This window comes from Cryptomeria japonica, chromosome 10 (genome assembly GCF_030272615.1).
Source record: "Cryptomeria japonica chromosome 10, Sugi_1.0, whole genome shotgun sequence".
Taxonomy (NCBI): Eukaryota; Viridiplantae; Streptophyta; class Pinopsida; order Cupressales; family Cupressaceae; genus Cryptomeria; species Cryptomeria japonica.
In genome coordinates, this window is record NC_081414.1 from 543,583,781 (window position 1) to 543,727,959 (window position 144,179).

Here is a 144,179-nt window from a genome sequence, read left to right on the forward strand (position 1 = left end):
TCAAATTAATTAATTCCCCCCATCAATTCATTTCTTCTAAATCCCCTAATTAATTAAAACAAATCAAATCATGAGTTGTTGATCCTTTTCCTAATAGTTGATCAAAGGCATTTTGTCTGCGTTCATAGATCAGTTCTAACTCTTGTAGTCTAGATACTCTTTGTTCTTCATCTGGGATGAGACCTTTTAGTGATACACGTAGAGAAGGTATCTCTACTTCAATTGGCAATATGGCTTTTGATCCATATACAAGAGAGAAAGGTGTGCGGATACTGGTGCAGTAGGCCCATAGAGTAGGGTTTAGTTGGATATGCCAATCTTTCCCAGCATCATTCACTATCTTTTTAAGAATTTTCAGGATAGTTTTGTTAGATGCTTCTACCTGCCCATTTTCCTGTGGATAATATGGTGTGGAGAATCTGTGCTAGATTTTGAACTTCTCACATAGCTCTTGCACATCTTGATTCTTGAATGGTCGCCCATTATCAGTGATAATGGTCATTGGTATTCCATAGTGACAAATGATATAGTTCAAGATAAATGCAGCAATTTGTTTTCCTATGATATTGATGAGAGGTACTGCTTCAATCCATTTTGTGAAATATTCAGTAGCTACTAGGATGAATTTGTGTCCATTAAATGAGGAAGGATTTATCTTTCCTACTAGATCAAGTCCCCATTGACAAAAAGGCCAAGATGTTGCTAAAGCATGTAGTTCTTGTGCTGGTGCATGGATCAAGTTCCCATGGATCTGACATTGTTAGCATGTTCTTGCTATCTTAAAAGAATCTCGTTCCATAGTCGGCCAATAGTAGCCCAAGCGTATGAGTTTTTTCGAAAGGGTAAGACCACTTGAATGAGTGCCACAAATGCCATTATGGACTTCATGTAAGGCCTTCTCAGATTCTTCTTGTTCAAGACATCATAAGAGAGTACCTTCTAGACCTCGTTTATACAGGGTATCCATGACGAGAGTAAAATGTGAGGATTGGCGAATAAAGTTTCTCTTTTGGTTCTTGGATAGGTCTGGAGGTAGGATGTTATCTTTCAGGTATGTGTAAGTTTGGCCATAGTGGGAGGAATTGTGTCCAATAAGTAGATAGATGGTTTGGGAATCGGGACAATTATAGGCGGGATGAAACAACTCTTCAACCAGGAATTCATAACGCTCTTGATTTTCCTGTGTCTACAATAGAGAAGCAAGTGTAGCCATGGCGTCTGCTACTTTGTTGTCATTTCTTCGAATCTGTTCAAACGATATTTCTACAAAGTACTTCTTGATATCATCCACCATCTTTTTGTAAGGCATGAGTTTGTCATCTTTTGTTTGATAGTCATCATTGATTTGATTAATGACAAGCTGAGAGTCTCCAAAGACTTGAAGTTGTGCAATATTCCATTCTACAACCATTTTGATGAATAGAATGCCTGCTTCTGATTTATGTTGTGTTCTTTTATTGATGCTTTCTCTTGATCCATGTTGTGTTCCATTATCGATGTTTGCTCTTGATCCATGATGTGTTCCATTATTGATGCTTGCTCTTGGACTGATATTCAGGTGATGTAGTGTAAGATATGGATCGAACCCTGGAATGTCTATATATGAACAGGTAAAGTTGATTTGCCATCTTTTGAATGGTTTCAAGTATTTATGCCTTTCTAGTTCTGATAGAGAGATTGTTGGATGTAGATCAGTTGTGCCAATGATATTTGCCTCTGTCGGTTCTATTAGGATAGATGACTTCTCTTGATAACATTCTAGTAAGGTGTCAAATCTCCCATCTTTCGGTGCCTCAAGGAGGTTTTCACTGTTAGATACGTCCTTTATTTTTACTTTTTCTTGGTCTAATGTTTCCTATAAATGGTTTTCAGCATTAAACTTGATATTGTTTTCTTGATTTTCATTTTTGCGACTAGGAGATTTAACACCCACTTGACTCAAAGATACGTTAGAGGAATCCCTGGTGAAAGTTGTTGCAGGTTTGATTTCATTAAGATATAAGGATATGGCATGGTCATTAGGTAGGGTATCAATAGCAGTATGTCCTTCATTTTCCCAGTCCATAGGTTCAGGATAGCTTAAGGATAAAGGATCTTCAGGTCGAATAGTTTCAAAGATATTAGGGGTCATGATAGAGATGGCAGAACTTTTAGTAGGTATTTCGATATCTAGAATGGTACTCTCATCAGAATGACCTCATATAAGAAAATCTTGATCGTCCTTGGTTAAGTCCATGTCAGTCGCATGTGATTCTGATTCAAGTGGGCTAGTTCCTAACGTTTGTTCTACATACGTGTGAACTACATCGACTACTATATCTGCTCCTTCATCCCTTTCAATTTGAAGTTGCTCTTGTTTGTTTTTCCATGATAGCAAATATTCTTTGTTTCCTTGATCTTTTAGCTGCATTTGTTTTTCCATGTTTGACAAAATTGATTCAAATGATTGTTCCTTAGACTGTGTGCTTGAAGGTGATGCCTCTTTGTTATGTAGAACAATGACCTCATGAGTTGATTTCTGATTATTACAACAATGCATTGGATTTGATTATGCTGATATTGTGATTTCCTGTCCATTGTATAGAAATTTTATGCACTGATGATCTATTGATAGAATAGCCTATATGTCCTGAATCCATGGTCTCCCCAAGAGTATATTGTATGGTAGGTCCACGTCTAGAACTTGGCATGCTGTATCTTTTTGCAAGGGTCCCACTATGATGGGTAATATCACCATTCCTTTAGATGAATTCTCTTCTTCATTATGTGCTTTGATTTTGATCTTTTTATCGGGATCAATTGCATCTTCTGAATATCCTAGAGCACAGACAAGATTCATAGAGCAAATGTTCAAGCTAGCTCCCCCATCTATTAAGACACGTTTAACAAGCATTATATGAATGAGGACTTCAATTTTCAAGAGAGTGCTATGGGGATTTTGCAAGGAATCAATGCTTGGATATGAAGGAGATGAGCTTTGAATAGGATCCTCTGAAATAGGCTTGATGGCAATCATGGATATCCCTTGGGGAACTTCAGCTTTGGATGTATTGTTTGGCAAGGATGCTATGGAAGGTTCTTGCAAGCTTTCAGGAGGTGTAGGAATAGATGCCTTTGGAGCATCAATTTTCTTATGGATGAATGGATCATTGTTAGATATAGATGCACGATTTTGATTTTCTTTAGCCAAATCCTTTAGGGATCTCTTTAAGAGGTGCATAAAAGAGCCACTTTTCTTCTGAGATGTGTTTAAATCCTTGTGATGTTTTAACATAGTTTGATTTTGATTTTGAACTTGTTTGATTTCTCTGATATGTTGGTTTGTTATGTCTTCTTCTTGTGTTTTGCTTTGGTATGTCATGTTGATATGATTTTCAGCTATTGCAAATGTTTCAATGATCTTATGTCTCTGTGCTCTAATCAAAATGGTCATTGTGTTTGATATTGTGCTAAGATTTGATTATTTAAAGGTTGTTTTGGTAAGTGATCAATAGTCAATTTCAAGGCCATAGAGTGATATGACACTAAAAGAGGATTCAAGTGTTTAAAGGTTTGCAAGTTTTTCGATCTTCGGTTTAAGAGTGCAATGGTGATGATTGATAAGAACCAAGTCCAGTAGGAACGATCTATCCTACAATGTGGGACAAGATTATCTTGACCAAACATTTCAGTTTTGTGATAAAGGATGATTGATCCTAATGAGAAACTATGTTTGAGAGATCAGTTTATCAAAGAGGGTGATAATGCACTTTGAGATATTTTAGATTTTGAACTATATTTAGATTTTGAACGTATAGACAAATTTGAAATTTCTAATTTGCAGTTTTTTCAAAAAAAACACAGAACCAGAGACTCATATGACACAAATTTGCAATTAGCACGACAGAGGATTAAACTTCGCACAGAGAGCAAAACAGACTCGTACGAGACAAAATCAGCCTAGTACGAGTAAACAATTTTCAAAGCAGAAACTCGTACGAAAAGGATTTAGCTATCGTATCACAGTGAAAATAAACTCTTACGACAGAGGATCAGCATAGTACGAGACAAGAATTTTCAGTTTAAAATCTCATACGAGTCAGGATTATACCTAGTACGAGTCAGGATGAGGTATCATACGAGACTAAAAGGAAGTTCATACGAGCCAGAAAGGCAACTCGTACGATAGTCTAATTCTGATCCGGCGAAGATGAAGTTTGAGGAAGCTTGGGAGGCTGAAAATGATGATTTCGACCCCACGGTGGGCGCCAAAATGTCATGCTCTGTGAAGTGTACCTATACCTATACCTGCAACCACAAAATGCACTCAATAATTTATTACAAGCATGGTTAGTAGATTAAATCAAAGACATGTAAAACCATAGCTAATCGATTTATTGCCTCCTAGTAAATGCGAGTGTGGATTTTGCTCTCAGATCTTAGTATGCAAATTCCAGTGACTTGACTACACTTAGATGGAGGATTTGAATGATTAAGATGCATGATCTAGCATGATAGCATGATTAAGCTATATGAATTCATGATTATCCTAGCATGATTAAGCTAAGAGTTAAGCTGAAATGAGCATGATAACATTGCTAAGAAATGATAAACTAGAAGCTAGATGCCTATAGTAACAATGCTTAAGCTATGAATGAGATGGGGATCATCAAAATGATATGAATTTGGGACCCTTTGAGCTCCAAACTGAGGTCTATTTATAGGATTTCCCAAGGCTAGGGGTGAGTTGGCATGAATCAACGGTTGAGATTGATCTGAAGATATCAATGGTTAAATTGGAGGAAGTTGGCAAAGGGGGTTGGATTAAAGGGAACACTTAGTGACAAGTGTCACAAAGGTTCTAGAAGATGTTGGATGAAAGGGGACATGGGGGTAGGTAGAATGGTTAGGTTTAGGAATGGTTAGGTTTAGGAGTGGTAGAAGTTAGGAGAATTTGAATTTAGAAATTCAAATATTAGGAAAAGGCTAATTAATTTCAACAACTCATGATTTGATTTGTTTTAATTAATTAGGGGATTTAGAAGAAATGAATTTATGGGGGGAATTAATTAATTTTAATTAATTAATTAAAGGGGTGAAATGAACCTATTTAATAAATCCTTAGATTTATTAATAAGTAGATGAAAAGGGAAATTTAATCAAATTGCTTAGTGAATTCAATTAAATTGGGAAGGAGAGATTAATTAAATAATTGCTTATTTAATTAATTATCTTCAGACCATTTTTAGGTGTATACACATCCCACAACATGAACTCGCTCGGAGAAATTCTATTTAAACAAGCCTCTCTCTCTTATTTGGGCATCTGATCTTTATGCATCGAACTTATGTCAGTTTGTATTCTTCACCATCTTGGCATTTCATTTTCTTTAGCTTCCTTTGCATTAATCATCTTGAATCTCCAAAAAACCATAGCTTCTTGTGTGTGCTTCTGAGAGCAATATTATCTACATAAGATCTTGGTTTAAGGAGTGCAATGGAGTAGATTATGTAACATGCATGTGTGTTCTTAGTTTAGATTTTAAGTTGCATGTGTGTTTTTGACAGGAAAAACTTCATTGTTGGATTTTGGAAGATTGAATCTTATGTTCAAATCCATTTCCTCCATCTACAGAGATAAAAAGAGTTAAATTGACCCTTGTCTTGGTGAGCCACACCAAGTTGTTGGGTTGGTAGATTGCATTATCCCTAAGAAGGATCTAAAAAATATTAATTCAAATGGGGATATTAATAAGGGTTCTAATAATTCAAATAATGCTCAAGGTGTTGTGTTCTCTATTTTTGAGTTGTCTTAAGGCACTTTTGATCCTCCTAAAGTTACCTTGATTCATCTACCTATTGTAGGTTTTATGAAACTCTTCAAAATAGGCTAAATACTAAACATGAGGATTTTGTTCAGAAGGATAAAACTCAAAATATCCCTTAGAAGGTCAAGGTGCCTAAAATCTCCATGGTTTCTTCATCAATGGATCATGAGGAACCTCCTTTCATTATGGTAAAATCTATAAATAGGAGAAAACCCACTTCTCCCACTACTAGCCAGGGGGTGATAACTAGGAATCATTAGAAGATAGATTTTTTATCCTCCTCAAGTTACCTTGATTCGTGTACCTGTTGTAGGTTTTTATGCAACTCTTATGAATAGGATAAATACTCAGCACAATAATTTTGTTTAGAAGGACACCACTTAGAATATACCTCGGAAGGTCAAGGCACCTAAAACATCCATGGTTTCTCCTCAATGGATCTTGAGGAACTTCCATTCATTATGGTGAAACCTATATATAGGATAAAACCCACTACTCATACTACTAGCTAGGGGGTGATAAATAGGAATCATCAAAATAAAATAAAAATTACCCTCCTCAGGGTACCTTGATTTCTTTTCCTATTGTATCTTTTCATGTAACTCTTTAGAATAGGTTAAATAATCAACACGAGGATTTTATTTAGAAGGATATAGCTCAAAATATCCCTCACAAGGTCAACATTCCTAAAAGCTCCATGGTTTCTTCTTCGATGGATCCTGAGGAACCTCCTTTCGTTATGGTAAAATCTAAAAATATAAGAAAACCCACTTCTTGTACTACTATCTAAGGGGTGATAACTAGGAATCGTCAAAAGATAGATTGTGGCTCAAAAACTAAGGGAAAAGGAATATCTTCTTCCCAAAAAATTAGGGAAAAATAAAGTAAGTAGGAGATTGTTGAAGGAACTTAGAAGACATTATTTTAGATGTACATGAAAATTATTTCTCAAAAATAATTAAGATTTTGTCATGAAATATTTTAGTGTTAAACAAATCTCATAAACATTATATTTTATCAAATCTAATTTAAGATATCATAAACCTAATATTTTACTTATTCAAGAGACCAATATTCAAAGTGAAAAGTTGTAAAAGATAAAGAATTTTATGTTTAAGGACTATGGTCTTCATAGTTGTAATATTGATGGGGCCTTTGGTGGTATTGTTTCTCTTTGGAATATGAGGATTGTTAAGAGAAGGGCTTTTTTTGAGGGATCTAATCATATTGCTACTAGCTTAACCCATTTAAGAGATGTTATATCTTGGATAGTCTCTAACATTTATTCTCATAATAACAAGGCTGAAAGAAAGAGACTTGGGAATGATTTGAGTAATTTAAAACTTGTTTTTAGAATAACAAATGGTTGGTCATGGGGATTTTAACACTCCATTGAAAGATGAGGAGAAGTAGAGAGGTTCCCAAATCCTTAAAAATAGTAGATTTGATTTCATGAAGTTTATTAATAATCATGCTTCGATGGACTTGAATTTCCAAGGTGCTTCTTTTACTTGGTCAAACAAGTGTTTGGGGGATGCTCTGATTTAGGTTAAGCTTTATCATGCCATTTTATCTTTGTAGTGGCTTCTATCTTATTCTTTCTCTCTCTCGGCTCTTACTAGATTAGGGGGTCTAATAATTTTGTCATTGTCCTCTTGATGAATTTGTTGAGGAAAAAAAAGAAGTTTCCTTTTAGGTTTGAAAAAATGTAGGTCAAATATCTTGATCTCAAAAAAAAAAGGCAAGAAATGGTGGAATATTAAGGTTGATGGGTTTGCAATGTTTAAGGTGGCTAAAAAAAATTATTTTGTTAAATCCAATATTCAAAGGTGGAATAAGTTATCTTTTGGTCAGACATTCCAAGAAAAGGCTTCTATTAAGGAAACATTAGATGGGGTCTAGAGGATGATTCAAATTAATGGATCTAATTCCCTCATATTTGAGAAAGAGATCTCTCTTTTATCTCATCTTCATGGTATTATATCTAAAGAAGAGGATTTTTGGAAACAAAGATCAAGGGCTTTATGGTTTCAAAGGGATGATAGGAACATATATTTTTTCCATCTTTCTACCTTGAAACATCGTGCTACCAACCACATCAAATCTATTTTGCATGATGGTGCTCATTTGCGGAGGGAGGAAGAGATTATGTTGGTTGCATCAAATGTTTTCTCCAACCTTCTTGTTGTTGATCATGACCTAGATCCTAATTGCCAACAACTTTTTCTTAGTCATTCTTAATCTTATTTCAAAGGAGATGAGTAGGAATAATGCTTGTATTCCTATAGATGAAGAAGACAAAAGAGCTATTTAAGGTAGCAAATCTCCTGGACCAGATGGTTTTTTTCTTTCAAACCTTTTGAGATATTGTGTCTAGGGATGTTTTTGATGCTATAAAAGAGTTTTTTAGTAGTAGAAATCTGCTTAAAGAGCTTAATGCCGCTTTTATTATTCTTATACCTAAGAAGGTTAGAGCTAATAATTTTGGATATTTTCATTTTATTAGTCTTTGTAACTCAATTTACAAAATTTTATCTAAGGTTTTGGCTTCTACATTGCAAGTTGTTCTTCATAAGATCATCTTCGTTCAATAGAATGGTTTTGTTCTTGGGAAATAAATCCTTGATTCAATTACTATTCATGGAAACATCTATTCTCTTTTTTTTTAATAAGAAAGCTAGTTTTCTGCTCAAGTTAGATCATAAAGGCTTATGATAGGGTTGATTGGCATTTCCTGATTAGAGTTTTAAAATCTTTTGGTTTTGTTAGCAATTTGTTACAGATTATTTGGCAGTTGATTTCTTCCCCAAAATTCTTTGTGATTGTTAATGGTTCCCTAGTTTTTTCCTCAATTTGAGAGGAAGAAGACAAGGATATTGTATTTATTTTTACACCCCATTGTGATATTACCTATTTACTGTTACTTTGTTTAGTTAAAATTCTTTAATGCATGATTATATTTTGAATATATTTATCTTGATTGGAAAATCTAATGAATGAATGTGCAATCATTATGATACTTTAAAGATGAAAATCTATGATGCATATGTATGTATTGATAACTACTAACTATTGTTGTAATATGCTAAGTTGGATGTAGGAAATGTTCAAGCCTTCGGGAGGAAGGAAGAGTATCACTCAGGAGAAGAACTTGGTTTAGTGATCTTTAATATGTTCCTAATTGAGCTATAACACACTTACATCCTAGTTGGTCAAGTTGAGTCAAGTTAGTAGGGAAATGGTAAGTAATCTTCTATTGGAGTTGGTGAAGTTTTGTAATGTTTTGGTTGATTTGGGATATGTTATTGAATCTTTATGATAGGTTAAATCTTCATGTGCTCATATCTATATATTAATCGATGAATATATATGTGTTTAATGTATATATACGGATCGATGAATGTATAAATAAAAGTATGTATGTGTATTAAAATATAACACATATATATAATGTTTAAATTATTTAATGTTTAATTTAAATACAATATTTATATTACAAATAAATCCATAAATATTAATATATATACATATATATAATAATATATTAATATATATATATATATATATACGAATCGAATTTAGTGAATGGCATGATAAATGTTGTATAATTCCACATGGGCAGTTAGTAGGGTTGACCACCACTAAGGGTGGTGTACCCCCTTCTCCTAAGGGACTGGGGGGAAGTTAACGTTTTAAACCGGCCCTGCCTATTTAATAGCACTCGAGGTCAAAGCATTTGACCCACTAAACAAGCATAGCAAGTGGTAATCATATTAAACTCTATCATTTGATAAGAGTTAGAAACCTATTTGCTTAGGTAAGAAGTAAATTATGGAAAATAATATTTTGACTTAGTAAAATTAGGAGTGATTCATTAGCAGAATAAAATAGGACTTTATATGTGTCAGTTTTATAGTTATTTTGGAAGCCACATATTCTTGTGATTAGGCTTAGTCAATATTATAAAATAAGTGGTGGCATTAGAAGGGAGAAAGGTGGTGGATATGCGAGCATAATTGTAGCATTAAGTCTCTCAAATTGTTGTATAAAGAGAGTAGCTTCTCTACCTTGAGGGCACTGACACATTCATGCATCATTTTCTCATTATTTTCTCATTCTCAATTTTTCATATTCGCAAGAGAGAGATTGTTCAAGTCTTTAGAAAGGAAGTAGATTAGATTGTTTTGTTGAGAGTTTGTGAAAGTTAAGGTTGAGGATAAGTTGATTGTAAGACAGTGAAGCAAGTGTAGATTAAGCTTAGGAAGCAGTATCTTTGCTAGAGCTATAATAAGAATGATGATTCTATCTATTATTTTTATACTGAAATCATATTTGAATGCAAGTGCTTGAAGAAATATTTTATAATGTTTTGTTGATTGGTACTTTGGTTTTCTTGTTTGAATGAGCATGCATGATTTTTGGTAGAGTCTTGTACTATGAAGCTCTTTTGTTTTGGGAAAACATATAGTAGTCCATGACATAAATTGTCTAATTATGTTATAGAAATAGGCGTGGGTATGGTTAACTTGGTTGTTCCTGGGATTGGGATAATTTATGGATGGGAGTAATCTATTTAGTCATTATGTTATCACCTTAAAGGGAATGAATTATGTTATAATTGGAAAGAGTATGAATGGTCAATATAGAAAATTGAGATAAGAAGTGGGTGAACATACGACTATCACTCAAAGTACTGGGTGAAGAATTCTTTGGCCAAAGTAGTGTAGGTTTCCACTATCTACACTAGCAGTTCACTATGATCTAGGTTTACATACTAGGTTGGGAATGTCATACATGTAGACTGTTGTAGACAATATATGATAGCTCTAGTTATATAGGACACAACACTATTCTCATAAGGATATTATTATTATGAGTTCACCAAACCAATCTCTTCATCGAAGGGTTGGGTCTCTTTCGGTAGGAAGAGACACGAGGGACTATTAAGTCTTGGTTGGGTGGAAAAGTGCTTGAGTGATGCTCTTCCTCATGCAATTGGTCGTGAAAAATTTGAGGATGTATACGAACAAGGACATTTGGACCATTCCTATTTCTTATGTAAGATCATGGAAGCTATGAAGTATCTTTATGATGGAAATCTGAAAATGGAATTATAAATATGATTATGAATATGAAATTGTAAACACATTATGATGCAATGGAAAAGTTTAAAATGAGATTTATTTCAAACATGTATCTTGTTTATGAAATAGAAAAGAAAATTTTTATTACCTAAATTTTGTTATTATAAACTTTTCTCATGTGGGTTAAAACTTAGTAAATTGAATGGGTAGAACCATTAGGCTTGTTACATTTCTCCTTTCCTCTTTGTTATTAAGGTTGAAGCTTTAGGTAGATTCATTTAGAAGGAAATTAATGAAGGTTATCTTAAGGGGTTGTCCCCTTCTTCTAGTGGATAGGTGTTCTCTCATCATAAATTTGTAGATGAAATTGTTATTTTAGGGGAAGCTTTTATGTGGTAAGCTAGGCAATTAAAATCTATCACACTGAATTGTGAGGTTGCCTCTAGTCAAAAAATTAGTCTTCCTAAAAGAACCATACTCTTCATGAATACTACCAAACCAAGAAAAAGGAAAAAATGATAGAATTCTTGAGTATTCGATGGGTGAAGTTCCTTCCATGTATCTTGGATTGCCTTTATGTTCTATTGATATATCAGACTCTTTTTGGTTGAGGATTCTAGATAGATTCCAATCTAATATTACCGGTTGGAAAGGTACTTAGCTTAGTCAAGTTGGCAAGATCCAGTTGATTAAAGCCACTCTTCATAATTTAACTATCTATGATATGAGCCTCTTCAATATTCCCCAAAAAATTGGATAAAATTGATCTCATTCAACATAATTTCTTGTGGATTGGGATGAAAGAAAGAAAAAGATTACACCTAGTGGCTTGGAAACAAGTTTGTAGACCTAAGAATCTTGGAGGCCTTGGGATTAGAAGAATCGAGGAATTTAATTATACTCTCCTTTCTAAATAGTCGTAGAGACTTCTTTTTGATAACAATGGATGGACGAGGATTTTTACCATCAAATATCTTAGAGGTTTTTATAGTTTTAGAGATCTTCTTGCTACTCAACATGGTATTCATCTTGGTTTAGACCTCTAGAACTATATGATAAAGTCTAGATTTATTATTTCCAAAGGGCTTAGATAGTCTTTGGGGAATGGTCAACATATTATTTTCTAAGATGACTGGTGGATAGGTAACTACCCTCTTAAAATTGTGCCTTGGTCGCCCCCTTCAAATAAATTTGTACTAGACCATTTGGTTATTTTATTATTGATTATTTCACTAATAGAAATTGAAAAGATATTTTGACTGTCTACCCTACTCTTGATAATCTTCAAAATCTATTATCTTCAATGCATGTCCCTTCATAATTCATGTTGGATCATTTGGTTTTAAATTTCTCCTCCAATGACAAGTCCATCACAAATTATTCTCTTTCCAGAAGTTAGATTCGAACCCCTTTTTTGGCTTCTCTTTGGATTTCTAAGTTGGTTCCTTAAATAAAGAAAAAATTTGATAGTTGGTTCAAAATAAAGTGCTTACTACTGATAATTTGTGCCAAGGGGATTTTTTTGCCTTATAGATGTTGTCTTTGTGAGATGGACTCATAGATATCTTTGCATCTCCTTATTGGTTTTAGCTTTGTTAAAGATATTTGGGTTCGTGTTCTTTCTCTTTGGAAGCTTAGTCAAGTCTTTCATTACTCATTTTATAATGTTTAGACCCAATGAACTGCTCCCTCAAGAAATCCTTCTCTCTTGTTTCTTTGGTCTTGGATCATTCCCCACATAGCTTGGGGAGTTTGGAAAGAGGGGAATAATAGGATTTTTAGGGGGTCCTTTTTGTTTTCTCAAAGACTTTCCATTAAAAATTGTGACTCTATAAAAGAGAATTTCTTAGCTAGGAAATCTAATGCTAATTTGCATGGCCCAAAAGTCTCTACTTTTTATTATGATTTGTAGGTTGTTAATAGATGGAATCTTTCATTTTGACATATCCAACCTAATTTAATAAGTTAATAATGGTAAGGAGTTAGGGAGTGTTGAGAGATAATTGTAGAGATTTATAATTGCAATTGAGGTTCGAATACTAACTCCAAATCAGGGATTTATATCCACACTAAGCAACCCTTCATGGATTAGAAGCTACATTTAATTATCAACCCAGGGACGTGAACTTGAAATGAGACAACATTGTATATGCAATATGGAAGCCTTCTAAGCTATCGTATCATTTTTGTATAGCAAATAAACTCATAATAATAAAGTGAATTGAAAACGTGACAATGTTAGAAATAAAACTATCTACACAACAGTGGTTGTAAGAAGACTGGTTATTTGCAACAATAGTGGTTGTAGGGTGATTGTTTTAAAACTATTGAAGTCAAATATGCTAAAAAAAAAAATATCTTAAATGATTGATAACTAACAATAAATCATAATGAATAAAAACGTAAACCACTACAAATATAAACTATGATGAAATCACAGTTCATCAAGTGGCCCTTGCTTGAGTTGCTTCAATCTTTCATTAGCATTCCATCTTCAATAGACAAGCTTCAAATCTCAAATAATATTCTTATTGCAAATTAAATATTACATGGACATGTATCAGACTTGCTAATTGAACATAGACACCACTAACAAGACTCAACACTAGCTGGATATTCTCTAAACACTCTCAACTCTACTTACTCACAACTCAACAAGATCTCAGATTTATGATTGAGGCTTGAGAGTTGGAGTAATTACAAACTCAACAACTTATTACAAATATCATTTCTCCTATGATAGTAAGGAGGTGACTTATTCTATTCATGACTAATAATAAAGACTAAAATAACAAGAGTTGAGAGAGTTCTAATCCTCTTCAAACTCTACAACTATAAATTATAGTCATGGCTGAATATGTGTACAAAACATGTTATAATTACTTATGAATCACCAAATATTATTTCCACAAGCTTCTCCAATTTTCCTTTACTTCAATAACTCCAAATACACGAACTCGTGAAGAGGTAGAAGAGTCCAAGTTGAATTAGAACTCAATCCTTAACTATTGCCTAGAAATATGCTAGTTTGTCTCAGTCAACTTCTGGTGAATACTACTCATATCCTATTGCAAATCAGATCAAATGGTTTTTAGGGTTTTTAGATCTTTCTTTAATATTTCCGTATCATTTTGAAAATATTAATTTTGTTAAGAAACGAGTGAGATATTCCCAATTTACTGAAACTGGTCTTTTGACTTTTTTTGCACTTTCGGTCAACTGCTACATCTGCCAATTGCCAACTTGATCCTCCTTTATTCTATCTGTATGAACAAATAAAACCACTCACAAAAAACATGTTATTCATTCCAAAGTACTTTCCATTCAACAATAACCATTTATTATAATATTTTATCATTATTTAGCATCAACTAGATAGACACACATATGCATATCAAACACCATTAATCCTAGTTACTGCTTCAAAAAACCAAGGTAATGTTTGGAAATGACTTGGAAGGAAATCATAAAACATGAGGTAAAGTATCATAAAACATGAAATAATATGGTTAATTTATAGGCTCATCATTCCCCCCAACTAAAATCTTGCTTGTCCTCAAGCAAGGGTAAGACATTGGTTATGCAAGAAAACTCTTTGACTATAATATCCTTTGTTGTTTTCAAGATTGTCATTTCCTTTTCTTCTCTTTATATTTGTTGCTACAAAGGTCTGAACATATTCTTTCCACACTTTTATGGTTATGATCATACCTTGATCCTGTTCCATCATCTCTTTTGATGTGTATGTCAATTTGTAGAAACTTTCACTACATCCATTACTATGCTTCATTCCCACCATTGTCTTCTTGTCAACTTCCTTCCTCTCTATATCATGCTTTCTTCTCCTTTTGATCTCTTCAAAGGATAGACATTTTTTATTATTCTTTTCCATTTTTTATTGCTGCACTTAAACATTTTCGTATTCATCTTCAACATTGTTGTCTTCATGTCTCATAAATAATATCTTTGTCAAAACTATCATATGCATTTTGAACAATAGGCTATCCTCTAAATTTATGATAATCCATTAAAGGTTTCTTTTTTACTAACATGAAAACTCCATAAGAGCATCATAAGACTTCCTTCCAACACAATGAGTCATTATCATAATAGTTTAAACCACTTCCCAATGACATTACCACTTTAGTATTGAGAAAACCATACAACATTTCACACAAACCTACCATTCACTTTATCATTCTCTTGTTCTAATATAGCTGCCCCTAAATGCTTTTATCTTTTTCACTTTGTAAAAATAATAGTAAAGGGAAAATGAATACAACAACATATCAAATGAAGAAAACATTGTCATGAATCTAGAAAGTAAGTATGAATATACAAAAGTATGGAAAGATCATCTTTCTATGGTGTAGGACAACAATACAAGGTATGGATGTTTCCCCCCAACAGAAAGTTCATTTGTCCTCAAATGATAATGAATGGATGAGGGTGGCAAAATAAATCAGCTATGAAGCATGTAACTAGAAAAATGACAATTTGACAAACACATTATAATGCATAGATAGTCAATTAACTAAAAATGATAAATATTACAATAAATAGAAATCATCAATGTAAGTACCTTTAGTGAATTGAAAACCTGCAAATATGGTGAAGAGATGGAAGTACAGGTCCCAAAATAGTTGAAGACATGAGTCCCTTTAAGAATGTTGCATATTTGACATCAATAGTTTTTGTAGGTTTCTTGGAAATTTGTGCAAGTTGACTATTTAGTCACTCTGTAGTTGTTGCAAATTACTTAAAAATATTCCAAATTTCTTGAGTAGTTATTGCACCTCCATCTAATGACTTCAATACAACTTAATATGTTTTCCATTTATCAGCAAATAGAACATGAGTAGATCAACTGGACTACACCATTTGGATAGACATTTTTCATTCCATGAAGACCCAACTACCTAATGGAAACTTTTTGACAACATATGCAGAAAATCTCTTTCAAATTGAAGACATGACTAACTCACAACCTTGAAAAATAAGTGACCTTGAAATTTGACCAACAAACCAGTTGTAAACACCTCTGAAAGAGTCATTTAAATAAGAAGAATTTGGGGGAACAACTCCACTAGACAACACCTAACTAACTAAGCATGAACAATTGAAGAAAAAGACATTTAAAACATTGTGCAAGAGTGCTTATTGAATGAAAAACCTATCCTAACCTACACTAACCAGCAAATAAGACTCAATTAAATAAAACCATTCATTGGTTCTGTGAAATATCTACCCTTTCTCAGCAACTTACAATGCTTCACATGCTTATGTGCAACCAACAAGAGTTGCAATGTCAATAGAAACATAACAAATAGTTGTAATGAATTTTGAAAGACATTAAGAAACTCACTTACAACTTCATTATGATAATATATACTATTGTTTTGAAGTGGATAAGAGAGTTGAAACCATTCTTCTTCAGTTGTAACTAAAAATTTAATTTCATCTTCAACTGCAACTTCATGCTTGGATGCAATAAGTTGTGATTCTTTGTTTGCCTCCTTCTTAGATAGATTTCTAATGGGACATCCTTGTGAAAGCACAAATTTAGAACCCTCCTTGGTGCTTTTGTGTTGATGGGTTGCCTCTTTTCCTCTTCTTGATTTGCAAACATCAATTTGTGTGATTGATTTGATAACAATATAGAAATTTCTGCACTTTGCTCTTGTTGCTCATGATTTTTCTCTATAAAAGATACTAATTCAATTTCAATTGAGGTTGGAATACTAATTCAAAACTTAGGGATTTATATCCAAACTAAGCAACCCTTCATGGATTAGAAGCTACATTTAATTATCAACCCAGGGACGTGATCTTGAAATGAGACATCATTGTATATGCACTATGGAAGCCTTCTAATCTATTGTATCAGTTGTGTATAGAAAATAAAATCAGAATAATAAATTTAATTGAAAACATGACAATGCTAGAAATAAAACTAACTATACAACAGTGGTTGTAGGAAGACTAGTTATTTGTAACAGTAGTGGTTGCAGACTGACTGTTTTAAAACTAGTGAAATCAAATATGTTGAAACAAAAAATATCTTAAATGACTGATAACTAATAGTAAATCATAATGAATAAAAATGTAAACTACTGCAAATCTAAACTATGATGAAATCATAGTTCTTCAAGTAGCCCTTGCTTGAGTTGCTTCAATCTGTCATTAGCATTCCATCTTCAATAGACAAGCTTCAATGCTCAAATAATCTTCTTATTGCAAAACAAATATTACATGTAAATGTATCATACTTGCTAATTGAACATAGAAAACACTAACAAGACTCAACACTAACTGGATATTCTCTGAACAGTCTCAACTCTACTTACTCACAACTCAACAAGATCTCATATTTATGCTTGAGGCTTGAGAGTTGGAGTAATTACAAACTCAACAACTTATTACAAATTTCATTTCTCCCATGACATAAAGGAGATGCCTTGTTCTATTCATGATTGATAATAAAGACTAAACTAACAAGAGTTGAGAGAGTTCTAATCCTCTTCAAACTTTACAACTATAAATTACAGTCATGGTTGAACATGTGTACAAAACATGTTATAATTACTTTTGAATCACCAAATTTTGTTTCCATAATATTTTCCAATGTTCCTTGACTTCAATAATTCCAAATACACGAACTCATGAAGAGGTAGATGATTCCAAGTTGAATTAGAACTCAATCCTTAACTACTGCCTAGAAATCTGCTAGTTTATCTCAGTCAACTTCTAGTTAATACTGCTCATTAACTATTGTGAATCAGCTCAAAAGGTTTAAAGGGTTTTTAGATATCCTTTTAATCTTTCCAGATAATTTTGAAAATATGAATTTTGTTAATAAATAAGTGAGATATGCATGTTTTACTAAAATTGGTCTTTTGACTTTTTTTTGCACTTTCAGTCAACTGCTACATCTACCAATTGCCAACTTGCTCCTCCTTTCTTCTAGCTGTATGAACAAATCAAACCACTCACAAACAACATGTTAATCATTCCAAAGTACTTTACATTCAACAATAACCATTTATTATAATATTTTATCATTATTTAGCATCTACTAGCTAGACACACGTGTATATAAAACACCATTAATCCTAGTTAATGCTTCATAAAACCAAGGTAATGTTTGGAAATGACTTGGAAGGAAATTATAAACATGAGGTAAAGTATCATAAAACATGAAATGATATGGTCAATTTATAGGTTCATCAATTATAATGGTAGGTTTGTTATAGTGGTAGCACCCTCTTTGGGTATCCAAACAAACCACTTTGTTGAAGTAAATGTGACCTACAATGGATTGAAACTGGTCTAGTCTCATGGTTTTAAGAAGGTGTGGATTGAGAGCAACTCTGAATATCATTAATTATGTTGAAAGCATTATAAGGGATTCTATTTCTATTCTTAAGTCCTTTAAGGAGTGCCATATCTCCCATATTTATAGGGTAAGGGATTAGAGTTGTACTAAAGTAGAATAGGCACCTTATTGCATTTGAGAGACAACCTTACAGGAATTGAAAGAGGTTTCTCAAATTATGATGAAGAGAAATTGGCCATCATGTTTGACCAAATTTAAGGAGTACCTTGTTGGAGGTAATTTTGTGGTTAAAATTGATTATATTATTTGATATACTTTTTTAGCCAAAAAGATTTCAATGGGAGGCAACAAAAACTAGTTAGTAAACTCCAAAATTAAAATTTTGACATTGAATATGTGGAAGGAAAAAAACATTGTGGCTGATGCTTTATATAAAATGCTAAATTTATGTTCTATAATGGAGATTACAATATATTGGAAGGTCCAAATTATATCTGCATATACTAAAAATTCTTTTCCCACTAACATTTTTTAGAGACAATTACAAAATGATTAGTATGTGGTAGTGAATGAGTTGATTCTTTACAAGGATATAATCTTTTTAATGCTTGAATCTAAGGTAAAAGAGAACAATATATTTTAAGACTTATAGCCAAATATAAGAGAGGTTTACTTGGAAAGGGTTTAAGGATGACGCTCTTAAGCATATTAGAGAACGTGAAGTATGTCAACAAAAATAATGAGAACAATTTTTTGGTTGTTCTATTCCATCCCCTGTCCATTCCAAATTAAAAATAAAAATGAATATCAATGGAATTCATTATTAGATTGCCAAAAGTGCAAGGTAAATATTGTATATATGTTTTTGTTGATAAACTAATAAAATGTGTACAATTATTTGTCATTCCTTATATTATTAGAGCTTCTTGGATTGATGAATTCTTTTAAAGAGAAGTTTTTAGATTGCATGGCTTGGCTTGCCAAGACATTGTGAGTAATAGAGACATTAGGTTCCTAGATTTATTCTATTTATCAAAGACTGAGCTCGCTCCTAGCACAAGTTATCACCCATAAACTTACATGGGAAAATTAATATTGTCAATGAGTGGTTGGCAGGATACTTGAGAAATTATATTTCAAAATAACAAAAGGATAGATTGGACGGATTCATTTGGGAGAGTATTGTTACAATACCACTTATTGCATGTCTATAAAAATGTCACCTTTTATGACATTGTATGGTTATGAAGCCCCAAGATTCATTTATCATGTGTTTTGGTAAAATAGTGTACTATGGGTCAAAGAATTACTTTAATAGAGTCCAGATGTCCTAAAATCAAAGAAAAACTCCAACATGCTCAAAATTAGTGGAAGTTGTATGATAATCAACACAAACTTGAGTGCTTGTTTGAGGTGATGACATAGTTTGGTTGTAGCCCTATAGAAAATCCTCTCTCAAAAGAATGGAGTTGGGAAGCTTAAGCCACACTTGTATGGTACATTTAGGGTCAAAAGGAGAGTTGGAGAAGTGACTTATGAGTTGGAGTTGGTAGAGAGTAGCAAAGTGCACAATGTGTTTCATCTTTCATGCCTTAAGAAGATATTTGGTCATATGTTGTTATTTTGATTGAGGTACCTCCCCTAGATGAAGAACATCATCTATTCAATTTTTTTGAGTGGAAGTAGATATAGCACAAGCACAAACATTTTAATTCTTGAAGCAATAATTAATTTAAGAGAGCACAAATCAAGGAATAGGAGCATCAAGGAATACTTGGTTAAATGGAAGAATTTTCTAGTTGAAAATGCTTCTTGGGAAGGAGAGTAGAATTTGGAGCATCCTTAGTTTTAATTTCTCAAGACAAGAGATTTTAGGGAGGGAGAACTATAATGTCCCCTTCTCAAGTGTAAGCTGCTAGTGACCCTCAACCTATGTTTTTTTCCATGGGCTATTAGGTGTCAAGGTAAAGTAATCAAATTAATTTGTCAAAAAGGGTGTCTCTGATTAATATTTTAATTGGTAGATTACATTTTATTATTCAAAAAGGTGTTTTAAGTGTGTAGATAAAGTGTTGCTAGGCTTAAGGTGTTGGAAAGTGGTCATAAGGACACTTCATATTATTTTAAGGAAAAAATACTTTAAAAAAAAAGAGACAATAAAAAGAATAAAAACATAATGAAAAAATAAAATAATATTTTAAAAAAATAACAAAAGACAAAAAATATATTTTTTCTAAAATAACTCAAAAAAAGTTATAAGAGGAGATTGAATCTTGAGAAGAAGGGTTACTGCTTATTCATTTTATTTGCTTTGGTTAAAAGAATGTGAGTTCTCTGTGAATCCTATTTTAGGGATGAAAATTCTCCTAGCTAGTTGAATGATCATCCAAAAATCACCATTGTGTCAAATGTTAAGTTTTTTTTTTTTAATTCATTACTAATAATGAAGATTTTTTAATGTGTTTTTAGAGATTTTCATATGCAAGATTTATTGGTGTTTTCTATCCTAATTCTAGCTTGTATTTGAGTGATTTTTCGGAGCTTTGTGAGGGTCATACTTCCTTAATTCATGTTATAGTGTTTGTTGCAACAATAGTTATAGTCCATTTAAAGAGATTTTTCTCTACATATTGGGTTGTACACTAATATTGTTGTTACCTTGTAGTTAAATGGTGGTTATACAATAGTTTGAGATATTAAGTATGGTGTATTGAAGAATTTTTTCAGACCCAAACAATTTCACATGACAATTTTGAGTAATGTTTAGTGACTTTGTGATGCAGAGCCCTACCCAAACATCTAAGGATAATCCCAAACAAGGTTAGACTTCTAACCCCTCAAATAATCACAAGGGTCCTGCAAGGAAGGACTCCACACCTTGGGTGAAACTACTCACAAATTCACTAGGCTTGGGCCTACTTAAGATGAGTAAATGCCTCAATATCTACCATACACCATCCCATGACATCCTGCTCCTAAGGGATTTGGAATTGGTTCATTTATGGCCATTAGAGACTAGTCCAAGCATTGGTTATGGGTTTAGACTCCAATTCCTTATACCTCCTTTAGAAACCTACCCTTTAGGCTAATAGCCCTATTAGGCGATAAAATTGATCTTAACTCCAAAATTTTCCACACCCTCATACAAAAAAATTACCATTTGAGATACCCTTTTGTGAGTTACACTTATCCCCAAAATTTTTTTCTCAGATATGCACTTTCAAGGTGTGAACCCTTTAGAGGCCAAGAGACCTAATTAGGGCAATTAGGCCTATTTTACAAAGAAACTACCAGTTATTGAATCCAATCAGAAAAATAAAATTCATGAGAATGTGGGGGGTGGTGAGTAACCTCTAATTATAGGGTTGCATGCCTGGAATCCACCGCTATAATTTTTTGTGATGACTGTCCTAAATTTGCCTAAGGTAGTCACATAGAGATGCCTACCTAGTTTTGCTTCTTTCTCCTCACAACCAAGTCTTCCCTACAAAAAAACCATGAAAAACTGAATTTAAATTGACCAATCTTTCACTCCAAAGGAATTAACTTCTAGAGGAAGGAGATGCAAGATATGGCCATTTTCAAGTAAAACCCTAGCCAAACCCTTACTTTTCGGGTTACAATCAGAAAAATGGAGGGTTCTCACTACACAAAAACAATCAAAACCTCAGAACAACACCAAATAAAATATAATTAACTCCTCCATCTACTCCATGAATTATTTGACTCAATTCAATCCGTACCAGTACGTACAATCACTACAAACTCATAATTTATATGAAAACTCAGTTTTGTTTGTGTCTTATTGCTTCAAACTTCCATTCACACCATCAATAATCTTGGGAATAATCTCCACAAGGTTTATACAACTCTCTAAAAATTTCCAACTGAATTTGGATGAGGTTGGAGTCGTTGAAAGGCTTCCCCCAATCGCATTTTGAAAAGTTGCACTTTCAAAAGTTGCAATTTTGCACAAAATGTTGTCAAACTTTCTAAGGTGGGGATCCACACAGTTGGATCAACCAAACACCCCTAAAACATGTCAAAAACCTATCAAACACAAAACTAAACCTTCTACTACCCCTTATTGACCACATTGTCCCAATTGGCTTATCAAATTTCCTAATTGGTGACATGGGTTCACATGGTGGGGTTTATTGAATATATGAAACAAACTTGCATAAACACAAGACACACCAAGAAAACTATTAGTTTCCTAATATTCATCCTTAGAGCCATGATTTGTTTGTTGATGAGGTGCACCTGCACCATACTCCCTGGAAGAAGAGATCTCCAGCCCACTTGAGATCACAGTTTGTAAGTTTGCACCATGGTTGGAAATTTGTTTATCTGTCATCCAAACTGCCTCAGAGTCTAGTTTGTCCTTCCAAGCCACCAAGTACTCAATGTACTCCTTGTTACTTGTCTTCTTTGTGACTCTAGTGTCTAACACTTTTCTCAACTTAGGTGATTCATGCCTTGGAATGTCATTGTCTGCTGCAACTTGCATTGGTTCCTCCACTTCATTGTCACTACCTTTGAAAAGTGTAAGATCACACACATTAAAAATGGGTGATAATCCAAGATCAGGAGGAAGTTGGATTTCATAGGCATTTTGTCCATATTTCTTCAAAATATAACATGGTCCAATCTTCTGCTGCATGAGCTTGGTGTGCTTACCCTTTAGGAGTCTCTCCTTCTTCAAATGTACCCATACCAAGTCCCCAACACTAAACTGCACATCCCTATTTTTCTTGTTAGCATAGGCCTTGTACTTCACTGCAGATTGTTGGAGATGAGACTTCACTTGGTCATGTACATCCTTGATGGCTGATGCAAAAGCTTCACCATCTGCACTAATGGGATCTTCTTTGGGCAAATCCCTTAACTCCAATACACCCCTTGGGTGATTCCATACACAATTTGGAAAGGAGACTTCCCAGTGCTTCTATTTATGGTGTCATTGTATGAGAACTCTACTTGTGATAGTATATTGTCCCACTTTTCTCCATGTTGCCTTGTCAAGCATCTTAATAGGTTTCCCAAGGACCTATTGACAACTTCAGTTTGTCCATCTATTTGAGGATGGTAGGCTGATGAGAAAGCTAGGTTAGTTCCCAACTTCTTCCAAAGGGTCCTCCAAAAGTGACCTATATGATGTTTAGAGGCAATCCATGTATTCAGACTATTTCTTTGAAGAATAGGTCTGCAACATGCGAGGCATCACAAGAAGTCTTACATGGCAAGAAATAAGTCATTTTAATAAACCTGTCCACCACTACAAAGACACTATAAAATCCCCTCCTTGTCCTAGGTAGGCCCAACACAAAATCCATACTTATGCTCTCCCATGGTCTAGAAGGAATGGGCAAGGGCTGATACAAATCTGCATTAGTGGACTTCCCCTTAGCTTTCTGACATATTACACATGTTTCCACAAACTTCCTTACATCTGTTTGCAACTTAGGCCAATAATAGTGTCTCTTCACAAGGTCTAGGATCTTGTCAAGGCCAAAATGACCTGCCATAGCTCCACAATGCTTCTCCCTAATGATATTTAACCTCATGGAACACTTAGGAATACACAATTGTCCTCCTTTGAATAAAAATCCCTTGTATCAAAAATTCAGAAAACTCAATATGATACCTCTCACCAAAAGTTTTGCATACCTTGTATATCTCTTTGAAGTCTTCATCAGCATCATACATACTCTTCAAGGAATCAATACCAACACTCTCCATATTAATTTGTTTGATAGTTAAGACCCTCCTACTCAAAACATCTGCAACTTTGTTCTTGACCCCCTTCTCATGTTTGAGGGTGAAGGTGAAGGCTTGTAGGGTCTCTACCCACTTCATGTGTCGGTGGTTTAGCTTCTCTTGGCTATTTATGAAACTGAGTTCTTGATTATCAATAAAACTATGAACTCTTTAGGCAATAAATAGTGCCTCCACTTCTTCAAAGATTGAACCAAAGCATACATCTCCAAGTCATAAGATGAGTATCTCTTCTTGGAATCATTTAGCTTTTCACTGAAAAAAGCAATAGGTCTTCCTTCCTGATTGAGCACTACCCCAATAGCCATGTGGCTTGCATCACACTCCACCTGAAATATTTTGTTGAATTCTGGTAGGGCAAGGACTGGTTGTTTTGCAACCTTCTTCTTCAATGTTTCAAATGAATCATCTGCCTCTTTGGTCCAACTGAACCTGCACTTTTGTCCTCCCTTTATGGTGTCAAGCATGGGTGCACAAACATGACTAAATCCTCTTATGAACTTCCTATAAAAATTTACTAAACCATGGATGCTCTAGACATCATTCATAGTCTTAGGTGTTGGCCAAGATAGTATAGCACTTACATTCTCTTGGTCCATTTTCAACTCACCTTGTGAGATTACAAAACCCAAATAGATGATCTCCTCCTGCATGAACAAACACTTATCCAAATTGATCATTAGTTGCTCTTCATGTAACCTCTTGAGAACCATATCTATATGTTTGAGGTGCTCCTCCCTTGTGTGTCTGAAGATCAAGATATCATCTAGGTATACTATGACAAACTTGCCTATAAATTCCACCAAGACCTCATTCATCAACCTCATAAAGGTACTAGGGGCATTGGCCAACCCAAATGGCATGACTTTCCACTCATATAACCCCTCATTGGTTTTAAAATTCATTTTCCATTCATCCCCTGGCCTTATTCTAATCTGATGGTATCCTCTTTTTAGATCCATTTTGGTGAAATACTTAGCACTCCCCAAGCAATCAAGCAAATCCTCTATCATAGGGATTGGGAACCTATACCTTATAGTTATCTTGTTGATGGCCCTTGAGTATGTGCAAAGCCTCCAAGTGCCTTCTTTCTTGGGTGCAAGGACAACAGGTACTGCACATGGGCTTAAGCTCTTGCCAATTAGGCCTGATTCAAGCAACTCTTCAATCTGCCTTGCCATTTTTGCATTCTGATCTAGAGTGAGTTTGTATGCTGCTTTGTTTGGGAGAGTAGATCTAGGGATCAAATCTATGCAATGATTGATGTCTCTCACTGGTGGCAGGGATCTTGGCATTCCATCTGAGATTATGCCTTTGTACTTATCAAGCAACTGTCTGACTATAGGGTCCATGTGCTTATGTCCTCCTTCTTTCTCTTCTGCAAACTGCTCTTTCCTTGTCACCTTGGGACTAGGCATGAGGGCATAGCAAACTGCACCTTTCTCTGCAATCTCCTTCATGAGTTGTTTTCCTTCTACCATCAACACTTTGGAATTTTTCCCTTTTGATTCCATCTCTTCCTCTATTAGAGGTAAGAGTTCTATCACCTTACCATCCTTGGTGATTGAATAGGTGTTTCTCACCCCATCATGATGAGCTTTCAAGTCATACTACCATGGTCTCCCAAATAAGAGACGACATGCATTCATCTTGACTATATCAAATAGCAATATATCCTTGTATTATCCAATCTAAAACTCCACCCAAGACTGCTCTTCTACCACGACTTGTTGACCTTGGGTGAGCCATGATACCTTGTAGGAGTAAGGATGTGGCAGCCTTCTAAGTTTAATTTTTTCTACCATTTCAAGTGATACAAAATTTTCAGTGGATCTGGAGTCTGTCAAGACCTTGTATACCTTTCCTCCTACCTTGCAAGTGATTTTGAAAAGAGATTTACTTTGTTTAGGCTCCTTATCAAGTACCTTCATGGTGGTTACTTCTCTCCTCATCATCAGAGCCTCTCCTCTTTCAAGATAGCCATAGCTATTAGGAGCATTAACACTTTGATAGGTGTTTGCACTTGCCACACTTTGACAATCAGATTCCTGCACCAAATTGCTTCTCCTTTCTCCCATGGATCTAGAAGCCTTCTCCGGACACCTATTGGCCATGTTCCCTTCTTGGTTTCAGTTATAGAATCTAGGAGGTCCTCTGCCTTGGGATCTTCCTCTAGAGGGTGGTCTTCTACCCCTAAAGTTCCCTCTTGGATTGTAGCCCCCTCCTTGGTTGTAACTGCTCTCTCCTCTGTTGCCTTCTTGGCTAGAGTCACCTTGGTATCCAAAACCATTTCCCCTACCTCTGAAAGGGCCTCTTCCCCCTCTTTGTTGTCTCCCTTTACCTCTGCCATTTTGTTCCTGCCTTCTCTTCAACTTCTCCTCCACCTTGAGTGCCAATTGAAAGCACTTTTGGACTGTCTCTGGGGTGTGGAGATTCAAATATTATTGGATTGTAAATCTCAACCCTTTGAGATATCTTTCCACCTTCTCATCTCCACTCTCTTTCACCTTGGTCCTCACACACAACTTCATGAACTCCTCTATATAGGAACTCACGTCCATCTACTTCTGCTTCAAGTTTTGTCTTCTTCTATGCAATTGGAAATTGTAGTCCATTGGGACATAGGCTTCCTTCACCAAAGCCATCATCTTCTTCCATGTAGCCACTTTTCTCTTTCCCTCTTTCACCCTCTCATCTTGGATGAAAGTCCACCAAGTCAGTGTAGCCCCTTTCATTTTGAATTGGGACATCTTCACTCTCTGGTGATCTGGTATGTCTTCAATTTCAAAAAAGTTGTCCAAGGAGTCTATCCACTCCATCATTGTATCAAGCTCCATATTTCCTGCAAACACTGGCAGATCCATCTTCACATCCATTGTTCTTCTTTCCATAGACTTGAGGACACTCATCAGGGGCCTCTGGTCTGCAGGAACCTCCAATTCTTCCTGCCTAGGGATCTCCTCTTCATCCCCTTCTTCAACATCTCTAGAGTCTCTCTCTCCCGTCTCCACTCTATCCTTCAATCGATCCATCTCATTTCTCAAGGCATGATTCTCAGCCTTGACTGCTCTTCTCTCTGCCATCTGCTTCTTCATCAGGACATTCAACTCAACATTGGTCATCCTTGATGGGACATCTTGGGATCCCTCTTCTTCTAACATCTTGTCTTCTCCCTTTATCCAAAAGGACACTCCTACGCTCTGATACCACTTGATGCAGAGCCCTACCCACACATCTAAGGATAAGCCCAAACAAGGTTAGACTTCTGACCCCTCAAATGATCACAAGGGTCCTGCAAGGAAAGACTCCACACCTTGGGTGAAACTACTCACAAATTCACTAGGCTTGGGCCTACTCAAGATGAGTAAATGCCTCAATACCTACCATACACCATCCCACTACCCTCTAGGCTAGTAGCCCTATTAGGCGATAAAATTGATCTTAACTCCAAAATTTTCCACACCCTCATACAAAAAAATTACCATTTGAGATACCCTTTTGGGAGTTATACTTTTCCCAAAAATGGTTTTCTCAGATTTGCACTTTCAAGGTCTAAACCCTTTAGAGGCCAAGAGACCTAATTAGGGCAATTAGGCCCATTTTACAAAGAAACTACCAGTTCTTGAATCCAATAAGAAAAATAAACTTCATGAGAATGTGGGGGATGGTGAGTAACCTCTAATTACAGGGTTGCATGCCTAGAATCCACCGCTATAATTTTTTGTGATGACTGTCCTAAATTTGCCTAAGGTAGTCACATAGAGATGCCTACCTAGTTTTGCTTCTTTCTCCTCACAACCAAGTCTTCCCTGAAAAAAACCATGAAAACCTAAATTTAAATTGACCAATATTTCACTCCACCAAAGGAATTAACTTCTAGAGGAAGGAGATGCAAGATATGGCCATTTTCAAGTAAAACCCTAGCCAAACCCTTACTTTCCGGGTTATAGTCAGAAAAATGGAGGGTTCTCACTACACAGAAACAATAAAAACCTAATACCACCACCAAATAAAATATAATTCAATCCTCCATCTAATCCATGAATTATGTGACTCAATTCAATCCACACTAGTACGTACAATCATTGCAAACTCATAATTTCTGGGAAAACTTAGTTTTGTTTGTGTCTTATTGCTTCAAACTTCCATTCACACCATCAGCAACCTTGGGAATCATGTCCAAAAGGTTTATACAAATCTCCAATGGTTTCCAACCGAATTTGGAGGAGGTTGGAGCCATTGAAAGGCTTCCCCCAGCCACATTTTGAAAAGTTGCACTTTTGCACTCAAAAGTTGCAATTTTGCACAAAATATTGTCAAACTTTCTAAGGTGGGTATCCACACACTTGGATCAACCAAACACCCCTAAAATTTTTCAAAAACCTATCAAACACAAAACTAAACCTTCTACTACCCCTTATTGACCACATTGTCCAAATTGGCCTATCAAATTGCCTAATTGGTGACATGGGTTCACATGGTGGGGTTTATTGAATATATGAAACAAACTTGCATAAACACAAGACACACTAAAAACCTATTAGGGTCCTAATCTTCATCCTCAGAGCCATGATTTTCTTATTGATGAGGTGCACCTGCACCACTTTGGAGGTCTACAATCAACATTCTACACCATCCTTCAACCCTCTTTGATAGTGCAATTCATTTTATTGAGTTCACATGAATGATATAGCACCAACCTGTGATTTTATGGACCACCTTATGTATATGCAATCATGTGTCTATTATTTTGAATAATATTATTAGTGTGTGCAACTAGCTTCTCTTATCAATATCATTTTTAGTTGTACTTAGTGCATTCCATGCTCATATTATTGTAACTTTGGATGACAATACCACCATAGAGTTATTCATTTCATGTTCAAGATATTATAAAATCAAATGTATAATGTTGATCAATGCATTTATCATTGAAGGCCTTGGCCAAATCATTGTTAGACCCCTCTACATTTCAAGCCCATTTTGGCTTTAATTGAGTCAACACATAGTCAACCATGTTGGCTTGATTAGATTTTGTTATAATTTGCTAGTCTCTATGCATGCATATCTATCAAAGAGGTATTGACTTGGGTTGGCTTTGTTTCCTACATGCTCAAGTCATCTTGCCGTCTTTACATTTCATCGCCGCATTCATCTATATAGAATGTGTATTGTCTAAATCATTACATGTTGTTACCTTGCCCACACTAGGAACTTGGTGATCAAAAAGCACATGAACTTGTATTTGTGTTTTCTATATTGAAAAATGTTAGAGTTATCATGTTGTGGCTAATAATTATTTATTTAATTATTAGTCTATTATACTCTATGCTTAAGCTAAACTTAGGCATTTAATAATATTGTAGGTATTTAATAATTATTCTAATTATTAAATACACATTATCCTAATTATGAAATACACATTATCCCTTTAGGGTTTCTTTAGGGTTGCACAACTTTAGGGTTGCTAATCTCCTTTTATAAGGATTGTATTGTACTTTTTAAAAACTAATTCCCTCTCTGAATGATAATCTTTTTCTTCATAACCATTATTATTTTGTTGCCTCCATTCTTCTCTTGTGATAGGTATTTTGCTTGCAGGTGTTCTTGGGATCTCTGAAGTTGTATTTTCTCAACTTCTTCAAAAAATAAAATAAAAGCTGGTGTGGGGTTACTACAAAATGCTCCACTAGCTTAAGATTTTTTTGCCACTTGCTAATCATCTAGAGTTTGTGAATTCTCACCAATTAATTTTAATTTTTTATATTTATTTACTCTGTTAAATTGGTAATGTACAATAATAAAATTCTTGAAACCGCAAACTTACATAAATTTTGAAGCTTAAATTGTACCACAAATTCATAAGAACACATGCTTTAAAATATTCCTAAAAAATCTCAACAATACCAGTTGATTTTTTTTTAAACCCCACCCTAAATAATCTTATCAACAAAAACTATCTTCAATCCAAAAAAAACCATACTTAACAAGAGCTATGATATAGCTGGAGTCCATGCCTATTTGCTAAAACTGATGGATTATTATTTTTTATGAAAATAATAAAAGGATTGCTTGTTGTTTAGATTTCATAAGGAGGTTAGTGATTGATGTAATGTGGTTTTTGGCTTGTCTAATACCTCAAGCCAATTGTGTTTTTGTTTGCCACCATTTTTGTTTTGGTGTTGAAACAAACATACAAATATTTAAACAGTGAAAGTGAAAGAAGACAATTGATGGAGTAATTTGACATTAGCCTAAAACTAGAAATTGCACCTTGGTGTGCAATAGTTAAGTCGAAGAGGTGTGGAAGGTCAATTAGGGAATTTTTGGGTCTATTAATTGCATACTCTTGTGTATTAAATGAGGTCAATTGATAGGCCATTTAGCAAGTGATGTTGTTTGTGCAACAAAGGTCTTAATGAATATATAGAAATAGAGTGATATATATATATATATATATATATATATATATATATATATATATATATATAGAGAGAGAGAGAGAGAGAGAGAGAGAGAGAGAGAGAGAGAGATTTGGAACAAGGAGTATGGAGATATAGTGATAAAGAGAAAATGAGATATAGATGTAGAGGCCTAAGAATAGTGAGAGGGACATAGAGGGAGAGACAAAAATGAATAGAGGGATACATGTCTAGAGATAGAGGGAGTAGGAGGAAGATAGAGTGAGACAAAAAGGGAGACAAATAGATATAGAGAGGTAGGAAGATAGATAGGGATATATAAAGAAGAAGAGATAGCAAGATATAGAGGGAGAGGGGACAAAGAGGGAGAGATATAAATGAATAGAGGGACACATCTGTAGAGATAGAAGGAGTAGGAGGAAGATAGAGTGAGACAAAAAGGGAGACAAACAGATATAGAGAGGTGGGAAGATAGAGAGGGAGATATAAAGAAGAAGAGATAACAAGATGTAGAGGAAGAGGGAGAAGAAAAGATAGATCTACATAGTGATAGTGAGTGATAACGACCCATTGCCAATACACACATGTTATGTTTGTGATAGGGAGAGAGGGGGAGAGGAAGATTAAATTGGAAGAGATAAATGTATAGGAAATGGTATATAATATAATATAATATAATATAATATAATATAATATAATATAATTTATAATATTAAAATATTGCATATAACAGTAAGTATAAATTAAATTATATATTTTAAAAATGAAATGAATATAATTGAATAATAATTTTATATAAAAATTAAACATATAACATTTAACTATATAATATTATTATATCAAGATTTTTTTTTTTAAATGGAGCATGTTTATATCAGATTAATTTATTTTATAATATTATATTAGTTAATAAAATTATATTTCTTAATCTAAATTAAAATATTGAAAAGTATAAGAATATAAAATATTGATATTACAAACAATAATAACATTAATTGAAAAATAAATTCAATATTAACAAATAAATTTTTAATTATAAAATTGAACATAAATATAGTTAAATTCTTAAATAAATTAAATTTGAAAAATTAAAACTATAATTCAAATAAAAAGATTAAAAATAAAATAAAATAAACAATATTAAAATTGATACAATTTACATTTTAACTTTTACATTAAAAATTACAAGTAAAATCATAATAAAAAAGCTACAAATACAAAAAGAAACATATTAATTTGATTTAAAAATAACAATTTTACTACACAAAGGGTTTATTTGCATTAGGGTTTCGGAAAAAACTGGAGGAGAAAATATTGATTCGTTTTAATTTACCATAATAAGTATAGCCTCTAATGTTATTGCACGATGTACCAAAATACATAAGACATTTGAAAATCATATAATTTTTTTTCCTACTCATATTTGATTGGCATATGTTTTAATTTGAAAAAAATAAAAAACCCCAGGAAAAAATATAACAACCAATAAAAAAAAAAAAATTAAAAAAAATGATATTAATAAATTGATTATGGTGAACTATAAAGTAAACTATAGAATAATGTTTTACACAGTTTTCAAAGCAAAATTATTTGAAAAAAGTGGGGAGAGGAAACATTAGTCTCTGCCTATAGATAGGCGAGACTAATAATAATTTAACATTAAAGAATAAGTTAATGATATAAAATTTGAAAATATAAGTTATTGTTATATTATTATATAATATAAATATATAATAATAATAATTTGGTATAAATTGAATGTTGTGATCAATGGCAGAGAGGAGGAAGGAGCAAGGGTTTCATAGGCCCTAGGATCATCGATGGATTGGTTGAGGGCAAAGTTTGTGGCCTTTTAACAGGAGATATGGAGGTTGTATTCAAAATCGGGCATGGTGACCACCTAAACAAGCATGGAAGGCTCCGACAAACTCCTTCAACAATACTTTTAATCATGGATCTGATAAATCTTCTCAGCAAGAAGTGGCTACAAGGAACAAATGGGGTTTCACAAAATTGAGAATGAATGGGCCTTTTGACTTTCGAAAAATAGAGAAGAAATTCTGGAGGCTGAAACCTCAAGGTGATGTATAGCAACATGAGAAGGTATGTCCTAATTTTGAACATTCTACATTTGTATCTTTAACAATTGACTTGGACAAGCCTATAATGAAGCAATAAGAAACTTAAAAGAAAAAGCTTTCTTTATGAATTGGAGCGGTCCTTGGCCGAATTTTAGAAGGGCCAGGAACTGGTGTATTGATCATTGGGGTGAAGCAATCACTTTGAAAACTTTAGCTAATGGCTTTTATCTAGCTATTTGCTCGAGATCTAAAGATAAGGAATGGATTCTCAATAGTGGCCCTTTTTCTATATTAAGGATTGGAATCCAAAATTCAACCTAAAGAAGAAATCATAATAGAGGTACCAATATGGATACGACTATACAATTTACCCCATGAATATTGGAATGTCGAAACCCTAAACTTGATTGGAAATAAGTTAGGAACCTTTGTTAAGGCGGATGAGGCCATTGCAAACAAAGACTATAGCATGTATGCATGTATCTGCATTCTTCAGTAAGCAGAACACCCTCTTCCAAAAACGATGGAATTAAGAACAAGGGAGGGTGTTTGGAAACATTCGATTGAAGTTAAGGAGTTGATATTAATGTGTGGCTTGTAAAGGGTTTGCACATCCTGCAGATGAATGTTTAAGACTGGATAAAGGAAAGGGCCTTGATCAAGATGCTCTAACAAAATATTTACCTACAAAGGAAAGTTCATTCCTAGATGAAGACCATGATCTTTTGGAGGTGATGTTGATTAAGCGGGAACAACCCTTTGGGGAAGCTTGGAGTCTAAGACAGTATGGCTGAAACTTTGATTTCTAGAATGAAGGAATGGTGGGGGAAAATGACAAGAATGTTGAAAGGGACCCCGAGGATGTATTAGGTACTCATGAGGAATTTTTTCATCCAAGTATTGACTCCCAGGAAAGGGAGTTTAGCTAGATAGGAAGAAGGTGTGGATTCTGGGTCTCTTGAGAAAAGGAGTGATCAGTATGATGCAATCCCGGAAGATGGAATACAAATATTACAGGAAAATGACTACATTAATCACCCAAAGATAATAATTATGGAGTCAAAGAAGAAATATGTTGAAGGTTTTCCCAAGTCCTAGTTCCTAGAAGATGGAGAAAACTCGTTAAGTACGATGTCAAATCATTGCAAAGTCAAGGATTCCTATATGAACTCTTTGAGGGGGGAGAAACCAGGTGAGGAGATAGAGGATTGTCAGATGTCTCCAGAAAGGCCACCTCCTGACTAGGTCCAATTTGTGGAGGAAAGATTGGAGGATATGGAACCCATCTTCAAAGATATTCAAATTTCTCCAATTAGAAACTTGGAGAGCTCCTTAGAGTAAGCTAAAGAGGAGGGGAATTATTTCGAAGATCTGGAGTTAGAATCCCCCTCAGATGATGAAACTGAAGATGGGGATGATTTGGGTCTGAATGCGGTTATGGGTATTATGGAAAAGAGATCTTTAGAACAAGCACTAGCAACAAAGGTGAAGGTGAAAGTAGGTGAAAAGAAGAAGCGGGGATGTAAATCGACAAAAGTAAATTTGAAAATGGCAAGTAGTATAGCTGGCCAAAAAATTAAGATCCAAAAAAGGCTATGCCTTTTCTCGGGACCAATGAAGGCCCTATCGTGGAATGTCAGGGGCTGCAATGCCCCTGGAAAAATTTGTTTGATCAAAAGATGCCTTGATCAAACGAGACAGGAGGTAGTGTTTTTACAGGAATTGAAATTAAGTGGGACAGATGTAGATGTGTTTTATAGGCGCTTTAGTGGATGGAAGTGTTAGTTAGTGGAATCTATTGGTGCCTCTGGAGGACTAGGTATTTGGTGGAAAGAAGCTATCATGGATACTCAAGTCATCAGAGCATATAATTCTTGCCAGTGGGTTGAGGTTTGGTCGAAACAACTCCAATCCAAATTTTATATGATTAATTTTTATGGACCAAATAACACTATTGAATTAAGAGGTGTTTGGGAAGCTTTATTAGAGGTTTTGTTGAGCAACTTTGAAAATTGTTTCTTTTGGGGGGTGATTTTAATGCCATCTTATGACCCTCTGATAAGAGTGGTGGGATTGGATGGAAGAATAAAAAACAAAGGGACTTCTGCGATTTTGTTTCTAATAATGTGATTTTTAAAGTACCTTTTAAAAGTGGTGAGTTCACATGGATGAATAGGCGCAGTGGCTTTTTAAATATTGCAGAAAAATTAGACAGATTTCTATTAAGGGGTAGTTGGGCGGTCTCAATGGATCTTTTAGGCTGAAATCCTTCCTATTTCTGACTCTGACCACTATCCAATTAGTGTGAGGATCCACGAGGATGCGATACCTGATTGTTGCCCATTTAAATTTGAAAAAATATGGTTTAGGGAGGAAGGCTTCCTGGAGTTAGTGGTTGAGTGGTGGTCTAAGGTGCTCCAACGGTTTGGAAATAAGGCTTTTATCTTCTTCAAGAAACTAAAATACATCAAGGAGCAGTTGACACAATGGAACGTGGAGGTTTTTAAGAATATTTTCTCTAAAAAGCTCATAATAGAGTAGGACTTAGGAGACTTACATCAGAAAGTCATTGTAGGAGGTACGAGAGAGGAGGACTTCTAGAAAGAGAAGGAACTTAATAAGATTTATGCAGAGGTTTTAGCAAGAGAGGAAGTTTTTTGGAGACAAAAGTCTAGAGGAACATGGCTAAAGGAAGGGGATCGTAACACAATTTAGTTAAGGCCAGGAGAGCATGTAATAAGATTTTTTCAATCCAAAATGCCAATGGTTTAGTTCTTACGGAGAAGGATGAAATCTGTAATGAGGCAGTTTGATTCTTCTATGAAGCCTTTAGGAAGAGACATATGGATAATCCCTAGATAGATGAGATCCTGAATGTTATCCTCAATTGTGTGTCGAAAGCTCAAAACGCTTTGTTAACAAAAAGTGTTTCTTTGGAGGAAGTCAAAACAACTCTTTTAAGTTTGGGTGGAGACAAAGCACCAGGACCCGACGACTTTCTGGCACTTTTTTCCAACGAATGTGGGGAGTTTTGGCAAATGATCTTCTGGAGGTTGTGGACGAATCTAGCTTGGGAGGTTTTGTTTTGAAAGATTTTAATAACACGTTTATTGCTCTTATTCCTAAAAAAGAGGAAGTATAATCCTTTGGTGATTTTAGGCCCATCTCTCTTTGTATCACAATCTACAAAGTTATCTCGAAGGTGATGGCTAATAGATTGAAGGTTGTCCTTGATTCGGTTATCTCTCCAGAACAGAGTGGTTTTTCTCTGAATCGTTCAATCTATGAGGGTGTAATTGTTGTGCATGAGGCAATTCACTCTATACGGACTGTCCGAACTGAGATAATGTTGGTCAAACTGGATATCAGGAAGGCTTATGATGAAGTGGATAGAGAATTTCCTCTACAAGTTCTTAGGAAATTTGGTTTTTGTGCTGCATGGGTGAATTGGGTTGAAAGATGTATAAAAACACCCCATTTCTCGGTATTAGTGAATGGTATCCCACAAGGATTTTTTGACTCTAAGAAAGGGTTGAGGCAGGGAGACCCTATTTCACCATTTTTATTTATTATTATGGTTGATCTCCAAAAGAAGGAGAGATGGGATTTGGAAGCATGTGAAAGTGGTGGAAGGAATTGATAATATTTCCCATCTTCAATTTGCTGATGACGCTCTATTGTTGGGTGAAGTGACTTTTAGGGAAGCTAGGGTTATGAAGGAGGTTTTGGACAGGTATAGCAGAGTGTCTGGGAAATGCATAAATTGGAGAAAATCTGAAGTTTTTTTCTTCAACACTCGTCAAAATCAAAGAGATATCTTCTCTATTCTAGGTATGAAACTGGGTTCCCTTACTAGGAAATATTTGGGTATCCCACTCTTTGGTGGAGCAAGTAAATCAACTGTGTGGAAGGATTTAGTGGAGTGCTATCTGAAAAGAATGGATGGTTGGGAAAGTAGATGGTTAACATCGACCGGTAGAATCTTGATGTTAAAATCGGTAATCTTAGCAATTCCTATTTTTTCTATGATGTGCTTAAATATTCCCAAGAAAGTAGTGAAGGTAATTGGTCAGAAGATGAGGATTTTTTTTTGGAATGGTGCTAGTGATCAGGATAAGATTCCTCTACTCTCGTGGTAGAAGATTTGTATGGCAAAGAATAAAGGAGGTGCAGGTCTTAGAGACTAGAATGTTATGAATGAGACATTAGGTGCAAAATTAGTGTGGAACATCTATGCTCAACCTTCTTAGCTATAGGTTAGGATTTTAAAAGCCAAATATCTGGACTCTATGGATGATTGCAAGATTTTACCATTCACAACCCCCCTTTAGGATTAGCTATATGGAACTTTATTATTTCTTGTCGAAAGGTTATATAGTTGAGCATATTTCTTGGCAGGTAGGCAATGGTCTAAAAGCGAAATTCTGGGACGATTCATGGAATGGTCTCCTGGTTCTGAAAGAAAATTGTGAACTACATGATTTAAGACAGTGGTTCCTTTAGCAATGGGGAGAAAAAGTTAGTGATTATTTGGTTTTCTAGGAGGATGCATTTGAAGGTGATTGGGTTTGGAAACCTCTTCAGGATACTGAAATCTTAGATCGGTAGAAAGAACTAATGCAAGAGATTTTTAGTTCTAGAAAGATTCAAAGGGTGAACAGGGAGGATAAAGTAGTGTGGTGTGGGGCAGTTGCAATAAGTACTTGGTTAAATTGGGGTATCAAATTTTGGAGGCAAGTGAAGGGGGTGAGGATTGGCCGGTAGGTTTGTGCTGGGGAAAGAATGTCTACCTAAAGCAAGAACCTTTGCATGGCTGGTGATCAGAGGTCATATTCTAACAGGGGAGAGAAGAAAGAGTCCAGGTTTTTGCGGACCAACCAAGTGTGTCATGTGTGACGAGGCAGAGGAAACGACTAATTATTTACTTTTACATTGTAGGATCGCATCCTCATGTTGGGAAATGTTGTTAAAATATTTGGGATGGTAGAGTCCAACGCCATAAACTTTAAAGAAAGTTTTTGAAAGTTGGTCGATGGATTGGACAAAATCGACCTTTTCATGCATTTGGCAGGTTTGCCCCTCTATAATTATATGAAAAATTTGAAAAGAAAGGAACATACGTATTTTTTTAGACAAGATGGAATCATTAGAAAGATTGAAGTGGAGAATTAATCATACCATAGAGGAGGTTGTGGGGGCGACAACCTCTCAGTTTTTTAATCCAGGGGTTCCCTTTTTTTTGGAAGATAGACGTATTTAGGCCATTTGGCTTGATATTCGTCTTAGGCTTGTTAAGGGGCCTGGCTAGGTTAGGCTCGATATTCATCTTAGGCCCATTAAGGGGCCTGGCTAGGTTAACTCTGGCTTGAAAGATCAAAGTATTGAGGTGTGGGAGAGACCTTCAGAAGGATGGTGGAAAATTAATTTCGATAGAGCTTCTAAAGGGAACCCTGGACCATCAGGTGCTAGTTTTGTTACTTGTGATTGGAAAGGGGATGTTGTGGCTTTTAGAGTGAAGAAACTAGAAGTTGGAACAAACAATGTTGCAGAAGCATCAACAACATCAATGACTGTTAGATGGGTAAGAAGTTGGGAGCTAAGAAACTACACTTGGAAGGTGATTCCTTCATTATTATTCAGGCAATAATGAAGGGGACTATTGATGCATGGTATTTACAAAATTAAATTACTAATATAGTGGAAGATTTAGCACAGTTTGAAGATTTTTGAATCAGTCATGTTAGGAGATCTAGGAACATGGAGGCAGACTCCCTATCAAAATGGGCTTTATCCTTTGATGAGATTGGTGAACTAAGGATGTAGGATTTTAGACAACTCTCCTTAGATGAAATTTAAGAATAAATTAGATGCTAAATGAAGTTTTTTGAGTTGTTCATTGCTAGAACATATTAAATGCAGCGTCCGATGATGTGAAGTTAGGTGGCGAGATACAGAGAGCCTGCAATGTTATTAATGACCGTTTATGCAGTGGATGAATGCCTTATTTAATACTTGTCCTCCCTTCCTAAGACCTCATTAGGTGGTTTTGTGTGAATTAAAATCCAAGTTTGTGTGGTAGCCTTGAAGCTCTGTGTTGGTGAAGCTTCAAATTGAGGTGCAGGGTGGTGACACTATGGCTACAGTGAATTAATGGAGGCCAATTTTACCCTGAGGACAAGCAAACAATTGTGTCCATTCGATAGGGAGGTAACTGAAAGAAGATTGATGGGAATGTTCCTCTTCAACAATGAGCGATTGGTGAAGTGTGTGCTCCTAATTCTGGGCAAGACATTTGACTTGGTGAGGCATAGATATAAAACAAATATGGACATTTACTCTGTGATCATGGCGTGGGGGGTGGATGTGAGGGAGCCAGAAGATACAGTGAAGCAGGTTATGGAGGTGATTGTCCATAAGGATTTCTTGGAGGGTATGGATTCCTTCCTTGAATGGGTAGTTCTAGGTGAAGGCTTCGATATTCAAGAAGGCGTGGAAGGTGGAAAACAAGACCGAGATGGGAATTTAATCCCTTTCATTCAGTGGCTACAAGGATTGTGTCAATTTCATCGGAGAGCTGAAGCTGAGCATAGATGTGAGGCGTTAAAAATCTTGGTGCAGATTAAGGAATAGGAGGTGGTAATTGAATTAGCGAAGGTAGAAGCAAAAGGTGTGGGACGTAGGGTGCTACGATCGAGGAAGAGGAAGGCTGCAAAAACGTAAGTAGATGGTGATGACCCAGACACCACTCATGGAAACAAATAAATCTCCTCTATGTTACAGTCTCAGTACCTCTAGCTTTTTGTTTTTTCTTCTGCGGGGTTTATCTTTGCTTTGAAAGTTGATATTTTTTGAATAGAACAAGTCGATGGGGTAGTTTATACGGGTTAAAACGGTAAAGACACTGTGAACAATTTTTTTGTTAAAGCTCGATAATGGCGGATATGGTGTAATCATGATTAGTGGTAGTTGGGTGGTTGTTTGTTTCAATTTTTTTGGATGTTTTGGGATTTTGTAGACTTTTTTTGGAAGTTTACTTTTATCTGATATGTACTACCTTTTGAAAATGATTAAAATAACATATTATTACCAAGCAAAAAAAAAATGGTATTAAGAAAACATAATAATATATTGAAACAACTACTATTTCAGATTTGCAATAACTACTTCATATTTCAGGTATATTGAAACTCCAAATGAAGATGTTTGGCCAAAGTTGATTGAGATGAGTGATTGGCATGCCTATGTTCAATGGTTGCAACAAGATTTAAGCCTTATCTTGATTTGGAAGCAAATGGTGAAGTTTTGTTGTCAAAAATGTTGATTTATGAGCCAGCCAAGAGAATCTCAACCAAAAAAAAATGTAACTTCCTTATTTTGATAATTTTGTCAAATTTGGCCTATTTTCTCTCATTTTCTATTGCAAATATGTAAACTTTTATATTAATATAAATAAAGTTGAGGAATATATTATTATATAATATAAAATATAATAATAATAATAACAACAACTTGGTATTAAGAAAACATAATAATATAATCATATTTTAATAATAATTTGGTATCGATCACAATATAATAATAATAATAATGAAAGTGTCCTTACATAGAATCTATTTTTTTCTCAAAAGTAAGAATAAAAATTAATATAAAATAAAAATCAATATCATAATCCATAAAACATTAGAAATTCATCCCAATACTTGATTTTTTTAATGAAAAAAATAAACACCCTAAGAGAAAATATTGGTCAATCAAAAAACAAAATAAAACATATAATAAAATTTTTCATATAATTTTAAAAGCAAATTAATAAATGAGAAGAAAACATTACTCTCCACCTATAAATAAACTAACAATCATATACATATATAGATGCACCCTAACACAAACTTCTTCCATCTTAGGTAGCCTCATGCTCTTATGTCATTTGCAACTAAAAATGACATGAAACAAGCCTGAAATTGGCTCTTGAAATAAGAAGAACAAAAAGCGCCACCATGAGGAGGCTAGAACCCCAAAGAAAGTTATAATTCAAGAGATTGATTCTGATGTGGAGATTACTAATGAAGCCAACGCCCCTCGCCGTTTCGTGAGATTGGCCTCCAAACCCCTTGAGAAATCCTTAAGAGACCCCTCCTCATCCCATGAAACTGAGAATTCCATCCCCTCTAAGAATGTGGCCCTGTTTCAGTCTACCTCGACCCCCCACTTTGTTAGCTCCACCCACGCTTCTGAGAGCCCACAAAATTCCATGAGTCCGGAGGCCGACCCCAAATCCCAGACAAACTCCCCCTTCCCAACCCTCAGGTACGATAAGATGATGGTGATGGAGGAAGTGGGCAGGATAAATGAGGAAGAGGACAACAACCTGACGGAGTTGGGTAAGAAAGTGGAGGGTTTGTTTGATAATTTGTAGGAAATCACCAGCAAAATGGAGGCCATGGAAAACAAGCTAATGTTATGCATTGCTCGACGACCACTTTGTGTCTTCTGCAAGAAAGTACTAATAAAGGCAAAGGCAAGGAGGATAATGACTACAGGGCCCTCTTCAAATTCCTCACCAAGGAATGAGCTAGGGAGCTCCTCCCCAAGAGGAGCCATGGAAAAGAGAATTAGTTCGCTCCTATGTCTCGGACCTCGGGTTTTTTGTTCGGCCCTAGTAGCCTCTGGGCTTCTAGTTTTAATTTCTGTTTATGTTTGAACTTATCTACCTATAGCTTCTGGGCTTCTAGTTTTAATTTTTGTTTATGTTTGAACTTATCTACCTATTGCCCTGCGTGACAAATGCTTGAAATGTTTATTAAGACTTTTATATATATCTGGTGAACATACATAGAATGATAATTATTTTTGATAGGGTAAAATTAAGGGGGTTGCTGTCCTTGAATCAGCCCCTTGATTTGGCTGCTTTTAATATAATAACAACAACCACATATTAAGAAGCCATGCCAAATCGATGACATTAAATTTACAGATGGGAGACTAGAATTCTTCAAACTTCAAAACCCAGCTTTGATGAGCAGCTGATCCTAAACATTATGTCATTTCATCGTCACACAATCTGACCGAGATTTGGCAAGCAAACATACTTCGCTAATTTGAAAAATTAAATCTCGTTTCCATCATAAATTAGTTGCCATCTAATTTCGTCCTCTCCTTTCTTCGCAATAGAAAAGAAGAGGGACAAGTAATGCCTGAAGTTGTATTGGGTTGAAGTTTATCAATGGCTAAAACCTCGTCATCTCTGTACATTTCGACCCTGTCTGCTCTTCCCATTTCTTTCAGTCACACTCCCAATTCGCGGATAAAAATTCCATATTCTTGCTTCAAATCCTCATTCAATTGCTCCATCTCAAATTTCACAGTCTCAAAACGCAAAAAACGCTGCAGACCATGCAAGCTCAATGCATTGACGACTGACATCACCCCACTTTTTACACTCTCAGAAAACAGTGGGTATTCTACAGCTAGTTACTATACTTCATTGGGTCTCTTTTTGATTTCTGTGCCTGGTCTCTGGTCTCTCATCAAACGTTCTACAAAGTCCAAGGTACTTGCTTGTTTTTAATTATTAGTAGTTTTCTTTTTTTCCGTAAATTGCAGTCGATATTTTTATGACGAATTTGATGGGCATTATGTGGTATGCATTTTTTTTTCTGCAATGAATCATTTTATGAATTTATGATGAATACTGAGTTAGTTGAAAGTCGATTTTGATGGTTACTCTGTGGTATGCATATGTATTCTTTTCACAATGGAAATTGCCGTGAATAATCTTTGTATTGAAAATTTCAAATTTATATGTAACTCAATTTTGATGGGTATTGCGTGCTATGTAGTTTTCTCCCTTTCATTATTGAAGTTACAGTATATCATTATTAAGGAATTATGAGTTATTTAAAACTTATTTTGGTGGGTATTGTGTATCATGCATATATATGGGCAGATTGTGCAGAAGACATTTTTGATTTCTAAGGAAGATGGGAAGACACCAAATCAAATCGCTGGAGAGGTTTTGTCGTTCTTCACCAGGAATAATTTTGTTGTTTCGGACAGGGGAGAAACAATCACGTAATATTAAATCCTTCCCTGCCTCCCATACCTGTTAATGATTTTTGGTTTGATTGAATATTGTTTTTTGTAACGTCTTGTTTAGCTAGGAAAAGTGTATTCAATGAATTGTGAATATCTATAATAAGAATTAAGTACTTACAAGTAGTAATGGGCACGGAAAAAAAAATTCAGAATGGTATGTTCCAACATTCAAACACTTTGTGGTCTAATAATAAGGTGAAACAATGACATGGTATTGGCCAGGTTCACAGTCTGGCTTGGCTTACCATCCACCTTAAAATATCTGGATAGGCTCGCATTCCTGTTAAAATGACTGATAATTTGGGCCAAAACCTGGGAGAATCGGGTACATCCTAAGCAGAATAAGTGCCGATAAATCAGGCATTATAAACTGGACAAAGTGGGGGCAAATCCCGGAGAGAATAAAACCATCTTGATGGGGGTTGTTATCCAAATTCCAAATCGTATTCTAAGCCTGATACTGCACTTGCCAATGGGTGTGAATGTTTACCAATTTACCAAACCGAAAAAATTATTGAACAGCTCAAACTTCAGTCCATGAATTACTAAATAGAAAGACTCTCAAACAGCTGAATCCATGAAAATTGGTGAACTACACTATTTCTGTCAATTACTATAGCCAAAAAGCAATGATCTCTGCTGATCATTGCCCCAATGAATAGATGGATATGCCTTACTTTCGGCCAACGAAATTGTAGTTTTTCCTAATGTAGTATTTTGCTGTTCATGGAATGCTAATAGAGGTGCATTTCTTCAATCATTAGAGAGTATCTGGAGGTCATTTGAAAATTGCCTGGATCACTAGGATTAGCAGTGACTCGGGGGTTTGAGGGTGGATACAAATTTCACAAGTGCATGCTATAATGTGGGCACCCAACCAGTTCAGGGTATACGTTTAAGCGTTGCCTTTTACCAACTAAACTTGAATATTCCAAACGAAATCATTGAAAATGCCAAACCATGGAAAGACTGCTGCATTTAAGTTGTAGAATATTATGAAGAACGGGATGTGGGGGAATCTCAAATTTAGGAATCAAGGTTACGGCAGTATGCATAGTATCTGATTGGATGTGTACAAAATAATAAAATATTGAAAAATATAATTGGAAAACTGTTGCTAATCACATCCTAGAATCAAGTGTGGGTGCAACCTACGCACAGGTGTTGAAGGCATATTAAGAGGATATAGCAAACTAGAGCAGGTAACAGCTTGAATCTCAAAAGCTCTAACAATGCAATTGTAATAGCCTTAAGTTTTAAGAAAGAAAACAGAAAGATACAAATGGGTGTGTAGCAACTAGACTCGAAATAGGGGCCTTCTCAGTGCAACCATTTCTCCTAGAGATAATTCATAAGTTAACAATATCATTTCCTGAGCTCAAGGAGACGGAGATACTGTAATGTCCCTTTTCCTAAATTACTCTATTCTGCCCTATATTACAATTTTTCAGCTATCAAGAGGGTTTTAGGAAGGGAATCTCCTTACCTCCTTGGCAGGGATAACCTGCAACACAACTTAGAGGATAACCTTCTAAATAAAATATATGAATGGTTGTCATTTATAATTCAGTTATGATGATATAAATAAGGAAAAATAGAAATATTAACTATGATCTCTGAATTAGGAAAAACTATAATTCAAAGAATTACTATAATGAAACTTAAATAATTTTGCAAACAGCACTGTAATGTAGAAATCAGAAGTTCTGGGTCATAACTACAAGAATCTTAATTGCCTTGATAGGGTGCCTTAGCAACGGTTCTCCTTAATCAAGTCATTTTGTGAGGGTGCCTTAATAACGGTTCTCCCTCTATCTGAGAGGGTGCCTTACAGTGGTCCTTCCTCTATCTGAGAGGGTGCCTTAATAGCGGTTCTCCCTCTAGGGACAATGTTCAGCAGTGTCAAAGATCAAATACATAAACATTGATCAATCAAATGGGCAGGAAGTTATCAGTATTGGTCATAGATATGCAACGTATTAGCACTGTAAAACATACAGTTATTATCATGGTACTGATTACCATACATTGCATCCATAGTTTGCCATATGTATTTCACAGAATTCTTACCGATTTGAATGTCGGCTGAGTATATTTGTGGCAGGACGTAGGTTCTCCCTTCTTACTTACTTCCTTTTTCTTATCTTTCTTTCCCGTATATTGTTTTCGTCTGTGATAACACTCAATCCTTTTTGTATCTCTATCTTATTGATGGATTAATGTTAACACCAAGAACAAGGATGTTACTGCCTGTAACTTAATAACAGTTCTGTTCTGATCTGATCAATGGTGATCTCCCTAGATGCTTTTGATTCCTTTCCTTTATATCTTTCAATGTGAGGGAGAGGTCACACCTCTTCATCATGTATGCCCTTTGGCAAGAGACACACCCTTTCACCATTAGTACCCTTTGAAAGAGTTCAACTCTTCATTATTTCTGTCCTTTGAAAGGGACACAACCTTTCACAATCAGATCTGCACTTATTTAAATCAGATTTGCACTTTCATTTCCAAATTCTCCCCGCCTTCAAATGAGTTCTCATCTCCCTTTTATACCTCATATTTGGGAGAGTCACAACTTGTCATTTCATGCCTTTTGACCATTCATTAACTTAATTAAATTTTAATTAAATTATTTATATTCTTTTATATTTTCATTTTAATGTTAATTTTATTCTTTTGAATTTTAATTTTATTCTTTATATTTACCATCAACTTTTATTTCAAAGTGGGGACATTACAGATACTCAATTTTTCTTGGGACCTAAGTGTTCAAAATTGTACTGGCATTCATGGTAGTCCAATGATGATTCAACAGTTCAACACACAACCCATAAGGCATGAATGAAAATCACTCTTAGCTTTTCTAGTCTTGATGGAAGTGTTTGGTCAGCTCCTCGGACCTTTTCTTGCCCTTTCTCATGTTTGCTGACCTTTTGCCTTGCTTACATATTCCTTACGCCTTGTGAAAACCTTATTTTTGGTTTTCAAATGACAGAATCATCCGTTTCACCCTCAACTCACCCCAACAACTTATATAAGTTGCCTAGGCAATTTGCCACTGGCAAAACAAGTAATTTCATCAATCTATTTGGTGCATCAAAACTCTGAATTCTGTTCATTTTGCATCCAATTTCGGCCGTGAACTCAATCCCAATTTAGTATAGACCATACCTTTGTTAATCCTTCAATTCCATCCCCCTAATTGTGAATCTGAACCTATTTATACTACCTCAAATGGATTCACAAAGAGTTTTTTGTTGTTTTGGTTGAGTTTTTACCTTCTCTTTCACATTCATTGTAGCAGGTTTGAAAGACAATTCTGGATGTTCCTAAGCAAACATCCAAGTCATGCCTACAACTCATATGCTCTATACAGCCCCTAGGCTCTTCTATTCACTTTTTTGAAGCTTCCAAGCTCCTAGGACAATAGCTACAGTATTCCCAATCATTTCCATTTGAGTTTAGTTTTCCCATCCCCTTTGCTTCTTCCATCAAGCGGAGTACCCTAGATTGGGGAGGAGAGAGGAATGCAGAAACTGGACCACCGAGAACACACATTCCACAAATCTTTACAGCAGCATCTCGCGTTACCAATATCCTAGGTGTGAGGTTTCAATATCTGTTTACAAACTGTTAGAATAGTTTATTCTTAAAAGATTGAAGTAGAATAGCAAGTAGAATAGTTTATTTCCAAAAGATTAGGGTAGAATAGGAAGTAGAATAGTTAATCAATTCTTCATTTTGCCTGGATCTGTAACATTTCATTGTTGCTTCTCGGATTAACATTTCTTTTTTTTGATTCGTAAGAGCAAACCAGGGTTGTATGTATTATATTAATCCAAAAAATAATTGTCTTCACAGTAGTTTGATACAATTAGGGCCATCACATAGTAACAAAGACCAAGACAACCACAAAAAATTAGGGCTTTGCAGGACCATACACAAAAACAGAGACCACTACCACCCTTGACCACCACATAAGCTTCTCAGATTAGTATTTAGTTAGATAGAATCTCTTTATTTTCATTAGATTAATGTAATTTGAATTGCAAATTCTACTTTCATTTTGATAGTATTTTCTTCATCCAAGCAAATGCAAAACAAGACAAAGTTAAAAAATACACAAAACCATTTCCAAATCACGTAGAAAACTTAAAAGAGCAAAAGTTTAGCTTGTTGGTTTTTACTTTCATGAAATCAATGTAGCTCCCTTTGGTCAATTCTTTGGTTTGATAGTTAATTAGATCACTTTGTTTATTTGGAAGAAACACAAAAATATAAGTTAAGCATTCATTTCTTGCATTGAAATAATACAATCCAGCATTTAGTTTAGATCACGATCATTCATTTTGCCAGTTAAAATTCAATAAAAAACTGAAACTCAAAAGAAAACATCAACTCAATTCTTAGGTCCATGCATTTTTAGGCTTCAATGCCCAAACCTTAGAAAATAAACAAACAACAAAGTCCTTGCAAACAAGTCAAGATGACAAAAAAACACAGCAATCAAGCAAACACAATCAACACAATCAGTAAAGTCAAGAAAAATAATTGTACAAGTAAAAAACGAAAGCTCAAACTAGCATACTAAAGCGTGTCTTACCTATCTCTTCTCTCTCCCACATAATAGGCTCATGTGTCTTGGGATTAGACATGACTGGGTAGAGTCTATCTTGAATGAGTTTAGGATGACTTAAACCAAATTTTGAAGCGGTTAGCCAAGAGCAAGCACGCATCTTGGAACAAATACAAGAAAAACCAAAGTCAATGAGCCTTGGAGTTAGCTCTCTTAGAAGAATTGTTTGAAATGGAAAACTGCTGATTGAATGCTTTCCACACTAACTCTCAACAAGAGATTGATATAATCTATGTGAACACCACACACAATCATACAAGGATTAGCATCACAACACCTCTTTAGAGGTTTGCTAGAACACATCCCCATGTTGTCATCCATCACCAAATGCTCCTTCCTCATTGTAGTGTCATAAAATTGCGACCCTAGCAATTTTAACCACATTTGAGGTCCTCACCTTGGCAACATCATCTTCCTTCCTGTTGACGTGTTTTTTATGACAGCGTCTAACACAGAATAAAGTTGCCTAACGGTCACTTCACTCTCTCTTGATCAAAGTACGATTGCATGCTAAGATTGCAAGAAGTTCAAACAATCGACTCCAAGGTTCCTTTATGCTATGGACGTGACTCAGTTGGTTGATGTGATTGCTGGTAATCCAAGGGGCCTTACGTTTGCATCATTCCTTCACCTCTTTGTTGTGGCTGGAACTCCATCATCGGATATGGCAATTCTGCGATGCTGCTGCTTCGAATGGACTAAAATGAACTGAAAGTAAAAAGGGAAAGGGGTAGAAGGATCTAAATCTACTCCTAAGGGCAGTGATAACAATGAATAGTGCTCTGGTGGACAAATTTCAAATAAACCAAGCTCTGCTTCGCCAAGTTCAACTACAACTCCGCAAGAACCGGTGCAATCTTTTGAGGATATTGAAGGATTTTCAAATTGAGAAAGTGCATTTGAATACCCAAAATGGCGCAATCCAAACGACTGTCCACAACTGAACTTAGCACAAGTTCAGTGGCTCAGGCTAACTTTACACTGCAACTTACAATCAGCAAGATACAAAAAGTATGAACCATGGAAATTCATCAGACACCATTACATTCTCCATTGAAATCAAAGCACTTTACTACTTCTAATCTAAGTGAGGAAGGTGAAACCATGCAAGTTTTGAAAAAATAACTCAAGTGGACACCATCAGAGAACAATGTTTCACTATTATTTTCTCAAAAACTTATCGCAACAATTTCATACAAAGCTCCCTCTCTTGACAAATGAGGGGGTCACCCCTTTATATAGGCCTCGGGCCATGATTACATGCAAACCCTAATTAGGGTTTTCCCTAAAAGATTCTCCACACATGATGCAACAAGGTGGGAATCTCCAATTAATAACCCATCAGGCCCATATACAATTAATTCAAAAGTACCCAAAATAGCATCCACTGCACATTAAATGCACCACCTCCTTCAAATTCGCCCAACATGTGTTGAATATTCATCCATGCAAAAATCACCCCATTATGTCATAAATGCTCCATCATTTCCACATGTGGCGGCTGCATGCAAAAGGAATCTACCATAAATTCAACATGCAATGACCAGGTTGCCATTTGGTCAAATATTCCGGCAATGAATGCGCCACCATACTGCCATGCGTTCAATAGATCCTCGCCATGCAAATGGACTCTGCCGTCGTATATCCGCTACTGCACATTTGGAATTGTTGGAGAGGGAAAATTCGATTCAGGAAGAATTTTCTTGAAGTCTCCTCAACTTTCCTTGCTTGAAGAAGGTTTTTCATCAATTCTGCACATTTCCTATTTTTTAGGAAAATTTCCAAATTAGGGTTCCACGGTCCAGGAGAGAGAAAATTCTCCTACAAATCCAAATCTGTAAAAATTTTGAAATTTGGATGTGATTTGATGCCCAAGAATGGATTTTTCAAATTTTTCCTTGGGGGGAAATTTCTTGTTCAGTTCATCCCTGATTCCTTCCTTGCCTTAGAAATTTTTATGTTCAATTCATCCTTGGGTGTGATTTCTTCCTTGCTCGGAATTTTGTCCCGAAGGAAGGAATTTCCAACACTTAGCCAAATTTTCACCTTTTTCAGGAACTCTGTCATGAAGGAAGGAATTTCCAACACTTAGTCAATTTTTCACCTTTCCTGGAATTATGTCCTGAAGGAAGGAATTTCCATTACTTAGCCAAATTTTCACCTCTCCTGGAATTTCTTCTTCTTGGGTGCAATTCTTCCTGGATAAAGGAATTCATCTCTTTCTGCACTGTTCATTCTGGCACCCTCCACAAGGCCGGGGCAGAAATTCCTCCCGAGGAAGGAATTTATTGTTTTGTGAATTGTCCATGTCTCCTTTTCAACATCCCTATTTTTTAGGGATCCTCCTAAAATTTAGGAGCCAGGTTCATTGGATGAAGAATTTCACCCCGATTCCGAATCTATAAAATTTTCCACACTTGGTCAAGATTTGGTGTCTAAAAATAGCATATTCGAAAATTCGCTCGAGAGGAATTCTACGTTTTATTCTTCCTTGACTCCTTGGATTCCATGCCTTAGGCAAAATTTCAATTTTTTTAGCTTGGGTGAATTTTCACCATGCCAAGGATTCATGAATTTCCTTTCTGTGAATGGCTTCTTGGATTCAGCGCCCCAGCTCATACCTGAGTGCATTTTGGCCATGTCCATGGACTGGTGGATTTTTGCACTTGTGAATGACTTCAGGAATTCAGCATCCCAGCCTAGACCTGGGCGCATTTTGGCTCTGTCCATGGAGAGGTGGATTATTGCACTTGTGAATGACTTCATGAATTCAGCGCCCTAGCCCAGACCTGGGCGCATTTTGGCTCTGTCCATGGAGAAGTGTATTATTGCACTTGTGAATTCATTCTTGGTTTTAGCACCCCAGCCCTAACTTGGGCGCATTTTGGCTTTGTCCATGGAGAGGTGGATTATTGCACTTGTGAATGGCATCTTCAATTCAACGCCCCAGCCCAGACCTGGGCGCATTTTGGCTCTGTCCATGGAGAGGTGGATTATTGCACTTGTGAATGGCATCTTCAATTCAGTGCCCCAACCCAGTCTTGGGCGCATTTTCACCACGTTCATGGATTCATGGATTTTTCCATCATTTCAGGCTCTTCGTCAGGATATATATATGAAATATAACATTTAAGTATAAGTGGCATCTTCAATATGTCTTTTTCCTTTCTTATACTTTAAGTTATATTTCATATATATTGTCAGGATGTTTGAGAGTGGTTTCAGGTCCATAGGAATCATAATGCAAATTCTGGATTTTGGAAGATCTTCCAAATTTCCAGACTTAGTCAAATTTCAGGCCATTTTCGGATCAGGATGACATTGGTGGATTGATGTGAATTTCTGGACTTGGATGATCATGCTTGCTTTAATCTTCTGGAATAGAAGATCCAAACAGCCAAATTTTGACCACTGTCTGTGCTGAGATGCCACTTTGGGAGTTTGAAGGTGGATTTTCCAGACTTAGAACAATTTTGTGCCTTCCATTTCAGGGATGATTCTCATACTTAGCCATTTTAGACCCTTGCCTGTCTGCTTTCAACTTTCCAGATTTAGAAGTGGTTGTGCATGTTGATTCTTCGCTGTCTGCTAGCCTGATCCTGCCACAAATAGACTTTCCCGAAATAGAAACTTTCCAAAATGTCAGAGTTAGAGCCTAAAACAGGATGCAGGAATGACTTACTATAAATAGAAACTTACTAAAAATAGTAAGTTTAATTTTTGGCAAAATTAGACCAATCCGAGACTCAGTAAAATCCCTAAAAACTAGGAACTTTATAAAAATAGAAAGTTGCTCCGTTTTGGCTCAAATTTTACTAGGAGGTTCCTTGAAGGGTCCTAATTTCAGTCGTATGTTCAGTTTTTTCAAAACCCTAACAAAAACCCCTAAAATCTAGGACAGAAGGCAGAAACCTTAAAAATGGACAAAATAGGCCCTAGACTTTACCAAACTCGCTCAAACGAAAAGCAGATTAAACCCAAATGACCCTCGAACGACTGCAATGCAGAGAGACTGACGAGACTGCTGTGAAAAGACCCCAAAAACGCAAGCCAAAAGACCGGGAGGGCCTAAAAAGTAGGGGATCCCCATTTGCAATGGGACGATGTGTGAAAACGTCACAACACTTCCCAACTAAGACTTCTCTCTGCATTTTCACCTTGAACCTCTCCTTGTTTAAGCCCTGAGATGGCCTCAGGACCTTGTTTGGACCCCAAGATAGGGGAGGACAGGGGCGTGGCGCCCTTGTCCTCCCTAGGATAGGGGCGTGGCGCCCCTGTTCCCCCCTCTTAGGGTGGCCCCAAGATAGGTCCCTCTGGTCCTATCTGCATTTCGGGATTCCAAATCTCCTCGATGTCGGCCTTTGGTGAGATGAATTAATTCTCCGAGGCATGTATAGAAGGGAATTGGTCTTCTGATTTGCAAGGGGGAGAATATACACAAAATACACGATAGGCGAAGTTCAAGCATTCAAGTCTTCAAGCATCCATCAAGTCTTCTTCTTTATGTGTCTTCTTCACTCATCCATTGGAGCAACATTTACAACATTCATTTGCAAGCATATGTGTGTGTTAGGGTTTTGTCACGTTACATGCCATTTCATGCAACATTTGTGATTACATTCAAGAAGCAAAGCAACCATCATCAACAAATTGCAGATCTACAAGGTATACATTCAAGCATTTGCAATTACTTTCTTTCAAGGTTAATTGCTCGACCGAGGTTTGGCTGAGGCAAACCCCTATCCACAACCCCTCTTCCCTCCTTTTCTGTGTGTAGGTTACAGGTGCGCAACTATATGTTTAGATCTGGACTCCATTTATAGAGGCGGAGGAACCCTTTTCATTTCGCGGATTTTGTGGAGGATCGTGTGCACTTTCAACACAGTCCTGACGAATTTTCTCCAATTTGTAGGGCAGATCCGTATCAGTCTAAATATCTCAGATCCAAATTTACAACGCGATCCAAAACCGGTAGCTCCTCATTCGCTCATTTTATCTCTCTTTCCTACATAGTCAACAAGTCAACTTTCTCATTTACAAAAGAGGGTAAATCACATTTCAACCCTTGCAATCCACTTGGAATTCACATCCTTGTTTCCCTTGGATTTGGATCTAGTGGTTTCAAGCCCCTCTTTTGAATGTAAAGTTCCTCCAAGCGAAAATCATCCTAGTGACTTCCTTTCTCTCTCCTAGTGGGGGAGTCACTAGGATCTAGTTTTCCACTTTACATTTTGGTGAACTCAACGTCTTGCACATTAATTCTGAATTCTCATTATTAGATTTGATTAAGTGCAATTTGAATTTCAAAATTTCATTTCCAAGTTTGATCTATTTGCAAATTTTAGAGGTTAATTCCATCGAAACCCTAATTTTTCGTTTTGAGGAAATTAAGCTTGTGAAGTGCACAATTTTAATTGCTTGTTTCAGATCTATTTTCTATTTCAAAATTGCAATTCAAATCTGCATTTTTATTCTGAAAATTCAGTGGTTCAACAACAAAACCCTAATTTTTAAAATCCTTTTATTTTCGACCTTTGACTGCCAATTTGACCGATCTAGACATTTCCAAATCAGTTGTTTTTTTGGATTCTGCATTAAAATTATAAAATCTATAATCCCTGAAAATTTCGAAAAAAGTTGGTCAGACCGTGTGCACTTTCAGCACGGTCCCTGGCTTTTTTTCCTGAAATTTCGGGAGACTGAATTGACTGTATTTTTCTGCTTAAATCCAGAAAATTGGGATACTTTATTAATTTTAACACCTCCTAAGGTCGAACACAAATTCAAATTTCATCAAATTCAAATTTTAAATTAATTTTCATACAAAGGTCCTAATTTTAGATCTTCTTTTCAGCAAATTAAGATTTTAATTAAGAGACTTTCAATGGCAATTAATAAATTGGATTTACTTTCTCTTTCACATATGATTACATTGTTTTTCACATATATTTACTACAATCATGTGTCGGATAAGGGTTTCTTTCATTTCCCGTTGCTTCTCTTCATTCATAGCACTTGGTCATATTGTGTTGTTAGGCTTTCCAAATTATTTCCTTTTTAATTAGATCACCAAGCTTTCATGTATCATTTATGTTGCATTATGGTGATATTGTTAGCAAAATGCATTTCCTATGTTAATCACCTTAAAGATTTTGTAGATCCTAAACCTAAAGATCCTAACCCTTGTACCTCTCCTAGGGTATCTTGTGTGGATGAGATGAGACCTAATGCTTTAACCAATGCTCTCTATAAACAAGTGCAAGCATTGGAAAGTGACAAGGACTCATCCTCTTCTACACATACCCTTGAGCAAGGGGGGCAAAATCAAAACATTAACATTCTTACATCTTTAGATCCCCCTTATTCTCCTAAGACCTATCTTCAACATCAAAGTCTATGTAGGGAGGATGATGTCATGCATTTTATTCATGATCTTTCCCCTCGCATAGAAATAACTAAAAATGAGCTTCTAGATGATGAAGATGTTCATCCCCAATCCTCCACAAAGGATAAGCTTGATAAAGGAAAGGAGATTGTCATTTCACATGATACTCCATCTACAAATCCTTTTCTTCCCCCTTATACATTAGATTTCCAAAAAATTCATGATCCTATTCCTCCATCTAGTCAATTACAACATTCTTATAGTCGTGGCTTTCATATAATCACAAAACAAGATTTTAAAGGACAAGGAATTGGGAAATTTGAGCAAAGAATTCGTGTCCCTATAAACCTTCCTACACAAACTAGTACAAAAGGCCTAGGAAATAATGCTCTTCTTTCTACGGATGAACTCCTTAGGCTCCAAAATTTTGAAAATTATCTTAAAAGGCAACAAATCAAAAGAGCCCGCAAGAATGCTTCTTCTTCAAAATGTCCTTTTTGTTCATTTCATCAAACCCATGACCATAATGCTGATGATTGCCCTGATTTTCAAAAATCTATTCAAGATGGCATCGATAGTGGCAAAATTAGAATTGTGGATGATAAACCTCCTCCTTCTAATAATTCTTCTCCTTTATGTCAAGATGATATCTATCATCCTGAAAGACTAGCTGCAAGAATCTATTGGAAATTGAAATATGATAGGAACATTTCCTTTCCTCCTCAAAATAAAAACAAGAATCTTAAGCCAATGAAAGGTATTGAATATTGCATTTTTCATGATTCACATTCACATTCTCTTGGGAAATGTTATGCATTTAAGAAATTTGTTCAAAAGCAATATGATCTTGCACGAATTTCTCTTACAATAGATTTAGCTGTCTTCCTTGACATCAAAATAGTGCCTTAGCACTTCTTTTCTCTTCCTGTTGCTCCTCACCCTTATCACATAAATAGTCAACTTAGCTGGGGATTTTTTTTATCATTTGTGGTGGTGTTGTTTCAACTTTACATACTTTGGGGCAGCAACATGAAATTCATTTCTCTTCATTCTTTCTATATATTCATCTCTATCTTGGCACATTATACATTATTAGATCTCTTTTCTTGCATAAGAATCATTCTTATGTGAGCATATAATTGTTCTTGGGTTTTCCTCTTTGCTTGAGGGTAGTTTCTTTAATGAGTAGTGCACTTTTTCTCTTTCCTTCATTCTCTTGAAAACCTTACCTCTTCTATGGTCTCGATTATTCGCAAGTTGGATATGCCCCTTGGCATGGAATGATCTCTTGAGATGTATCCCTTCCTTGCAAGGATTTGTTCCACTAGGAAGGCATATCACTTGCCAATACTCACCATTAGAAGACGTGTAATGTTTCTCTTTGTCCTCCTCACTTGGGGAGCAAGGATTTTCACTCCTTTCTCTTTCTTTCTTTTTATCTCTTGTATCACTGTTTCCTTTAGGGGCTGCATTTTTCATATGTGATTATCATTTCTTACAATGGTATGTTTTTCTGATTAATCCCCCTTGGGGAATATGTGATGCTTTTTCTCTCTTCCTATTTGAAGATTACCACTTCTTGAGACATGTATTTTACATATACTAATGTCTTTCCTTCCATGCATTCATGAAAGTAATTTGTGCATTTGCTTATGTTTAATCTCTCTCTAGAAGATTGTGTAAGCTCTTCTCATTGTCCCTTAGCTTGGGGGGCAATGATCCCGCTCTCTCTCCATCTCTAAGGATCCACTCTTTCCTATGTTTTGGATGGTGTGAGTTTTATTACTTGATGTCATTCCTTGTATGGAATTCTTGTTGTTCACTCAAGGGTTCTCTCTTATACAAGAGGTGTAAGTCCTTGACTAAAATCTCTTTCACACTTGGTAATGTACATCTATAATAAATTCACCTATCCCCATTGGGATAAAAGTGAGTCATCCTTCATCCCTTTCACCTAGCAATAGGAGGAAGGATTGAATTCTTGTTCTCTTCTGCGCTTCGTTCTAGAAGATGTTATATTTGTCTAAGACAACTTCTCTTGGGGGTAGATGTCTTTTGAACAAAGATCTCTTCTCCTCCAAGGATCTCCTTTACACTTACAACAAGATATTTCTTTTCAACTATCTTATCCTTGCTTGAAGAGTATTCCCTCTCTTGCTTGGATTTATGGCATTGTTGCATAACAGATATCTTCTTTGTGATAAAGGTAGGTATCCTTTTTCTACTATTCTTAAGATATCAACATCAACCTATGTTGACATCTTAAGGGGGGGGCACCCACACTGCTCCTTTGTACCATACTTCTCTCATGCATTGTACAGTGGGACATTCTTGGAACCAGAGGGCAGCCTCGTAGAGCAAGATGTCATCACTTTTCTCTTGTACAGTGGGTCATTCTCGGAACCAGAGCACAAACTCTTAGAGCGAGATGACGCTTCTTTTTCCTTGTACAGTGGGTCATTCTTGGAACCAGAGCACAGACTCTTAGAGCGAGATATCATCACTTTTTCCTTGTACAGTGGGTCATTCTCGGAACTAGAGCACAGACTCTTAGAGCGAGATGATGCCACTTTTCTCTTATGTAGGGTGATTATTCTCGGAACCAGAGCACAAACTCTTAGAGCGAGATATCACGCCTTTCTTTACACTTGTACTATACATTCTATACAGGTTGTAGTGTACTCGGGCATAGGCTCCTATGAGGCGCTTTGAACCTCACTTGCACACACACGTGCTTGAGGTTGGGTGGAACTAACAGTGTTCCCACTCTCCTCCCTTACATGGATCACCTAGACAGACTCTGGTGGCTAAGTTTCCATGTCCTTCTCTCCATGGATCACCTAGTTTTAGAGGCGAGATGTCCATGGTTTCTCTCTTGTTCGCCTTTCTTCACATGGATCACCAAAGTGTGTATTCATGTCCTCTCTCTCCTTCCTCTCATGAACCCATAGTTTTGCTATTGATGGCTCATGGATGATGTCAGCTTTGCTCTTTTATGTGATCACTTGTGTTTGTGTGATGGCATTGGTCTTTCTGTCCTGATTAGTTGTTGAGACATCTAAGTATCGAGGTCTCTTCGGCTAGTTGGTTTGTTGTCTTGTCTTGTTTTTGTTGTGTGTCTTTTGCACTTTGTTTTTGTTTTGAGCGTCTTGTTCCTTTTTGTTTTGTGTGCTCTTGCATATGTTTGAGTGAGTTAAGATCCTAGGATTGGGGGCTTTTGTTCCTCAAGATTAGTGACGTCTTATACTCCTTGTGGTATTGCTCCGCATGTTAGGATTCCCACAGATACTGAGAGGGGGGGGGGTGAATCAGTATCTAACCGGTGAGTAGTATTTCTTAAGTTAAAACATGCAGAACATAAACTAGCAGTATACCGGTATGCAAGAATTAATGCAATAAACAGAATTAGAAACATCCACATGAAAAGAACACCATAACACAAGATGTTTAACGAGGAAACCTGGCGTGGGAAAAACCTCGGTGGGATTTGTGACCCACAATATTCAGTTACTGGCCAATAAGAGAATATTATTTACAATAGGGGCCTGCACATGCAGGAAGGCCAACTGCCTAGAGCTCACTGCTCAATGAGAAGTCACACTGACTTACAATGAGGATTATACTAATCCAAAGACTTGTATTGCTTTACAATAGCATCTCCAATGCCAGATTCAGTACTGGTTCTAACTTTGTTCTTTACATATACCCTTGACCTATAATTCGCACATTAGGTCTGTCTAATAATTTTCTTTATGCTTGCTTCCTTACTCTTCTAAATGTCTACAATGATCTCTTTTATATACAAGAGTCATTTTACAATTTGCCAAGTCGGCTTACAATAATAATCAAAATATTACATATCAAAAATCCTGTCGGCCTCTATGCCGGTATACATCTTTTCTTCTGTGCCGGTGCCGGTGTAGAGTGATCTTGTTGATGCCGGTGCATTGTCTTGCTTGTGTAATGCTTTGCCGGTATGATGTCTTGCCGGTGCCATAGGATTGCAAGGTTGCCATCAATGACAAAACCTTCAATCACACACAATGTCTCATTGGAGTGTCCATATGCCAACAATCTCCCCCTTTGGCATTGATGGCAACACTCATGAGAAATTTCAAAAAGTGTCCAAAATGTGTAGTCCAAAAAATTTACCAAAAATATGAAGGGCTCCCCTTGAGCATATGATTCCTGTCTTTGAACTTTCTCATCCTACTACTCCCCCTTTGGCATCAATGACAAAGGTTGTCAAGATGTTAGTAGAGTTTGTAGTTATACTTGTCCATATCCTCAACCTTGTAGTTGGGTAGTTATTATCTGAAAAAGATCGCCCAAAATTAAGTTTATACTATCCATAAACTTTTTGCTATCTTTTATTGCTGTTTTAGTCCTCTTCACAGTACCGGTGAGATGCTGCAATTGTTCTGCCGGTGTTTTACTTCCCTGTGCTAATGCCTTTGAGATTTCCTTCCGCAGAGATGCTAGATAGTCCAATCTTGGACTCAGTTTAGATCTCAAGTGTTTTGCCTTGTTTATTATTGTCTCTTTCTCTCTTTCCTGTTTAAGCAATTCTTCCTCAAAATTTGCTAACTTATCTTCAAAAACAGATAGTGAGTCCGGTGAGTTGACAAAATTGTCTGTAAGCTTGTTTATCTCTTCCTGTGTCTTGCTTATTTTCTTGTCAATATCTACAGTCAGGAAGTTTGTTTTGCATGTGTCTTTATACAGGTTTTTATACTCTTTTAACAAACTACACAGTTCTGGTAGAAGTGTGTCAAAGTCTCTATTACACTTCTTTATTTCTTCTTCAAAAAATTTCTGTTTCTCCTTTTCTACCATGTCCTATACAGATTCTTCTTTTATTTTCTCAATATTTCCAGAAATGTATTTACATAATGTATCCAACTGTCCTAAAGAATCTTTATTATCTATATTACAATCAGGAGCAATTATTTTCAAAATTGGTATTGAATCATCTATTGCTTTGTAAGCTTGTGAACTGTAGTCAGTTATTTTCTTAATGGATTCAAGTAATACCTCAGTCACATTTGTTGTCTTTGATGATGACCCAACAAACTGAGTACCGGTGGAAGTGACCATGCTTGTATTGACCTCTGGCAGGTCAGTTTGTGTCTGCATTTCCTTTAGCACTGGTTTTCCTGCTTCATTGCTTACCGGTGGCATTGTTTCCTTGTGAGCCTGTTTCGGAGCCTTTAGCTCTATTGGTTTCTCTGTTTGTGCCTCAGATTCCATCTTTTTCCCTGTATCCTCTGCCGGTTGCTCTGTATCTCCTGTTACCGGAGGCTCTTTAGCCATATCTGATTTTTCAGTTGTATCTTTATCAACTGCTATGTTGATCTTTTGGGTATCAACATTTACAGTGTATAGGACTTCAGGATTTGGATTGCTATCCTCTACATCCATGCTTTCAGCTGCCGGTTGGTTTTTAGGGGTTGTAATTTTTTACAGGTGGAGGTAGGTTGTCTTTAACCTTTATGCTTGGAGGTCCACCAATTTTGCCTTTCCCTTTGTCCTTATCCTTCTGATATACCTTAATAGGCTTGGGATTCCTGTATTCTTCTTGTTTTTCTTTTTCAACCAAAAATATGTCCCAACCATCTTCTGTTTCCTCTGAAACTTCTGTAACTCTTCCTGCCATTAGTGAAATATGCCGGTGTGCAGTGGAGAAAACTGTCCGGTTTGCCTGAGCTATCAGATCATCAATTTCCTTTGGGGAGTTTACCGGATATACAGCAAGTAGTTTTTCTATTTTTATTTTCTTGTCTAATTCAATTATCCCTTGCCTTCTGGCCTCAAGTCTTTTGTATAAATCATCAGGAATTTCATTTATGACTTCCATCAAAAACTTTTTGAACATGTCCATATGCAGTAGTACACTCTCCTCAACTTGCCCTTTCTCATCAGCAGATAGGGTGTCATAAATTTTCCCTATGTTTTTCAGTTTTCCTTCCTTTGTGATCTCATTTAACAAAATGTCTAGAGGTGCCAAGTCAGTTTTTGTCTTTTTCTTTTTCTTAGGAGTCAGCTTCTTTTTAGGTGTGACCTTTTTGACCGGAGATCTCACAGCTTGTTGCTTCTGCCTTGTCCTTCTAGGTGAAGGAGTGGTTGCCGGTGAGGGATCTCTTTTCCTAACAACTCTTTTAAAGGTTGCTGGCATGTCTCCTTCCGAAGAAGTACCTACCGGTGATAGATGAGCTTCAGGTTGTGGGGCTGCCAACTCATCTTCAGTTATGCCGGTTTTCTTTAATACATCTTCCTTAATGGCTTTTGCTTGTCTGGATCCTTTTCTCACAAATGCCTCTACCTTCTTCACTCTTTTCTTGGACTGTATTTGTTTTTCTATTGTTTCAGCACTACCAAATACTTCCTCCTTAGGTTCATTGGGGGCTTCCAGAAGTGCTTTGGCATAAGTTTCAACTATGTGGTCATCTGTCTCATAGCCCATTTCTGTTACCCAGATTGTCTTTGGGATGACTGCTTCCATCCATATTTCATCCTTTTTAATAACAAAGCATATATCATCTTTGTATTTATCTACAATTTTCTGAGATAACCTTGTCCTTTTCTTCATTTTTGTCTTTAGTGCTTGGAAAAAGTCATGAATGTTGTTTTCCTTGTTCTCACCCATGGTATTGAACAGTTCTGTCAGTTGCTTTCCTACCGGTATGTCATATCCTAGTTCTTTATAGCCTATACCGGGAACCTGTTTTGTTATATGAAGCATTAGACATACTAACAGATTTCCAAATCTGAAAGTTCCTTTCTTATCCTTCTTTATCTTTCCAAGGTTGTCTATCAGTTCATCCTTTAACCATTCACAGATGTCAATTTTTGCATTGTCTGTTACCATATCATAAGCACTCTTAATGCATAAACTTGAAACTGAGTTAAGTTTATTGGCATGAGTGGCTTTGTAACTTAATATCATACTTAAGAATCTCACATTTGTATCCTTTACATCGTTAACCCTTAGAGATCTTTTATCAAATGTTGCACCTGTTAGGTCTATGACTAAATCATTTGAAACTTTCTTGTTTTTGTCTGGTCTTCTACCTGTGGCCGGTAACCCTGTGACAGCCTTTACCGCTTCCTTGGTGATCTTATGAATTGCGTCTAACCAGAAAAATTCTCCATGAACTCTGCTTAACACTATCCTAATTACATCCTTAGGAAATTCAGGAATGCTAAGGATTTCTGTGAATCCTAGGGTTTCAATAACCTTGTGTTCAGTTTTAACATTGCCGGTATCATCACATATCTCGGTTTTATACATGGTTTTGATTTCTTCGTTTCCTAACTCTTCAATATTGCAGTGAATATACATTCTAGGGTCTTCAGCATATACAACACCTTTAGGGATTTGAGAAAATGCACCTAAGGTATCATCCTTCTTTGCTATTTCGGGGACCAACTGAAATACGAGCCTAGGTCTTTTAATTACTTCCACAACAGTAGGGTTCGCTATGTATTCAATTGTAGAGGTGGATGCCATGATTAAATACCTTTTTCTGTCTTTGATGGATGATTGCTTGGAGTGTGCTTGCTCTTGCTCGAAATGCCTTAGCTCGGAATCTTCGGGCTCTCTGAAAGTTTGAAATCACGGTGAAATGAAATGGAGGCAAAACCTTATTTTATAAAGTCTTTTTCGCTATCTACCACATTAATTGCATGCCGGTTAAGTATTCACTTAACATTGTTTGCCTGTAATAAGTGATTTTCAACTTCTTATCTCTAACCGAGGGAATAATAGCACATGTGTCATTAGATTGCCAAACCCTCAAGAAAATTTTCTTCAATTAGATGAAGAACTTCCTGTCGGTGGAGCACTGCTCTGTCTTGCCGGTGAAGCATCACTCTGTCTTGCCGGTGAAGCATCACTCTGTCCTGCCGGTGAAGCGTTTGTTGGTTCTACCGGTGGAGGAGTATTCCCAATATTTAGATCAGCTTTTCTAATCAATTGCTTTGAGAATTCTTGCTTAACCTCTTCAACTTTTTCTTTACCTTTCAAGCTAGCACTTTTGTTGTCTACCGGTGTACCTTTACTTCTACAAAATTTAGCAATATGCCCAATCTTGTTACATGCATAACAAGTTACATTATTTTTCTGAATAACTTTCCCATAACCTATGCCGGTTTGTGTTCTGCATTGATTAGATAGATGTCCAAATCTTCCACAAACATAACATCTCACATTCATTCTGCAGTTTTCAGAGTTATAACCAACTTTGTTGCATTTGAAACATTGATCGGTGGGTGGATTGATATTCTGATAATTCCTAGATCTACATTCATTTGCCCTATGACCATATTTATTACAGTTAAAGCATTTTCCATTGAATTTATAAGCATTAGGTGGTCGTACTGGTTTGCTGTGATCCTGAGTATTTGCAGTACTGGAGCTTTCTCCAACTTCAAAGCCAATTCCAGAAGTGTCACCTTTAGGTTTTTGATTCTTCAATAAGGTACCAAGTTCTTTTGAGCTTTTCTTGAATTTTCCTTTATGTTGATTTGCAATTTCCAATTCCCTTTCCAAGATTTTTTTTTGTCTCATTAGTTCATTTGAGTCATTCTGAGTATGCATCAGATCTATTTTCAACATGTCATTTTCATAGCTAAGTCTTGTGTTCTCATTTACTGCATCACTTAGTCTTCTGGTCAATTCTTCTTCATTCTTCTTTCTGTCCTCAATTTCTTTGCAAAATCTCATAGTCATATCTTGCATTTCATTTTTTGTTGTCATGATCTCTTGTTTCAACTTGCTTATCATATCATTAAGTGATTCCTTTTCATCATTCTCATTTTGCAATTTTTCACAAAGTTCTCCTCTTATTTCTTGTAACAGTAAGATTTTCTTGAAGTGCCTGAATGATATCCCGAGCTGCTCTTAAATCATCTTCTAATTTGATATTTTTCAACTTCTCTGCATCATAGTCAGTAAGAGCTCCTTCAAGTTGCTTCATCAGATTTTCCATCTTTACCGGTGTCAAGATCTTCCTCAAGCTGTTAGGCTTCTGAAAATAGAGGACCAGACTCTGATACCAATTGTTAGGATTCCCACAGATACTGAGAGGGGGGGGGGGGTGAATCAGTATCTAACCGGTGAGTAGTATTTCTTAAGTTAAAACATGCAGAACATAAACTAGCAGTATACCGGTATGCAAGAATTAATGCAATAAACAGAATCAGAAACATCCACATGAAAAGAACACCATAACACAAGATGTTTAACGAGGAAACCTGGTGTGGGAAAAACCTCGGTGGGATTTGTGACCCACAATATTCACTTACTGGCCAATAAGAGAATATTACTTACAATAAGGGCCTGCACATGCAGGAAGGCCAACTGCCTAGAGCTCACTGCTCAATGAGAAGTCACACTGACTTACAATGAGGATTATACTAATCCAAAGACTTGTATTGCTTTACAATAGCATCTCCAATGCCAGATTCAGTACCGGTTCTAACTCTGTTCTTTACATATACCCTTGACCTATAATTCGCACATTAGGTCTGCCTAATAATTTTCTTTATGCTCGCTTCCTTACTCTTCTAAATGTCTACAATGATCTCTTTTATATACAAGAGTCATTTTACAATTTGCCAAGTCGGCTTACAATAATAATCAAAATATTACATATCAAAAATTCTGCCGGCCTCTATGCCAGTATACATCTTTTCTTCTGTGCCGGTGCCGGTGTAGAGTGATCTTGTTGATGCCGGTGCACTGTCTTGCTTGTGTAATGCTTTGCCGGTATGATGTCTTGCCGGTGCCATAGGATTACAAGGTTGCCATCAATGACAAAACCTTTAATCACACACAATGTCTCATTGGAGTGTCCATATGCCAACACCGCATCTCTCATCTTCATCTCTATTTCTTCTACTTTACCGATAGTATTGGCGTAAGTCGTACTCCCGCTAAAGTGGGGGCTAAATGTAGTGTCATAAAATTGCGACCCTAGCAATTTTAACCACATTTGAGGTCCTCACCTTGGTGACAACATCTTCCTTCCCAACTGAGACTTCTCTCTGCATTTTCATCTCGAACCTCTCCTTGTTAAAGCCCTGAGATGGCCTCAGGACCCTGTCCGGACCCCAAGATACGCCCCTGTCCCCCCCTCTTAGGGTGGCCCCAAGATAGGTCCCTCCGGTCCTATTTGCATTTCGGGATTCCAAATCTCCTCGATGTCGGCCTTTGGTGAGATGAATTTGCTGGCATTGCACACTCCAATGAGAAATTGTAGGTGATTGAAGGTATTGTCATTGATGGCAACCTTGCAATCCTATCACACTGGCATCGACAGACTCTACACCGGCAGATAGTTTACCAGCAGCGGCAAAGATGATTACCGGCACCCCAGCCGACATGATTTTGAATATTGCATTTTGTATTTAATTGAAATATCTTTTTGTAAGCTGACAAGGCGTATTGTAATAAGACTCATATATAAGTATGAGATCTTGGAGATCATTTAGGATGCGAACATGGTTAGATTATTGCAAAAGAAATATGCGAATATTAAGGCAGATTTTGGAGTAAGGTTTATGGTTACTGTATGAGCTTAAACCGGTACTGAACCTGGCATAGCAGATGCTGAACTAAAGCAGTACATTATATTTGATTTGCATAATCCATTTTGTAAGTCAGTGAGACTTGCTTTTTGTAATTAAGCAGTGAGCTTAGGCAGTTGGCCTTCCTGCATGTGCAGGCCCCTATTGTAAGTAATATCCATTCATTGGCCAGTGAGTGAATATTGTGGGTCACAAATCCCACCGAGGTTTTTCCCACACCGGGTTTCCTCATTAAAAATCTTGTGTGATGGTGTGCTTTCTATGTTGTGCTTATTGTTCATATTTACTGCATTAATTCTTGTTTATCGGCACACTGTTCTGGAATGCAATTTATTTAATAAGGTCAGAAAATCTGTTTACCGACAAGATACTGATTCATCCCCCCTCTCAGTATCTTTGGGAATCCTAACAATTGGTATCAGAGCCTGGTCCTCTATTTTCAAAAGCCTAACAGCTTGAGGGAGATTCTGACACCGGTACAGATGGAAAACTTGAGAAAGCAATTGGAAACAACTCTTGCAGATTATGATGTAGAAAAGTTGAAGAATATCAAACTTGAAGATGATCTGAAGGCTGCACAGGAAATCATTCAAGGACTTCAAGGAAATCTCACTATTGCTAGAAACAAAAGAATAGAACTTCATGAGAAGATACAAAATGATGATGATGAAAAGGAAACTCTTAATGATCTTGTAAGCAAGATGAAGCAAGAGAATATGACCTTGAGGAATGAGATGCAAGATATGACTGAGATTTTGTAAAGACATTGAAGACAGAAAGAAGAATGAAGATGACTTGACTAGGAGAATCAATGATGTTGGAACAAAAAATCTAAGACTCAGTCATGAAAATGATATGTTGAAGACAGATCTGATTCACTTGGAATATGATAAAACTGAACTCATGAGACGGAAGGATTTCTTGGAAAATGAGTTGGCTACTGCAAATCAACACAAAGAGAAATTCAAGAAAAGTTCAGAAGAACTTGATGACATGCTGAAAAATCAGAAACCTAATGGAAACACTAATGGTCTTGGCTTTGAAGATGGTGAAAGCTCCGGTACTGCAAACAATCATGATCACAGTAAACCGGTAAGACAACCTAATGCATACAAATTTAATGGGAAATGCTTTAACTGTAACAAGTATGGTCATAGAGCAAATCAGTGTAGATTTAGAAACTATCAGAACACTAATACACCCACTGGTCAATGTTCTAAATGCAACAAAATTGGTCATAATTCAGAAAACTGTAGAATGAATGTAAGATGTTATGTTTGTGGAAGATTTGGACACTTATCTAATCAATGCAGAACACATACCGGCATAGGATATGGAAAAGCTATTCAGAAAAATAATGTGACTTGTTATGCTTGTAACAAGATTGGACATATTGCAAAATTTTGTAGAAGTAAGGCATCACCGACAAATAACAAAGGACCCAACTTGAAAGGTAAAGAGAAGCTTGAAGAGGTAAAGCAAGAATTTTCAAAACAATGGATTAGAAAGAGAGATTAGAATGTTGATGAGACTATTCCTTCACCGACAGAACAGAGTACCACTCCACCGGCAAAAGATTCTTCATCTAACTGAAAAGAAACCTTTTGGGGTATGGCATCTAATTGAAAATCATGCTAGTTTACCCTCGGTTGATGGTAAGAAGATGAAATGCTTCTTTACCGGCAGATGAGTTAAGTTTCACTTAACCGACAGGCATTTATTGTGGTAGTTGAAGGAAATGACACTATAAAGCAAGTGTTTTTCACTCTTTTTCACTCACCGAGCATTCAAATTTCCTAAGAGTGCGAAAAACCCGAGCGAAGGCATCCACAGCGAGAAGTGAAGCAAAATCTTTTTGAGCATTCAAACCTAAAGGCAGATTAAGGTATTTATCAATGGCTTCCTCTGCACCTGAATTCATTGCAAACCCTACTGTTGTTGAAGTGGTTAAACGCCCTAGGCCCGTATTTAAAATCATACCCGAAGTAGCGAAACAGGATGATACCCTAGGTGCATTCTCTAAAATCCCTAAAGGAGTTGCATATGTAGAAGACCCTAGGATATACATACATTGTCATATTGAGGAACTAGGTGCTGATGAAATTATGAACATGTATGAGTCTGTAATTTGTGATGAGAATGGTATTGTGAAACCTGAACATAAGATCATAGAAACCCTAGGTTTTGTGGAAATACTTGATATTCCGGATTTTCCTAAGGAAGTTATGAGAATTGTGCTAAGTAGAGTTCATGGGGAATTCTTTTGGCTTGACTCCATCCACAAGATCACAAAAGAAGTAGTTAGGGCAGTGACTGGCTTACCTTCCACTAGTAGCAGACCTGACAAAACTAAGAAAGTTCCAAACAACACTGTGATGACACTAACTGGTGCAACCCATGACAACAGACCTTAAGAGTCAATGATGTGAAAGATATAAATGTTAGATTCATTAGCATGATACTAGGATACAAAACTACACATGCTAACAGATTAAACTCTGTTTCTAGTTTATGTATCAAGAGTGCTTATGACATGGTGAATAGTAACACTAAGATTGACATATGTGAATGGCTAAAGGATGAATTGATTGATAATTTGAAGAAAATTAAAGGTGATAAGAAAGGTACTTTTAGATTTGGTAATCTACTTGTGTGCCTAATGCTATACATTACTAAGGAAGTTCCCGGTCTAGGCAGGAAAGAATTTGGTTTTGACATACTGGTAGGCAAACAACTTTTGGATATCTTTACCGGCATGGGAGATGACAGGGAAAACAACATAATTAAATACTTCCAAGCATTTAAGGCTAGAATGAAAACAAGGGAAAGGTTATCTCAAAGCATAGTTGACAAATATCAAAAGGAAATATGTTTTGTTGTAAAGAAAGATGAAATCTGGATGGAGGCAGTGGTTCCTAGAACTGTTTGGGTAACAGAAATGGGTTATGAGATTGATATAAACATAATTGAGACATATGCTAAAGCCCTACTTGAAGCCCTGCTACTGAATTTTCATATTTATTGCAATTTAGTGGAAAGTTCAAGTGCCAGGCAAAAAGATTACAATTACATAAAGAAAATTCCAGATCTTTCAATTGTTTTCAATTTATAATATTTCATTTTTATACAATTGGAAAGATTAAGAGAAAGTAATCTACTGAATAAATGTTTCTCTCACACAAGACTATGAGAGTGATCTTTATTTTCCTATGCAAAGGAGAAATACACAATTAAATAACACAAATGCATAGGAAAAGATGAGAAGGGAACCAACCATTGCCTGGGGTATATGGCTGACATAAGTCTGTTTCTGCTGTTGTAGGTCTGCATCCCCGGTGTCTTTCAGCCTCCAATTGTCTCCTGGTCCTAAAAAAGTGAAAAAGAAGCATGTGTTAGATCCAAGGGATCCAAGCAATGACTGATTATCTGCTAATCATACTGTTGTGACGTTTTCACACATCGCCCCATTGCAAATGGGGACCCATGTTTTTTGCTCATTTTGCTCGTTTTCGCTTTGCTTTTTAGGGTTTTGGTTTAGTTTGTCAGTTGTCTGGATTAGGGTCAAGCCTTAAGGTTTTTCATTTTTGACGTTTTTAGGCCAGAATCCAGTCAGTCTTGAGAGCTTTTTGAGCTTCCTTTTGTAGGATGCAAATTTTGAATTAAGTAAATTCGCCAGAATGGTCTATTTTCAATTGGAATTTTGAGTGCAGAGTCTAAATTTGTCTAAGTGTTGATGATGAAATAAGAATTTTGTCCAATTGAGTAATTTTGACCAAATTTTGAGTTTTTTGATTTTTGATCCTGGGCATTGGAAATGATTTGTTTTTGCCTTGTGAAGTGATTAAACTTGTGAAATCTTGATATTTTGGCCTGTATGAGCAAAATCGCTCCTGTCCCTCAGTGAAGGACCGGAGCTCGTTTTCAAAAATCTTACTGTCCCTACAGGATCAAGATGAGTTTCGAATTGGAAGTGATAAAGAAAGGCGTGATCTTTCCGTTGAATATAAATTGAAGAATTTCACGAACACGGAAATGCCTCAGGGAGCAAAATCGCTCCTGTCCATCAGTGAAGGACCGGAGCTCAGAATCAAATATTACTTTGTCCTTGCACGATTTTAACAACTTGATGATTTGAAGAGGTCCAAGGAGATGTGTTTTATCAAATGAATATAACTTGAAGTGCCGTCGTGAAGGAGAATGACCCAAAATGCAAAAATCGCTCCTGTCCCTCAGTCAGGGACCAGGGCGAAAACCATTGTAGCTCCCGTCCCTCTCCAAGGGACCAGAGCGAAGTTCTTCATAAGGTATATTCTGGGCAAAGATCAAGCAAGTTTTATGTTTGAAGGCAAGAAAGGAGGTGAATTGAACCCATTGAAGACAAATTGAAGATTATGAAACGTCAACAAGGGACCCAAATGCCTAAGTTCGCTCCTGTCCCTCAGTCAGGGACCAGAGCGATTATTACTTTAGACAAATTTCTTGCCAAGTTACAGTGAATTCCAAGGCATGGATGAGTGGAAGGAGGTACAACAAGACCAATGAAGATAAATTTTGAAGTTAGCAAGGTGAGATGAAGCCTACAAGAGCAAGATCGCTCCTATCCCTCACCAAGGGACCAGGGCGAAATTTTGATTATCTTGCCTTTCACTTAAGTTCAGGACCACTTCAAGTCAAGGTGAAGGGTGGCAAAGGCGTTTCGAAGCATCTCAATCAAGCACAAAGTTACAAGGACCGCCAAAATGAAGGATTTGCACTTAAATACCTAAGTTCGCTCCTGTCCCTCAGGCAGGGACCAGAGCGAAATTTCCATAAAGGCCTAGATTTTGAAAGTTGATCACGTTTCAAGTGTCCAAGGGGATCAAAAAGACTTTATTTTACACGATGAAAACGGTGGCAAATTAATGGAAGCAAGGACAAGTCCAAGACATTCAAGTTCGCTTCTGTCCCTCTCCAAGGGACCAGAGCGATATTTATCATAGTGGCCAAATCTCTCAAAAATCACGTTAAGAAAAGATCATGCGAGGTGGTAAGGGGTCTAAGGTGTCTTAAGGGGATGATATACAAAGGTTTCAAACGTCGAAAGATTATCAATTGAGCCAAAGAGGCTATATCGCTCCTGTCCTTTGGACAAGGACCAAAGCGATTTTTATTAAAATACTCATGTTCCTTCAAAATCATGACAATGCAAGGACACACAAGATCAAGGACATTATTTAAGAGGTAATGAACGAGGAACCAAGGTTGAAAGATGACGCATTTTGACTAGGGCTTCAAGTTCGCTCCTGTCCCTCTCCAAGGGACCAGGGCGATGATCCTTCAAACATCCATATGCCTTGTGGAAGTCAAGTAGGACAAGCGTGGAATGAAAGAATAGCATTGTTTATCCTTTACAATGAAGATTGAAATTCGAAGTTACAAAGGTCAAGGAGAAAACACTAGGATCGCTCCTGTCCCTCTCCAAGGGACCAGGGCGATAATGGTCATAAAAGGCATTTGTTCACATAAGCAAGACACTCAAGCTCGAAGGACCCAACGAAAGTGGCAAATTCAACGTGGAGATGAAGACTTTGAACGTTAAAATTGCGAGAATCAAGACCAAGATGATGGATCGCTCCTGTCCCTCAGTCAGGGACCAGGGCGATGAGGTTTGTATTTTTTCATCTTCCCATTTTGGCTCCAAAACAAACAATTGAATTTATTTTAAATGCGAAATTCGATAGGTTTTGAAAATTTAATTAAGTGGCATTTAAAAATAACGCATAACATTTATTAGTTAATTTTGCCTATTAAAAATCAAAAAAATTAATTATAAAGGCATAAAGTTAATTAATTATTGAGCGCTTGGGTTTATTTTGTCAAGGTCGGCCATTATTATTTATTTAAAATCGTTTTAATTGCCTCATTTTATCAAAGTCGGCCTAGAGGTAATTGTGAGAGGTGAGCGCTTATAAAAGGAGGTGTTTATTTCATTTTTAAATCATTATTCAAGCATCCTCTTTCATATGCGATTTGAAGTATTCAAAGGAAGTGCGAAATTATCATTCAAGAGGAGGAGCGAATTTCAAAGGGAAGGTGCAAGCATTATCAAAGGAGTTCGAGTTTCAAGTTAGGCGAACTTGCCAAGGATATTGAAGAACACATCAAAGATATCCCCAAGGGTAGCGAATTGACAAAGAGGACGTTCATTATCCTTCAAGATCACGTTGAAGCCATCAAATTTTGATTTTTTGCCTAGGCGAATTCCTTTATTTTGCATTTTAGAGTTAGCTCTCAAGAAAGGTATGGCGATGTGATCCCTTGTTTTGAATTTTGATCGTCATTACCTTAAAATTTGAATTTTGAAATTTTGAATTCCAGTAGCTCAATCTTTTTTTAGGAAATGATAATTCAAGGACTTATCATGAGCTTTCCTAAAATTAATTTAATCTATGCTATTCATTGCAAAATCATGTTACTAATTTTGAAATGTTGTGTAGGCATCAAATGGAGATCTCATCAAGGAAAATCAAGCCGGATCAAGGACGGTCTTCGCCGGGACGATCAAGCCAGGACAGGGGCAACCTTTTTCAATCCAACGTTCCAAGGTGAGGTACATCATCATCCTGCACATCAAGGACACAGGGAGTTAGAACAAGGGCTCGTTGAAGAAGTAAATAGTTCCAGATGAATTAATTAAAGCAAGCTTCTCAACAACATCAAGTTGAATATCTACCAAGTTACAAGTGTCAAATGAGGTGGCATCCTAGTCATCATTTCTCCAATCAGTGAGGTCCACCTCAGCATGTCCAGATTCAATGTACTTAACTCATGGAAGGTGGCACAAACTCCGATGTACCTACCCCGGCTATCCATTGGTCGATTTTTCTAGAGGGGACATGTGTCCAAGCAATACAATTTTATCATTGGTCAAGCATTAAATGTTATGTAATGGTTGTAACAAACCCTAATTAGGGTTTTCATTGTTGAATCTTGGCCATTGATCTTGAATTGATCTAAGCCATCAAATTGTATTGTGGGCACTATATAAGCCCTGGCATTTCATTTGTAAGGGCTAATGAGAGAGAGTTGTAAATAATAGAAAGCAGTTAGTAGATAGAGAGTAGTTAGAAATTGATAGAATAGTAATTAGAGTAGAATAGGAGGACAAGGCAAGAAATTGTTGCCATTGATTGTAAACAAACTCCATTTTCATTGAAGTAATGGTGAAGTGTGTCGTTTCTTGCAATTTGCATGGTTTCTTGTTGAGTCTTCAATCCTAGATGGTAGATGATTAGATGAATGGAGGAAATGTGATTGATTGATGGTGGAATTCGTATATCCATACTACTAGCAGTTTGTTGATTGCAGACTTGCCTTGTGTAGTCAACTGGAATCATTCAGCTTAAGCTCAATTTCAATTTGTCGCTTCTTCATTGATATGCATCAACTTGATGGTGTCTATGCCTGCGGTGATGATTTGAACATCATAAAGCTTCCCTTAGAAGATCGCACTAGCCTTGTGGAGATGGTCCATTGATGTCAAAACAAGACCTAGTTAGAGTTTCATCAAAAAATCAAATCATTGCTCCTACATTCTTAGTATTAGGATTAGATCTTCTCTTCGCCCTCATCCTTTTTTCCATTTTTTCAAATCTAAGCTAGTAAGAGCCTGTGTTCCAGCAAAGCAGATCGGAAGTTCAATCATCAGATGTAAGTCCCCTTGTGATTCCAGCAAATCACATCATACCACTGGAGTTTATCCACACGTAGAGACCCTACTAACCAGAACATTGGAGTCATCCTAACTGATCCTTCATGCGAATCTTCAGCAGTTAGAGACTTTATTCAAGAGAGGACAAGATGCCTTTAGGTATTTTATTCTGTGTATGATAGTGTACAAAGTACACGTCAACACATACCTATGCATTTGTATTATTCAATCATGATCCTTTTTGACAGAAAAATAAGCATCAAAGAAAACAGAAAGGAAAGGTCATTCTCATTGCATTGGAGAATCAGTGTTTTTTCTAACTGTGTTTGTTTAATGTGCAGAAACAGGTTTTAAGTTAAAACTGCAGATTTTAGGGGTTTCATTTATGAGTGGTATTAACTATTAAATGAGGCTCCCACAAGGGTTGAGCCCAGCTCATGGAAACTATATGACTGTTCAGAGGAGCTGCACAAGAAAGTCAGCTGAAAGTGATGAAGCACAAGAGATGGTTCTTTAAATCAATCAGCAACTTGCATCTTTGGAAAAAATATTATACGAAGGCAAGGTTGACGATGGATATAAGGAAAATGTGGAAAGATGTGCAAAGATGCAGATTAAAGAACTGGGTTAATATCTAGGGACTGTAGTGGAGGATGTGCTGAAGAATTTCAAGAGAAGATGTTGCTGCTGGTAGTTGAAATTGAGAAATTGAAATAAGAGAAGGTTCAACTTATTGAAGAAAAGGGTGGACTAGAAATACAATGCCAAAAAATTGGCTAAAGAAGCATCATATGCAAAGGAGTTGGCATCGACAACTGCTGTGGAGCTTAAGAGCTTGGTAGAAGATTTCACTCTACTTTCCTTCCATAATACATAAAACTTTCAAAAGAACTAAAAAAAAAAACAAGGCAAAGAATGGAATTTTATAGAGGATCAAGAAAACAAGCTATAGGTAATGGGTATTTTAAATATTATGAAAATAAGATTGAGCAGGTGAAGACCATACAAAAGAAAAGATTAATTGGAGGAAATGAATTTCTAGATGACAAACATCGATGACATAGAGTCATGGAATCTTGATTCAGAAGACATCAAGATGGAATTATATATAAGGTAAGAGAGAGAACCTGCTCTAGAAGTCATTTTAGCAGAGAAAGGACAGGCAGAACTGGAAATGCAGAAAAACAATTGATGACATGAAAAAGCAGGAGATGCAAATGAGTGTGAGGGTTATAAATAGTGAATTCTCAGATGCATACAAGAGACGTGGAATTTCTTTTAAAGCAAAGTTTATCACATTATGGAATAACAATACAAACAGTGTGGAGATGCTTATCCATAAACTATATGCAGTACCCCTGAATAAAAATTGCAGAGAGTGCAGCATAAAATACATGAGAGATTATTCCATAATAACCCTAGACCCTACGGTGCAAATGAACAGGCAGTTTTGTATGATCTTCATTATGTAGAAAACCCATCAGCACAACTTCTTGCGTAAAAAAACTTTTAAAAATCAAGCAAAGTTCATGAAAATAATACACATTGCCGAGTTTTCAAGGGAAAATAGAAAAAATTGCAGAGATTTCTTCAGAAAGTGCAGCTCGAAAATACCTTTTCCGTTTTCGCAAATGAAGGAAATGCCACGGTTTATAAAGAAAACCCTGCAAATTCGAAAAATAGGAGCAAACCGGTTGAAGCCATGGACAACTGCCAAAGGAGGGAAGTCAACACACAGTTTACAATTTTCCATCTCCCTGTTCGAACCCTAGCAGTGCGGTGGAAATCTTCTACAGCAGTGAAGATGCAAAAAATGAATGATTAACATTAGGTTTTACCGCTGCTCATTTTTCACTTGTCTCCCCTTTTGTGGGATTGTTTTTATTTTTAACAATGCGAACTAATGCATAGTGGTTGAGTCCTTAGACTCCCACTTACGAGATATCATGCCTAGCCGTGGGGAGGCTTTAAAACCCCTAAGTCTTTCAAAAGACTTGTAAAAACTTAAAAGATGTAATTAATTTTTATAATTAATTATTATGTTAATGTTGACAAAAATTAAACTTCTAGCAACATTAACATAATAACTAATTATTTAAATTAATTAGTTTTGCATATAAAAAAAGAGATTTCCTATCATCATATCTTTATAAGGAAATAATTTTTGCATCTTTATAGCCTTTAGAATTCAATACTTTTCACCCATAGACACATTGGAAATTGTAAAATGAATATTCTAATTGGATAAATTATAAATCCAATTAGTATTTATTATAGTTGTGTCTTAGATATTTATTCCCAATATGCATATGGAAGAAAAATATTGAACTCAAGGAGGTGGAGTTATCTCATGAGTTTGGGGTTGGATTTGGGCTTAAGATGTAGTTATGCATGGGTTTGTGCCAGTTCTCCAGTAGTTGAAGCTTGATTTTGAGTGTCTCATGGGTCAACCTTCAGTTGACCAAGAGTTTGGACCAGATTTCACACATTTATGCAAAATTTGAAGCCTTTTTGGGGGGATTTCCTTCTCTGCTCGGATTTTGAGATCTTTTGAGTTGGAGATCCCTCTAGTTCACCTTCAGTTGACTTAGAGTCATCTTATCCTTGCATTTGGAAGGCCTTTTTGTATAAAGAAAGAAAGCATTTCATTTGGGAAGGTGTTCTGGATTTTTATTCTCAAGCTTGGCAGAGAATTCTTTCTTGTAACTCACATTTACAATTCTTGACAGAAAATTCAATAAAATACCAGATTATACCTTATATTTCTGAGCTTATTATTTGATGTGTGATTGAGAGTCATTGTCATATTGTGTTATTGATTAAATAACCTTTTTGGAATTTTTGTCTCATGCATGAATCACAGGTTATGCATTGTGATTTATTCAGTTAATTGTTTGAGAAAGTATTTTTCCTTTCAGTTTTCTGAGTCAAGATCCTTTGCATAAATCATTTTTTGTGATATAAATCAGAGGGGCTTTTGAGTAAAACAGGTGATTTTAGAAAGGTTTTTCTGTCATTTTTCAGATCAATTTGGTGTATCACTCTATTTAAGTTATTAGTTTTCTTTCCATCTTTATTTATACCTTCTCCCTTTTCCAAAAAAACTCTTTTTCCAAAGTTCTATTAGAATAGGTGATCCATCAGTATCAGGAACCGGCCTATCCGGAGGTCCAATCATCCTAGTAGTTTACCCACAAATTCATGATTGTTCCCATGTTATCCCAAAGTGCTGAGTTTTAAGAACTTAGTTTTTGGGTGCACTTTTGGGCATTAACAAGCCCCTAGAGAACCTGAAGAGGAAATATTTGGTAGTGCTGAAACCATTGCGAGCAAAGTGCAAACACTAAAACGAAGGAAGAAAAGAGAGCAAACTATCAGGAAAGCAACAAAACAGGCCAAAGAGATCAAGGAAGACATATTGAATATCACCGGTATTAAGGAAAGTGACTTGGAAGGGTTACAACCGGAAGCTCACCTCTCACCATTTGGAACTTCATCTGACAGTGAAATCCTAGCTGAATTTATGAGAGTAGAAAGGAAAAGAAAACCCTCACCGGCACCCTCTCCTACACCAAAGAGAACAAGAAGGAAACAACAGGCAGTAAGGCCCCCAATAAAGAAAATGACACCAAGAAAGAAGAAGGAAAAACAAGTTATTCCTCCTTTAGACAATCTTTTAAATGAAATAACAGATGAAGGAAACTTGTCTAATGTCAGCAAATTGTATGATACTTTTACTAATGAAGAAAAGGAAAGCATAGAAAACAGTATCATTCTACACTTAGACATTTACAAGAAATTTTTGATAGAAGTTGTAGATGATTTACCGAGTGACTTGAATAGAAGACTTGATGCAAAAAGACTAGCTATTATGGAATTGGATGAGAAGATAAAGATAGAAAAACTGCTTGCAGTTCACCTAGTTAAATCAACAGATGAAATTGATGAGTTAATAAGTGAGGCAAACAGGACAGTATTTTCAAGTGGTCACTGGCATGTAGGTTTAATGGCTGGAAGAGTGAATGAAATCACTGAAGAGACAGCGGATAAATGGGATATCTTCTTTGTGGAGAAAGAGAAGCAAGAAGAACTTAAGCGACCCAAAACTTTCAGAGTTTACCAAAAGGAAAAGGATAAAGGTAAAGGCAAGGTAGGTGGACCTCCCAACATAAAAGTGACAAACAACTTGCCCCCACCTCCTTCTGATACTCCACCGGTTGAGACTGTTGATACACCACCGGCTACTGATAATGTTGAGTTGGAATCAACACATGAGGACACCAATCCTGATTCAGAAGTTTTATTTACTATGAATATTGATACACGAGGTAAATATTGTGGTTGATAAGGAAACCACTGGTGAAAAGAAGGATGTGGCTACTGAGCCATTGGCTGAGAATATTGCAGTGGAAACACATGTAGAGCATACAGTTGAAAATGTTGAAATTGGGGTTGAGACACAAACTGAACAATCAGTTGATCCCCTGGCTTCTGGAATGGTGACTGATACCACTGGTGCACACATTGAAAAACCCACCGAGTTAGAGAAACCGGCTGATAACACAGAGAAACCAGTTGAGATACCGACAGTGGACAGTTTAGAGGTGCATACTGAGAAACCGACAGTGAATACTGAGACAACATCAGAGAAACGGACAGAAGAGAGCACAAAGAAACAAACTGAGGTACACACTGAGAAACAGGAAGAGAAAAAGGTTGAGGTACAGGTTCATATTGAGGCAGTGCCACCGGCAACAGTTGAGAAACCCAAGCCTTTGCTAGTTGACATGCAGACACGAACTGACCTATCAGAGGTCAATATAAGCAAAGAGGTTACTCACACCGGCGAAATGCAAATTGTTAAGGTAGTTGGACAATCATCTGTTTCTTCCATGACAGAGTTTAGACCAACTAATGTAACAGAGGTATTATTGGATTCAATTAAGAAACTCATAGAGTGTAATGCACTAGCTTATAAGGCTATTGATGATACCATACCTATTCTGAAATTGATTGCACCCAAGTGCATTGTGGAAAATAAAGATTCTTTAAGTCAATTAGACACATTGTCTAAATATATCACTAGTAACATATTGACAGTTGAACAGATAAATGAGACATTTAGAGAGAAAATGAATAAAGAAAAAGAGAAATTCTTTGATGAGACAATAAAGAAGTGCACGGAACACATTGACACCCTCCTACCGGCACTAAACAAAACATTAATGGAATTTAAGGAGTTGTACAAAGACACATGTAAGACCAATATTTTGACAGTGGATATAGACAAGGAGATCAGCAAAGTACAGACATAAATAAATGATATAGCTGACAATCTCATCGGTTCATCAAAACCCATATCAGTTATAGAGCTAGAGATAGTAGGTTTTGAGGAAAAACTTGAAAAATTGGAAAAGAAAAAGGAAAGAATACAATACAAGGCAAAAGAGCTTAAATGTAGACTTGGTCCTAAACTTGACAACCTCATCTCTTTGAGGAAAGAGATATCAGAGGCACTTATTCAAGCACTGAAGACACCGGAAGAGCAAATGCACATCCTCACCGGTACAATTCAAAGGACAGAGGCAACATTGAAGGACAGTGACAGATTCACTGAGAGCCTAAATTTTGTATTAGCAGACATATTTCAAATTGTAACCAACCGGTTACAGGGTTCTAGCTGATAACTACACTCAATTGACATTTTGACAGTCTTTGTCATTGATGCCAAAGGGGGAGTAGTAGAGATGAGAAAAATGATGGACATAAGAGATCATTTGCTCAGGGGGAGCACACAGTTTTTGGTACGATTTTTGGACTTCAATTTTGGATACATTTTTGAATTTTTCTCATGGGTGTTGCCATCAATGCCAAAGGGGGAGATTGTTGGCATTGCACACTCCAATGAGAAATTGTAGGTGATTGAAGGTATTGTCATTGATGGCAACCTTGCAATCCTATCACACTGGCACCGACAGACTCTACACCGGCAGATAGTTTACCAGCAGCGGCAAAGATGATTACCGGCACCCCAGCCGACATGATTTTGAATATTGCATTTTGTATTTAATTGAAATATCTTTTTGTAAGCTGACAAGGCGTATTGTAATAAGACTCATATATAAGTATGAGATCTTGGAGATCATTTAGGATGCGAACATGGTTAGATTATTGCAGAAGAAATATGCGAATATTAAGGCAGATTTTGGAGTAAGGTTTATGGTTACTGTATGAGCTTAAACCGGTATTGAACCTGGCATAGCAGATACTGAACTAAAGCAGTACATTATATTTGATTTGCATAATCCATTTTGTAAGTCAGTGAGACTTCCTTTTTGTAATTAAGCAGTGAGCTTTAGGCAGTTGGCCTTCCTGCATGTGCAGGCCCCTATTGTAAGTAATATCCATTCATTGGCTAGTGAGTGAATATTGTGGATCACAAATCCCACCGAGGTTTTTCCCACACTGGGTTTCCTCGTTAAAAATCTTGTGTTATGGTGTGCTTTCTATGTTGTGCTTATTGTTCATATTTGCTGCATTAATTCTTGTTTACCGACACACTGTTTTGGAATGCAATTTATTTAATAAGGTCAGAAAATCTGTTAACCGGCAAGATACTGATTCACCCCCGCCTCTCAGTATCTTTGGGAACCCTAACAGAATTAATTCTCTGAGGCATGTATAAAAGGGAGTTGGTCTTCTCATTTGCAAGGGGGAGAATATACACAAAATACACGATAGGCGAAGTTCAAGCATCCATCAAGTCTTCTTCTTCATGTGTCTTCTTCATTCATCTATTGGAGCAACATTTACAACATTCATTTGCAAGCATATGTGTGTGTTAGGGTTTTGTCATGTTACATGCCATTTCATGCAACATTTGTGATTACATTCAAGAAGCAAAGCAACCATCACCAACAAATTGCAGATCTACAAGGTATACATTTCCATTGTTTACATTCAAGCATTTGCAATTACTTTCTTTCAAGGTTGATTCGGGTTTGACTGAGGCAAACCCCTATCCACAACTCCTCTTCCCTTCTTTTTTGTGTGTAGGTTATAGGTGCACAGCTGTATGTTCAGAGTTGGACTCCATTTACAAAGGCGGAGGAACCCTTTTTTCGTTTCGCGGATTTTGTGGAGGACCGTGTGCACTTTCAACACGGTCCCGACAACTTTTCTCCAAATTTGTAGGGCAGATCCGTATCAGTCTAAATATCTTAGATCCGAAGTTACAGCGCGATCTAGATCCGGTAGCTCCTCATTTCACTCATTTTATCTCTCTTTCCTACATAGTCAACAAGTCAACTTTCTCATTTACAAAAGAGAGTAAATCACACTTCAACCCTTGCAATCCACTTGGAATTCACATCCTTGTTTCCTTTGGATTTGGATCTAGTGGTTTCAAGCCCCTCTTTTAAATTTAAAGTTCCTCCAAGCGAAAATCATCCTAGTGACTTCCTTTCTCTCTCCTAGGTGAGTAGTCACTAGGATCCAATTTTCCACTTTACACTCATGAAGAGAGTAATCAAATTAACGCCACAATTTTCCCACACAAATATTGTTGCCACCTTTAGGACACTCCTTCCTCATGAAGAGGGTAGTCCTTTAGATATTCCTCTATTCCACTGTTTTCTGCCACATGAGCATGAGTGACTGTCAACATGTAGGCCACACATTAGAAGCACGTGTTGCCCCACTTCCATGTCATTTAAAATAGTGGTGAGTGGATATGGAGTAGTAGAAGACCTCGATTGGTCTCTATTGTTTCAAATTTTTCTCCCCAAAAGATGCAATGATTTGGTTTTTCTGCGAAGGTATGCCGAGCTGAAAACCAAACTGTTTCTTGTGGAATTTGAAACTATTTTGTTTTCTTGGACCCTTTCTTTCTGTAATCTCCATGTTGTGCTTCTAATTTTAGCTTTTTGGTGCTTTCTTAGATGTTCAATGTAATGTCCTAGGCCAAAAGAGTAATGCAAAATCCAAATCTTAACTTTTCAAAAGCACTTATTATTTGAATAACAACACTCTTGGCCCCAACATTCACTCCGATCTATTAAATTTACTATTTATGCATCAGGAATATCATTCCATTTCAAACCACAAATGATAGAAATAACTCTCAATCTTCTTATTATAACAAACACCAAATAACAAGTGTAAATTGGAAATCCCGAAATCTTTCTTATTGCAATAATGACTATATTATGTTCAAATAGTTTTGCAATATCATTAACTACAACAGCAATTCATACCAATGACAATGGCAAATCAAATCAATATAATGCGGTTGGAGTCCACGACTAATGCAAACTTTGACGAGATTGCCCTATGAAATTGCTAGGGTTTTTGTCCTATGATTCACACGCTCGAACACTAGTGCTCAAAATGGATTTTGAAAGGAATTTGATTAAGTGTAGATGATGATCTTGGATGAAAAGATTCACCATTTTATATCCTCCACAAATAGATAGGTCAAAAACCATGTACAACCACAACTTCAAATTTGAATAGTGATCATGGACATTAAACTTTGAAAATAATGGTGCCAAAAAGATATTACTGGAAACAATGACATGTGCTAGGAAGTTTGGAGGGAAATGAAATATAATTAGAATTATTGGGGATTGGAGGTCGGCCATAACACAAGACTCAACTAAAGTATGAGGCATTGGGGGTCGAACAACAAACATGACAAGATGGAGAAGTTTGAAAAATACAACGGTGAGGTGAGCGATAGATGGAAGGCATGACAGGATGGAGAAGACTGAGACTCCAACATGAAGAAGGGAAGAGTGGAACTAGAAGAAAAGACACAGGCATGGAGGGAAAACACATAACAGATGGAAACAGGGAAGACACAAGTACAAACCTAATCTGTATAGACTTAGATTGATTGGAATATGTGACATGACAAGTCCACCCTACTCAAAATTGTTTCTCTTCAAGCAATTGCAGGTTCAAATTTTCCAATATCTATGGGCCTTCCCATGTTGCATCCTCCGCCAAAAGATCTTTCCTATTGAACTAGGTACTCCTTGGTGCTTCTGTTTCTCTGCTCCCTCTCCCTCACATCCATGATTGATTCGGTAATCAAAATCATTTTTTTATCGTTATCAATTCAAGGCAACTCATTTGAGGGTTCTATAGGTTTGTCTAATGCCTTTTTGAGGCAAGACATGTGAAAGGCATTATGTATCTTGCTTTCCTTTGACAGCTCCAATTCATAGGCCACTTTGCTAATCCTTATTGAAATTCTATATGCCCCATAGAAATGTGATTTGAGCTTTTCTGCCCCACTTGCCTTTAGGGAAGATTGCTTGTACAACTATAATCTCAAAAAAACGATGTCTCCAATCTCAAATGTTCTCTCGATCCTATGATGGTCTGCATACATCTTCTATTGGTTTTGAGCTTGTTGGAGATTATTATTGAGTGACTTTAGAATGTCTTGGCTTTGTTTGAACGCATCACTTGCTCTCAGTACCCTACTATTTGCCAGAATGAGATCAATGAAGCTTTGAGCTTCGTACCTGTACAAAGCCATGAATGACATCATCTTGATGGATGTGGTAGGTGGTGTTGTAACAGTGCTCACCCAAGTAGAGCCGCTTGATCCAAGCCTTTTGTTGGTAGCGACATAATCCCTCAAATAACCTTCCACCGATTTGTTCACAATTTGGTTTGGCCATCTGTTTGTGCATGGTAATTGGTACTAGGGGTGAGCTTAGTTTTTGCCAAAAGGAAGAGATCCTACCAAAACAAGCTCATGAAGTGACTGTCTTTATCACTCACAAGTTGGATGAAAATAATTGATCTTCCCTTATGGTTATAAGAATTTAACCATCTTCTAGTGAAATTCCAAGTTGCAAAGATGAAAAATACCCCTCCTTCCAAAATCAGGTTTTTAGAACCGGATTGCATGTCCAAAGTTCTTCCCATTTTCTTGAAAATGACATTCCCAAAACTTTCCTATTTTTATCCATCCATACTGCTTATATCCGCACTTTCCATTCACGTCATTTCCCACAAGTCTAAATCTCATTTTTCACTCATTTCTCCATTTTCCGTTTTACAAGTATACTTGTATTCGGGTTTTAAAAGTCCGATTGCATGTCCATTCTTCCCAACTTGTATAGTTGTAAAACCCTCCCCAAGATCCGAAATTGGTCAAAGTCAAATTTCCACCATTCCCATATATTTCCCATCTTTCTCTCACAAATTCATGAAGTGCAAGGGTTGGAGTTCTTCCCATTTGAAGAAGGAAAAATGTTAGTTGCAGCTGATTATGATGTTGCCTTAACGCTTGTAAGTCTTCATCACAGTATACCAGGTTATCCTTCAATGTCAGATTTACCATCCTCTCCTATTTCAAAAAAGATGAAGTATAAATATGACAAGTACCAGAATGAAGTTTCACCTTCGCAAGTTTCCTCTCCTTTGGATCACATAAAAGACACGGAGATAGGGCATGTGGACATGTCAGAATTCGTCAAGGGAGTGGAGGATCCGCAGGATAGTAATATGCAGCGATTGTTGGACAGCCACATCCATCACGCATCCTCTTTTCTAATGGCTGCCCTAGAACCTCAATTTGTTCTCGCTTGCGCCCATCGCTTTGACAAGGAGACGAGAACCATTAAAAATGATGATGGTGAGGCAATAATCCGTCTTGATGCAGATACAATTGAGAAAGTCTTCAGAATACCACCGACACTTGTTTATATGGAAATTTCAAAGGATAGTTAGGCGGCTGTGAAGCTCGCCTTCTTGGAACCCATCTTGGTTCCAAGCCATACCAGGAAATACCAAGGAAGACCATCATATATGATCAATTCCTTGCCTTGGATGATGCATCTCATCATCCAAGTCTACCAGAGAGGACCGGCCAGATCCGTCTCTTCTTGGATGGACTTTGTCAACCAAGCCATAACATATATGCATATAGATATTCAGTATATACTGCCTACCAGGGATTATCATAACCCCTGCATTAGACTAAGGGATTTTCTTCCCAATAGCCTCCATCGTATAGCCACATCATTCATATTACATTCTACAATTCATTATCATTTTCATTCCATAATCTACATTTAGATATTCCTATATTAACATGTATTCGGTAACATATATTCAGAAAATATTCATTAACATGTTCTCAGGAAAATTCATTAACATATAAAAAATATTCATTAACATATATTTAGAACTATTCATTACCATATATTCACAAATATTCATTAACATATTTTCATGACTATTCATTAACGTTTATTCACAAATATTCATTAACATATATCTAGAACTATTCATTAACATGTATTAAAATATTCATTACTATATATGTGTGTGTGTGGCACACACGTCCACACACATATATATCCTCTGTGAACCGTAGACATCACTTACCTGTTGCAGTCTGCAGTCTGCTGTTGAAGCTCCTAGACCGTAGTCCGCTAGCTATCCTCCCGTCTCCCTCTCCTCCTCTTCCCCGTGCCCATTTATATTTACTTCTATCTGATCGAGAGATACGTCTCCTTGAAGGGTGACGACCTTCCAAATAAACAATTCATAGTACTTCACAATAACCCGTCTAATATATTCAACGAACCATATTGATATTAGGCTGCTTGCCTTCACCCAAGGCGATATTAATTAATAATACGGGGTCACTGACTAATGTTGGGCTTGACGAATTATTAACGATAATTAATTTATTGCTGTTAACATCGAAGAACATAACCAATCAATTGTTAGATGCTTAAGTCTATGTCTATACCTTAGTAACGTTTTAGAAGAAACTTTCCCCGTGAATTTCATTAGAGAAGGATCCGATCTTCAAGGAATATGACACTCCTTAGACGACGTCAAAAATCATTTATGCCGTCCTATTAATTCTCTACGACACCCATGGAACATTAAATGGTTTGTTTGTATCTGAACCGGGATGTATAAACTGTTGCTTGATTATCCATTGAGTCAGATCCAGTCTTTTGATCAGCGATGGTGCTAGTGAGCAAGTCGTATATTGATGGTTCTTCCTAGCTACGACACTATTAATTGTTGTATTAAAATAAAGTATCATTATTGCTTTCCATTTAGAGAATAATAGGCTCTATACTATCATTGTGGCTTAACTTATAACATCTGATGCCATTTCCAACACTATACTTAACTTTAATCATTTGTCCTTCGTATCATTTATAACGATAATACAAGGAACTTCTTTAATATTAACAATATTTGATGAGGTTCACTTTGGGGACATCACATAGATAGATCTGACACATGTTAGATCTGGTCTGCCACTTAAATTATCTAATTACCATCATACAAACTGCAGACCGTGTTCATACTATCGGGCTTCCATATATTAAGTATGCATATTAAGCACATCCCGTGCATACCACCAAGGACAATGATATAATCAGCAATCCAAATTGGGTATGAAATAAAATAAGTTCTTCCTTGATTGTTGTATTGTCATCTTATTTCAATATATAAGTTGTGTTTACAATTGAGAATATGTAGATCAGGTTTAATATATAAATTGTGTTTATAATATTAATATATATTAATTAAATAATAATATTTAATAAATAAATTTCAAACAATCATTCGTTGTTAATAATAATAATTGCTTCATTTAGGATATATAACGATCAAGCAGGGGACATGACATAGCCGAGTACTATGTCGAGGGAAAAGGACTGTAAACGTCATATCAATAGGTGGATTCATGAGCCACGAGCTGCCTTCTCAAGGTGGGCTAAGTTGTACCATTGCGACTTTAAGTGGGAAATTGGAGACATCATAACTCTCCTCAGCAGGATGATGGGTTTTGAACACTCTAATGTTTTTGAACCTTGGATGTATCAGTTTACCATGTTCATAAGGCAATCCCATCATATTTCATGGGGAGAGATTATCAATGATGCTTTGTGCGAGCAACTTGCCGTATTCCCTACCACCATGACTTTCTACATGAATTCATACTTAGTGTTTTTGGCAGCGTCACTCACTCATTTCCTTGGTCTTTCTACCAAGGGTGACCGCTCACTTATACTTGTGTGGGAATATTATGATCAACTGCCTTTGAGACCCAGCATATTACATTTTAGAAGAGTTCAAGATGCATTCTTTGGTGCCTTCATGTGCCAATTTGACAAGACTCTAAAGAACAGAAGGGTGTCAGATGAAGCACGGGAAAGAGTCAATGAGTATGGGTGCTTGTTTCTTCAATTCCCAACTTTCACTTATGTGAGGGTTGGATGCTACAGTGGGCAACCATACATGCTCCCTAGATGCTCGACTGATAAGATCATTCTTATGGAGTTGGGAAGACAAATCATGGTTGTGCACGCTTATCAATCTGTCAGACATAAGGTCAGAATGGGGATTTTTACAACAAATCCATTGAAAATTGGCCGGTATTCTCGTCACATCCGTCAAAGCCAAAGCTATGGAGTCTGAGATGCAAGAGATTAAACTCAAAAGGTTTAAGTCCAGGGCAGATTTTGATTACCAGGGTATGAAGGAAAAGATCAAAAAGTCCTTCGTACATGTGCATCATATTGAGGGTATCTGGGTAGATCTCCGTACAGAAATGGAGATTCTCAAGATGGACTACTGCAGGCTTACTGTTGAACAGGTTATTGATCTGAACTTGGTGGACATTCTGCAAGGAATCATCGATGATGGTCATGTGCTCAATCCAGAGTACGTCTCATGAAGGGTTGAGGAAGCCCCACTTCCTTTAATCCAATGGTCGCATAAAGAATGCACGTCCATTCTTGAAAAATTTCAGCCTATCTTGGCTAACACCAACACTTGGCTCAAAGGTAATGGTGTTAGACTCATCAAGATCAAGGTTGGGAAAGAAGATGACTCTACAGGGCTTCTTGGATGTAAGTCTGAGATTCAGATTGACAACAAGGAAGGTGCATCATCTTTAGAAACCAGGATCAAATTGCGGGTTAGTCGGGCAATAGTGCTTCCTCTTGAGGAGGCGATAGTTTGTGGAAAGGAAAAGTCTCGGTTTCACGTTCATGTGATTGATCTTGATAATCCAGAAGAAGGACAACAATTAGAAGATGCTCCTAAGTCTCTAGCTTCGGACTCACCTCATGAGATTCCTTCCTTAGTTTCCATTGAGATGCCTCTTTCTCCTCCTGACATAATAGTGGAAGAGTCTCCTTAGAATGCCGTTCCTATTTCAGCAGTTGAGCCACCTCCTGATCATCAACAAGAGAGTTCGTAGAAAATTCCCGAGGATACCCCTGCATGTATCCATTTGTTAGAGATTGATACCTCTACTTCTGGCTTTGAAGAATTTATGAGGCAATCTTCATACCCATTGGTTACTGAGAAAACCATGGTCGCCATCCAAACAGATACTCCTCCCAGGGTGACCACGGTTGTTCAAATAGAAACTGCTTCTCCTTTGCCTTCAGCGGCTACTAGAGAACTAGTTGTTTTACCTCCATGACTTAGTTCTTTTACCCCAAAGAGGAAGAAGCAGGAAATCTCTCCTGATGTCTTTGACTATCGGCAACTCAAACAGTCTAGGCCCAAGGTTGCTAAAAAGGCCAAGACAATCTCAAGAGTAACTGTTGATAGCAATAAGATGAAAGTGGCAGAAATTGTTGAGTCCCTTGCGGATAAGCCATGTGAGGAAATGCAAGCTGCTGATTACAGGGTTACAAGGATAGAATTGGGCAAACAAACGCATGAAGTGGTCAAACATGATGCCCAATAATCCGTAGCCTCACTAGTGCAGCGGTATGATGAACTTTTAGCAAAGAAAGACAAGCCAGAAGAGGAGAATCGACAACTTGTTGCAGCTGTTCATAAAATTACAAGACCTACTGGTGAAGGGAGTAATCCTACAAGTTCTTCTGGTTCCCAAGAGTCAATTCAGGGAGTTGAAAGAGCTGCTCAAAAAGTGCAAGCATTGGATTCTTGGGTGGATCAACTTCATGATCTATGTGCACAAGTGCTGAAAGACATTTTACAAATGATGTCTAAGTTGGAGACCATTGAAGAAAAATTGAATCATACCTCCGACACTTTCAAACAGAATTTGGAAAGGGTTGAAGGTAGTTTGACAATTTGGCACACCATGCCTCAACCACAGTTGAGTGTTTTTTAGGAGCATGCCATTATTCCTTCTAGGGTCATGTACTTGGAATTTGAAGAACTTCTGGAGAATAATGCCCTTGTTCTCAAATCCCTCATTGAGGAGATTGATGATGCAATTAGATTGTGGGGTGAAATGTTCTAAGGCATTGTTTCCCATTGTGAGAAGGCCTCTTGCAACATAATGAGTCAGAATGGAGAGCTGATATTAGAAGAAGTGCTCGCAGATCTACAGATGAATATTCATAATGAATGGAGTAGCGAACAATTCTCAGCTGCTTCAATTTAGATTCTGATGAAACATCAAATCTTTTTGCACGGAATCCAGTCCATCTTGGAGAAGAACGACTCTATGCTTCTTCGATGTAATGATACCATTGTGAAGACCATGGTGTTTGCCAAGAACACCCACGAACCAAATCCCGCTGAGCTACGAATGATCATCCAAAAGTTCGAAGGATTCATGTCTTCACATGCTACAGCTTAAGTGTTTCTCAACACTTAGTTGTATTTTTCCAGATTTGTAATCTCTTAGTTGTAATTTTTCTTTTGACAAGTTACATGTAAAACCCGTTTGTAAATTGCAAGTTAAGTCTTTACTTGCACTTTTGTAATTACATGTAAGGCAACTACAAGTTGTGTTCAGTTAGGACTGTAGTTGGAATAAGTCATAGTTAGTTGTTGAATAAGTCTTGGTGGTTGAGAGAATTTCTCAAGTTAGTTAGGATCCTCCCACCTTTTTCTCATGACTCCCCTCCTATAAATACTTGGGGGGTCTATTGTAATTTTTATCTTTTTGGAAAGCAAGTAAAAACTCTGCCGAATTTACAGCAAAGAAGTCTTTGAGCTTTCATGTGTGAATTCAAGAATTGAAAGAAATAGAAGGAAATTGCTCAAGCTTTGAGTCTTTGTGCTACATTCTTGAGTTTGTGTTCTATATTATCTTTCTTGCAAGTGTTCTTTCAAATAACTTAATCAAATTTGATTTGCAGTCTTTGTGCTGCAAGTATTTGAGGTTAATATAAATTAGAATAAATATTCTTTTGAGAAGAGCTGTAAGTCTTTGTGCTTGCACTTATTCTTAAGAGAGTTAGAAGCAGATTTTGTGAGAAATAGTTGTGAGTCTTTGAGCTTATACTACTTCCCAATGTTTTATGTAGAGAAGAATAAGATATTCCAGTCTTTGAGCAGTTATAATTTGTTCTTGATAGCATTAGAATAGAAAAGGGTAGATAAGACTTCGTATAATCAAGACTTTGAGCTTGATATTGCTGTCCCGTCTCGAAGGAAGTGACAGAAGTCTTTGAGCTTTCAGGAAACTTCATTTCCTTCCTCTCATTTCATTTCAAAAAGTTGTTACTGCTGTTTTATGTTAAATTGCTATCACTTTTCTGTGAAGAGAAAAGGATATTGGCTTTCTTGAAAAAAGAAGAAAGACTTCTATCCCATCCCATCCCATTTTATTTTTAAAGTTGTAGTTAGATAGGGGGTGCCTTCCCTTAATTAGGAGAGTTTTACTCACACACTGTGGTTGAAACCACAATTTTGTATTTCTCCCCAAGTGTACAAAATTTTCAACCAACAATGGTCATATAATTGGTGAGTGATATTTCAATTTGGATCTCCTTAGGTAGAGCTCTATATTTTGCATGACAAACCCTAATATTGTCAAATAGTGAGTTTGGGCTTCAAGTTCTGGAGCCTCCTATTTCAAAAGAGTAGGTTAGGTTGGTCTTGTAGCTAAAACAACAACTATCTTTCGTGTGTGGCTTTGTGTGGCATCCAAATTATTACCCTTAGAAGCACTTGCTTCACATGTTGGTTGTCTAGGCATGTTCATATTACCATTTGTAATGTGTTGGAAATGGGGTTCATTAGTCTAAACATGCAAGCTAGGAATCAAACCCCAACTTCAAACCCTTGGGAGAGTTGGGCACTTTGATTGATTATTCCTCTTTTGTGATTTGATATGATTGGATATAAAGAGAAATGATGTAAGAACTAGTGATTTTGACAAGAAACAACATAAATAGAGAGATACATAATTGTAAACCAAGAGAGAAGCTCATATCTGGAAATGGGATACAAAGAGGAGCCTGTGTCTGCGATCTGGGCTTGAAAGTGTTGGACTATGTCAATGGGCGTCACTGTCTAGGGGGTGTTTTCTTCAACCCAGGTGTGCAAAATCTAGATCATGATGCTTTGTAGATCACCCTCTTGAAATTTCAGCCAAAAAGTGTTGGACACTTCCGACTTTTGAATAGTGTTTAGAGTTTTTCATCTATTCTAAAATTGTGTATCTTTGTCTCATTTTCCGGATTTGCTACTCTCTGTCATCAGATATGTCACCTACACATAGAATTGAGAGGAAAAGTGTTAGGTTGTAAAGGAGTTTTCCTAAGTCAAACTCCAGTTAGGAATTAACCTCCACTACAACAATGATTGATTGAAAAGAGAGGCTACCCTTGTAGGGCAGAGCCTGAATACCTTAAGGAAATGCATAATTGAAATGTTATGCCTTTTCTATGGATCTTCTTGCCTTGAAGCTTCATGAAAGGTTAATTTTGCTAGGTGGGAGTTCATGCATGTCTTCACTCATGGAAGAAACACATAAACTTGATCATGGATGCCAACTTGAATGCTTGATCCCTCCTTCACTACCTTGAAGATGACTGATTACTTGCTCAATTGGAGTGTAATTGGAATTGAATTGCTTATAAAGAGATGGTCAAGTGAGGGGGTGAGAGTTGCTTTTATACTCAACCTCACTAAACGTGTTGAAAATTTGAGAAAGGCTAACATCAGGTAGCACTTTCTCGCTCAACTTTTTTTTGACCGTTGAAGTTCAAATTTGGGCCCCTTTTGATTGAACCATGGCGCTAGGTGCCATAGTCTAGGGGGACTAGGGTGCTAAGTGCCTTAGTACTAACCTCTTGGACTGAAATCAAGGTCAGGGAGCTTGGAAAGGTGTTGATCTTCTAGATTTGGCATTGGCTTGAGCAGAATCAATCAAGTTTCAAGGGCATGAAGGGAGAAACACCAAAGTGAGCCCCAAATGAGTGTGAATTGTATGTGGATACAATTTATGACACTACATCATCCATCTTGTGAAGCAATTATGCCATCATATCAATCAACATATTAAACCTTCTTTCACCCTGAATGTTCAACGTTTGTTTTCTCTCTTTTTGATTGTTATGCTATGCAATGGGTTTTATAAGAGACGAATAAGTTTCTACACTCTCTACAGATTGGTTTTGTTTCCTAATCCCCCTTAAGTAATATCTGGTTGCTCAATCATTGTACTGCATAAAACTAAAACATGCAAAGTTCAAGCTGAATACACAAGCTAGCAAAATGACTAGCTCTGATACCATTGTAATGTCCCAAGCCAAAACAGTTTTGCAAATCCAATCCTCAACATTCCAAAAATACTTATTATTTGAATAACAAAGACCATTGGCCCTAGCATTCACTCAAATCTTAGACAACTTTGATTAAATTTAGTGTTTATGCATCAACAATATCATTGCATTTCAAATAGCAAATGACAAATAACTCACAATCTTATTGTAATGAACAACAAATAATAGGCGTAAATCCCTCTCTCTTTATTATTACAATAATGACTGTATTACATTCAAATCGCAATATCATTAGCTACAACAGCAAATTAGATCAATGCAATGTGATTGGAGTCCATGTCCAATGAAACTCAAATACGAACTCTGTATGAGATCTGTTGTGATGTTTTCACACATCGCCTCATTGCAAATGGGGACTCCCACTTTTTGCTTAGTCAGTTTTGCTTAGTTTTAGTTAGCTTGGCAGTAGTTTTTGTCTCCTATCCCTTAGGATGGTTGCAAGTCTTGTCAATCCGGGAGAAAACGTTGATCAAACGCTTGAAATAGGTAGGTTAAGTTAGGGGAAGGTATGATCCAGTTAGGAAGTCCAAGTCCAAAATAATGAGGTCTTCAAGTTTAGAAATTTGATAAGATGACGAAAGAGCGAAGAGTCATGAGGAAATTTTGCTTGACAAGGTATAAAAATGTTGTCAAGAAATGAAGAAACTTCCAAGGTTGAGAGAAGAATGAAAGATGAAAGTGGGATTTTATCCATGATAAGGAAATGAAATTTGAAAACGATTAGTGTGGATTAGAAGGGACAAAATGATAAGGAATTCCAAAATCCGCGACCAAGGAAAATCCACAAAAAGTGAAGGGATGAATTTTTTTCCCCTGCAATAGCAAAATCCACGAAATTTTGATGAAATTGCAAAAAATCCATGACTTTCTGAAATCCCCTACTTTTTTTGTGGAATCTGGATGATTAAGGAAAAAATAAAAAATCCATGCCTTATAGAAATCCACAAATATTTTTTCTACTTGGAATTTTCCGTGACCTCTCCAAATCCACAAAATCTCTATAGCATTTGGAATTTTCCACAACCAAGCAAAATCCACGAAAATTCAAAGGAATGAAATTTTTTTCATGGAACTCCAAAATCCACGACTTTTGAGGACCTTGAATTTTTCCATGAAGGATGAAAAAATTACAAAATTACTATATGCCTTGAATTTTTCCTCAAGTTCTTGAAATCCATGACTTTTCAAGGGCAAGAATGTCAATTTTTCCATGCATTTCAATAATCCACAAAAAATTGCAAGCAAGCAAAATTTTCCTTGACATGCAAGAATCCACAAAAAAATAAGGTTGCAATAGTTTTTCCATGCAAGAGAAAAATCCACGAAAAAGGCACGAGTTAATTTTTTTTCCATAAACCCGCAAAATCCCCAAAATGTGATAATTCATGAAATTTTCATGATGTGAATCAACCCAACATGAGATTTAGGTCAGCTGGGATAGTGAGTCAAGCGTGTGGATGCAAGATAAAAATGAAATTCAAGGCAAGGAGAGCTGACTTTCCTTCCTCAAATGAGAGGAATCCATATAAGAAGAAGATCAATGCCTCTCATCATTATTCAAGCAAATTCGAATTCAGCAGGGCGATTGAGGAGCAGACCTGAAGGTAGTTTCCAGCAACAAGCACAATTTTCCTCAAGAAAATCACTTGCAAATCCAAGTTGTAGACAAGGAGAGGATAAATTCAACAAGAGGAGTAATCAAATTTGAAGTGGAAAAAGGTATTTCAGTGAGAACTCAGGCAGATCTGAATGAAGGGTGGGGCATTATCAGGCCTGAGGTTATATTACCAAATTAAAAGAGGAACATTTCCAAATTTTGAACACCATTTCCAGATTTCAAGAGGGCTTGCAAGACATTTTGGGAAATATTAATGTTTTCCCGATAATTTTGTTTCATGATTTTATCTTGAGGAAAGAATATCATGTAATATCTTTCAGATTTCCTCATGTAAGTTAAAAAAGGTAGGATATAGTTATCATTTTCATATCATGATCATCTTGCAACAATTTTGAAATTGACGTAGAATTCCATCTGCTATTATGATTTAAGGTTTTCTCTCTCTTTTTCGGGATTGATGGAATGATAGAGAATGATGAAGGGATGTTTCAACAACAACATGAAGAAGATCAACATCCAAGATCGGCATGGAGGATTGTTCAACAACATGAAAGGAATAATTGCAACATGGGAAGTTCTACATCAAAGAATCAAGGTCAAGAAAGTTCAAGATATTTCAAAGGAAAGACATAACAGCATGAAGTCAAGAACTACATCAAGGAATTTCAAGTTCAAATGTATCCAGGACATCACAAGGTGGATTCCCAAACATGAAAGTGAAATGCAAGAATCATTAAGGAATAGACATGATAGTTTCAGGAGAGTTAATCAAAGTTAGAAACTTGATCAAGATGATGCAATTTGGGAATAGGGACCATGACAATTCGTCAAAAGGCTTGATAATGTTGAGTATCGAGAGATATCTATGTTGAGGTGGCACCTATTCATCATCAACCAATCCAGTGATGCCACATCAACATGTCCAAGTTCAATGAACCCGACTCATCAACAACGATACCTGTGGAAGGCACTTAATTCAACGTAACAACTCCTATTATTTCATTGGTCCTCTCTTTCGAAGGATGTGAACTCAAGCAATGTAATTTTCTCATTGGTCGATATTGAATGTGAGGTAGTCGTTGTTGTAACTACCTGATTAGGGTTTCTATTGAATTATCTCGGCCATTGATTTAGAATCAATCTGGCCGTTCATTTGTAACGTAGACCTCTATGTAAGGTTTTGCCGTCACATTTGTAAAGGTTAATAGTTAAGAGATCAATAGTTGATAGTTAGCAGTTAGCAATAGAGTAGGAGGAGTAAGCTAGAGATTGTTACCAAGACTATGTTGAAATCAATATATAACTTTCATTGAAGCTATGGTGGATCGTTGTGTTGTGTTTCTAGATTTTGCACGGTTTCTTGTTACTTCTCAAAGTTAGTTGAAGTTCACTGATTGTAATGGAGAAATGTGAAGATGTTTGATGGAATTTTGGTTCATACCATTTGTCGTTTGGTGATTGCAAATTGCAGTGTATGGTTAGTCTAAACCCAATTAGGACTAGTTTGATTGTGGATGTTCGTTTGGATTGCACCAGTCTTGGGTATTTGATGAATGTTTACAAAATGATAATCCTTTGTTACCTTTGGAGACTGCATCAATTTTGTGTAGTTGTTTCCTCATGGTGAAGCAAGGCTTGATTATGGAATCCATGATGAAATAGCTCTGATTTCGGGCAGACAACTGGGGGGGGGGGGGGGTGAATTAGTTGTCTCAAAAACTTACACAACTTAAACTTATTCTCAGATTTGATAATTAAGCATGAAAGCATAAATCATCAACACATCAAGAACACACATAACATCAAGATTTTTGACGTGGAAAACCCGATCAAGGGAAACACCACGTTGGGAACCTACCCACAATATGATGATACTCTGTTAGAAGTATTAGAAATATTACAATGGGGAATGTACATGCATTCAGGCACATTGCTCAAAAACAACAAGGGCTACAACCTAGAGAAGACTCACTGCCTTACAAATAGATTCAGATCACATCCGGAAATCATGAACTGAGAAAATAGCATCTCCAATGCCTAGTTACAGTTCCGGTTAAGCACACAACAACTTTCATTTCCTTCTTTACACTTCTTCTTTGCTTCCGAAAGATCAGTACATTATTCGCTTACATACATCACTCTCTTTTTCATAGCACACACAAGATTATTACATTTATTTATACATGAGATCGGCCTTGGAAAGATCAACAAAGTTGGCTCAACACACAAAACAATTATAATGATATAGCTATTGATCAGATACAAATTAGCACATGCGGACCAAAACAGTGTCGGCTAATACATAGCATGAGCCTAAATCACTACCTCGAACACAAAACACCTCCAAGAATTATGCATTGAACATCCGCAACACGCTGCAAGCATCTGGTCGGCCAAAAACTTGAAGAACACCAACATACCGGAGAAAATCATCACTTATGAGCTCAACGATCAATGCAGATCACCAACACAGAAGGCACACGATCTAGAAACATCCACAAGCATCATGAATTACCATAGCAACATCTGCATCAACACAAATTACCAGAATCACTAGCATCATCATATCGAACCTCAGGAACACAAATTGCAATGACTGTCAACCTAGAAAATTCACTTGTGGAGCTCCAAACCACAAACCACTTGAATTGAGGACACAAATCAATGTCCCAAACATATCTCCAAATCCATAGATCAAGATATTATAGTGCAGAGCAATGCAGATCAAAATACTGACACTCTGTCACCACTGAACAACAGAAAACCAACTACAACACAGATACCCATAACTCGATCAAATCTTCATGCGGACCTCTGCAAATTGAATTGAATCAACTACAAACATCTTTCTAAAAACCCTTTAATCTGCAAACTCTGATCTTCAACATACTGAGCAAACCAACTTACTGAACTCCACTGCATCAATGTCACAGACAGAGAAATATGTTGACATCAATGACAACACATCTCTCAAATAACTCTCAAGCACATATTTGCAGCATTATTCCAACAATCCATCTATCAAAGCATCATCTATTATCATCATTGTCCTTAGGTTTAAATTAAATTTCTTCAAGCTTGTCTCTTTTGTATTTTATTTTCAAGCCAGTTTAAGTTAGTTTCCAAGTTCTAGTTGTTTTGCAAAAACGTAAGTCCCTTTGTGTTACTAGCAACATCACATCGATACACCGAGTCTATCCACAGCATACGGTTGATTGTTCGCATTGTAAACCTTGGGGTTAACCTTTTTTGATCACGAAGTTTAGCATATGAGGTTTCTTTGTTCAAGGGAGGATAGAATACTTAGTATTTTATTCTATGCTCGAAGTGTCATAACAATATCAGTACATTTCTAATAGCAAATGACAAATAACTCACAATCTTATTGTAATGAACAACAAATAATAGGTGTAAATCCCTTTCTCTTTCTTATTACAATAATGATTGTATTACATTCAAATACTTTTGCTAATATCATTAGCTACAACAGCAAGTCACACCAACAACAATGGCAAATTAGATCAATGCAATTTGATTGGAGTCCACGTCCATTGAAGCTCAAATACAAGCTTTGTATGAGATCGCCTTTTTTAAATTGCTAGGGTTTTTGTCCTAGCATTCCTGTGCTTGAACATAAGTGCTCAAAATGGATTTTGAAAGAAATTTGATTTAAGTGTAGATGATGATCCTGGATGAAAATATTCACCCTTTTATATCCTCTACAAATAGATAAGTTTGCCACCATGCACATTCGCAAATTCAAATTTGAACAGTGATCATGGGTGGGAAAGATTCCACTTTGAAAATAATGACTCCAAAAATAGACTATTGGAAACAATACATCAAATGTTGGGAAGGTAGGAGGGAAACAAAAATATAGGTATATATATTAGGGATTGGGGGTTGGCCATAACATAGGACTCAACTAAAGGATGAGATATTGGTAGTCAAGCAATAGGCATGACAAGATGGAGAAGTTCGACAAATATAATGGCAAGGCAGGTGACAAAAGGAATGAATGGTAGGATGGAGAAGTTTGAAACTCCGACATGAAGAAGGGAAGAGCGGAGTTGGAAGGAAAAACATATGGAGGAAGGAAAAACACACAATAGATGAAAAAGGGAAAGTACATACCTAATATGCACAGGCTTGGATTGATTGGAAAAAGGAACATGACATTTAATGGTGGACCAGAGTCATTTGTTATTTTCAAAAGCATTGAATGGTATTTCAAGCACCTCCTTTTACTAGAATCATGTTTCTTCTCCTATTTTACTCTTAAGCATTTGTAAATCTGTATTCATGACCCTTATCTAGGTTGATCTAAAACATAAAAAATTTGGGGATTCATACCTTCTCATGTCTTGGAGATGGGACCCTTATGCTGGAGATATTTGTAGGCAAAGGATGTCCCAAGTTCCCAACATCTTCTGATTTGATGGTAGATGTCTGCTGTTGCAAATAGACAAACTAAAAAGAAAAAATACAAATGGTAGATGAAAAATATAAAATAAATCCTAGAATGGTTAATAAGCTGCGGATAGAGAAAGTTCTGCCAATCGTGCTAAACCGTTATGATTAAAAAGCTCATGTTGTTGGGTTTGTTTGCTGATTTGAGAGCTCAACCACTTTGACACCCGATTCCTCTTGTCGGCTCTGAGGAAGATGAGATCAGCATTTGCACTATACACATGCCATACAACTGCCCTTAAGGCTACTTAAAATATGAGGTCATCAAGCAACGGTCTCCACAACCTACAGATATCTGACAACATTCAAGTCTTTTGTAGTTTGCTTGAAGCACAGATATATTTTATGCTTTGTCATTAATGTAGTATAAGTTACCAGATTAGGTACGGGTACGGGTACGGGAATATATTCCCATACCTGTACCCAATATATATGTTCAAAATTATAAATTATAAGAACAGCGGTACTCATAATTGCCAATAAACAGAATATTTAAATGCCTCATAATTATAATTTTCAAAAATGAAAATACTCAAGTCTCAAAAGCATCAGTGCTCCAAAATTGAAAGTTACACTCTTACAAGGACACGATAACGAGCAACACTTTAGAATGAAAGATGATCCACTAAACTGCACATTTCAGTAGTGTAAATTTGTTGTGATTTCCACAGTTTCCATATTATAGAGGAACTAAAGTCAAGAAAGATGTAATATTCCGGATGGAATATTTAATGTAATTTGAATTATATATAATGACCAGCACATAATCACTGATTATACAGCTCAGTTGGGGTTGAATGTATGTCTTTTAGTGGTTGGATGCTGAAATAGATCTGCCATGAAGCTGCTAAAAATCTCTTTGGAATATCTTGAGACATTTGTTAGGTCTGGCATTAAACCCTCAACTTGTTTAAACTTTAGACCCTTAAAAATTTAATGAACTGTAGACTTCAATTATGGCACCCACAATTCGTAATACTAGGGAGAATATGAAATATTACATTTGAATACAAATACCCCATGAAACCTCTCTGATATTTTATAATTTTCTGGAATATATCTCTTTTTTGGGAAAAGTTTTTGATTTAAAGTGTGTTTTTTGGGCCCACTGGCCACAGGTACGCGGGGGTCCTCTTGGGTACTCCCTGGGTATGTCCAGGTACTGCCTGAGTGTACCGTAGGAGGAACCAGCAAAGGACCGGTACCAGGACCAAACCCACACACGAACCAGGTCAAAATAGAAGGACCCAGTAACATAGAATCTAGGAGGCTCAAAAGAACCTTTAGATTTTACATTTCTTGGTGGCAGAGCAAACTTGTCTAAAGAATGGCATTGAAGAGTCCATGGATTCTTGCTAACTCTATATTTGGATCTGATGCTTTTGCCTGATCTGCAAGGAAAACTCTAGTTGCAACTCAAATCAGCGAGCAGGGAAGTATAATAAGCTAAAAGCAGAAGGATAATTCATAACAAATTGGACAAACACTTTTATTTCTGGGCTTAATTACAGCATACATTCTTTTCTAATGGTTTCCGAGCCCAGTCCCCAAAACTCTCCCCCTCATCCCTGCAACACATTCCCCTTAATAAACAAAAACTGCTATCATACAAGAAAACTACTAAATACCCCACTGCAGCAAGTTGCAAACCCACACAGTCACAACAAAATCTTCTGAAAATATTTGAATACAAAAATAGCTGACATAAAGAGGGAGTTGATCATCATTTAATGGTCGATTACATCAGGATATCTTTCTTTGTGCCATTGTAAGTGTTTTTGTTCCACCCATAAATTCTGGAAGACCTATTTTAGAAGAACAAATACTGTCAATCAAAATATATCAGCAATGGGCTCCTAAAGAAATGGCCAATCAAGCAACTGCTGCTGAAGGTAAAGTTACCAGAATACTAGGTGAAGAGATCAGAGATGAGGACATCCCTATTTGTGAGTTTATCAGTTCAGTACAAGAGTCTGAGGTCATCCAGGACAACATCAAATGAAAGGGTAAGCCCTTTTTCTCTTTTTGATTCTGTTCCTGTCTCCATTAATATTAGTTATCCCATATGCAGCCCGTCAAAACTAAAAGTTACTCACACTGCAGACCTCATATCTCATTCTTCCTGTCATCCACTCCATATCTCACTTCTAATAGCTGTCCTCACTTTACCTCATTCTCCTAGAATAAAGAAATTCATCAATTCTTTCCCAACCTCAGCCTATTAAGACTACTGCACAGCTGCTGTTTGGAGGCTCACACAGTTACACCAAAGAGTAAACAGCTAAAGCTAATGATTGTCCCCAGGCTGAAAACCAATCTCATTCTGAGACCACTGAAAACCAATCTCATTCTGAGACCATTATTCATTTGGCCTTGGCCAATATCACTGACACCCTAAGTGACCGTACAACAGTCTTGAAGCAGCAGAACAAGCAACATGAATTCAATCCGAATTTCCAAGGCATCAAAGAGAACCAAAAAGGAGTTATCAATGGTATAAACAAGCTTGGGGAGGATTTTTGTATTCTTTGTCATTGCTATCAGTGGGCCTACCACAGGGATGAAGTGATTGAAAAGATTCTTGGGGCTGAGATTATGAAAAGGGAAAGCAACCTCCTCAAGTTCAACCAGCAATTTCAGGACCTTAACAATGTTAAAAGAATGATCAATTCAGGATAATATCTCACTAATATTGCTGCCTCTGCAGAATAATAGAGCTTACATGCCTGCAGTGAAGAAGGGCAACCTGGTTGGGGCTGGCACATGAAGCGTCATATGTGTGCTGGACCAAACCCACCAAAACAACATTGCAATACAAGAAATAACAACCAAAGAGTCCCAGGTTTTTCTTGTTTCTCTGACTGTTTTAGCACTTGATCTTTTCTCTTAACTTTTCTAGTTTCTCTCTGAATGTGTCTTTTCTATTTTCTCGGATATGTCTTCGTTTTTCAAAAGTTTTAAGCATTTACAGCAGCTATGGCTTGATGGTTGTAATTTTCTCCTAAAGACACTCGTTTGGAAAGGGTTTTTGTACTGTACTACACGATATATAAATATTTTCTTTTATTAAGAAATTGTTAACTCGTTTGAACTGCTTGCTCATTATGATAAGTAGAATTATATGGAAAGGACGTCTGTATGTTAGGATGCATTCCCTTAACACTGAACGTGGACAGAATCTCATCAATCCTACTGGACAAAATTTGCAGCTCAAATTATTCCTTATATGCACACCATTTATCCTTTCATTCCATATAATTTTTGATGCTATAAACATTTTAAATTGCTACCTAAATTTTCATCTCTGCTAGAGAATGCTGTGCTGATCTATCATGGCTTGAGGGCTGGAGTACATAGTTAGTGATGAAAAAATGGCATTAGTGGACATTCACCATAACATTTTTTATGAAAAAATGGTCGTAAATATGGAGCAGAATGATGGCAAACAATTGCAGACTAGCAATTGGGAGCATGGAGATTGACTTAGTTTTATGTAATCAATGCTCACCTAATCTCAGGCATCTTCCTTGGAGCTTTTCAGGTTCAAATTGAATTGTAGAAGTGAGGTCGTGGGTATTTACAGTCACCTTTACTGGAAAATTACTGGATTACTTCTTTTTTAAAGTCCAAGGTGCCACATCATGAGAATATGCTAACACAAGATTGTCTGAGGTTACAACAAAAACATAAATTATAATTTCAATGTTGCCTAGTTACTGGCAATCTATGGTAGGAATGGATGAAAATCTATTATAACAAATTCTCTAGTTAGGATGAGATCAAAAAATGATCATTGTATCTTATATTCCTTTATATTTTTTTCAATAGCATTTTATAAGCCGAGCATATGCTATTGATATTTTGATACAATCATATTAATTTCTTTTTCAGGCATATGGTGAACTTTCAATATTGTTTATCAATGCATCAATGCAGACGACCATTTCATCTTAAAAATATCCTTCTATTGCACTTGGCAGGTTTGAGGGTATGATGGTTCCAAGTCGAGGACAGGCACTCTTTCTGACATTTTGCACCTGTGTAAGTCTTGCAAGTGTCGCTCTTGTTCTAACTATTACAGTTCCTGATGTTGGAGACAAATGGTACTGGTTAACAGCCTTGAGTCCTCTTGCGTAAGTGAACTACTGGATTGTTTCTTCTTTCAGAATTGTTGTTTATTTGATTGAAAATAATGGCTTGCATGGTCTGACAAGTCATTCTTTTGGAACACACTACACTTTCATGTGCAGAGGAGTGTACTATTGGAGACGAGCATCGCGTAAGGAACAAATTAAATTAAAGATGGTAGTAGCTGATGATGAATCTTCTGCAGATGTCATCATACAAGGTGATGATGAACAAGTTGATCAACTCCGTAGAGAGCTCAGGCTTATGGAAAAGGGAATGGTGTATGTAAAAGGAATTCTAGAAAGATGATTTCCATTCTACCGTGTTGCTGCTATCTATTATTTCTTGTATCAGCTTCTCCACTAAAGTTCAATTATAGTTTTTCTCGAGATGGCTTAATTTGCAAGGTTATTGTTGAAAGCAGTTAGGATTCTGTCTTGTATGAGTCAAAATGCATTCTGGAGGTCAAAATGTAGTTCCTGCAATTAATATGAAATGCTTCTAGGTCACTCTAGAGTTTCTATGGATGGTGCCCCACAATTTCCCTAACTTTAGCAAATAATGTTCTTTGGGTGACATGGAAACTCATCCCAAATTTAGCAAATAATACTTTCTGGGTGACATGGAAACCCGCTAACTACTATACAAACAAAGCCAAAAGGCATCTAGAAGACTCCAAAACCCATTTGTTTAGTTTTGGAAGGGAAGGCCAAAATCATCAAATCTACAGATGAGAGCATGATGAGTGAGGTAGGCTTCTTTGTCAAACACCTCTTATTCACAAATAACAACAGGGGAAGAAGAAGAACAAGGCAGGGGTTTACCCCTTTGGGAGGGATGAGCAAGACAAGGGTGGTGACTGCTAGTAGGTCAAGCTACATTTGCATAGGAAAGATTTGTTGGAGAAGAGGCATGCACATCCACACATGTAGAGAACAGAAACTGCAACATATATCAAAAACTAATATAATAATAATAGAATTACACATAAATTTTGCAACAAGAGATTCATTGTTTATTAATTTTGACATACCAAGGTTTATATTTCTTAAAAGATCATTGATGTATGCTAAAATTTTCTATGCTGAATCATCTAAAATATTATATAATTTTATTTGAGTCATCCAATAATTTTTTTGGATGAGGATCACAATTTTTTGACCCTGCTCTTAACCTGCTCTTAATTTTCACTTTTAATATAAAACATCTCTAGCATTAGACGATATCCTTGTATTATCGTATCAACATTTTTTAATAAAAGACTTGATTTGTTATTTATTTTCATCCAAACCTTGGGTATCTACCATTAGAAGTCCAACGTTGGTTCATTGGACCATCTTCAATACTAAATCTTATCTTTACCACTTTTCTCAAATTTGTGGCATATACATTTAAAAATTCATTCGTCTTATTTATCATTCTTTTGCTCAAAACTAATTGATTAGTTAAAGCAGTTGTTTTTTATTAAAAAAAACAGCAAAACAAGGGTGTTGGCCCTATATACAAACAACCGGTGGGCGGAAAAAAGAAAGGTAGCAAAACAAGGGTGCTAACCCTAAACAATCTTAGGTCAGACATGCCTTTTACAACAAGTCAAAAGACCGTTGTTAAAGGCTTGCCAAACCAACAACACCCCAAAAGGACTCGACTCAAGAGTGTGGAGAAACACCCAAAACTTGATGCAAAGGAGTTTGGTGACGGGGGGGGGTGGTGTGGGGTTGGGAAGACTTCCCTTTCTTCCCGCAACAAACAATATTCTAGGCAGTACTATTATGAGGAACATCATAAGAAGGATCAAGAGGGGAGATCCCCTCAACATTTCTGTTCGCAACTGGAGCAAACCGTTGTTGGGGAACAACATTTGGAGAAGACTCACCAGGAGCAAATTGTTGTTGCAAAACAGGAGCAACATGAGAAGAAGCCTCAAGGCCAGATGAGACCACAATAGTAGCAAACAAGGGGCAGTAGAGGCCACATCAACAGTAAGAGGCACAACCTCATCCCGAGAGGAGTCATCATCTGCATGTGAAGAGTCATCATAATCATCAGAATCAAAAGCCATGGCAGTCAAATGCTCAGTAGTTTCATCTTTCCACCAAGTAGCAACACCTTTATGGTGTGAGAGAGAACAATCTGAAGCTAAGTGACTCGTTGAGAAGCGTCTCCGATAGCGAAAGGCGAGGTCCTCATAATCCAACGATTGATTCCATGGCCTATCCCCAACCATGAGAACCACATCCTTAGAGAGAGGCATAGAGATGTTAATGTCGATTAAAATGCGAGCCAAGGCAGAATGACCCATGGAGGATGTGGAATAATCAACCTTCAAGAAATGACCGATAGCGTTACCAATGGCCTCATAAGAATAATGCTCCCAGAAATGAAGGGGAAGGTTGGGAAGGCAAACCCATACTGGACCCATATTGAGTGGTTCGGTAAGAGGGTTAAAAGAAGGTTTCTAGGGCTTGACTGAGAGAGAGTTAACTCTCCAAGACCACAACTTTCCCAACACCAAGTTACCATCATTAGAAGAAGCAAAGGAATCAATGAAAAAACCTTTAGCACAAGGGTAAAGCTCAATCTTACCAACAACCAAAGGATTCCAAGAATCACTCACCCAACGACGGAGGTCAAGGAGAGAAGGTCAGAACCCAAAAAATTTGCACACCAACCCACAATGTTGATAGAAACCAATATATTCTACCACATCTTGGCCACAAACCACCAGAGGGGAAGTCTTGGCACAAGGAAGAGGACGAGATTTCCCCTTGGGAGGATGAGCAGTAGCAGATCTAGCCACATGAGCAAAGCTACGCTCGCCAACAGTAGAAAAAGGTCTAGGAGGGGGGACCTCAACACCAGTAGAAGCCCTAGTTAGAGCACCATCCACAATAGCAGTCGACCCACCCACAACCTGAGATGGTGGAGGGGTAGGCACCAAGGGAGGAGCCGTAGAGGGCAGGCCCAAAGTCCCCATAAGCCCATACGAAATAGGGCTAGGGCCAACAAAAGTGATTGCATCAGAACATGCAGCGACAACAAACGGTGGAGGGGTAGGCGCCAGGGGAGGAGCCATTGAGGGTAGGCCCAATGTCCCGACAACAAAAGAAGTTGCCTCAAAACGTGCAGCCGTAACAGGCAATTATGATGAGGTAAGAAACATGTTAAAGCAATTGTTATAACTCATCATGTTGCATTCTCATCTTTAGGTTGGCTTTTTTCCAATAAAACCGCCATAATTAGCAACATAGACATAACTTGTTCCACTAGTTCATATTTATTTTTCGGTTTTACAAATATGCCTAATTTTTAATTGCTATTCACATTTTTGACATTTTGATCAATTGCATTACAAGTTGACATTAAAATCTTGGACTTTTTCCATTAAAAAAATATTTATACAATCTATTTACATGGGTTTGAATATGTCTCCAATATATCTTACTGCAAAGACTATCATTTTCATTTCTCTAAAAAGAATTAAATTTATTATTTTATTTTTTTTCCATTTTTCTAATAGTAAAGTTTATATCAACAATGGTATATTTGGCTCAATATAAATAATTAATATCATTATCATTGAGTGCAATTGAAGACTTATTTGATTTTTTTTATGTAATCAATTTTGCCTATTCTTGAACTCTTCCACATTCACCATATTTGTACCTGTACATTCTACATTCACCTCATCCATGTTGGTCCCTTCAATATTTCTCTCTTCAATAGTCATTGAATTGGATACTTCAATATTTTTGATTTCTTGAATCTATTCTCTCTTATCTCTTTTTTATTTTGCTTCCTCCTCTTGACGTGCTTCAATTTTAAGGTTTCATGAGCTTCCTTTTAATTTTAACATTTATTTGATACCATAATTACCAAACTCTCTTTTGTTGATAGGTAAATTACAAACTAGAGTTTTGCAACCACTATATTGATATAAAAAATTATCACGTTGTTCTGTTACAACATTCTCCATTACTAACCCCCCACAAATTCAAAAACTAGACTCCCACTTCCCTAATGTCCACTAAAAAACATACTATCTTCAAACAATTATATTTGATTACGTATTGCATCATTCCAACATTGAAATATAATAACGTTTACCCAAAAACCCTTCCACCTAGCAATTCTTCGAACCATCCACACTAGATTTGGGTTTCAACATCTCTATTGCAACTCTTGGCTTTTCATCTCCCACATTTTTTCATTGTCACTTGTTTAGACTTCTCCAACATCTCTTTGATGGATTTGACACTTGCTTCCCTTGCTGTAATATCCCAGTTATTTATTTTTTGTTTTTTGGTCAATAATAATCATCCACAAATAGATAACCCGTTAAGGTTAGAAAGCATAAACTGAAAACTTGCTGAAAAATGCAACCCTTCCACTTTCTGATCACCAAGTGCCCAATGTGGGAAGGTGAGAGCATACAGTGAACAGGGGACCGTTAGATCTCAAATCTGCTAAAAGATGAATTGGAATACAATACCGGGCGGCAAGCCAACCCCTTCCGCTTATCCAGTGGGAATGCAAGAAACTTGGCAGTGAACTAGCCAAGAGAAACACACAAATCACTCGACCGCGATATTTCAGCAGGAGGACTGAAATTACAAACAACTCAACTCAACCGCTTATGCATCGGGAGGACCATTACAATCAATCATCACTCAACCTCTTATGCAGCGGGAGGATTGAATTACAATTCAATTGAAATAGGCGGCAAGCCAACCTCTTCCACTTTTCAACGGGATGAGAGTTACAAGCTAGAATTGGTTAGTAGTACTACTACTTAACCTTACAATAATCAAGATAGTGAGAGAAGAAGAGTAATGCTGAACATCCAAATAATAAGCATGAAATTTCTGCCAACATCAAAATCTGCACGCTGGAAATGCAAAACCAACAGCCTATGGATTCACTAAAATGCTCATAACTCTCTCATTACTCACCCTATTCACCCAAAATCATTTCTAAACTAATGCTACACCAGTCACAATGAAAACAAACCCAAAGGAAGCTATCAAAACACCCATATTTATTTTGCATGCTTCCCAATGCACTCACTAAACCCAACGCCTAACCTGGGAAGTTCGATTTTCATTATAAAATTCCACACTCAACATAATATGCCAAAAACTTACAAGATGCATCGCCAGTGGTAGGAAAGATGGACGAGCCGATACCCATAATGATGGAATCGCCTAGCCAAGAGGTATGAGCAAAATACACTTTCAGCAGTTCCGCGACCAACAACCAGAAAACACTCCAATCTCACACAAAACACTCCACAATCTGCAACTCACTCACCAACAACACTAGAAATACATGGACACAGCTAGGTACTATCTTGCAAGTACGAAACTGAGACATAGCTAGGAAGCCACACTTCAAAGCTTAGATTTTCAATCGCCAATTTGGCAGCATAACGATGCAAATTCATATGATAACAAAAAAGGGAGACCAAGACTCTTATTTATAACCTCCAACACCACCAAATCCAAATGCAAATGCTCACAAATGCGCCCAAATCCACTTTTTCCATTTGCATTTCATTTACCAAGTGGACCCAAGGATGGCGTCGAAGCCATAAGCCAAAATTCATGTCAAGTAAGCATAAAGTTACGATTTTGAATTAGCAAAATATTTTTGGTGAATGAAATAATATCTCCTAATATAAAATGGCGCCCCTTTCTAGACATAATAAATCGCTTAGCACTTAGGATACATTATGCACAATTTCCATAGTCATTAATCAGTAGCAAAAATAATCAAATTAATTAAATATTAAACCTTAGGATAGGGAAATAATATTTAATTATATCACTTATGACTCCAATACTGATTATTGCCAAAACCAGGATGAAGCTAAGCCAGGAAGACCACTGAAGTGCTGCAGGATCAAGACCCTGTCCACTGCCAAAAATAGAAATACACCATACTGCCACTTACTAAAAATAGTAAGTCATGAACTACTGCTCTGAAAAGCATGATCTTCGCACCCAGTGACAGAGCATTGAGAGCTCAGTAGGACAGTATCACCAAAACAACCAACCCCTGACTTAATAAAAATAGTAAGTTCTCGCCTCATCAATGCTTGACCCTCATTCTTCATTCCACCTAGCCTACGGGTCTCAGGAATAGGTTAATGGACCACTGGAAAGACATCAACGAGAAGGGGACATTAGAATCCGCCCTCCCCAAAATTGCTTGTCCTCAAGCAACTGTAAGGCTGGATGCAGTAAAATCTCCTCATTTTCCCACGTAGCATCCTCTGCTGGTAAATTTTTCCATTTGATAAAGTATTCCTTGATCACCCTTCTCCTCAAAGAACGTTCCCTAAAATCAAGGATAGCTTCAAGAACCAAAACTAGCTCTCCCTCCTCATCAAGAGGGGGTAACTCAGCTGAAGCAACAATATTGTGTCCCAAAGCCTTCTTGAGGCGTGATACATGAAATACATTATGAATCCTGCTCTTTGCTGGTAATTCTAGCTCATATGCCACTTCTCCAATTCTCTTGCTGACTCTGAAAGGCCCATAGAATCGTGGCTTCAATTTCTCAACCCCACTCTTCTTGAGAGTAGACTGTTTGTAGGGCTGGAGCCTCAAGTAAACCATGTCGCCCACCTCAAAGGTGCGCTTAATTCGTTGCTGACCAGCATACAACTTCTGCTGATTCTGTGCATGCTGGAGATTGTCCCTCAGAATGCTCAGAATATTCTGACTTTGTTGCATCATATCCTTCGGCTGAGGGGTTATGCTATCACCAAATACTAAGTTAGCGAAGCTAGGAGCTTCATAACCATATAGTGCCATGAATGGTGACATCTGGATGGACATGTGGTAGGAGGAATTGTAGCAATACTCTCCCAGGTGAAGCCATCTCACCCATGCATTCTGCTGCTCCTAGACATAGTTTCTAAGATACCCTTCCAACCACTTATTCACTACCTCGGTCTGCCCATTAGTCTGTGGGTGATAACTTGTGCTTGGAGTGAGCACAATTCCACATAATCTGAAGATCTCCCGCCAAAAGGCACTTAGGAACTTGTTGTCCCTATCACTCACAATGTTCTTTGGTAACCCATGCAATCTGAACACATCCCGAAAGAACACTTCGGCAACCTGAGCTGCTGTAAAAGAGCTGGTGATGGCGAAAAAATGAGCAAACTTGGTTATCCTGTCTACCACCACATAAATACTATCCTTCCCTTGAGCCCGTGGCAACCCAGTGATGAAGTCCATGGAAATACTTTCCCATTTTTTACCGAGAATAGGCAAGGGTTGTAACAAACCAGCTGACAGAGTGTGCTCATCTTTGTTTCTCTGACATGTATGACACTCCTTAATGTGCTTTAAAACATCATTTTTAAGTCCCTTCCAAGAAAATCTCTCTCGGATTTGCCTGTATGTTTTGAAGTAACCTTGGTGACCAGTGAGGGGGATGTCATGGAAAGTCTTCAAAATCTTCTCTTTTAGCTTAGATTCAGCCACTATGAAGATCCTTCCTTTGTATAGTATCAACCCCTCAACCAATTTGTACCTTTCATAATGAAAAGTACCTTCTATAATGCTGGTTGCAAACTGATTTTTGGCATAATCAGCAAACAACAACTCCCTCCAATCAGCAGTAAGCTCGCATAGTGAGTTTAAATGGGGCCTTTTGGATAAGGCATCAACCACAACATTGTTTTTTTCCTTAACATACTCAATATCGAAATCGTAAGCTTGCAGCTTACTCACCCACTTCTACTGTCTTTCATTCAAATCTTTCTGATGCATGAAATGTTTAAGACTATTATGATCAGTCTTACCAATGAACTTACTCCCCACCAGATACTACTTGAACTTCACAAGGGCATGCATTATGGCAAGCATTTCCTTGTCATAAATCGAATACAACCTTTCAGGTCCTCTCAACTTCCTTCTCTCGAAGACTATAGGATGTTTATCCTGCATGAGGGCTGCACCAACACCTTCTCCAGATGAATTACACTGCAGCTCAAAAGGTTTGGTGAAATTAAGAAAAGCCAAAACAGGGCAGGAACTCATGACACCCTTAAACCGCTCAAACACTGTCTGTGCCTTTTCAGACCATTCAAAGGCTCTTTTCTTTGTAAGATCTGTGAGGGGGGCAGCCAACTGAGAATATCCCTTCACAAACCTCTGATAAAAACCACACAGACCCAAAATTCCCTTCAAATGTGTTATGTTTTCGGGAGGAGGCCAATCAATGATGGCTCTAATCTTTTCAGGGTCCACCTTCACACCACCTGCACTGATAATGTGACCAAGGTATAGCAGCTCTTCCATTCCAAACTCACATTTCGAGTCCTTGGCAAACATGGATTCGGATTCTAGTATGCTTAGCACCTCATCCAAGTGCTGTAAATGCTCCTTCTAAGATTTGCTGAATATGAGTATGTCATAAAAGAATATCAAAACAAACTTCCTTAGCTGTTCTTGGAAGATTTTGTTCATACATGACTGAAATGTAGCAGGTGCATTAGTCAAGCCAAAGGGCATGACTAGGAACTCAAAATACCCAAAGTGGCATTTGAAAGTGGTCTTCTCCACATCTGAAGCTCTCATTCTAATCTGATGATACCCTGACTCGAGGTCAATCTTAGAGAAGAACACTGCACCATGTAGCTCGTCAATGAGCTCATCAATTCTCGGGATAGGATAACGATTCTTGATAGTTTTTTTTATTCAGTGCTCTGTAATCCACACACATGCGCATGGTCCCATCCTTCTTTCTCACCAAAACAACAGCCAAAGAAAAGGGGCTTTTGCTAGGCCGTATGTAACCCATGTCAAGCAATTCGTGGATTGCTTTCTCAATGTCATCCTTCTGCTTCTTAGGATATCGGTAAGGAGTAGTCATAACTGGCTTAGCTCCTTCTTCAAGCTCAATGATGTGTTCGACACCTCTTTCAGGGGGTCTGCCAGGAGGTGGGTTTTCAAACACCTTACTTCTCTTGGTTATCAAGGCTTGAATGTCTTCAAGATAATTCCGATTTTCTTTTTGTGGTTCTGAGGGCATGACCATGACCTCACTTCTATCCGTGATCATTGCTTGAATTTTTGTGGAATAGCTGCCCTTGTCTACCAATGGATTTGAAGGCATTATCAAACACTCTGCTGTCCACTCCACCTGATTATGGCGGATCAGCCTTTCCATCCTTTTCAAAGATACAACTTTAAGTCCACCATGCGACATTCCTCTCAATACTACCTTCTTCCCCTCAGATATGAATTTCAGCTCCATGGTTTGCAAGTTTAGTGTGATCTCACCAAGAGATCTCAACCATTGAATCCCGAGGACTGCATCATCAGTCCCACCAATGGTAACCACAAAGAAATCATCTCTGATTTCATGTTTTTCCAACTTCAGAGACATGTTGGAAATCATCCGGTTGCAGGATATAGTGGAGCCATCTGCTACCATGACTTTGAAGCCCTCAACTTCCTCTGCCACTAGTCCCCTCTTAGCAACAATCCTTTCATCTATGAAGTTGTGTCGCTCCTGTGTCAATGAGAGCAATGACACGATGCTCTCCAATCACACCCCAAACTCTAAAGGACTCATTTTTGTGAATTCTCGAGAGTTTTGCACTCCTCTATCTTCTGACCCAAATTTAGGCCCTTCAGGAGCCTCTTCATACTCGCTGTCCTCAACTTCAGTTTATTGTTCTGAAATTTCAGAATCTGATCCATCCGCAGAATAACACTCCTTCTGATGCAAATTGCCCTTTCCATGACACTTATGTCCTGGGGCCCAAGGTTCTTTGCAAGAATAACAAAGATTCGTCTTTCGAAGCTCTTGACGGAGCTCATCATCCATTCGCGGAGGGAACCTCTTGGTTTGATTTGTGAACTTCTTCTTATCCTTTTTGAAAGGAAAAAGCTTGGATTGAATTTTATTCCTTGGGGCAGCCAACTCCATGCGTCGAGATTTCTTAATAGCTTCTGCCAAGGTGGGCGGATCAAATGCTTTAACCCAACCTTTCAAAGGTTCCTCAAGTCCTTCAGTGAAAAGGACAACTAACCGCTTCTCAAAGATGCTACTTACCATAACTGACAGATTTTGGAATTTAGTTAGGTAAGTGTCCAACGAACCTTGCTGCTTGAGTTGTGCAAGTTCTCTAAATTTCACCTTTGGATCCTTAGTGTCGAATCTCTCAATCAGCTTGTTGGTGAAATCAGCATAGGTGGTGATCAAGTTATGACCGAGGGTGACCAACCCATGGTACCACCATTCGTGGGCCACTCCATCCAAGTGCAAGGTAGCAAACTTGATGGCATCTTCTTCCGACATAGGCCTCAAGGACAAGTAATTGTCCAACTTCTGCACCCATGCTCTAGCTGTGCTCTTAGCGCTTCCATCAAAGTGTGCTAAGGTCACTCTTCCAAGAGCTTGCTGATAATCTCTTGGGGCAGCAAACTTATAGTCATTCCTCCTTCCTCTCTTCATTTTCTGATTCATAAACTGATCCAGAGTTAGGATATCTCGGATCTCACCAGGGAGAGAAGCATGCTCCATGTAGTTGTTTCTTATTTCATCAGCTGTAGGTATCTCTGTTTCAGCTTGCTGTACTTCTCTTGGCAGAAATATAGGTTGTAAAGGTCTTGGGGTTGAATGTCCATTGTTGCTCCCGTTGTTACTCCCATTTCCATTGCCTATCGGATCATTAGAAGTGCTGGCTTCCGGTCCATTGTTGAGTTGGTTAGGGGTCCCAACAACGTTGTGGTTAAGTTTGGCCAACAATAGAGACATCATGTCCATCATGGCATTGAATTGTCTCTCAGCCTTCTTATCAGGTGCCTCATTCTGTTCTGTAGTCTTGTCTGCCATTGAATCCACTGAGTCTGAAGAATCTAAATCCTTCCCTCTGTTCCTCAGTACTGAAAATGTGTCCTCTTTCGACACTATTGGAATCTAAAATTGCTGCCTCTTTTGTTCTCGGTTGTAGTATCTGACATCTCTGTCACTCATGGAGACTTCTAAACCCACTGAAACTCACAGGCTGGCAGGAAAACTAGCTCTGATACCACTATAATATCCCAATTATTTTTTTTTGTTTTTTGGCCAATAATAATCATCCACAAACAGATAACCCGTTAAGGTTAGAAAACATAAACAAAAAACTTGCTGAAAAATGCAACCCTTCCACTTTCTGATCATCAAGTGCCCAATGTGGGAAGGTGAGAGCATACGGTGAATAGGGGATCGTTAGATCTCAAATATGCTGAAAGATGAAGTGGAATACAATACCGGGCAACAAGCCAACCCCTTCCGCTTATCCATCAGGAATGTAAGAAACTTGGTGGTGAACCGGCCAAGAGAAACACACAAAGACACAAAGCACTCGACCGCGATATTTCAGCGGGGGGACTGAAATTACAAACAACTCAACTCAACCGCTTATGCATCGGGAGGACCATTACAATCAATCATCACTCGACCGCTTATGCAACGGGAGGACTGAATTACAATTCAATTGAAATAGGCGGCAAGCCAGCCTCTTCCACTTTTCAGCGGGATGAGAGTTACAAGCCATAATTGGTTAGTACTACTACTACTTAACCTTACAATAATCAAGATAGTGAGAGACGAAGAGTAATGCTGAACATCCAAATAATAAGCATGAAATTTCTGCCAACATCAAAATCTGCACGCTGGAAATGCAAAACCAGCAGCCTATGGATTCACTAAAACACTCATAACTCTCTCATTACTCACCCAATTCACCCAAAATTAGTTCTAAACTAATGCTACACCAGCCACAATGAAAACAAACCCAAAGGAAGCTATCAGAACACCTATATTTATTTTGCACGCTTCCCAATGCACTCACTAAACCCAACGCCTAACTTGGGAAGTTCGATTTTCATTATAAAATTCCACACTCAACATAATATGCTAAAAACTTACAAGATGCATCGCAGTGGTAGGAAAGATGGATGAGCCGGTACCCAGAATGATGGAATCGCTTGGCCAAGAGGTATGAGCAAAATACACTTTTAGCAGTTCCACGACCAACAACCAGAAAACACTCCAAGCTCACACAAAACACTCCACAATCTGCAACTCACTCACCAACAACACTGGAATACATGGACACAACTAGGTACTATCTTGCAAGTACGAAACTGAGACTTAGCTAGGAAGCCACACTTCGAAGCTCAGATTTTCAATCGCCAATTCGGTAGCATAACGATGCAAATTCATATGATAACAAAAAAGGGAGAACAAGGCTCTTATTTATAACCTCCAACACCACCAAAACCAAATGCAAATGCTCACAAATGTGCCAAAATCCACTTTTTCCATTTGCATTTCATTTACCAAGTGGACCCAAGGATGGTGTCCAAGCCATAAGCCAAAATTCACGCCAAGTAAGCATAAAGTTATGATTTTGAATTAGTAAAATATTTTTGGTGAATGAAATAATATCTCCCAATATAAAATGGTGCCCCTTTCTAGACATAATAAATCGCCTAACACTTAGGAGACATTATGCTCACTTTCCATAGTCATTAATCAGTAGCAAAAATAATCAAATTAATTAAATATTAAACCTTAAGATAAAGAAATAATTTATAATTATATCACTTATGACTCCAATACTGATTATTGCCAAAACCGGGATGAAGCTGAGCCAGGAAGACCACTGAATTGTTGCAGGATCAGGACCCTGTCCATTGCCAAAAATAGAAATACGCCATACTACCACTTACTAAAAATAGTAAGTCATGAACTACTGCTCCGAAAAGCATGATCTTCGCACCCAGTGACAGAGCATTGAGAGCTCAGTAGGACAGTATCACCAAAACGGCCAACCCTTGACTTACTAAAAATAGTAAGTTCTCGCCTCATCAATGCTTGACCCTCATTCTTCATTCCACCTAGCCTACGGGTCTCAGGAATAGGCTAATGGACCACTGGAAAGACATCAACGAGAAGGGGACATTACACTTGCCCTCGCTAAGAATCTTCATGCATTGTCAAGCCGCTATCATAGAGGGCCAACAAGTCGTTGAAGCGATAATATAACTTAGGGCCACCCTGCTATCGGAAACCACCACTTGATACCTCAATGTCAATAAACTACATCATATCTCTCCACCATTTGGTCTACATATATTGTTCCATTATCCTTTTTTTGCCTCATTTTTGTTTTCAAATTCCAAGAGCCAAGCTAGAAACATAGAGGCAATATTTGAATTTGTGCTACATTTGTAATCCAACTTCATATATTCCTCACCCAACATCATTTTGATGGCTTGGAGCATCATTGCAGAGCGACTTTTGAAAACGTTTTGCAACTACCCATCGAAAATGTTCCTTGAATGTGATCCGACACTCCTTCACCCTTAGTCAAAAAGTTGCTTCCTCCCAACTTTTTGAGTTGCAATTTAATAGATTTGTAGGCTTCTTACATCCATCCGCCACCACAAGTTGCTCAACAAAGCTTTTCACCGTGCAAGAGGTGGAGATGGGTATTAAGAAGTTGGGGGCTAGTAAAGCTAAGGATTTGGTTGTACTTCAAGTAGAATATCTAAAGTCGGGGATGAGATTTTTTGCACCTCACATAACGAGAATATTCAACAACATCATGCAACAAGGATTTCCCAAGGAATGATTAACCAGCTTAGCAATATCTATTTTTAAGAGTGGTGACATCAATAATCCTTCCAACTATAGAACCATTATAATAAACACATTGTTTGCAAAGCTATTTGGTAGTACGATAGAAAAGAAAATCAACACATGGGCTAAAGAAAAAGATAAGCGAGCAAAAGAACAAGTAGGTTTCAGGCCTAAACACTCTATAGTTGACCATGACATCACTTTTAGACACTTAACTGAAAAGGTTTGGGAGAACGGGGAAGAAGCTTTTTGTAACTTTGTTGACTTCAAAAAGGCATTTGACATGGTTCCTAGCGACAAACTATGACATAGAATGGAAGAAATTGAGAGTCCTTTGCATTTGACAACAACTATCCATAGGCTTTATGATGAGGTTAAAGTTAAAATCAGAACTTCAACAGGCACCTCAGAAAGTTTTTGGAGTGACATTGGGGTCAAGCAAGGGTGCCCCTTATCCCCTACTCTTTTTGGTCTCTAAATTGATAAGCTCGAGGAATGGTTAAATTCACAAGGTGATGATGGGGTTCACTTAGGGGAGTTTGTGATAAGGCTTCTCCTTTATGTTGATGGTCTTATTTTGATTGCAAATTTTGCTCAAAGGTTTCAAAAACACTTATTTGCCCTTGAACGTTTTTTAATGTTGTGGGGATGTAAGTTAATATTAGCAAGACTAAAATCATATTTTTCTTTAACAAAAGAAGCCAAGTCAACATAAGTTTCACTTTGAAGGCAATATTCTTGAAGAAGTCAAGGAGTACAAATATCTTGGATTTGACTTCAACAAGAAGCTAAATTGGGAAGGATGCATAAATAAGAGAACTTTAGGAGGCTGGAAAGCACTATATGCTCTTCAAAAAAAATGTAGGGAGGCAGAACTTTGGGATAGGCAAATTACTCAAGTTCTTTTTGGTCTTCTTGTGCTCCTAGTTGTGCTATATGGGCTAGTAACACTTCTATTTCAAAGTGGAAACAAATTGAGAAAATTCAAAAACACACTATCACAAGCAAGTTTAAAATTAAAGGTTCAATTAATTATGATATTTTGTTGAGTGAAGGAGGGGCAATCCGTATTGAAGCAATTGCTATGATACGTCTCATAGGATATTTAAAAAGAAATGAAAAAATGGAAGCAAGTAGATGGCCTAAGATGGTTTTTGGAGACAACTTGAGCAAGAGAAAAAAGACATGGATGAGACAAAACAACAGATGGATGAGTAAATGGAATATCTATTTAAATGTGTGCCCCATAGGTAGAAAAGAGATTAAGGCTTTTTTTATAGATAAGTTTCGCAAGCATATTTGGAATAAAGAGCTAGGGAGAAAAAAAGAGTTATTATATCAAGGAGTTCAATCCCACATATGATCTTTTTCATAAAGTGTACATAAAGGCTTGTATTCCTTATAGAGATAAAATCCTTATTGCTCGATTGAGAACCAACTCTCATCAAATCCAATGTGAAACATGACGGTGGAAAACTTTGAAATGTTGCCGCTCAAAAACTCCCGCCCAGTGGCCTGCGTTCTAGGGAGGATGTCTAGAGGAAGCCCTTCAACCCGCGTTGTCCCTGGTCCTGGAGGTAGCCCTTCGGCCTACGCTGTCCTTGGTCCTAGAGGAAGCCCTTGTGCTGTTAGTGGGGCTGCTAGGAGTTCGTATGCGAATCGATTGGGTAAGGAGACTTAGCCGTTCCCTGTTTGTTGCTCCATTGTTGTTAACTTGGATGATGAAATGATTAATGAAATAGAACAAGTGGCCTCTGATCTATCTTCTCATGCGGTTATCTGTCGATTTAAAGGCTTTTGGCCTAGTCTTCCAGGGTTTCATGATTGGGTCTCTAAGCAATGGGAGCCCCTTATTTCAGACTCGGTGCAGATTTTCCCTTTGGCCAAGGGTTTCTTTGTTGCTAAGTTTGAAAACGTAGCTGACAGAAAGATTATTCTTTGTGATCATTTTTTTATTTGGGAGAACCGTTACCCTTTGATGATTAAACCATGGCATGAGGACTTCGTCCCTTTGTTTGAATCCTTCTGTAAGATGCCAATCTGGGTTAGACTCCCTAACCTCCCTCTTCACTTTTGGGTGGATCCACTTCTTGAGGTTGTGGGGGATGCTTTGGGAGATTTTCTGATGGTAGATGTTGAGTCTTCTGATATCCTTCATTCTACCTACGCTCGTATCTTGGTGGACATTGATGCTTCTAAGGGGTTGCCTGAGGAGATTAAACTATCGACTCCCAAGGGTTTCTGGATCCAACCTCTGGATTATGAAGGCATTCCCTTCAGATGCAGAAGGTGCTTCAAGACAAGTCATGTAGCGGCTAAATGTGATTTACACAAAGTTAAAGCAAAGAAGCCTCTGTCTTGGTGGATTGGGGCTTCCTCCCACCATTACATGCGTTAAAGGGCTCTTCTCAGATGGGTACAGGGCCTGATATTTCTCCTGAAAATGTTGTTGAAGATGCTCCTCCTACCACTAGTGAGATGGTTTGTTTAGAGCCAATCGGCGGTTCAGAGTTGTCAAATGATGTTGGATCTGCCCCTGTTGGCGATTTTGACAGGTCTGAGGGTGTTGTTCATGTGTCTAGGGAGGTTGTTGGAGTGGTCCCTGTGCCTGCTGTTGTTTCCAGGGGTGTTTTCGACCCAAGTCTTGCTATGCCTGTGGGAGCTTCGTTGCTTGCTGGCTATCCCTCAGTCGGTGGTTCGGAGGTGTCAAATGCTGCTGGATCTGCCCGTTGCTGGTTTTGCCAGGTCTGAGGGTGTTGTTCATGTGTCTAGGGAGGTCGTTGGAGCGGTCCCTATGCCTGTTGTTGTTTCCAGGGGTGTTTCTGACCCAAGTCCTGCTATGCCTGTTGGAGCTTCGTTGCTTGCTGGCTATCCCTCAGATGTTGATTTTCTTGCGTTAAATTCGTTGGAGTGGCAAGATGAGGCTGCTAAAGTTGAAGATGGTTGGATAATGGTTAAAGGTAAACGGTCTGAGAGGTCCTCGCCTTCTTTTGACATGACCCTTCGATCCCACATGAAGGGTCCCAAAGGGAAATCCTAAGTGAGGGGGTTGTCTTAACGCTTGTGGGCAGTTGTGCTCTGTTTGTTTTGGGTTGCCTGTAGTTCCTCAGGCAGCTTGTCTCTTTGGGGTTTCTACCCTTTCTTTATCTGGTAGGCCTGCTAGTTTTCTTTGTCTATTCTTTTTCACAACTTCGTTTCTTTTGTTGGAAGCTGTAGGGTCAGCTGTGTTGGTTTTTGGCTATGGTTTTCTTTGTTAATATCTTTGCACAACCTACTTTGTTGGGTTCTAGATCCTAGTAAAATATTTTGGGTTTCGGGTCCCTTCAAAACCTATTGTATGGGGTTTCCGATCCCCTTAAAACCCGTTTTCCCTTATTCAAAAACATGACGGTGGAAAAGGCCAATAGAAATTTGGGAAGAAAGGGTTTGTATCTTTTTCACTTTTGGGGCAGTTGAATCTGAAAGACCCTTCATTTTGGAGTGTGATGCTTATAGAGATATTAGGAGCAACTATGATAATGTTTTGACAACTAGATTTTGGTTCAATCTTTTCAATGAGGAGTCCGTTGAGAAATTGAGAGATCTCATCACCAACTTGTATAAAAAAAGAATCGAAATGCAAAATTCAATGATGGCGAGGCTAACTGTCCCATACACTTTCAATGTTTAGCCTCATGGAGATTAAAAGTTGTTCTTCTTATTTGATATGTTTGTTGCCTTTTCATTGCACTTGGCTTCCTTTTGGCATTAATGCCATTTGATTAATACATCTTGTCATCCCTTCAATCCTTCAATTAAATTCATGCCACGCATCCTGCACAATCATTCTGTCATCCTCTTCTATTCTATCAACCACCCACTGTGCTAATTGATTAGCCATCAATTACCTTCCCTCTAAATATGTGATATTCAAAAATCTTTACATTCATCCAACAACTTTCGTATTGGCTTCAGATATTTATTTAATTTCCAACTAAGTTTCTTCCATCTAATTGCATTTAAAATAATTTGGGAATCGCCTTCTAGATGAATCTGTTTAAAAAGTTTCCTACCTAATCTAGTTTGAGCCATGCCACATGAATCTTTGCTTCATTGTTTGTACCATCTAACAATTTTTATGCTAGTAGATTGCCTTCCCAATCTCTTAACACACAACGAACCCCCATTGATCCTGATTTTCCTCAAGAAGCGTCGTCAAAATTCACTTCCACTCATCCTTCCTTGGAGTTGTCTATCTGACCTCTTTTCTCACCTCCTTCCATGGATAAAACCAATCAATCCCATTAATGGGAAATTATCAAACTCAACTTGATAAAATTAAGTTATAATAATTGATTCTTTGAGATAGAGTAGATGTAAATTCCTTGTTTAATATATGACATGTGCTTAATATATTTAAAAAAATATTTTGTCCAATTCCTCTAAAGAATATTTTTTGTTTTTGATTCCACTTGAAAATTTTCCAAATGATTGAATTCCTTAAATATTAAATATGTTATGGTTTGCAAAGAACTTGTAAGAGACACATGCATTAAGATATTATAGAAATAATAGTTGTGAAGATGTACTCATAAAAGAAAGAAGTTATAGAGATGCATTATTAGTATGTTTTACTAAAAATAGAATGCTAATATATACATTAGATATGGATGCCCATCTACCCATCTCTAAACATGTACTCATTTATTTTTAGAACTCTTACTTATTCTAAAACAAACACATATTTTTATTTAGACCATGTACCAATTCTTGTTTAGAATAGGCACTACTTTAGGAGTGGGTACACATTCCATAATTTTTAAATATTTGAAAGTTTTTTCTTTTAAGAAATCCAATCCTTAGTCTTGGACCTAAAAGTATTATGCATTGTTAATAGCAAGAGTAAAAAACAACTTTATCAATATGTTGAATAATCTTTTTTTAGAGTCTTAGATCAAATTAGAACTTATTATAGATGACAATTTCTATTTTTTTTTTTAAGTTGGACATATTTTTAATTATATTTTAAATAAAAAAGACTTAACTTTTTTTTTTGGTAAGATTTGCCTAAGGGGCCAGTACCCTATATTGATTCAAAACAGAGTACATAGCATACTGGCTGAGCCATGAAAACATACTACAAAGAGTAATGCATTCAATGATATAGATATGCAATACCCTTCCCCATAGCCTCAATCCTCTCCACCATATCCTCCGATAGAAGCTCCTTGTTACCTTCCATGAATTCTTCAAACTTGTCTAGATTGTTTTCCTTCTCTACCCTAGCCTTGAAAATCGCCCAGGCCTTCTTCATTTTGGTGGCTTTGCCCACTGCTGCGAAATCAAAGTAACCCAACATAATACCCGAGTTGGGGACAACTTTGAGGTTGTTCAAGACCGTTTTGACCCTCTCTGCATTCTCCTCCCGGACCATTCTGCGAGCTATCCCAAAGGCATTCAAAGGATAGCCCAGGATCTGGACAATCATCTCAAACAGAGAATGATAAATGTCTCCATCATGGACATGGCCTCCACTCCAAAAATCATATCCTAGAATCTAAATCATCGTTTCCTCCTCCTTGTCCTCTACCTTGTTAAAAAATCTTGTTCACTTGCTCCTATGAAGATTCAATAGACCTTGCCTTTTGCTCGCAACGACAAACAATGACAAATTAGTTTGCCATAATTTCTCTCCGACCCTCTACAATCAACAACCATTCATCGATGTCATTCTGCAGAAAGACCATTGTAGTGAGAATCTAGAAGCGATCCTCCCTTCTTACTTCTCCCTGCTCAACACATCCTGTGAATCTTACTTTCAATCTTTTGAGATCAATTTAGAAACTTGGACAACCATTTGGAGTTGATCTAAGCACTTCCTTTTCCATCTGTGGCATGGGCGATCCCAAAGTCTGGCGAACAGTCCATTAAAGCTGATGCCACGGAAAGGTCCTTAGCCTTGAGGTATTATCCGATGCCTGCTCATGGGATATCAGATTCTTGACCGGAGTCCATTGTGATTATGCCTCTGAACTGCAATTTATTGTTGACTATTTCAACAATGGACTCCTTAATCCTCCCAATTATACTTTCAACGGGCAACCATTCTTCCCTGAAGATCCTCCTGTTCCTCTCCTTCCAATTTTGCTAGGCTATACAAGAAGTTCCCACTATCCAAATGTCCCCCCGTTTGGAATTTGCCCTATCTATAGGCCATGTATTCAAGAAATCCAAGAGTTTCTCATTCCTTGCTGCCTTCCATTCTATCATTTTCAAGAACCAATCCCAGCAGGCTTCTACAAAAGGACACCAGAGCAACAAGTGACTTGAAGTTTCTTTGTTTTGTCTACACAAGGGGCATGTAATGCCTCACCAGGAACTCTAAAGGAAAAACCACACAAACTAACCAACTTAGGGTGAAACAATTTTAAAAAAAAAAGTTTAATCCACATAAAGTGCTTTAATTACTACATTGCACGTTTATTACACAAGCGAAAGTCTAACACAATGAATTCCTAAAGGGTTACCAACGAAGAATAATTCAAAAGGTTAAATTTCATTATTAAGGTTAATCCAATTATCCATCTTAGGATACTAAAAAATATGCAATTGCCATCATTGCCTATTGAAAACAAATAAATCACATTCATACAACAGATTTAATCATTTAGAAGATTGAAAGTATTACAATATATTTCTTTCAAGAAATCATTTATCATTTGCACATCGAATAAAGATAACTGATATAATAAACATTCAAACAAACAAAGGTTACATTAATCAACTATTACATGGCTTCCAATAATACATATGATTTTACATCTTTACCAAATGCCAAGGTAACATAATCCATTGATACAAATTACCACGGAAGTCTCAAAGGTACAAAAATCTCCAACATGAGATGATCCAAAAATCATGAACCACGGGAATATTTGCGAAGCCAATCCTCGCATGAAGGCACAAACATAAACATCCGATGGGAAGTGGCACTACCACCTGACCATGTGATCCCAAAACGAAACCACCCCACTATGCTAAGAGATAGCAGAAGACCCTTAAGCAAACACAAGAAAGAACAAGCAAAACATGGTCGACAATACAAGTGTGACTCCACAATACTCCAAGTGAACTCAACATCACAATACACTAGTGACCCTAAATAGAGAGTGTCATCGCATAACTTGTGATGGTTAGCCTAGGTAGGCCTCCATAAGAACCAACCCCCAACCTGGGTTATCCTCGTAACCTTTCTCGAACCCCCGATTCCATCCAAGACTCATGCGGACCCTACCAACCCTTCATGAAGACAAGGTGGTCGGTTTGCCATTCTAGGCGTTCCCACTACATCTCGAGTCTATACGAGTACTCAACCATGCGCGCGGTACAATATTTTACTTAATGTTTAGAACTACCCACCCCCTAATCAATCATTAGGTTATCACTTATTAACTCTTTTTTGAGGGGTTATTTTGCCAACCACTTCGGGCGCGATCCCCCACTCGAAAGCCACTCTCCCATAGGACACTATACAATCACAGTCTCTCTACGAGAACCCTATGTCGATACTGATAGCCATATAACCACTACAAAATACAGGTGACGAAAAAACAATCTTACTAACCCTTGGTTAACCATATGGAACATAACACAACATGGTTTACATCAACAAGGTTACAAGGACAACACCTGATCAAGATGGTACAATAACCATTACAACATGATGACTAAACAATTACAAGAATTGCAACAAAATAAGCTCTTTTCTAAGAAATACCATATTCACTAAGATCATAATTCAAACAATCTTTTGAAAATAATTAAATCATTATATACTTGCAATTCAACATTTAAAATTTAAGAGAACACAACCACTTTTTTTTTAAAGAAATTCAAAGCCGTCATTAATCTAATAAGACTAGAATTTAAACTAACCTCAAATAACCAATTTCCCCCTTTTATTTTTGAACAAATAAAAAAAATCACAATAACTTAACGAACTAAAACATCCCATATTAAGATAATACATCTTTCACATAAGCATCGTTTTATTTAATATCCCAAATGATACAATTTCTAAAAATAATAAAAATCACATTATATATATATATATATATATATATATATATATATATATATATATATATATATATTCTTCAAATATATACTTATATACACACCATATTATGTATATATACCACATCTAAAAATAATAACTTAAATTTACAAATAAATCTAAATAACCAACAACCACCATAAAAAAAAATTACATTTAAAATTATATATATATATATAATCCGCATAAGAATTTGGGCGAAATCGATATTATTTTCAAACACTGCGCAAAAGGAACAAGCGAAGTTTATTAACAGCCACAAACTGTTGTTTATTTTTGGTAGCTCCGCTACCACATGGTAGCGTTGCTACCATATGGTACCATATGGTAGTAGCGACTACCATTGGTAGCTCCTACCATATGGTAGCGCGCTGCTACCATATGGTAGTAGCGACTACCATTGGTAGCTCCTACCATATGGTAGCGCGTTGCTACCCTATGGTAGTGCAATTACCATCCCACATGTTGGGGGGAGGTGGCTCCCCTACCACGTGGGTTATAATTAATATTTAAAAAATATATATTATTTTAATAGAACTTCTGCACAAAAAATATAATAACTCTGGTAAAACAGAGTATACAATTTTTTTTTTTTTAAAGAAAATTCTTTAAATTAAAATTTATGTTTACAAATAGATACATATAAGACCCAAATCAAATGATTTTGGACAAAATTCATGACAAATTTAAATAAAATGGAGAGGATTTAATTCATATTTTCATTGTTCTTACACAAATGGAAAAACAAGAACACATACAGGGAGGTCAATTTGTAAAAAATTGGCCAGCATAACCTTTGTTCTTTAACAATTTGAAACCTCCATACAAACAGAGAGTAAATCTTTTACTTCCAAACTAGAAATGAAGAGATTTAAAACAAAAATTACTCAACTTAAAAACACACACAAAAAGATTAAATTTCTGGTTCTAAAATTCAATTTATTCAAAATTAACAAAACTAATTTGGGAAGAGATTAACTCAAATATAAATCACTCTATTCTCACAACTAAAACTAAACTTAAAGCTTCCAATAAAATTTCATGAATACCAAACACACACGGGAAGTTTTCAAACCATTTAAATATTTTTTTTAACAAAATGAAAGATAAATCTATCCAACCTGTAAATGCACTCCTAGAAGAAAATTTGGGATGAGCCTCAACCTGCACACCAAAATCTTCAATCCAAAATCCAAAATCCAATTTTGTTTCAAAAACTTGGCTTCCAAAAATTTCCTCTCCCCTCTTCTCGTGAACTCTCCAGTAAATATATGAAAATTTAACCTAAATTTTTTTAGGTTAAAGTTTCCTTCAACCAATAGCAAATTTCTCAAAAAGTAAAAATCTAATCTCCTCTAAAAGTCAATGGAGATATTTTTTTTTTTCTTTTCCTTTTTTTGAATTTATCTCAACATAAAAACTAAAAATTCCAATAGCACAACTTTTAATTTTATTTCCTTTTTCAATTTAATACAATTACTTTTAAATATAACATGCACTTTATTAATTTAAATTTAATAACTCAATTTATTTAACTAAATCAATAATCACAAAGGCATATGAATTTAATTTAAATACACCAACATGAAATAACAAAGGCATATTAATTTAATTCAAATACACCAACATGAAATAATACTATTCACTCAAACTAACTTTTCTAACTAACTGTAAGTACACAAAACGAGAAATAACCACCCGATGATTCACAAAACGAAAAAGCCAAAGAAACAAGACTCGCATACCGGTCAAACAGGAAATGACGACCGATTGACGACACTCACATGAGTGTAACTGCGGGTCAATTTTAGGGTCTAACAACTATCTCCTCCACTCCCATCGGACAAATAAGGTACATTCAGACCTGTGAAACCAGGTGGAGACTATACTCCGTACCTACCCGATACTTGTACTTGCAATGCCTTGCATAAAAAAACCACACATACATGTAGACATATATAAAAGACACGACACACACACACCGATGAAGGAGAATCGTGGCGTTCCCTGTCTCACCGGAGTGAGTGAAGGAAAATCATCCCCTCGCACCCCATACACTTATAAACATGAAACATGAATATAACGCATTGCAAGAATAAAGTAAATGTGTCAGTCCATAACAGTAATCCAATAAAAAATCACATTTAACATCCATAAGGAAATACTGCATGAAAAACATATACTGCAAATCAAATTAAAACATATCACTATACTGCATAATGTCTAAGCAAAATATCACAATAATGTATCCATTGAAAAAGTCAATAGAAGTCAAACATGAGTCTAAAAGTCTGATTGAGAAAAGGGGTACTACAAGGCACATGTTGGGACCTTCAATACCAATCGATTTGAGTCTATCACTCGTTAGAATCCTCCCATGAAGTGCCATCCATAAGAAAGCTCCGGCCCTAGGAAGGACTCTCTTATCCCAACATATCTTCATCGGCCAACTCACATCCTTGCTTCTCCTCCTCTTAACTGAATAACCTAGACTCACCTTATAGTCTCCACTTTTGGCCACACACCAGATGACTTCATTTTCTTCCCCTGTTAAGAGAATTCTTTGGTTGGCTAGGATCTCTGAAAGTTTCAGATAGTTTTCCACACCAATACCTTCAACAATCGGTTTCCAGGCGACCTGGCGAGTCCCTTCCCTTGTAGGAAGGATGTAATCAGACACAAATACACCTATTTCGGACTCTATATCTATGATCCACTCCTTATCTTCAAAAAAGTTGTCGATTGCAATCTCCCCATTCCAAGAATCTCTCGAAAACTAGGCCTTCCTACCGTTGCCAATTTTCCATGTGATGTGCTCTGTGATAATCCTTCTAGTTTCCCAAAGAAACTTCCAAATTTTTGAACCATTGCTAGAATTAGCCATTGCGAGGATCCTTTCTGGTTCATTCGAATCTAAATATTTCTTTCTCATAATCTTACACCAAGTTTGGTTTGGAGATTTATATAATTTCCACACCAATTTGGCACCAAGAGCTAAATTCTGAAGATTCATTTTCTTCATACCAGCACCTCCTTCATCCTTTATCAAACAGGCAATCTCCCAATTGATGAGTAAAATCCTCCTAGCATCCTTTGAACCATCTGTTGGCAAGAGACACTGCATTGATGATCAAATGTTGTCATTGATGGTAACTTGAGTCAGTATCCAATCCGCAGTTCATGATTCATTCATACTGGAAGATTGATTGAAGTCCGGTGAGGTCCGGTGAGAAGAACAGGTCACGCAACAGAGTGTACAATTATTTGGTTGGCGGTACAGTTGTGTTGAGTATTTTATGTTGCAGATCTCAAAGATGCATTGTGGACATGTAATATGCCTTATTCCAGGTTTATGGCCTTCGATGATATGACTTGTGTAAATTGGAGGATCCAGTAGTCAGTTTTATGGCAGAACAATGCTCATTGGCAGTAACGTATAAATATTCATTGTGCGGATCTTGCGGATCAATTTTGACAGTTGTTTGTGTGTTCGAGGTTAGTGAGCTGAGATGTGGGAAGTGTGTGGAAATTTGTTTTGGTCCGCATGATGGTTTTGGGTCGGATTGAGCCGACTTGGGTAACACGTTTTCATATGCGTGTTATGTGTTTTTAGGCCAACATGGAATTGATCTAATTTGATGTTGCAGATATAAGAGCGATTGATTTGATCATTTTTTATATCAATGGTTATGTGGAAAGTGTGTATGGGCGATTGTGCATAGTTTCACACGTGCGATTGAAAGATTTGTGCTTCGCTATAATGCAAAATATCGGAACAGAGTAGAGTAGAGTAAGAATGCGTTTTGTGCTTAAACGGAACTATACTTAAGCATTTGTTGATGCTATTAAATAGTTCAAACCTTCTTGTACCTCTTGTAATCATTTCGTAATGCAGTGAGCCTTCCGGGTTGTAACCCTTATTGTAATTTTGAGCAGTGAGCTCTAGGAAGTGTCCCTGAATGCATGTGCGTTCCCATTGTAATATTTCACTTACTCCTAATAGGGTATTATCTCATTGTGGGTATGTTTGCACCATGATTTTTCGCTTAACCAGGTTTTCCATGTATAAATATGGTGTTGTGGTGTTGTGGATGCTTGTCTTATGTATTTATTTCTTTCTTTTGTTGATTTGCATTAGATGGTTGAAGAATCAAATTAATAATGTTAAAGATTGCAGAACACTGATTCACCCGCCCCTCTTAGAGTTCCTTGATTCCAACATCTTCCCACAAGAATTATTTTAGAAAATTGTCCAATGCACTGATTTCTCTTACTGACAACTGATAGCAGGACATGATGAAGATCGGTACTGTAGAAAGAATCGCCTTAATCATCAGGATCCTCCCAGGTTGTGACAACCACTTATTTTTCCAGTCCAAAGCTTTATCCTGACAATTTTTACTAACTTCCTCCCACAACGATGCTTTATTCCTTTCCAAAAATAGGGGGACTCCAAGGTATTTTGTAGGAAATGTCGCAATCTGAAATTCCTAAATACTCGTAATTTTATTCTAATTTCGTTTATAGGTGTTGATGAAAAAAACTTGCAATTTGTCCTTGTTCATGCTCTAGCTCGAGGTGACAGAGTATTCATCTAGAACCGATTTCATCGCAGCCGCTTCCCTCTCTGAAGCTACGCCAAACAACATAGTATTGTCTGCAAATTGGGAGTGAGTGACTGGATCTAAATCTTCATGCACCTTGATACCCTGCCACCTACCCAGACTACAACTCCTCTTAAGGTTTCTGTCAAGAATTTGTGCCATAAGAACGAATAGAGAGGGGGATAGATGGTCGCCTTGCCTCAACCCATTTGTAGCCTCAAAAAAATTGTTTAACGATCCATTAACGATGACAGATAACTTCACCGAGGAGATACAAGTGTGAATGCAATCCAACCACCCCTTGTCAAAACCAAATTTCTTCAAAACCAACATCAAAAAGTCCCAATTGACTCGATCATAGCCTTGCTAACATTCAATTTGATGACCATTCCCTTCTTATTCTCCGAGTGCATTGAGTGGATAGTTTTGGAAGCTAAGATGATACTATCCATAATCTCCCTACTTGGAGTAAAGTCATTTTGTTCTTCAAAAACAAGCTTGTTGAGAATCACCTTCAACGTATTCGCCATTGCCTTGGATAAGATTTTATAAATTGAGTGGCAGAGAGATATTGGCCTATAGTCAACCATGGTCACACAATCCGTTTCTTTGGAATTAGCAATGACAGTATTGTTAATTTCTTTTACGAACCTCTTTTTCCTCTTGAAGTCCTCAATCACTCCAAGAATATCCTTACCCAAAATATCTCAACATTTATGGAATAGTTCCACAGTAATGCCATTTGGGTCGGGGGCTTTGTTCAAATGCAACATAAAAGTAGCTGCCTTGACTTCTTCCAGAGAAAAGGGTTGGGAAAGGAAAGCATTGTCCTCCTGCTTAACCTCTTCATTGATAACCCCAACTACCTTTTCCAAGAGACTACTATCACATCCAACAGAACCACCTAGTAGACTTTGAAAATGTTGAACCACAATTGTTTCGATGCCTTCGCAATCAGTACACCAATTGCCATCCAAATCCTTGACAGCATCAATCCTGTCCGCTCCTCTTCTTGCTTTAACCAACGAATAAAAATATTTGGTATTGGAATCCCCTGCAGCGATCCACATCTCCCTAGACTTGTCTCTCCAAAAGATTTCCTCCCTTTCCAACAATTGCACAAGTCTAGCTTTCAACTCCTTTTCCATTATGAAGTCCTCATTAAACATGCCTCCAATAATAACTTTCTCGTTCAGAGTTTTCAACTCCTCAATTTTGAGTTTTTCTGAGAGTATATTCTTAATTTTCTTCAAATTCCAATCCTTAATTTAATTTTTCAAAAAATGCATACGTTTAACAAAACAAAAACTTGGTGTACCTTTAAAAATATTTCTCTCCTCCCACCAGTTTTTGATGTTAGGAACAAAAGAATCATCCTGCCACCACATGCTCTGAAATTTGAAATATCTCTTGAACTTCTTGATGCCAACTTATCGACCTCCAGTTGCACTGGGAAATGATCAGAAATGGATATTGGTAGAATACAAGATACCACGTCCTGAACACTTGCCACCCAAACAACACCCACCAAAAGATGATCCAATCTCACTGATATATTGGTGAAATTCAACCTACGATTGGTCCATGTGTATTTACCATTTTTGGGAATAATGTCAATAATCCCATTGTCCGAAACAAACTTCCTGAAATCTGAAATCCTCCATTGCCTTATTGACTCTCGTGAGCCCTCTACTCTTCTCTTTGAGGTCAAGTATCGCATTGAAATCCCTTGCAACAATAATCTTGTCCCTATCAATTTGTCCAATTTGCTCATAGAGATCCATCCATAACCTAGCCTTTTTTTCAGTCTTGGTGGGGCCATACAAATTGATCAATGAGAATTCCAAATCATGTGAGATACATTTGATGCAACATAACATCCAATGAGGCTCCGAGGCAATGAGCTTAACATCCACCACTAGCGGATTCCATTAATTCCTAACCCGCCAGACGAACCTCTAGCTTATTGAAAAAACCCATCCCATTTGCTACAACATTTCAAGAATTGTGCAGCTTTTTCTGAATTGAGCTTGGTTTCTTGAAAAAGGATCACATCATTAAAAATCGTTTCTAACGTGCATTTAACCAAGCGTCTCTTGTCAAGGGCCGATAGAATTTTCACTGACCTCCAAGGGAGACCTTTGCTCCCTCGGATTTCTTCAAGAAGTCAATCACACTAATAATGCCTTTCTCCTTTTCTCTATCCTCTCTCTTCTGCTTGTTACTTCTCCTACCCCTACCCACTTTCGATCTGCCCAACAGTACATTAGCCGACTGACTAAGGCAGTGAGTATCAATAATATCTAGATCATCATCCATCCCATTATCACCCTTCGAACGTAAATCATAGTCAGTCTCTGTGTCAGAGACTCCCAGAGCCAGCATAAGGTTGTCCCTAGAATCCTTGCCAATATCCCCAGCATTCTTCCTGGAAGTACTCGCCACTGCTTGGATAGAAGGCGATTTCCTTGAATCAGAAGGCCTTTGATCCTTCTCGATGTGTGTGGCGACTTCGGCCTCCTCATGTGAATAATCTAGTAACTTCTCTGGGATAACTGCCTTGGTAACCGCTTCCATCTGCCTTCCCATAGGAATCCATTTCTCAGAAAATTTGACTGAGATCTTACATTCGCTTTCCATATGGTTCCTTTTACCGCAGCGAAGACAATACTCTTTAATCTCTTCTACTTCAATTAGTTGCAGCCAATTCCTTCCCTCCAGCAACAAACAAATCCTGGCAAGAACCCTTTTGATGGCCGCAATTTGAATCCTAGCATATATATATATGAGTCTTTCTCCACCAATTCTTCATCAATACTCAATAGAGTACCAAGAGTACGTTTGATTTTCTCCAAACAATCCTCAGCCCAATACTCGATTGGAAGGTTATACAATCTAATCCAAATAGGCCTTTCATATGGTTCCGTGTGTACATGATCAAAATAGGATATTCATTGATAGTCCAAAGACCAAATTCCATAATCTTTTCCTTTTCCCTTTTCTCCGTGAAAATGGGCTATGAAGAAGCCTTTTGGAATGAACTTCAAAATGACTTGAGTCTTCCAATTTTCTTCTACCTGATTTTTCTCCTATCAAATTTAGGGCCGAGAATTTTGCAAATCATCGCAAGGTCTTACCACAAGTCAAGATCTTCATCCATCGCGTCCGACATATCAATCGACATAATATCCTCTGATTCTGCAGGGTCAAATTCCGCAGGTTTCAACGTAGAATCTCTCATCGACGCCTGTAATTCCTCCATTTTTCCGCAATAGTTTCCTCGGCTTTCTCGACATTCCCCCCTTACTTGGAAATCAAACAAAACTTATAAACTTGAAATGACATATATTTATCAAATATAAATAGTCTTGGACAAATTCTTCCTCCATTTTTCCGCAATAGTTTCCTTGGCTTTCTCGACATTCCCCCCTTACTTGGAAATCAAACAAGACTTATAAACTTGAAATGACATATATTTATCAAATATAAATAGTCTTGAACAAATTCTAGAAAGTCATGAAACTTATTATGCAACAATTACAAACTCATGCAAAATCTATATTTAGAGATCATGTTTTTGGCTCCATGCAAGATTGCACAAGATTGTAGCTTTTCTCATGCATGTGGGAGGAATTACGATACCAAATTATCGAGAGCTTCAATTTTTTTGACAAAACATTATGACCTTTTCAAAAGCTTTGATTTGACTTCCTCACAAATCGAAAGCTTCACCATTTTCTTGAAGGTGGCTTCAAAACTGACAGATTATGTTAGATCTTCTCTTTTACTTTGATGTCCTCTCTTGAGGATCGACTTCACCTTTTTTTGGAGGTGGCTTCATATCGATGACAGGTAGGTTTAGCTTTAGAACAACTACAAACTTCTCTATGCAGATTGGCCTTTCTCATATCTGCGGTCTTCATTTTTAATCTTTGAAAAAACATTGATCTCATAAAATAATGGTGGCTTAAAGCCCTTAACCAGAGCATCTACAATAAATCTTGGATTATTGAATGCAAGACTTCCATATAAAATAACATTAACTGTGCATACAACAAAGATGGGAAGAAAAAGACCAACCTGTATTATTTCTCATTGATGAATCAACTCAAACAACGTACATATAAGCAAAGTCTCGACTGATCTGACAAAAGCAGAAGACGTTATTAACAAACAGATCTAAAAATAGGAGAGATTTCATGCATTTGAGTGCACTTATTCTAAACTAAAAATGGGCTGAAGACAACCATCGATCATGCAAAGAAAAGTATGCAATGATCATGCTAAAAATATCATAGATAAACAGTTCTTAAGAAGGAACTGGAGATCTGCATCGAAAGCATAGACAAAAAAATAAACAAATAACCACAAAGAACTACCAATTGCATTTTGCATACATGCAGATTTATTATGCATTGAATGAAACTAAAACAAAGAGTTTGTAGTAACTGCAGTTTATTGTGCACCAAAAAGAAAAACAAAAGAAACTCAATTTGAAGAAGTTGAAGAATATGCATCCCATGCATTGCATGCCATGCCGTTGTGAGGCCACGTAATATGCATGTCTTCAATCTCCCATGGATGAACAACAGGGATGAAACCCAACATATTTTTCAAAGAAACAAAACTAGTTGTAGGAAGAGCTTTTGTGAAGATATCAACAACTTGCTTAAATATAGGACATAATTACAATTCTACTTGTCCTTTTTGAACCAAATCACTAATGAAATGATGGCGGATCTTTGTTTGTTCAATTCTTGTATGAAATATTAGATTATTGGGGCGTACAAAAGAATTTTAAAAAATGTAAATTATGGTTAATAAAAAACAAATACAACTCTTTCTATTAAAAAATATTCTGATCAAACTTTACCTCTATAAACATTATTCCACAAAAGGAATTAGAAAAATATTTTTATTTGGGTCAAATTGTGTTGGATGTACACATACATGTTTTAGACCAAAACTTATGATTTTAAAAAATTAACTTTGGTACATCCTATACAAAACTAAATTTTATCATATCATAATAAATTATATATCTGTAAACTAAAAATAAAATCTTACATTTCATATTTTTACACCATGTTAATATTCTATTGTAAGAGCTTCAAATTTTTACTCCAACTATGACAAACTTTGACTTTCACAAAAAAGACTTCTATTTTTTTGTCAAAAAAGTGGATCCAACTTCTTTGACTTCCTCAATTGGTGACACATTCCCTTTGTATTTCTCCTAAATTCTCTAAAGTGATCAAAATCATGAGAGGCCAACTCATATTGATTTGCATCATGATCATACTAGAGGATTCGATCAATTGCCTCGTATTTAAGATATTAAATATCTTCCTCCATGGAGTCATACGCAAATATATCCAACTAATCAAGCTCATTCTTATAATATTTTGTAATTTTTTTAATTAGAAATCAAGATCTTAGGATACTAATCATTATAAAAATATATGAAAAATAAATAAAATGAGAATCATACAAGCATAGATTTTACACTTTACATGTAATGTCTCCTTTTTATGTGACCTTGGAACACAATTAAATAGTTAAAATTAAGTTTTAATTACTTAATAAGGTTATTAATTCCTAAGTTTAAAGTGACCACTTTTATGTGAATGAAAAATCAGAAGACGACCACTTTATTATTTCCCATAATAAAGTGAAAAATTAAAAAGAAAGGGAAATATGAAGAGAGAGGGAAGTTGAAAGGGTGAATTTGAAAGTTTTTGAGAAGGATTATAAAAGAGCGGTGTGAGGCTTATTGAAGGTACGTTGAGTTATTATTTTTCTTAACTTGTAACCCTTCTAGAATTTAATCTAACTCAACCTATTGAGGATGCAAACCCTATTGGGAAGATTAGCTTTTACAGTGAAACTATCCAACCTAGCTGGTATTTGGCAGAGGCATTCAGATTTCACTTTGGAATTTATAGTTTGATTCTAAAACTTGTGAAGTCTTACTATAAAGTTTGATTAGAAGTGGTGAGAGGCTTATTGAAGGTATGTTGAGTTATTAATTTTCTTAACTTGTAACCCTTCCAAAATTTAATCAAACTCAAACTCTTGAGGATGCAAACCCTCATGAATTTTTTCGCAGTGAAACTATCCACCATGGCTGGTATTTGGCAGTGTCATTCAGATTTACTTTGGAGTTTACAGTTTGATTCTAAAAATTGTGAAGTCTTATTATAAATTTTGATTATAAGAGTGGTTAGAGGCTTATTGAAGGTATGTTGAGTTATTGTTTTCTTTAACTTGTAACCCTTCTAGAATTTAATCTAACTTAGCCTCTTGAGGATGCAAACCCTCTTGGGAAGATTGTTTCAGTAGTGAAACCATCCACCCTAGCTAGTATTTGGGGGAGTCATTTAGATTTCTCATTAGAGTTTAAAGTTTGGTTATGAAAATTGTGATAAAAGAAAACAAATTTTTTTCACGTAATTGGCAGCGAATGAATAAAGATGTAATTCCATTCAAATGTAATTCTTATTAGACTCAATATGCCAAGACTAGAGCAATTCGATTGGTTTGGAATGTGAATAATCTTACACTTGGTGATTCCATTCTATTAGCGCATGCAACTTCCAACTCAACTCAACTTTTGGTCCTCTCCAAGATTTATATGGACTCTTATTGTAGTGTAGTCAGGCAGTCATGCTCTGTCTTATGCTAAGCTAACCAAGGATAAATGCAATTTTTTACTCTGCCTCTTCCACTATAATTTATATTACCTTCAGTTATTTACTTTTGGTAATTCATGCAATTTTTGCAAATTGTAAAAAGAGAATTTCATTTTATTCGTAGCTTTGTTTTCTTCCCATTTTCTTATATTTACAACTTTTTCTTCTCTTTTCCAGATAGATCAGGTTCAACTACAATTTTTACATGGTATTAGAGCACACGAGTGTTAGGAAGGAGCATAAACTTTCTTTTGCAAGTATTGAATGTTAGAGTTATTAGAAAGAATGGAGTTTTCATTGTATTGTGGGGTGTTTCTTAATGTCTTTTGTGTTATTATGACTTGAGATAAAGTTCTATTCATTGGGGGGGAGGGGGGCGGTTGGGTAGGGGGGGTTAATCGTGTCTCTTGATAATTATTTTCATCCTTCCACTGTCAATCTAACTTTAGAGAACTATTTTTCCTAGAAACAAGGGATAAAAAATCACTACCTTGAGCAAGATCTACTACCCTATCTCCTTGGACTCATTCTCAAGCCAAGTGACTATGAACAAAAGAATGCATGGTTTAATAGTAATGACATGGTCTATGGACTAACATGTATTACTATCTTCATTTGAAAGTGATGTTTCCTTGGATGACCAGACTCCATTAGATGATACTAAGACTTTTATTGCCCCATCTTGTGTGGAGACATCCTTCTGAAATGATCAACTTTTTGTTAACCCATCTACATATGTTGCTTCGACAGAGTTCAAAGTTGCTTCATCAAAAGCTTGCAATGATTCTTTGCACCAGGATCATTTATATCTTTTGGATTCGGTTCATTGGGGCCAATTATACCAAACATCTCTTATTTGCTTGTAGAGTGTCTCATTTCGATCTAGACGACACTATTGGTTGCATACATCTTCTCTTTGATGAGGATGATTCTTGTTCAGTTGTTGTGACGGAACATTCTAATCCTTTTCTCCACTCTCCACATTATCATTCCTCATAGTTTGATATGAGTGTGGATACTTTGGCACAACATTTTGAGGAGATCTATTTGCCTTCAAAGGAGATACTTAAGTCTTTCGATTGTGTTCTACATTAGTTTCTAGGAGATTCTAGATTGCCATCTTCAACAGTGTGGCTTAGAATGCTTGATTTGATTATGACAACTTTTAACATAGACATGGAGACTACTAAGAAGAGTTCAAAGATAAAGGGGAGGAATATTGTTCGACGATTGTGGACCGTCTTCTACATCCAGTTTTGAGCATCTACCATTGACTACACATTGTGGGGGGATAAATTGTCTCTTCCTTTTGACTTTTTGTGAGACCTTCTTGGGGTGAAGGACACTACAACATAACAACTACCATGCATAGTTAGTGTAAATTTTGAGGGGGGGAAGGGGGGGCGGGGGGGTTGTTCCCACTGGGTTTTCTCTCTTCCCCCTTTCCTTTCATTAGGTTTGTTTCCTTAGTTAGACTTAAGGGGGGTGTTAGTGCATGCAACTTCCAACTCAACTCAACTTTCTATCCTCTCCATGATTTATGGGAAGACTCTTGTTACACCATAGTCAGGAAAACATGCTTTGTCTTACACTAAGCTAACTAAAGAGAAGTGTATTTTTAACTCTATCTCTTTTACCATAATTTCTATTACTTGCAGGTATTTATTCTTTCTAATTCATACAATTTTTGCAAATAGTAAATGATAGAATTTCATTTTATTCGTAGCTCTATTTTCTTCCTTTATTTTTATACTTGCAAGTTTTTCTTCTCTTTTCTAGGTAGATCCATACTTTATTTTGTAGATTCAGCTACAATTTTTACACATTCTAGATTTATGTTTATCAAAATCGACCATTTTGAAGCTCATTTAGGCATGAATAAATCTTTCTGTTCAAATTGTGAATTATATTCATTAGCATGGCTAAATAATTTGAATCTTGTGATTATTTTGGTGCATGAGAAAAAAAGGAGATATCTTCTTAGCATTGATATTAGGTGATGTTGGGAACATGAAAATTTTAAATTGTTGTCATTGCTATATTTTCTTAGCATTTTTTTGTTGTTGAATAAAGGCTTTGGGTGCATAATCTTGTTTCAAGAGCTTGTTTATACATTCAATCTATGTTACATTATTGGAGCTATGTTGCACCTTGCTAAATATTGTACACTGTACATAAAGCTTTATCTTGTCTCTCCATTCTACTAGATATTAGGAATTCATTCAGGTTTCATTCCTAGACGTAAGACTAAAGGAGAGTTGTTGATAAACGAATGAAGGATTTGAAGAAATATTGTTCTATGATGTTTCTCAAAACATCTTACTTTGTAATTAACTTTTTTTTCAATTAATAAAATATTTATCTTACGTATCAAAAATAATAATTAACTATTATAGATGAAAAAGGGAAATGTTTTCATTATTTAATAAATATAGATAGAAAAATTGATGAGAAGATGACAAAATTGAAAGATGGAAATACATTTGTCATTTTTAGATGTCCACATTTCACCCCTCTTTTAGACAATGCATTTTATGATGTTTCAAAGATATAATGTTGATAAAAAAAAATTAATTTAATTGACAATTTTTTTTAAATTCACTAAAAATTTATAGAAAATATTAATTAATTATACTTCTATTATGTTGAATTTAAATATTGAGTTCTGATACCATGTTGAATTTCAAAGCTTTGATACCATGTTGAATTTTGCAACATAAGCCTACAAGATCAAATGACAAACAAAACAACTTCCACAAATAAGAGTTGCACAAATGAATGATATATTACTCAAGCAAATAATGCAAAATGAATTATTGTAGAAAGCACATAGCTAAATTTAGGAGAACTAAAGTGCAAGCATGAGGAGCTAAATAAAGTTCAAATCTAGCTAAACTAGAGCATAAAAGCTAAACTAGGTGCACAACTAAAATAAGTACTCCTAAGTGAACTTAAGAAAAAAAGCATAACTAGTTGTAAAAAACAACTAATAGCTAAATATGCTCTAACACCCCCCTTTAAGTGAAACCTAGGGTGAGTAGAAAAACTCTAAATGCATGAATGCAAAAATGGGCCTTGACAACAAAAGGCCTAATTAGTTACCCATGCACAAACCAATGAAGTCTCTTTAAGCAAAAAAGGAGAAAAACCACGTGGGAGAAAACCCCTATCCAAAAGCGAGAGATGCAATACATGAAAAAAAAGAGGAAATACAAAAGGAACAAAGGATTAAGAAGCCTCCAAGAAAATGTCCCAAAAGAAAAGGAACATGAAGAACATCCTCAAAACATAAAGAAGTTGCAGAGAACTGTCAAATGTTAATTGCTATAGTGTTGAATAAAGAACCTCCTCTAAAACCAAGATGATGATCAAGATCAAGAAGACAACAATCTGGATGAGTGCTCCCAATGACACTACTTGAACAATCATATGGCAAACAAAGACAAAACATCTATCAGTCGAAGATACAAATGGCACATGAATCTGCACATGTGACCCCAACGACACTACTCAACCATGCAAGAGAATACTTGCTAATTGAAAATACAGGTGCCAATAGTCTAAATAACTCTGATCAATAGAAGATGGAAGGTTGCCTCCACGAAACTGGAATGGAATAGTGTCTAACTCCAAAGCGAAACCAAGGAAGCATTAGCACCAACAATAAAACCCCCCTCCCCCCCCCCATAATACTAACAAGGGGGAGGCATGACAAATCCACTGAAATTGTATGCCACCATGAAGTGCATGAAGGAGAAATTGAATGTGCTCAAGAAAGTAAATGCGACTAAAAAAAGGCATGCAACTAATGCACACACGCATGGGACAAGAATCTCTAGGATTCGATGGTGTTGTGGAGGGACACTCACTAGACAAAGGCGTGATGGAAAAACAAAAGACACTATACAGCCCCCCATGGCACTTTATAATATAGTGCATGTACAAAATAAAGCACAATGGAATCTACAAAATCCTTAAAGACCATACACAAGAGTGACACTTTATCTCAGTGTGTCTACAAGAAAATAAGTGCATGAAAAGGATGTTCAAAATGCCCAAATAGGGAAAAGTGTTGCAAATACATGTAGGACATCCAAAGAAAAGCCATCCAATGCAAACAAAAATATTCTAAGAGCCCGAATAACCAAGTAATCAACCATGAAGTGAAAACACAAAAGATTGAATAAAAGTTACTTAGAGAAAAATTTGGAAAATCTAACAGTAGATCTTAATAGCTGACTCCAATAGTTCTTCGGTGATATGCAAAAGTCTAAAAACAGAGTCTGACTGCCCAATTGATGACCCTAGAAGCACAAATCAAAGGATAACTTTGGATACCTAGTGTAATGGTGAAAATTAGGGTTTCTACCATTGGATGTAGTAAAACCACTAATTTTGTTTAATTACCATCACATTAGGGAAAGATAGGAATTAGATAGATCTAAACCCAATAGATCTAGATTCTAATCTAATTCCAAGGGGGTTTAATTGTGCCTCTTCTTTCTCTTAAGTTGAATTGAATTGTTTTTTATTATGGCAAAAACAGGTTTTGAAAGGACCCGAAACCCTTTACATAATAAAAGCTCCATGAAGTCTCAACAAATAGTTAAGCCAACAAAGAACACAACAACAAAAAAGCCCCATTACAGAGATAAACCATAAAATAACAAATGGGGCACATACCAGAGAACCCTCAACCAAAAAGTTGTCCTAACATAATGAACATGCAAGCACTAGACAACCTAAAACAAAGCTGCAAAAAGAACAACCAACGGCCAGGCAAAATCCAGCCCCCAACCAAGAACCATCAAGAATTACATTTAGAGCTACTCTTGTGGGAACGAAGAGTCATGTCAAAAGAAGGCTTAGAGAACTTAGCTTTCTTGCCCTTGACAAAACTCTAACCCTCTTCCACTTGCGTTGCCTTATCATGCCAATCCAACGCACCATTATCCTGAGATAGAATGCTTGCAGCCACTGTCTCATAGATATCATCAGTATTCCTCCCTGCAGGCATAGCCTTATCCAAAACACCACCAAATTTGATAGTCGAAACACTATCACCTGAAATAATACCTGAAGTAGCAGCCTGAGGCCCTATCACTCTCTCTTTAGGGGTTTCAACATGATAATATTGTACAACTTCAGCACCCCCACCATTTATGACATCCAGAGAGGATGCCCCAAGACCCTATGATTCCATCGCAACCACCTCTGAAAAACTCCTATGCTGCTTTGATTTCTTCTCAACCGTATAATGTTGTTGAGAAGCACCTTTCCACCATGTAGCCGTCAATGCCTTTCTCTCAAATCCACATTGAGCAGTCACATGACTTGTTTTAAAACATCTTCTACATCGGAAGAGAATCCCTTCATAATCCAAAGACTGAACCCAAGAACCCTTAGAAGATTGAGTAAAATCTCAATAGATAGCCCTTTTGAAACATCCATTTCAACCAAAATGCAGGCAAAGGTGGAGTGAAAATAATCAGAGGATTCACCATCCACCATCAAGAAATCTCCAAGAGCATCACCCACTTCCTCTAAATGAGGATCAACCCATAAGTGAAGGGGAATATTAGGAAGTCGAACCCAAATCGGGATTTTATTAAACATTTCCGAAGAAGGGTTGAAATTAGAATGCCAAGGCTTAATCATCAACAAAAATTTGTCCTCCCAACTAAAATAATGATCACATAAGATTTTGTTTATGTCCTGAGCATTATCAAACTTAGCAATAAAAAACCCCTTATCCATTGGGAAATTATGAACTTTACCAGTAATAAGAGGCTCCCATTGTTTTGAGATCCAGGTATGCAGCTGAGGGAGGCTAGGCCAAAAACCCTAAATCAACATATCACACCATGTAAGGATAGAACATAGTGTAATGCCCCGCCAGAAACCCTAAAGGAAAACAACACAACTAGGCAACTAAAGGGTGATTTTTTATTTTTTTAAAGATTAAGTGCATTAATTATAACAATTGCACGTTTAATAACACAACGGAAGTCTAACACATGATTTCCTAAGGGTTACCAACGAAGATTAATTCGCAGATTATATTAACACCATGGTTAATCCAATTGTCCATCTAATTAGGAAAATTAAATGCTTAAGATAAAACCTACACATACATCTAAATTCCATAATGAAAGAATCAAAGTATTCCAATACATTTATTTTCCCATAGATCATATATACAAAAGATTAAAGCAACTAAATTTAACATACATTCCATTGATATAATATTACAATATCCATAAATACATGGCTTCCAAAAAAATACCACGGTATCCAAAAGTTACAATGCCAAGGTTACATAAATGTTTGATACAATGACCACAAGGTCTCAACTGAACAATGATCACGAACATGAGCTGGTACATGAACCACGAACCAAGAAACACCAGCGAAGCCTTTCCTCGCTTGAAGATACAATCCAGAACATCCGATGGGAAGTGGCACTACCACCCGACCATGTGATCCCAAAATGGAACCACCCCACTGTGCTAGGAGATAGTAGAATACACTCAAGCAAGCAAAATAAGACAAATACGACAGAATTACATGACTCCGCAAACATCCATGTGACTCAACTCATAAACACTGGTGATTATAAGGAGAGAGTGTCATTGCATGGCTTAAGGTGGTTACCCTAGGTAGGCCTCCATAGGTCCCGTCCCCCATCTTGGGTTATCCTGGTAACCTCTCTTAAACCCCTGGCTCCATCTAAGCATCATGTGGACCCTACCAATCCTTTTGTGAAGACAAGGTGGTAGATTTGCCATTACAAGCCTTCTCACCACATCCTGAGCCTATACAAGCACTCAACCATGTGCGAGGCACATTATCTTAGTTAATATTTTAGCTACCCACCCCTAATCAATTATTAGGTTATCACTTCTTAACTGACTTTCAAGGGGTTATCCTGCCATCCACTTTGGGCATGACCCCCGCTCGAAAGCCACTCTCTCTCATAGGACACTAACAGGAAAGGTCTCTCTTCGAGAACTCTATAGCGAAACTGATAGCCATATCTAATCCTGACAAACCACAGGTGAAGGATGCACATTCACTAACCCAGGATTGACCATTTGGGAACATAACACACAATGACTCACATCAACAGGGTTATACAATGACACCTAACTAAGGGGTAAAAACAACCTTAGTAACAAGACAATAACTCAAATCAGATTTACAATGAAATATGCTTTTACCAGAGAATACCCTTTATTCTAAAGATCCTATAATAGGCAATCTTTTTAAAACAATAAAAAGCATTAGTTACTTGCAAATGTAGATATTTCAGAAAAGCCGAAAATACACCTCATTGATAAAAGAAAAGCAGAATTGTCATTTGAACAGCAAGGCTAAATTAAGCACATAAAAATTAACCTTCTATGTATTTCCAAGAATAAATATAGAATCTAAAAAATATAAGCTTTTCTGGAAATACCCAAATTTTGAATTAACTATATATATATATATATAAAATAATATAATATAAGTATATTAATATATATATTCACCGAATATATATATCATATACATATATTCATATTACTAAATATATCTATATTAAAACATAAATAAATTTGCATGATATTAATACAACTTAATTAATAAAATGCCCAAGTTTTAAAAAAGCATATATATATTTTACATAACACATAGAATAAAAATTAAAAAAAACCGAATTTCTCATAATGTCGAAGGCACGCAAACCAAGGAAAAATTAAATGTTGGTCTGGTAGTTTTCTGGTACCCTATGCTAGCATGTACTACTGCAGGTAGCACCTACTACCGACCGTGCGGTAGCACTGCTACCTTACGGTAGCATTGCTACCGTTGGTAGTAACTACCGACCCCTCCCCAAAATCCATTTTAATATATATTTTTTTAAAATTTAAAAATTATATTTTAATAAATGCATATATCAAATACAAAGATTAAAATTTCACAAACGTCCTTTTTTTTTTTTAAGGAAAATATTCAACAGTGAATATATAAAAAAAATATCAATTTTTACAGAATATAAAGATCCATTTTCACAGAGAATTAAAAATCAAATTTTCACAGGGATTTAAAATTAATTTCTACAGGGGTTAAAATTAATTTTCATCAGAGATAAAATTCAATGCATCCCCACTTTACTCCATTTTATTTACACAAATATCTTCCATAATCCAATTATTGCTTCACCTAATTTTTTAATAAATTTCTTCAACCAGGAAGAACACAAAAATTGTATATAACATAGAGAAACTTTTTATGGAACAGAGGAGGGTAAATCTGGCAAAATTTTGCCAGCATAACCCCCTATGAATTTTCACAACACCAAAACTAAAACATATAGGAAGGAATCAATAAACATGAAAATCTCCACAACAGAGATTGGAGATTCAAACAACTAAATTATTTTTATTTAAAGAAGACAAAAGAACACCAGACAAAGCAACCCAACCTGTAACGCTTTCCTGGAAGATTCACGTGGATGAGCTCTATCCTGCAACAGGGTTTCCAAGTCAATTCCTCTTACCAAAAATCCTCTGATAATTTCTTCTTCAACAAAATATTGCTTCCAAAATAAATTTTTTCTTCCCAAAATCTCTTCCTCCTTCCCGTCACTCCCAAAAAGAAAAAGATATATTCCCTTTTAACCTAAAATTTTAGGTTGCACATATTTTTCCCAAAAAACCTAATATTTAATTTTAGTAATAAAAGCATTTTTATTTTCTTTTCTAATTCCCACTAAAGGAATAAATTAACATGCAATAAGTAAAAATCATAACCTTTTTTTTTTCTTTTCTTTTCTCATGCAAATTAATTATTTTTCTAAAAAAGAAAATAAAGCAATACTTTAATTCTAATCTATTCTTTTATTCATTTATTTATTTATTTTAAATTCTAGGAACAATAAATGAAATTAATCTAATTTATTTTTGACTAACATTTAAATAAGATATATTTATAATATAATGCAACTTGCAACTTAATTTAATAACTTCTTTTAATTAATTAAATTTAAAATCTCAATGCACAAAATACATAATTCCAAAAATACCAACTATGAGATAACTCCATAAATTTAATTAATTAATTAAATCCACTAAACACACAAACTGAGCAAACCCCAAGCAAAGACTCATAAAAAATCAAACGACAAAATACGAAGGCCGAACAAACTGACAAGACGACCAACTGACAACACTCACAAGAATGTAACAGGGTAAAATAGGGTCAACTACTACCTCCTCCACTTCCATCGGACAAATATAAGGCACACTTAGACCTGTGAAGCCAGGTGGAGACAATACCCCATACCTACTCGGTACTTGTACCTGCAATATCCTGCATCATCGAGCCACGCATGCATATATACAATATAGAAAACACGACATGCACATCGATGAAGGAGAATCGCGACGTTCCCTGTCTCACCGGAGTGAGTGAAGGAAAATCGTCCCCTTGCATCCAATACACTCGCAGACATGCAACATATAATTACACATTGCATAGATAAAGTAAAGTGTCAGTACATAGCAATAATCCATAAAATGCCATAAATCACAAGTACTGAAATACTGTAAATAAATTATGCATCTCATATCCAGATAAAGCATGAAATAATGTCATATAAGTTTTTATAACACATCATAGTAATGTATCCACTGAAAGTAAGCAACAGTAAAATATGAGTCTAATGAGTTCAAACGAGGAGGGGTACTACAATAAGCATTATGATTTATTTCCTCTTATGTCTCTTCTTTCAGATTAATGGAAATGGCATTTGCAAAAGGAATGAACCCACCATCAAACGGTCGTTTCCCTTGCCGTGATCTCAAATCTTCTCCAGATCACCTCTACCCAACAAAAGCGGGAGCACCCCCAAGAAGGGCATCCATGGGTTGAGGGCAATCCATCGATGAGGGAGGAGGGACAACGTAGCCAGAGGAAGGAGGAGGGCGAGCGGGGCTGTTACCAGTGGTGACGATCAGACGGGTTGAACCATTGCAGGCAGCGCTATTTAAACTTGAGCGAGCGGGAAACTTCGCAGATAGAGCCATTTTACTATGTTAAGTTGAATTGAATTGTTGAAAATGTTGAAATTAGGGTAAATATGCTGGAAGTAAAGTAAATATGCGCAAACAGTGAGCTACAGTCGTTGGATCAAGCCATGAACATAGATATGAGGAATATTAGTGTATCCATATTTGATCTCAGAAAGAGCTCCTGATTTGTCGAGACCCATGTGGTGGTTGCTTTGGTCCTTTGCACTTTTCGCACTCCAGTAGGGGATTGATTCGTCACTATAAATAAAGCTTATTCTGAAGATCGCAACTCCGTATCTATTCCCGTGCACACTAGAGAAGGGAAATATGTTGGAAATAGGGGTTTGCCTAAGTCAAACCCCCATTTAGGAATTAACCCTGAATGAAAT

The 144,179-nt window shown here is 36.8% G+C and overlaps 1 protein-coding gene across 1 annotated transcript; it reads left to right on the plus strand.

Annotated features, from left to right (window-relative positions):
• The first annotated feature begins 41,457 nt into the window (after window positions 1-41,457).
• LOC131060774 (protein COFACTOR ASSEMBLY OF COMPLEX C SUBUNIT B CCB1, chloroplastic) lies at window positions 41,458-101,208 on the plus strand. The gene is made up of 4 exons (XM_057994161.2): window positions 41,458-42,057; window positions 42,454-42,578; window positions 100,538-100,690; window positions 100,808-101,208. The coding sequence occupies exons 1-4, from the start codon at window positions 41,731-41,733 to the stop codon at window positions 100,992-100,994; spliced, it is 792 nt and encodes a 263-aa protein (XP_057850144.2). The 5' UTR covers window positions 41,458-41,730; the 3' UTR covers window positions 100,995-101,208.
• The last annotated feature ends 42,971 nt before the right edge of the window (window positions 101,209-144,179 follow it).

Coding starts and splice junctions, on each gene's coding strand:
- LOC131060774 (XM_057994161.2), top strand. CDS start 41,731: ATGGCTAAAACCTCGTCATCTCTGTACATTTCGACCCTGTCTGCTCTT. Junction 42,058..42,453: donor AACGTTCTACAAAGTCCAAG/GTACTTGCTTGT, acceptor ATATATGGGCAG/ATTGTGCAGAAGACATTTTT. Junction 42,579..100,537: donor GACAGGGGAGAAACAATCAC/GTAATATTAAAT, acceptor TGCACTTGGCAG/GTTTGAGGGTATGATGGTTC.